Genomic DNA, 144,179 nt, shown 5'->3' on the forward strand with positions numbered 1-144,179 from the left:
CATGGGAGGCGGGAAACTTGTAAGACACCAGCAGCCATCTCCAAATAAATAATCTCCACAAATCCCCTTCCACCCCCAACAAAGTGATCTCTTTTGAATCTTCGTGTAGATGAATCACCTAACAGGCTTTAGAATGTCCATAGGATAGTCTCTCCTAACTCACCGGAAACATGGCATCTATTGTCTCCATGCCTCAGACCAACCAAGACAGGAAGCGCCGGTTTCGCATTGTGTGGGTAAAGCACCCATCCCAAGACTGCTCAATAATGGTCAGTCAGTTCCCGTGTTTCTCTTCCCTCCATCTGAATTCCAGTCTCCCAGTGTGGTCATCTAGTTCCTTAACGGAAATTTTTACATTTTATGTGATGAGACCCTAAAAGGTGCCATGAACACACACAGCAAATTAACGCGTGCATGTTCACACTCTCCCACATCCCCCCATTGCAGATTTTAAATGAGGGGGGGAAGGGGGGCGGGCAGAAGGGAAGAGGACAGAACTGAGGGGAGAATGACAGGAAAGAGAATGACAGGACAGAGAAAGTGAGAGAATTGAGTGGAGGGCAGAAGAGCATTGTGAAGGGAGATATGGCGGCTGCTGCAATGAAGGCTTCGGTGAGCTTGATAGGGGAGCATATTTTAGGATATTTGCATGTGTACATGACACACGCATTTAAAACACTGAACCCTCCTTTCAAGAAAACCTATAAGAAATACTTATATTACTCTTTGAGATTTCTAGAATAGTCTGCTTCCCCTGCTCCTTTTTTTGTAATTGTTGGTGGAGAAGGTTGGCATCAGCAAGCAGAGACAGGCTTCAAGATGGCCCAGCTATATTCAGGCTGCACTCCAGGCTGTTTGATAACTGCCACTTGAGGCCACTGCCCAGGTATGTCTTATCAATCACAAAATCCTCAGGGAGGGTAACTCTTATGGTCCAATTTACCCAGCACAGTCCTTCCTATTGCCTCTTGTTCCAGTATAACAAGTAATACCCTCTTCTACTCTCCAAAGTGTCCAGGTTTGGGTGATATATTATATGGTCACTCTTCCTTTAAGAGACAGTTTTCAACTTTATTGCAGTGCTGCTCACTATTCCCAATTGTTTAAGATTAAACTGTTTTGTATTATGAAAAAATAGAAGTCATTAATTATTTCTATTGACAAAAGCAATCTGTGACTTAAAAAACAACTGTTCAGAAAGTAACACATTTCATCCTCACAGCCTCATAACTGAGTAGGAATTAATTAGCTTCTGTTGCAAAGGAAGCCACTGTGATGCTACATAAATGTGGCCCACGTGTTCCCAGGGCTTACCATCCTGAACATACCGAAACATCAGTAACCCAGGAAACCTCTTCTCCCCACACTTCTACACACAGTTTCCTGCACCAAGACCTCCTATCCCCCTTCATCCCAACCAAAATATTTCTGGGACTTTCTAAATAAGCAGCCTATCCACACCTCAACACATCTGCTTCATTCTTCATTGCTTAGTTTGTCTCCCTTTGCCCTGTCAGTTCCCTACAAAGGTACCTGAAGGAGCCACATTCTTGCTACAGGTGACTGAGTCACAAATAAGGCCCAATGGCTGTGCAAAGATGCCTTCTCTCAGTGCTCCGAAAGCGGCCCGTCCTCAAGGGGTCACAGCAGAGTTGGGCTCCACAGACAACTCAGGAAAGGCTGTCCGCTGACCACAGCTGGTCCCTGGGCCCTACGGCAGCATGCTTGTGCTTGGAGTCTTTCATTTTCTAAACCCTTAATCGTTATTTCTATTGGGTCTCCAATCAGGCTAAAGGGCTAGAATGGAAATTCCGTGTAGTCTTTATATTCTGTTTGTCTCCCCTTTGTACCTGCTTCTTTTGATCAAAACAAAGCTCCCAGTCACATCACTTCATGCACACAGATACTCGGGGAGACATGGGAATTTTTAGAAGTATCCAAAACCCAGTCCCATGCTATCACCTAGGGCTTTCTAACAATTATAAGTGAAAGTAGAATGACATGCCTGCTTAGGTCACAATTTGCCCATGGTACTAGCAATATTCCTGGAGTAATCGGAGCTGGGTCACTCTCCAGGGTATTAGAAGGAGTCCCTTCATGGGGGGAGAACTTTGATGTCAAGGCCACCAGGATACCTGTAATTCTAGATCTGCTATTGTAAGAAATCTGCTATTTCTGTGCTGTCCATCGACATACTTGAAAGATGTGAGAAAAGCTTTTGTCAATCATGGCACCTTGATTAGATCATGGTATTTGTAAACTGGAAAAAGAGAATGGACAAAAGATGCATTTTCTAAGCAAAGCTACCCTTTTTGCTTACATGATTGTTTTTCTTCCCTCACTCTTAACTAATGTTTTGGTTTGGGACAAGCTATTCATTTTGGACTCTATACTATTGGCTTATCTGTTTAGACCTCGATGTCAAACCCTTTTATCCCTACACTTTATAACAGGACAGAGGCTGTCTACAGCAGTGTGGGTGATAAAGGAACCCACCCCCTGCTCTGTGGTGTGTGTGGCAAGGTGCCTGGTTTGTAATCACTCAGTGCTCCATCTTCCTCTTCAAGGAGATGGAGTGGTAGGTCTTTTATCACTTCCTAGTTTCCTGCCACACACTATTCATCAAGGCAGGATAATTAACAGGATGTATACCAAGTTATGAGTAATACTCTTTCCCCAGAAGCACGTAATCTTTTATTTGGTTACTGTTGCCATATCATCAGCATTTCTTAATCAGAGCAAGAGGTCTGCCTAGCAGAAGAGCTGACCTTTGTGCAGGAATGAAGTTGCAACAAAGGTTACCACTTTAATTCCACTTACAGAAAATTTAGGATTTTGGAGAATCAAAGAAAGCCAGTGGAGTTTAAATAGTTCTGAATGCTTAGTGACACCCCCACGGTTAAAAATACAGCTTTACATAAGCTATACACATGCAAACCATGTGTGTTATCCAAATCCATTCCCTCCTCGGTAAATGAAGGGGTTATATACAACACATGTGCCTTCTCTCCACCCAACAATTTGCTATGCACGCAAGCATTATGAACTCGGAAATTATTAATTCTAGAAAATGTAACAATCAGTGGCTGTCACTTAACTGTGTTTATGTACACCAATATTTGGATTTACCCTGCGAACACTATACAAATATTTAAAAAATTATTTTCTCTCATCTGTAAATAAACTAGGAGAGTGACCGCTCTGCTGGTGCACGGTGACATGAAAACATTTCCAGCTGCGCCGGGTCTGGCCAACGGGTGTGCTGTTGCTTGCTGCTCCTCAGCATGCTTGAACGTTCCCTGTTACATTCCTCCATTCCCAATCCTATGTCTAAGCCTGCTTCTTCAGTATGTAACTTCATAGTCATACATTTTGGAGTTTTGCTGCTCTTGATCTAGTTCTTTGGAGAAAAGCAGCAATTGAGAGAGAGAGAGGGAGAGAGAGAGAGAGAGGTTCCTGTTTATTCCCTTTATCTTTATTACCATCTATTTCTTTCCTTTTCCCTATTTCTCTATCCTTGCTATCTTTTTAAAACTATTAGAAAATGATTTTATTAAATTTAAATACATGAAAAAAATGTATATTATAGTTCACTACTTATGCAAAAATACTTAATCATTAGCCGGCTGGTGGGACTGAACAATATCTCCCTGCATTATTTTCTCCTCTGCCCTGAGACTTTCTATCACCATTTGGGGTACAGCATAGGGTGATGCAAGGAGCCCCAGAATTGGTCTTAGAAAACCAAAGTTTGAGTTCCTGTTGAGCTATTACTAGCTTTGATTTCCCCAGTTCATTAGTGCTATATAATTTAAGGTATATGCAAATGTACATATACATGCACACAGACATAGATATACACTCATATTTCTATGTAATCATATAATCACTATAAACTTCATTATTTTCTGTTGCTTGATTCCGTTTAAATTGCTAGACTCATCTTGCCCAAAATTTTACACAACTGAAGTTGATTTTTTGAGGGTATAGTAATAATATATTTCATTTTGCTTTCAAACAAATAAGCAACATTAGGAAACGCAGGTTTATTCTATGTATAAACATGTGTTCTCTGTGCAGGGGATGTCAGATGTCTGCTAACTCTCTGTTGTGTAAAGAGATCATCTCTAAATCCCTTGAGTGGCTGTTTAGCTAAAGTTTAGAGTCTCTTAATCTTATATTTGATGCTAAACGAAATAGGCCCTTAGGGAAGAATTAAGAACAAGTCAGACAGCATAAAATTCTTATTTTGTTAAAGCTGAATAGTATTTGTTGCATTAAATATAGGGTGGGCCAGCCCAGTGGCTCAGGTGGTTGGAGCACCATGCTCCTAACACCGAGGTTGTAGGTTCTATTCCCACATGGGCCAGTGAGCTGTTCTGTGACACAGCTATATTCACTTGACTTACACTGTTACTCTACTTATCATCTGCTCAAAATAAGATTCAGGCATGTATCCATGAGGCTGGACCAGGAGACAGATCTGACAGATAAGCACAGCCATCCTTTTCCTGGATCACTCATTCTTTTGTCTTGTGAGAAGCAAGTTGGCCTGCCCCACTACCCATTTACATATGTGTGTGTTTTTCTTATTCTGGAGTCATTTTGGTTTTCATGTAAATAGACTGTGACTTGCCCAGGCCATGTCTGAGTCCCAAAGTTGGATGTACTTCAGGCTCCAGCTGACATGGCGTTCCATATATGGCAACCCTCCCTGGTGGGAACAGGAAGTGAATGAGGGGAGTTGTTCCCCAACCCCTTATGTAAACTTACTCTTTGAGAACTTCTGTTATAATATATGTAGACTGTTAATTCTTATCCATTGCATATAGCCATTTTTTAAAATTCTTTAGTTTCTTCACTTCTCTGTGCTTCAGTCTTCTCATCTATAAAGCGGGGATAATAATAGTATTCAACTTACAGGGCTTCCATGAAGCGTAAATGAGTTAACAAATCTTTCATTCTTAGAAATCGGCTTGTATAGTGACTGCTATGTTAGTATTAGCTGTTATTGTTTTTTTCTGGCTTTTGCTAATTCATTTGGTCATATCCTGTATTTCATCCGCTAACTTAGTGGTTTTCGCAGGTGACCTAAGTTTGTTTTTCCCTTTCTCTTTTATTTTTGTCCTCTTACTTCCTGTCTGAGGCTTTTCGTTTGAAACATTCTTCCTGCTTTTGTTTAGCACTTGCTAGGATCCCCAATATGGTTGACTCCTCATTTATTTACTTGCTAATCTCATTCAGTTTTTCCTTCCCACCCTAGGCAAAATGGGAGAGTCTGTGGTGCTTACTAGTCAAAGCAGGGACAAGCAGGATTTGTGACACGTGAGGCAGGATCCAGGTGAGAGGGATGTATTAATAAATCATCCCAGAGGCGGAGAGGGCTGAGAGGAAAGTGTTTTGTGCTCCCCCACAGCCTGCTTCAAGTTCAGGGACTATAGGAGCCTTGAAGGAGAGTCAGGAAATGGAAGTTACAGCCCTGCCCCTACTCATCCTCTACCCCTGTGGCTTCAACAAACTCAGGGCACCCCCAGCTCTCCAAATGCAACGTACTCCGCAGGCCTGTGTGCATTTGTTCCTTCTTCCTGGAATGAGCACCACTGCTCTTTGGGGGGAGACCTTTTATGACCCAGCTCATAGCATGGTCCTAACTATCCTCTGAGAAGCCTTCCCCCTCCCCCATCTCTCTAACAGGGCCCTATTCTTTTTCCCCCCTGTTCTTTCCTCTTGCCACCAGCACAGAACTTACCAGGGGGTCCTGGTGATGACATGCTTATTTCTCTAATCTGATGGTGAGCCCCTGGTGAGCTGGGACTTTGTCCCCCCAGGCCTATTGAATAGTTTGGCACACAGTAAAACCACTCATGGTGGTGATGTGACGGACTGAATGACAGAAGAGGGAGGATAATGAGATGAGTTGATGAGAAGTGAAATTTTTCATGTGTAAAGAATGAGGGGTTGTTGGAAGTAGAACTCCCTGTAAGTCCAGGATAGTAAAGTGAGATACCTCCATGTTGTAAGCAGTGAATGCGAACAGTGCGGGGAGGAAATTGTTAGCAAGGAGTCAGTACCCTCCCTCCTGTGAATGAGGCACTTGACTGGATCTTACCCTGAGAACTGCCATCTGTCTGGCTGGGTCAGCTGGGGCTCCTACACCTAACCTCCATGGCGGACATCAAGGTCATGGCTCTCCATTCACCCCTTCCTGACCATGCAATTGGCATTGTCTCCAAGGAGAGTGAGAGACGCTGAGAACACAGCAGGGTCCAAACATATAAAACATATACTGTGAGTGTCAGAGGCCAGCAAAACCAGCTGACCACGCCACCTGCCAAGGGCTTTTTTCCTAATCTCCAGACACTGTCCTTCGTTCTCTGCCCTGCTCACAGCAATGGCTTTCGAGTCCTTTGGAACCTGGGGCTCTCAGCTCTATGTTCCAAGCAGCCTACTTGCTCCAGCTGCAGGTTTCAGGCCTCTGAGCCTCACCCTGGCCTGGAACCTCAAGTCCCTGGTGGTGACCCTGTGTCAGTAAGGCAGGGCACCTCTGTGGAAAGTACTTTTTTAAAAGTCATAGGCTGTGTTCCACATTTACTGTCATTACAGTCTTCTCCCAGCTGCCAGATCCCATCTTTGGAAGTGCTGAGCCCATCAGTGTGTCATTTCTGAGTCAGTAATTTGATCTGAGTTGCAATGCATTCTGTTCAGAAAATGTGACAGCAAGTTTGGGGTAGAGAGCTCTGGAAGGTGGTGCCAGTGCGGAGCTCCCATTTCTCAGCTCAGTGAGTATTTCTTGATTCCCTACTATGTGCCAGGGGCAAGGCACCACCTCCCCGTGTCCTCATGGACTCTTCCTTCCTCATGGAAGTGGCTGATGGAGGCAAGCAGCTTCTTCCCACTTATTCCCAAGAGCTTGGTAGAGCCCACCTACCCAAGGGGCAACCAAAAGTTTCGATTTGCTCAAAGAAGCAAATGCGTGGGACTCGATGGATGGAAGCTGTCCTCCCAAGAGCTGAGGACAGGGACTATTCTCTGATGGGGGTGGAGAGCCAAGCCACCTTCCTTCCTTTTTCACCCTCAGTGTGCAGTTTTGCTCTAGGTAGGGCTCCTCTCACCCTGTGACTCACTACTCTTGACAGAGAGGGTGTGTTACCTAGAAGCATTCCAGTGGGTTGACCTCAGAAGTCAGCCCTGACCCCGCCCCAGTCTGCCAGGGCACTCAGGGTACTAGTTCATGACCACAGCAGCTTCCTGCCTCCCTCACACACTCTTTCTGCAAGTAGGCAACTTTCCTGGGAACTTGGCAAGTAACACCTTCTCAGAGACCTTTGTTCTTCCACTCTAAGGGAGGGTTGTACAGAGCAGCACGATAAAACATTTCTCAGAGGGGTCCATGGACCAGCAAGAGATCACCAGAACAGCGCTCTGGGGGTTCCGTTCCACAGCTGGGGTCATTTGTGGAACAATGGGAAATATTCTTAGTCACAAGGTAAACAGAGGCTGTTGAGGGACCCTCTTCACCGAGGCTGGGGAGAATACCAGAAAGGCAAAGTGTGGCTGTGGGGAAGGGGTGCATCTGAAGAGGTCTGGAGGGGACCCGCTGGGCAATTCCTATGGATGGGCAACTCTCAGGGCAGCATTTTAACACAGGGAAATATCTCTGTACTAAGAGAAGCTCCATCTTCATGAGTCTATGTGGAAAATCCTAGTACAGGTCTGAAAACAGAGCAATGGAAAAGATTAGAGTGGGTCAAAGATATAATTAGGTCTACTGATTCTGACGAAACTTTGAAAGAAAACTAAAAATTCAGGCCATCACTTGGCCTCTGAGTCATTGTGTAACCAGATGATGTGGTGACTTTGATATCCTCCAGTTTCCTTCTTTTAAAAAATGGAGCTAATGTTATCTCCTGCCATCTCCCCCAAATACAGAAGGAACATAAGCACTTAGACAGTGGAGGCACTATAGCCAAAAACCACTAGTGTTCAGTTATGCCAAAGCAGGACTGGGAATGACTTGATAAATGACAGGGAAAAACCAGGTGTGGTAGTGAAATTTCTCTCCAGGTTTTAGCTACTGGGTTAGGGTTTCAGGTCTGAAGCTCTGCTTAGAAATGTGGGCAGAGTCAGAAAAGAAATGCAGTGTCCCCTGAGGGCTGGCCAGCTAGACAGGGCAGATGGCTCATTCCCTATGAATGACCCGCGCAATTCCTATGGATGGGGCAACACTCAGAGCACTAATAGAAGCTGAAAATCAAGAGAGAGCCAAAGAAGGTGAGAGAGAAAGATAGTGTGAGAAGAAGAAAGAAGAAAAGAACCAATGTCTAGGGTAGAGGGTCTCGCTGTCAGGAGAACACTAATGTTAAAATTCAAAAAAGTGTCTCCTACAGTGAGCCACTCAACCATCTTGAGAAAGCCTTAACTCCTTGGAGAAATGTTTCCGCTAAACACAAACACTATGCTAGATATTCCGAAGGAATGGTGGTGAGACAGGGACAGGATAGAGGCTCTACTTAGTCACCTTAATTGCTAGCAGTGGCAGTAGAGGATCCTAATCATTCATGTTTTAAATAACTTTAATCATAAGTTAAAAGAATGATTGTATCCAGTCATTAAGAGTTTATCTTGTCCCTCGCCATTTGCCCAAGACAAGGGCCTGAAAACACCCACAAAACACAGAAAAGGCCCACTCAGATGCCATCCCAAGACCACCAACCACATGAGGGCTCCAGTCAACACAAAGAAGCAGATTCTAACTCTAATCAGTTTCCCTCTGACTGGAGTCCCCCTGTGAGCCAGGAAGGGCTTAGCCTTTGTACGTGGTCCTCAGCTGGCTCTGGCTCGTGGTTAAAAAGAATCGTGGTGTCCAGTCCCCGTTTAGGTTGCAGTGAGCCAGTTGTCTAAGGAGACAAACCTTAACGTACTTCCAGACTGTCTATATGAAGAATTATAGTGGGTTAAGTCTTCACAGGAAACATACATGCCTGAATTGCCAAGTGAAATGTCAAGGTAGGGTGCTGGGGTTGCATTTACAATAAGGTTCTCTAACATCTGCGAAAGGGCAGAAACCTTCACTGCTAAAAAGACAGAAGCAGCAGTGGTTTTCGTTGTTGTTGTTGTTGTTTTTAAAGGAAAATAGCCTTCGGAGAACCACAAAACTGGAAAAGACATTACAGATTGTCCTCTAATGTAACCCCTGAGCTAAATTTTTCACCTAAAGGTTTTAGATGGATGATGCTAAAAAAACAAAAACAAAAACATATTTACAAGTGATTACAAATAGTGAGGTGGTCTTGAGAGGCGGAAAAATAAAAGCTGTCGTTTTAATCAAGTTTAAAGGAATTCCAAGTAAGTCTTTATACGTGAGCAAAAATCTGGCTCATGGTCTGGAATCAGTCCTGGACACTCGTAATACCTTCCATTCCTGCCACAGTCTGCCAGTCCTGGCTCTCCACCTCACCGACTCCCCTTACCTTGTGCCCAGGAGTCCTTACCTCTGGAGAGCTACCTGGAAGAGCAGGGGCCACAGAGAGGCCAATGGTAATGAAAGCAACAACAACAAAAGCCAAAGACCCTTCTCCACACACATTGCCCTACTGGAGACATGGCACAGGAATTCTGAGGGAAATAAAGGAGGATCTTAAGATGTGAAGGCCAATAAGATGAAACCTTTGTTAGGAGGGTAAATGAATTTTATGGAAAATCATTTGCAATATGAACCAAGAGATTGAAAATGTTCGTGTTGCCTCAATGATTCTCTCCTAAAGAACTCATCAGAAATGCACCCACCCACACATAAAACATGTAACATTAAAAAGGGAAAAGATTGATTAGGCCACGTCATGCAGAGGAACTGGAAATCATATACTGTAGGTCAGTATGTATAATGGTACAATGACTGTCGAAAACTATTTGGCAGGTCCTAAAAAGTAAAACTCACATCTACCCTGTGACCCAGTCATTCCACTCCTAGGTATTTACCCAAGAGGAAAGAAAGTATCCATCCATATGAAACCTTATGCATGAGTGTTCTTAGCAGCAGTTTTATAAAACTAGAAACAACTCAAAAACACCCTAAAAGGTGATGCAGCCACACAATGGAAATCTGCTCAACAATCAAAAGGAATAAACTACTGATATGCGTAACAACATCGATTAATCTCAAAATGATTAATGCTGAATGAAAAGGATACTTGGTCTATGATTCCACTTTGATATAATTCTAGAAAAATGCAAATTAGTGTATAATAAGAAAGCATATCGATGGCTACTTGGGGATGGGCTAGGCATGTGATGTGTGGGGAGAAGCAGGAGGGAGGGATTACAATGGGCCACAAGGACAATTTGGGGAGTGATGAATACGTTCATTATCTTGACTGTGGCATGATTTCATGGGTGTAGACATACGAGTATGTCAAAACGTACCAAATCTGAAATTTAAATGCATGCAGCTTATTACATATCAACTATACCTTAAAATAGCTGTTAAAAACACGGCCTTTTCACTCTTGTCTATTGTGCCTGTAATTGTCCTTCAAAGTTCACCTCCAATAGCACTTCTGAGATCTTTCCTGGTTTCTCCCCTCTCCCACTTCATAAGGCAAAATTAGCTCCTTCCGCCTCTGTAGTCTCTTTGTACGTTAGCTCACATCTCCACTGTCGTTCACATTTATGGCACTCTAGTGATTTCTTTGTTGCCTTTTCTCTTTAGCTACACTGGGAGCCATTCCTGTTTGTAGTCAAGTCAACATTAAGATACTTAGGAATATATAACAATAACATCCTAAAGATTGCATGACCTGTCCCGTGAGCACTTATGCAGAAAGGTACTACAGAAACTGAATAAATAAATCATAAAGAAATGATTAAAGCTGTTGTTGGCAAGCAACTCACCATGACATAAATCCATAATGCCTGGCAAAAGCAGAGGGAGACACGTGGTTTAATTATCATAATACGTAATAAAGGAAAAATTGGGACTAGAGAACTTGTCTTGGACTTGACTTTTGTGTAATTATCTTCAAATATGTCTCCCCTTCAGACTGCTTTGTATGATTAAAACATTGATTAGAAATAAAAAGTTAAAAAACCCTTCATTATTTTTTAACACTTCATTTTTTATTTTTTTAAAATTTGAGTCCAGTCTAAAAGCTAGAGAAACTATTTTAGGTTTCCAGTTACTGTCTAGGACTTGGAGAAGGAATATTGTCAACCCAAGATCATAATTTTCCTTCATTACACTTTTGGGTATTCTTGGAAAAGCCTATTAACCTGCTCACCTTCAATTATACCATTTTTCAATCTAATCAGCTAAAGGTCAAAAGACAGAGCTAGATAACTCCACCTCTCCACAGGGGTCAAGCTCTTGGACTTCAGTTTTCTCACCTTTTTAAAAAAAATTTTATTGGGGAATATTGGGGAACAGTGTGTTTCTCCAGGGCTCATCAGCTCTAAGTCATTGTCCTTCAATCTAGTCATGGAGGGCGCAGCTCAGCTCCAAGTCCAGTTGCTGTTTTCAATCTTTAGTTGCAGGGGGCACAGCCCACCATCCTATGCAGGAATTGAACCGGCAACCTTATTGAGAGCTTGGGCTCTAACCAACTGAGCCATCTGGCTAACCCTCCTGCAGCTCAGCTGCAGCTCGTTGTCTTCAATCTAGTTGTGGAGGGCGCAGCTCACTGGCCCACATGGGAATCGAACCAGCAACCCTGTTGTTCAGAGCTCGCGCTCTAACCAACTGAGCCATCCAGATGCCTCAGTTTTCTCATCTTTTAAAAGGGGACAGTAGGACTTGTTATCTCTGAATCACAACATGAAAATACTTTTAAAACATCAAGCATGACCAAGCAGTTCTACTCCCAGGTATATAACTAAAAGAGATGAAACACATGTGTCCACAAAAACATTGTCACATGAATGCTCCCGGAAGCTTTATTCATAACAGCGAAAGAATGAAAACAACCCAATGTCCATCAATTGATGAGTGGACAGTGTGGGGACAAAACCCCAAAAAGCAGTTTCCAGGCTCTCGGCCTCACATAGAAAGGTGCTGGCTCGGGTAGTAAATGGCCATCAACTGTGATCAGATGCCAGCAGCTGTGGCTAGTTGGCCGTCAGCTGTAACCCGTAGGCAATTGGCCACTAATATAACTGCTGTGGCTACGCTAGCAAAAAAGGAATAGGAATGGGGGCTAGCAAGAAGATGGTGGCTGGCAAGTGCAGACTGCTGTTAGGCAGATTATGCAGATCCTGCTTCCTGTGTCTCCAGCCCAGCGGCCAGCGAGAATATGTTGGTTTGACTTCCCTATCTATGGCTTCGTGGGTGTTCCTTTTTGGCCTTACCGTGTCCTGCATTCTTGGGCAGGGAGTGGGAGCTGAGACCCTGCACGACAGACAGACACAATATAATATATACACACAATGGAATATTATTTGGTACTAAAAATAAATGAAGTACTGATACATGTTATGGCATGCATGAACTTTGAAAATATGCTGATGAAAAAGACAGTCATAAAGAGCATATGTTGTATGGTTCCATTTATATGAAATGTCTAGAATAGGCAAAACTATAAAGACAGAAAGTAGATTAGATGTTGCTGGGGTCCGGGGGAAATGGGGGGCTGGGAAGTGATGGATACAAAACTCTGTGACGATACCAGAGCCATTGAATTGTACACTATACATGGGTGGATTGTATGGGATATGAATTATACCTCAATAAAGTTGTTTAGAAAGTAAGGCTTTCATATGATCATTGAGTATTATGCATAAAGATTGGTGGTCTGGAGCTATAAAAGGTGTGCAGCAGCACTTCTCAAAATTTAAATACAAATCACTTGGGATCTTGTTAAAATGCAGATTCTGGTTCAGTAGGTCCTGGGTGGGGCCTGAGATTCTGCATTTCTAAGAAGCTTGCAGAGCTTGTAGATGCTGCTGGCTTGTGGACCATGTTTTGAGGGATGTAAAGTGAATAGAGGATAGTCTTTATCCCTTGAAGAAATTGCACAAGAATTGTTGAAACACGGCACCAAATAATATTGATTAAGAAAAAGACATGCTTTAGAAAGGTGTGTATGCACGTTGCAAGGATTATTCAAGTTCCAGCACTTAGAGCTCTGTAAAAAAATGACCATAACTTCTTCCCAGACCTGTCTCAATACTAACTAATTTTGGCCACCGTATCCTGACTAGCCCGATCTTAAGCCAATAACCCCTTCTTTGCTTCTGTCACTTACACGTGTAAAAGTCACAGGACGTGGTCGTGCCTTTGTTCTGCAGTTGTTTTTTACCCACATGGCTACCCTGTTCCTTACTAAAGATGCTGGAGAGGTGGTTGACAACTGAGAGTAAGAGATTTACCTGAGTTTAAAAGTGACTTAGGAAAGCTTTCTGAGATTATCATAGCTCTTAGTAGCTGAGCATGCTACCAATTTGTATTAATCAAAAACAGCAATGACTGAGGAAATTGTGTAGGCCTCAGGACATCAAACAGTGATCACATTACAGCCCAGTGATTGAAAGAGAGAAAACATGACTTTGCACTCTAGAATGCTGACAAGTCACAGGTTTCATTGACTTTTAAATGCAGATGACTTTCCTGAGATCTGTGGATGTAAGAGAGAGTTAAATAAGAAGACTTGTACGTTTCTATATCTTATGATTTTACCAAAAGCTGGGTGTTACCAACTCAGAAGCTTATGATAGAGGTTTTATAACCTCTGTGGCATACCTAGCAGCCTCAGCTGGAGATCTTCAGTTCTCCTATTGTCTAAACTTCCTCCGACCTTTCTGGGTGATGGGAGGCTGGGAAAAACAGGGTGCCTGCAAACCCGCCTGCTGCAGCCAGGAAGTGTCCGCAGCAGTCTGTCCCTGCCTCCAGATGCGGAGAATGTGGTCGTTCTCAGCCAAAGCAAACACTTCCCCATCTGGGAGGCCCACGGAGTGACAAGCAGCTTTTGATGTAGACATCAGTCCCCCAGGGAGCTATTTGTTTGGGGGATGAGGGAGGGAGGGAAGAAGCTTGTCCGCCAAGAGGCTGGGCTATCATATTTTTGTTTCCTGCAATGCAAACTTCGTGGCTTTGGGCAGAAGCAATTACCCTGGTCCTTCAAAAGGAAAGTTGCTTCTGCAACCAGATTCTTCCAGGCAGAGCCCTGAGCATGCCTTTATTAGGGTTGATGAAATAATCTGCTGAGGATTTAGCTCACTTTCACAGACCATTCTGACCGGACATGGAGAGAAACCAGGCAGAGGTCTGAACTCCCAACGAGGTGGCTATCAGGGACACTGGGATAGGTTTATGAGGTTTATGGGTCTTTTATCCCTCTGAAAACTGAGAAATTATTTTGGAAATTTGAATTCCTGCTGTAAAAACATAACAACGAGAAGCAGATCATAAGCAAGGCACCCTTGGGCCACTGCCGAGAAATAGAAGTGTGTCTTAAAGCCGATCCAAATTTGGGGAACCCCAGAGAGCAGAACCCTACACAATGAAAATTTTCACTCCAGAGTATTCCTTTAAAATCACTGAGAAACATTCCAATGATTTGTAAATTTATGTACACTTATTCAGGTGATTCTCATCAAATTTCCTCTTAAGTTGTACCTAAGCATTGAAAAAACATGTATCTCTTGTATAGGGAGTCGCATGACCGTCTCTATTGCGAGGTGCTTAGTAAATGCGCCGCCTGTGGACCCGCTCAGCTACCAATGTGTCCGGGATGCCTGGCAGCACCGAACCCCTCCATGTTGAGCCCCATTTCAGAGGTTTCATTGCTGGGAATACTGGGACATTCTTATTATGCACCTGGGGTGTCCCACCAAACTGGCATCTCAATAACACTCAGCCTTAAGGAGACAAAAATCTCACAATACAGAGTGAAAACTAAGCAGCTTGGGAAGCTGAATATTCTTGCTCCCTTTCTGCCCAGGGAGCCTCAGATTGGTGCAGAAAACGGAATGTGGTGTTTTATCGTGGTCAGGCAAAGAAACTGTACTGCTCTCTGTCCAGCTGTTTTGCTTGGGGCTGAGCACCAGGCTGACAAGACTGAGAGAGGGGGGTTACCTCTGGAAGGTGACCATGGAGTCACAGCAGTTTCAATGCAGGCATCTTTCTTGGAGGGCCAGAAGCAGAGCTTAGTACAGGGCCTGGCACGGGTTAACGGGGCAGACGCCTTGGATGTCCCTCACATGCCCATCTGATAAGCCCCTGAGGCCTCAGGGAGGTGAGGGCTGGCAGCTTGGCTTGCGTTAAGCAGATGATCCAAGAGAGAATGTTTTTTCTCTGGGGTACTGCAGGGTGCACTGTCACTCTGGAAATGCATTTAGGGCAATTCAATTGAAAATGGATCCAATACAATTTATGTGCCTCTGTTACTACGTACCTCATCGCTACACATTTCAGAGAGACAGATAGTGTTTGTGTGACATGCCTAAGAAAACATAAAATGTTCGTTCAAATTTAACTTCTGAGGTTAATAATTGAGCCCTGTGCAGTCTGTATTCCAGTGGAAGCCACTCAGTAGTATAGGAAACTACACAATAGCTTTGGTGTATAAGACGGAGGCCTTGGGAATCTCTGTGTGAAAGCAATAGCACCCTTCTTCAGAAACAATGGTTGTGGTTGTGCTGTGGAGCAGAGCACGCTGGCTTTGAATACAGACAACGAGGTTCCAGTCTGAATCCTGTCATTCTCACCAGTCCTACGGACTACCTTGGCAAGTCACTTAGTCTCTGAGGCTCATTGTCTTGCTCTGTACTTGGGGATGTTGTATGACCTTAGAGAACCGACGTGAGATAAGGCATATGAGAATGTTTTGCCAACTGTAAAGCTCTAGTTGATTTATGGGGCATCATTTTTCCTCAGCAGTGGTTGCAGTCATCAATTGTAACCCACGCATCTTCATAAATGGCAACAACACTTTTATTAAGCACATTCTGTATAAAATACAAAGGGCTAGGGAATCAAAAACAAAGCAGTTTCAGACATGGTCGCTGCCCTCAAGTGGCTCAGGCTACTTAGTGAGAAAGACTATATTGCATCACCACTCTTATTATATAGTAAGGTAAAAAATAGTACCTGCTTCCCCAAGAGTGACCTAGTAATAAGTCAAGAGGCCTTGGTCAAAGATGAGCCAGGTCTGAGCGAGCGCAGAGGAGAAAGGAACACTAGCTTTCACAAGCGGGCTAAGACAGCCAGGATGGGGCTGGGTCCCCAGGAAACAGTTGAGCACATGTGGTACCAGGGTGCTTACTGGAGAATGGAAGGCATTGCAGCCAGACACCAGTCCTAGATTTATATACTTCATCTATCCATTCACCTTTGCAGTCCTTAATTTTCTCCTAAAATGTTGATCACCTATCCTGATTCCTACATATGTCAGAGAAATGTTGTAAGAGGGTAAAATGATATTTCAAATACCAGGACTTTAAGTCTTTTGGAACAGGGAAGTCAGGTAAACAAGGAGGCTATTATTATGTCATACACAGTTTTTCAGTGGTTTCATTAGACACCAAACTAAAAACTTCTGTTTATGCAACCCAGGGAGTCTATGAATGAAAGGGGTGCTCATATTAAGGAGTTTCTTTTTTGGTTCTCAGAACACGGGGTACGTGAGTGAAAAATTAGACAAGGGACCTGGGTTATATGGCCAGTTTCTGTTTGCTAAACACTGTGGTCCATTTACAGACACACAGACATGAAACAGCCAAATTGCAGCCATTCCCAAGGCGTGTGGCATTCTCTTAAGAACATCGCTCCAGGAATATTAAGCGCCTCTCTCCTAAATCCTTTCTCTCCCTTCATAGTAATTTTAGAGGTACCACAAAGGCGAAATTTCAGACCTTCCAGGACCTGGGCCTGGGAAGGTGATAATCCCACGGCTTTAGTTCACCGCTTGGAGAGCAGCTCCCAGAGGTCTGCATGCGCCCTAGCGAAAACCCTTTTGTAGGAGCCCTTGTGAGCTGGGTACTGTTTAGAAATGGTTAGCCTCCCCAAAGGACAGCATAGCTGCAATCCCCCTGTAACAATGCCTTTGGTTTTCTTCTTTCTAAAACTTTTTCTGATGGGCTGTTGCCTTTTCATAGTTGAAACAAAGGGGGCTGTCCAGTGATAAGCGAAGGACCAGCGGCTGGCACTGGCTGGGCCTGTCTGCAGGATGCGGGCTGCAATCAAATGTGTGACTCATAGCTGGGAGGAGGCTGCCAAGCCCAGCTGCAGGCGTCCAGTTAGCACTGGCTGAGAGAGCAGTCTCTGCTCTGTGGCCTGTGTGTCTTCTGTGCTGGATACATAGCTCCCACCCCCTCTTCTCTGCCCCAACCCTTGTCTCTGCGTGGAACTGTTCCACTGGACTACACATCCAGTGAAACCCTTCATTCTATCCGTATTCAATCAGGTACTTGAAACAGTGCATGACTCATGTTGGACTCAGCCAAGACCAACAGCATCAGGCTTCTTTTGTTTAAGCGTTAACTGTAAGTTCCATAAACGATTTCAATGAGTGGACTCCTTGTTGCTTACATGGCAGCTCTCTAAAGTCAGGGAAAGAAATGACCACACTGGAGCCACAGGAAAGCCAAGTCACAGAGCAGCACAATCTCTTTCTTTCTTAAACACTCTTTCTGGAAGATCATCTGGAAGTACTTTCCTTTGCAACCTGGCCATGGTCACCAGGTTGGGTTTGCTGTGAGGGACTGGTGTATAGTTTATCAAAGAAGTGTTGGGTTCCAAATACGAGGACAAGCAGCATCATCGCTCCAGAGATGAGGAAGGGCCTGAAGATGAATTTCCTCGTGTAACTCAGGGACCTGCTGCCAACACGGGCTGTGGTTTGGGGCAAGCCTCAGGATTTCCATCTGGGAAGAAAAACAGTTCATATCTCCTAATGGAAATAAAATGGGCTGTCCTAAGAACCAAGGAACAATACCAGTGAGAGATCATTAAAAGTTGGATGAATTAATTTATTAATGAGTTAATAAATTAGTGAGTTTTGGATACTACAGGGGATGGGCGAGAGCAGGGTGGAAAGGATGGAGGAATGGAGACAGGGTGTGGGGGAATGATACTTCTCTGAGTATTTTTGTTTTCAATAGTCTTGGCTTCTAGTGTCATGTTATGTTTTACTTACTCAGAATAAATAAACAGTAAGGCTGAGGGATAAGGGAGAAGAAATCTCTGTTACTGCTTTAGGAAAACTGAACATCGTCTCCATTATTATGATGATGAGAATGGTCAGTAAATAAAGGATGTAAGTCTTTCTGACATTTTAAGGAATCTACTATAAACTCTGAAATCAAAATCTACACAATCTAGAGTTCTATAGCTTCCGCATCCCTGGAAATCTTTGAAAATAAAATAGACATACAAGTGTTTGTATGATCCCAGTAAAGGGCTGAGAAGCATGACACTCAGACTGAATGTTTGTGTCCCCCCCAAATTCCTATGTTGAAACCTAATTCCCAAGATGATGGTATTAGGTAGTGGGGCATTTGAGAGGTCATTAGGTCATGAGGATGAAGCCCTCATGAATGGGATTAGTGTCATAAGAGGCCACAGAGAGCTCTCTTGCCCGTTTTGCCATGTGAGGAAACAGCACTGGACTATGGCTGTCGATGAACCAGGAAGTGAGCTCTCATCAGAACCAAATCTGTTGGTACGTTGATCTTGTACTTCCCAGCTTCCAGAACAGTGAGAAATAAATTTCTGTTGTTTATAAGTCACCCGGTGTGGGGACAGAGCCAGGAGTGCAGTTTCCAGGCTCTCGCCCTCATGTGGAAAGGTGCTCACTTGGGTAGTAAATGGCCATCAACTGTGGCTGGTTGGCCATCAGCTGTAACCAGTGAGCCATTGGCCACTGATATAACTGCTGTGGCTACGCTAGCAGAAAATGGGGGCTAGCAAGAAGATGGTGGCTGAGCCTGCAAGAGCAGATTGCAGTTAGCAAGGCAGATTGCAGCTAGCAAGTGAGGTTGGTTGGCAGAGAAGTGGACAGCAGGTTGCGGATAGTATGGCTCCTGTGTCGCCAACCCAGACTCCAGGAGAGTATAGTGGTATGACTCCCCTACCTATGGCTCCGTGGGTGTTCCTTTCTGACCTCACCATACCCTGCGTTCTTACGTGGGGAGCGGGACCAGAGAGCCTGCAGCGAGCACCCTGCATGACACCCAGTCTATGGTATTTTTTTACCGCAACACGACTAGTGAATAATCTTTTGGGGGTCATGGGGAGTTATCAGGGCTGGATCCAGGCAACTGGTAAGGCAGGTGGTTTTTCTCTGAATCTTGCTTTCTCATCTCCTATCTTCTCTTCTCTCCTTAGACTTCCATGCTCAGTTCCCCCAACCTGTCTTCGTACCTGATTATCCCCAATAGGGCATTAAGTCAGTAATATGTAAAATAACCTTGAAGTCCTAATACCATACATAAAAGTTTTCATAGTCTACGCACATCCAGTGTTCAGGGCAGTGTTTTTGTAGGAAAAAGCTGTAATTACATCTGGGAAAGAATTCAGAAAGATTTGAATCCAGAATTCAGGATATGTGATAAATATAGGTCCCCGCTGGGCTAGTCCAGGACCAAGTTGGCGTGTTGGCATGCAGAAAACTCCTGAGCAAATTTGACTTTGCTTCCACCACTCCAGAAACTTGGAATGGATATAGTCAAGTCCTGGGAAGAAAGACGCAGATCCGAGAAGACTGAGTATCCAGGATCCAGTAAGGATCCAAATTGATCACGGAAGTTCTAACCCAAGCCCAGTTCCCCCTAAATCAATATCATGTTTGGGTTAATTTAGACTTTCCTCAAACTCATCAGGCTGCCTCATAACCTCCTTCCCAGGGCATGAGTCCTCTTAGCATATCTCCTGCCTGGAGTAGGTCTCCCTGGCTATCCCTTACCCTCATTAATTAGCATCTGAAAAGAGAAAGAAAGAGTGATTTGTCAAGACAGTCACCCCATGGAACTTCCCCTAAACATTTTATTCTTGTCTTTTATTTTTAGCAATGACATCAGTTGGGTTAGAGTTTGGTTTCTAATGAATCAATTCCATTCACATTGCCCTCTTTTAAATATGCCAAGCAGATTTTACATTACAAATCTACTATTTTTAATGAGATTTAATGAAGCTTATACTTTGATATTCAAGGATTTGTGGATAGTCAGCAGAGTGGGAAACGGCTGCCTCACTTATTGGCTATGTATTTGAAAAACAACTTTCAGAGAAGTCATTAAAGTAACATGTGTCTTCCCTCTTCAAAACCCTCATAATTGTTTTGAGTACATGTGGACATCACAAAAGAGCTTTCTCCAGTCCTAAGCTCTTGAAAACCAGGAAGTGTTACAGCGAGTAGTAACGGCAGCTCCCCTAGAGCCCTGTCTTTTTAGATCTGAGCCATGTGTTATGATAAATAAATAATCCCTGAATTACTTGCTTCTGGCAAGGATGTAACAATTTAGATGTACAGCTTCATAACGCCCACAGGAAAGAATTTAGGAGAAGAAAAAAGAATCCACATCTTGGCATGAAAAAGGGAAAGGCACGTTAACAACAGAAGTTACAAATGTGGAGAGGACATGGGGGCCTGACTCAGAGCCGGAGAGAAAATAAAAAACTGGAGATTTAAATACCAGTAGTTGGATCTAAAGCCAAAAAAAAAGATGAACTCACAGATACCAAGAGTATTAAATAACCAGATGTTATGACACTGTCATCATACAAAGGTCACTGCTTATTTCTGAACCTCAGTCCTGTGGAATTAGCTGTTGTTTCTGGACTTAGTCTATTTAGTGCTGAGCTTTCTGTGAGATAAAGCCATGCATCCCAAGTGTATTTTGAAGTAACAAAAAAAGAGTTATATTAAGCCTCTGAATTTAGTGTGACTGAAGCTGTTTGCCAAACCTAATATTTGTAGCCATACTTACCATTTATGCAAAGAGCCAACCCCTGGAGATGAATGGGTGGCAATTACCCTATAAAACCTCCTTGATGGAGTTAGGCTTGAATGCTACCCACTTGGATTTCGCCAATGGTGGATATAAAAAATTGCCCTGGGATTGGCCAGGTTGGCTCAGGTGGTTGGAGCACCATGCTCCTAACGCCTAGATTGCTGGTTCAATTCCCACATGGGCCAGTGAGCTGCGCCCTCTACAGCTAAGATTGTGAATAACAGCAGCTGGGCTGCTGTGAGCAGCTGGAAGTTGGCGTGAGCTGCTGCTGTAAGCTATCGTGAGCGGCCGGTGGCCAGTGAACTGCTGTGGGCTGCTACGTGCTGCCATGAGTGGCCGGTGGCCAGCGTGAGTGGCCGGCAGCCAGCGAGAGCCGCTGTGAGCGACTGACTGCCTTAGCCAGGGGGAGCGCAAGGCTCATAATACCAGCATGGGCCAGGGAGCTGTGTCCTACACAAGTAAATGCAGAAACAATGGCTTGAACTGGAGTGTATGTGGGTGGGGATATGGAAGAAAGGGGGAGGAAAAAAAAGGAATTGCCCTATCTGGAAAAATCTTTTTCTTTCTTTTTCTTTTTTTTAAACTGATATCAAGGACATTACTCAATGTCTTTAAATAAGAAAATCCTTGACAAATTCCCTTTAGAACCAAGCACTGGGAAAAGATTTCTTCCTCCTGATGAACTGAACTGTTTCCTAAAATTACACAAAGAATTCTGCAACCAGCTGTCTTCTACTTTTTCTAGGTTGGCGGAAAGCTCAGGCGTTAAGTTTTATGTTTGATTGCTATCATTCTTCTCAATCAGAATTTATTGTCATAGTTTCTTCTCTTTCCACTTTTATTTTTTGGTTCCTTTTGGTTCTTAAAAATTTTTTTTACAATCTCAATTTTTTTTTTCTGAAGTGGGTGGCATATAAAAAAGGTACAATTAATTCAGAGACTTAAAATGTGCCTCTTGAGACACGTGTTTCCAAATGGCACTGCATTCCCCTGGCAGAATATTTGTTTCCTCCCTCTCCATTGTTTATTTACATGAAGTGAGAAAGGACAAGAAAGCGAAAGACAGCAAAATCCAGGGTTGAGGGTTTGCCTGGAAAATTCCCAGGAACAAACAATAGTCAAAATAATACTGTCTGAAATGAAGACAGGTCCTATGGAGAATTATGATTTCCATGTTCAAAGATTCTTTCTTTCTCTTGTACAAACATAGTTGGAAGCTGGTTTTAACCAGTTCTTTCCTGAGTGCTCAAGTAACAATTGAAATAAGAAATGTGCTCCACAAGTGTTATCTTCTCTGCTGATATGTGGAAATGTGGATGTGTTTATACCTGTAGTCCATGGCAAGAAGGTGGAGCTGGCAAAATGACTGACATTAACATGCAGAAGGGGACCTGGGAGATTTCCCCCATCCTGGTTGCTAGCCACATTCCTAGGTTTCTAAGAAATCCATTAAAATCTCTGCATTTATTTTAAATCATCCATAATTATTAACAAGGTTTCAGAAATTAGTTCACAACTTGGAAGATTAGCGTTTAGATAAAATTACAAAGGTCTGGGGGCTGTTTCTTTACAAACGAATCATCGTTGACTTTTTGTGTGTGTTCTTATGAAGAAAGCTCTGTGGTTTCCTAATTCTGTGCACTTTTAAAGGCATGGTGACAAATACTGACTACAGTACCAAGTTTCCCCGAAAATAAGACCTAACCAGAAAATAAGCCCTAGCATGATTTTTCAGGATGACATCCCCTGAACAAAAGCCCTCATACGTCTTTTGGAGCAACACTTAATATAAGACCTGGTCTTATTTTCGGGGAAACACGGTAGGTTGTAGTTGCCAGTAAGTGTGTTAAATGTATGAGTTTTTAGAAAGGGAAATGGGAAAGAGCTTAGAACAGCAGAAAGTACTGGTCTGTGAGTGGAAACACTCGTACTATCTGGTACAGTAGGAACAGTGGGCTGTGTGCCAACTGGCACCCCATGCATTCTCCCCCTTTCCCTGCCCAGGGAGGCTGATCCTGCCCACTGTATCACCCAAGCCCCCTGGCTGTCTGGTGTCCCATCGGTCTTTTCCTGGCAATGACAGGTGGAAAACAGGGAGAGTGAGTAGATGACTCTCCCATGCCAGCACTTGCTTTTGCCTCAGCTTTGTTTTTCCTCTTAACCCTGCCACATCATTCTAAATGGTCCCGTGTTAAGGTTTTGGCGTATGAACTATCTGAGGAGGGTTCTGTTTTTAGCCAGGCCTCTGATCGATACAAATAGTAACCAGGTTTAGCAAAATGGAAATGGTTTAGAGCAGTGGGGTTGAATTCCGAATCTGTGGGATCATCACAGCTCTGTCTGCATCCTTCCTAAGAGACTGCCAGGTGGGGAAAAAACGCAGGGAAGATTAGTTGGTACTGAGCCGGCCAGGCCCTACTGGCCTGCTGCTCTCATGAGAAGTCTAAGACCAAGGACACTGCAAGTAGCCTGGCCACTGCTTCAGAGGCTTATGTTCAGTTTTACCCACCAACGATGCTAACGTACTTGGACGCTTGGGGATAAAAAGAGTTTTGCTCATGACTCAATCAAAATTAAAAAAAATTTTTTTTGTTTTGTTTTTTTCAATAGGCATTTGACAGGAAGGTGAAGCAATCACATAATGGGGTAGAGAGGCAGAGTCCAGGCTTCATTCTGTGGCAGAAGTATCCTCAGGACCTTGCACTGTGCTAGAAATGCACATAATTATGGGAAACACCGGGAAGACTTAGGGAGGACAGAAGGCCTGAGCCGGCAACGACATCCAGTCCTTCTTATTTATATATTATATATATGTATATATATTACATCCAGTATAACAGTCATTTGTACCATCTCCCAGGAACACGCCAGTGTTTCCGAGGCAAGGCAGGGTATGGGGGTCAGGACGGGGGCCAGGCACGGAAAGGGGCAGCTAAAGTGCAGGGCTGGGGGCTGCCAGCGTTCACAGAAGCTGCAGGAGCTTCAGGGACTGTAAGAGGGCTCTGGGCTCCGCGGATGCCAGGTACTGGCAGCACAGCCAGTCCTCCAGCTCCACTCCGCGCCTGCGGTCCACCGCCTTCTCCGCAAACTTCATCATCATCAGGGCCCGTTTCATGTCGATCCAGTTGTGCAACGTGCTGCACAGCGCGTCCTCCGAGGTGCCACGCTGCTCCACCAGCTCCCTCCGCGGCCCCCACAGCAGGCACTGCAGCACCCGCTTGGCCTCGCTGATGTGGATGCGCTTGATGGGGTCGGCCTCCAGCAGCAGATGGGCGAGCTGCTGCAGGCCGGGCGAGTAGAGGGACAGGGTGGGTAGCGGGGGCAGGTCTTCCTGCCGGTAGTCCTGCTCTCGCAGCTGGGCCCGCACCTCGAACGGGTTGGGTTGGTGGAGCAGCTCGTAGATGAGGATGCCTGTTTGGAACTCATCAAACTTGCTGTACTGGGAGGCAGACACGATCTCGGGGGCCAGCCGGGCCTGGTTCTTTTTCTGCTGCAGGTTGGTGGTGCCGCCTGGCTTCTGCTTGGCCTTCAGGAAATTGCTGATGATGAGCCGAGGCAAGTGCTTCTCACTAGGCACTCCCTGACAGGCGGGAGGAGCCGCGGTGCTTGGGGTGACACTGGCTGGGAGGGCGGCGGAGGGGCTAGGGGAGGCAGTAGCAGCAGGGGAAAGGGAGGTGGCGGTGGGAGGGGTGCTGGAGGAAGCCGAGGACACAGGGGGAGTGGGGGTGGCAGGCCCGGGAGTGGCCTGCGGGGTGCAGTGCACCAGCAGCAGATTCTCCAGGCACAGGTCCCGGTGAATGACCCTGTGCTCCTTCAGGCGCTCCAGCCCGTTGCAGAGCTGCAGAAGCAGGAAACACACCCGCCGTTCGTACACTTCAGGCTCACACTGATGGTTGGTGGCCGAGTCCCGCACAAAGTCAGACGCCGTCTGGTGGGGCACCTCTCGCGTGATGACCACCACGCAGTCCTGCTCCTGGGCAGGGGGGTGAGAGGGCAGGGCAGGCAGAGGGTCCCTGGGCATGTCCGGAGCGGCGAGCATGCTGGAGGGCACCGAGGCCACAAAGTGGCCGCAGTCCTGCTGGATGTTGAAGTGCACAGGCACAGACGGGCTGCAGTAGGAGGCCGTTTTGGGCTCAGGGGTTTTGCAGATCTGTGGGGAAAAGGAAAAGTGATGTCAGGAGTGGGATCCATCATTCTGTTCAACAAATGGTGTTGGGACGTTTGGAAACCCCCATTCGAAAAGGCGAATGTAAAGCCTTACACACAAATGAACTCAAAACGGATCACACAGACTTAGGGGTAAGAGCCCAAACATCCACATTTCAGAAGAAAACATAGGAGAGAGTCTTTGAAATCTTGGGTTGAGCAAAGATTTCTCAGATCTCACAACCAAGGGCCTGATCCATAAAAGAAAGAATCGATAAACTTGACACCACCAAAATTCAAAACTTTCGTGCTTCAAAAGATACTTTTAAGAAAACAGAAAGGCAAGTCATAGACTGAGAAAAAAAATATGTGCAAAACACATATGTGATAAATGATTTGTATTCACAATTTCCAAAAATCTCTTACAATTCAGTAATAAGATAAACTTGCCAATCAAAAAGTAGGCTAAAGATATTAATAGGCATTTCACCCAAGAAATATGTAAATGAACATAAGCACATGAAAAGATGTTCAACATCATGACTCATTAGGGAAATGCAAATTGAAACTCCAACAAGGTACCAGATGACACCCACTAGAACGGCTATAGGAAAAATGGTAGACAATAACACACGTCTTTGAGTGAGCAGAGAGATGGAAACTCATATATTGCTGGTGAAATGTAAAATGGTGTAGTTTGGAACACAGTCTGGCAATTTCTTAAAAAGTTAAAACAAAGAATTATCACACGACCCAGCAAGAGTGGGGTCCCTATAGAACAACACGTAGTGTGGCCCCCTGGGATTGGTAAGAAGACATCATGCTGCCCCCAGTTTGGGCTGGGCAAATTCTCAGGAAGCCAAGTCAGAGCTGACACAGGCAGCCAGCTTTGCTCCGCACTCCTCACACCTGAATCAGCAGCTAGCGGACAGCAGATGTGCTTGACTGCTGGAGCACTCCCTTCCTGGGGAACCTGAGGGGCAGATGCAGGCTTTAAACCTCTAGGCCTTGGCCACGTTCTCTTAGGCTGCCCTAGTTTCTAGATCCAGGTAAATACGCAATGCCTACTAGCTGGCACAACCTGCAGGGCTGATTTTGGTGGAACTGCTATGAGGAGGCCACACACTTTTCCTCCAAGGGTGAATCAGAGCAGCTGAAAGAAAACAGAAAGCTCTCCAGGGACAGAGAACCCAGAGGGCCAAAGGCATGCTCTGAACCAAAGGTAAGAATAAACAAGCAGCTGATCTCCAGCTCCTTCGGGGAATCCCACAAGCGTCTCTTTCCCACCTCTTCACCACCTCCTTGTCCTGACAACAGTGCCAGCGACCAAGCATCTTGAGCAGCACCAGTCCTCATCTAGCCGCCACACAGCTGGACAGCCACACACCAACAGGCCTCCATTTCCCTGGAATTACACTGGAAAGGACTGAAGATGGTCTCCTCTCTCAAAAGGATATTGTGCAACCTCAGCCATGCGTTATAGAAATGTAAGGATCAGCATGTAATCCTGAGAAGAAAGGCCTCTCGCATCTACCTAGAAAACATCATCCTGCAAACAATCCCCAAACAACCCTTCGGGCTGCTGCATTGCCACTCAGATGATTACAGCAGTGTTCGTGCAGCACTACAATGCTCACAGGTGCTGTTTTTAGAAGTTCCATGGCGAGCACCTTTTCACAGAGGTCTATTTATATTATATTGCAGCTATACAAACCTTCTCAGCATGAAACCTAGGATAAAAGAGTTCAGCCTCTGAGGAAACTTTTATCAAGATAATTGGGGGGGGGGTGCAGGGGAGGTAACACATTAATCTAGTAATCTCTCTATTATAGAAGTAGAACAGAAATAAAAGGGAACTGCATTTATCCCAGACATTGGTTCCAATCACACTAACAGAAACAGATCCTGGAATACATATGGAAAGGGCATTGCTGCAGGCTCTTGTTCTAGCCCACCCAGCTGCCTTCAGCTTTTATATGGTAGGCTTCTGGAATACTATTTAACTAAAGGAAATTTGGAGTGGGGGTTGGGAGTGGGGTCCTTAAAAAACAGTCTTGCGTATAAATATCCCCCACTGTGTATGGACTTGTCTGGGCTGCCATCCCACATCTGCAATGTGGGAAAAGCATTACTGATGTCGGGGTCACCCCCGTCCAGTGAGAGCTTCTCAGTCACAAGATACCAACGGAACTCTTGTGTGTGTGAGTCACTGTGCCTCGTCAATACTCCCCCGCAGTGTCTTATTAAATCTCAAACAAACCAGTGAGGTAGATGCTATCACAGAGGAGGAAACTGAGGCTTCAAGTGGTTAAATTATTTGCTCATGATTATACAACTGAGAAGTAGTCTAGAGGTCAAAGTGGGCTTTGGAATGCAAAAGACATTGGCTTAAATATAAACTCGGCAAATACTAGCAGGTTACAACCGAGTCCCATTGTTTGCGGTAGTTATGTTCTATTTATTAAGTAGCCACGAGCACTGAATTAGTGAATACTGAACCACTGTCCTAGGGAGAAATACAATGTGAAGTTCTTGCAAGCCTCTGGTTACAATATTTGTATCCACTGGCCAATATATAACCTTGTCTTATATGGGTTTGTTTCTGTTCTGTTTAAAGAGGCCTCTTTAACAGATGTTGATTCATTAACACTTGCATTCATGGCCAACAGCACTCTAATTCATGCCGGAATGAAACTTATCCAATACTCTCCTGAAGGCACATCACAGCCTTCTTGCACTGAAGAACATTAGCTAGGACTTCAGCACTCAGCGAGGCCATTTTAAGCTGCAAAATCACCAACAAAAAGCACAAAAATGTGAAGAGCGAGGCACTAAATAGACGGCGGAAAGGACACGGTTGACAGTGCTGAAACGAGAAGGGGGAACGCCACCTTATTCTACCTCAGCTCGGAATTTACACGTAAAGGTGACTCAAATTTCCCCCCACTCTCTGCACGTCCAGAAATAACCACAAAAATGCCACAAGTATTGATTTGAGGTTACACATAAATTTTAGCAGCAAATTCATAAATACAGAACCCATGAATGAGGACTGACTATATTTGTCTCAGTCTGTTTTCTCCTCTGTGTACCGGGCAGTGACAGCTCCTTCCTCCCAGGGCCATGGTCAGCATTAGATGACACCACACAGGTGTGGCTTTCGGCACGGCGCCTAGCCCAGGTGAGCAGTCACCAGGAAAGGTTGCTATGGTGACTGTTCAGGCAGGTTGGGCTGCAGCCACGCTTGGTGCTGCCGGCTTGCAGGTTCTTGTACCAGCCCTTACTGCACAGATGCCCGGGGCCTGGGAAGTGTTTCCAAGGATCCCTTTTCTCAAGGGCATGAAAGGCCTGGGCCCAGCACACTCCCAGCAGAGCTCCAGAGGAGCTGCTGACAATTTGCACAGAGATGTAAATGAAGGAGCAGAGTAAATGGCCCCTGGACTGGAAGTGAGCTGGTCCCACATCAGTGAGCTTGTCCTCTGCTGGACTGTAGCTTCCTCACCACCTGCATGGAGAGCAGGGTGGAGGGACAGACGACAGGGTCGGGGGGCAGGAGGCTTCCTCTCAATCCCCGTCTCCCCTCACCACCACCCCCTCTCCCCATTTCATTTTCAGGGTGTCTGTGCTTAGGTTTTGGCTCAAGACCTTCACACAAACCTTTGGTTCTGCTCACATTTCAAAGGTTTTGTTGAGCCGAGTCTTTTTAAACTTTGCAGCCATGGCCTCATTTGCGGTTGAGAATCTGGGCTAAGTCACGTCTGTTAAATAAAAAGCCCAGCCGCCTTCACACAGGTCCCTAATTACCCAACTGGAATTCTCGTTGACTAAGGAATGAAACAGCTTCAAAACCTTGCACACAGCTAATGATTTTCACTGCCACATATTCATGGTGTAGCGCTGCAGAGCTGGCTTCCTCTCTTTGGTGCTGCAGGGTGCTGAGCCTACAGACCAGCACCAGGCATTCGGGGGAGCAGGTGGGAACATGCTTTTGTTAATGGGGACTCGCAACCATGGCACCCGCTTCCCAGGCACAGATGAAATGAGCTCAGCAACAGACAGGCGGTGGGAAGGGGGACCAGCTCCCCCGCTGCGGAATCCAGATGACTGTACTCCGTCTAGACTGCACAGTTAATGAAGTGGAACAGCTGCACGTGCGAAATGATGGTCCCCATCCCACACCGGCCCCGCCCCCCAGGACCAGGCCAGGCACATTTGCAAATTGATATTGTTGTTCCCCAGACTCTTGTGTGTTTCAAGCTCGTCTCCAAATTTCCTTTTCACACGGTACAGAGATAGTCCTTCAGCTGTCAAGTGTCTGGCAAAGTCAGACCGGAGAGCCCTGGGCCTGTCTTCCTTAGAGGGCCGAGGCCTGTCTTCCAGTTTCTTTAGGGTTTACGTTTCTAATGAAATGAGGAGCAAGACTTCTTTTTACCATCCTCTGGGAAAGATGCATTGTACCAACTCTCTGCATTGTTCTTCCGACTGTGGCGAATGCTAGGAGGTCCTAGAAAGCAAGCTGCACACCAGTCACTTAGGGATATAAAAACCCAACCCCTTTGCCCCAGGTGGCTCTTTAGTTCTCTGCAGTAGAGACACATCAGTTTCACCCCGCGGGCAAGAGGGAGTAAGCCTCTTCCTCCAGGCTCTTCCCTCCCTCACAATGGAGAGGTCAGCTGTGTCTTGGCACGGAATGAACCCCCAGGTCCAGCCCAGGAGACCAGTGGGAGTGACGGATGCACTGGACACAGGAAGGTGAACGCAGAGAAGTGACGCCCAGCTCACCTTCTCAGGTTCAGTGCGCCAGCAACAATGAAGAACGTCCTGCAGGCACCTCCATCCCCTGGGCTTTCAAGGATTTCAAATCCACATCCCTTTTGTTGGATGCATACAGTCCTCTGGCTCTGGGCCCACAGTGATAACAGGCTAACTGCTCAGCTCACTGAAGGATGTGCTCCCTCCCTCCTGACTGGATACAGCACCATCCTGATAGGAAGGGAAATGCTGTGATTGCTTCTTTTGTTCTTCTAATCATGGCGGGGGAAGTGGCAGGCAAGGACAGAGTACCCAGAGAGAAGCTGCTGGGTGTAGATTAAGGAGGCAATGAAATTCAGGAAATCCACAGAATCTCAATCCAGACATTTGTGTTTTCTTCCACCTTGGCCCCACTTCCTAGTTCTTCAGGGCCTTGATTTCTGTATAGTAAACTGAAGCCTCCTAGTAGCAATTCCCTTCCCTAGTTCTTTTTTTTTTCTCCCACAGGAAGGCAGCAAGTAATTATATACAAACCCTTACACACAGAAACCATGGGTGACCAATCTATAGTTTATGGTGGTATCACCAATTTCTCAAAAGAAAAGCCTCAAAGTAAAATTCATGGCAATTTTCCTTGGCGGATAATTATCACATTTTTTTAAAAAATTTCGCTGTTAAGCATGACGCTCCCCCACCATGGCCATTTCACGTTAGCTTACTGTTTACATTTTTTTCTAACTAGAAATAAAAGAATAGCGTGGGACAGGTGATGGCAGAAGACAGCTCCGAGTTCCCCTCCTTACTCCCACGAAAGTCTGCATTTATAGGAGGGCCACAGACCCATAGATATTCAAGGGACACCAAAGAAGACAAGAAAGGGGGCCACATGAACAGACTTGAGTCAGTGGCAGAGCGCAGCGTGGCCAGATGGGTGCAGACGCTCCACCAGCTGGCTCCGCGCTTCACCCTGACAGAGCAGTGGGGTGTGGCAGCAATGGCTCGAACCCAGGGTCAAAGATTAAAGAGCTGGGTTACCTGGGATTCATCACTTCTCTGAACTTCATTTTTCTTTTTTTTCTTTTTTTTTTTAGTTTCAGGTGTACAAAACAATGCAATAGCTAGACATGCACAGCCCTCACAAAGTGACAACCCTCTTCCCCAACCTACCACCCCTCCGACATCGCACGCAGCCACTGAACTTCATCTTTCTTAACAGATAGGAATGTAGACTTTGGAGACAAACTCGGGTTCAGATCCATCTCTGCCCCCAACGAGCCGCGGGCAGATTACTTAATCATTTGAAGCCTCAGATCCCCATCTGTAAAACCTACCTACCCTGTGAGGATTCAAGGTCAAGTAGTTATACTTACTATACTCAGTCAGAAGTCTAGCTGTACACTGAATGATCAATCGATTGTTCAATACGATGCCTAAGTCTAACTCTCCTTCCAGCTCTATTTCACAACAATTCACGCCTGAAAGCACTGAATCTTCTATTCATAGCACAAATCTCGTTGCCCCATGTCCTGGGCCAGGCAGAGTGTGAAATCATTGAGCATGAAATGTTAAAAGGACGCTTAGGACTCAAACCATTTTCCTGTAGCCGGGAGAGGTGAAATGACTTGCTCAAGCCGCCATTCTGGCGAGGCAGGAGCAGCTGGTTGTACTGCAGAATGTTAGGAAGGGTGGCACCTACCTTCACAGCGTAGGTGCTGCCGGGGTCCTCGGAACAGGTGGCACAGTAATAAATGGCATCTCCTGAGTCACAACAGGGCTTATTGCAGGTCAGCTTGAAGAGTGACCAGTTATTCTCATTGAAGTGCAGCTCCTTTTTCTGACCGCCCATGAAGAGGTCCTCACACTTGGCCACAAGGCGGGCCAGGGACTGGGCGTAGAGCCCCACCAGCTTGGCATAGGTGCCCTCCTTGCTGCTGATGCTGCTCAGGAGGCTATGGAGCTGAAGCTGGGTGCTGCTGGTGGACGCCTGGCTGGCCATGCTCAGCTGGGAGGATGATGGGACCCCTTTGCACTGGAGGCGGGGGCTGCCACTGTTGCTTCTGCTGCCTGCCAGCCCTGCGGCTGGGACCCAGTGGCCACTGCCTTTGAAAGTTTTCTCCAGAGGCTCAGAGGAGGAGAAGGCATGGTGGTGGCGGTTCGCGGGGCTTGAGGAGAAGCTGAAGTGGGATTCCTCATGGGCACTGACGTTGGTTTCCGAGTGGCTGAGATTCAGCTTGGGACTTGCCGTTCTCGGCTTGGGGCCGCCCTGGGTCCAGAAGAAGCCATCTGGTGAAGAGGCCGCCCGGCTCACTAACTTCTTCTGGGGGAGAGGCGGAGGCTGCAGGGGGCCACTGGGGGACACATCCTCAGCGGAGCCCGAAGGGAATGGAACAGGAGCAAAGAGCTTCTTCCCACTGTTGGTGGGTGAGTGATTCGGCTCAGATGATGGGCCTGAAAACAAGAAACAAGAACAATGAGGCTGGAGGCCAATGCCACTGACTTCTAGGGCCCTGTGGCTTGATTTGTTTGTTTTTTGTTTGGTTTATTTATCTGAAAGCAATTTATTTTTATTTATCTCTTGAAGTGACGACCTACGCACAACGCAAAACATTTTAAATGCCAAAAAAGGTGGACAGTGGCAACGAAGTTTTCCTCCTACCTGGCCTTCAGCACTTAGGCCCTCTCATTAGAGGAAACCACCCCAGCATATTCCTCTGAAGACACGCCAAACAACCCAACAAATGCACGTGCACACATTTATACAAGGAGAGCAACTTTTCTTGGAATATTGCTTTTCTTCATTTAATGCTACACCTTGGAGATATTTCAGAGCAGATGTATCTAGTTCTTTTTACAGATCTATCTAGTTCTTTTTAATAGCTATCTCATATTATCATATGAAGGTATCGTAATTTATTTAGCCACTTGTCTCTTGATAGACACTCCGGTTGCTTCTAATATTTTGCAAACAATGCTGCAGGAGCAACTACGAACCTCAACGTGTGTGGCGTGGCGGGATCTTTTTTCAAAAGTCAGGTTTATAGAGGGCACAATTTACCTACAGTAAGATCCCCTCTCTTAGTGTGTAGTTCTATGAGTTTTGACAAACACCCTAATGGCTTTGGGGAGCAGGGCTGGCCCATGGATAATTTGGAAGGCAGAGGAACATGATTTTATTAAAGAAACTGCTCTTAAGGGAAAGAGAGTCTTTCCTGAGCTCTGCAGACCCAGAGGGGTGCCCATGGACAGTGAATCCGATGGGAAGGTTCCACATGGCACAGGGGAAATTTAGAAACATCTCAGATGGTGAAATGAAGGGCTCATGTAGACAGGGTGAGGACTGCACTTTACTCTTCGTGTCAATGTATACCATTGAGGTTTCACAATGAAACAAGAGTTCAGGTAAAAAAAAAAAGTATGTAAGAAAAAGTTATGGACATTGGAAACAGGAAAGGGCAAATTGAAATAATACTCGTTTCTTTCATTCTAACAAGTGACTGGAAGATGTGCACACTATTTTAAAAACAGCTTTTAAAGCCATAACAGAAAACACTAACTGTATTCGTAGTTGTAAAATGCACCCTATAATCCTGAAGGTTAAAATGTGACAGAAAAATGGGTCTTAGATTCAAGGGAATAGGTACTTATGACATGGACCCCTCATTTAGCTCACTGTGCCGTGTCATCTTAAGGGTAAGGCATGTGGTGCCTGTCTCCCTCCCCACCTTAGCAGAAAGGCTAGAATGAAAGAGATACAGCAAACACATAGGCCTGAGGCAAGCAGGGAAAGGCCACAAAGGAAGCAAATTATTAGTTTTGCGTCACCTCACTCAGATGCACATGACCTTTTTAGGACTACTCCTGAATAGTTAATAACCTTGCATGCCCACACTGAGTCCCTCTCTGTTTTCTGCAACCAAAGTGAGGACAGAATGACCCCTAAGGACAAACACTGGTACCAAGCCCCTTAGATCAACCGTGGGTCTCCCCACTTAGGATGCTCCATAGGGAGGAGGGACCCTCTGGGCGGCAAGGTGAATGCCCGTGTCCTCAGGGCTCTCCTTGCCCCAGGCAGGGCAAGCACTGACATCCATGCCCCGGCCTCACTGACACGCAGACACACCCCGACAGCATGTGGCAGCAGGGCGCTCCTGCCCAGTACATCCCTGAACGCAAAGTTCACAGAAGGACAAGCTGGTACACACGGATTGTTGAACATAGGAGCTGGGAACCAACAGGTTCGTGCAAACAAAAACCCTGTGCAGCAGAGGGAGGCTGTCAGCCCTCCTCACCCCATCCCACATCAATACCTTTCCAGGCTCCACCGTCTCTCACCAGACCCAGGAGGAAGCAGGATGCTTTGCATGCTCCCACGTCTGCAGGAGGCAGTCACTCAAGCCTTCCAGTGGTTTATCAAGATCGGAACAAGTTTTCCTTTCCACCTAACCCCCTGGCTAATGACAGGCAGGGTGCCTGCCAGCAAGGCTGAATGAGTGATTTATATCCCTTCCGGGAGGCCCGGGTTAATTATAAATCAAGCAGCAGTGGTGCAGTTGGGACCAGTCAGCTTCACGCCCATGTATTCTCCTCTCAACAGTCCGAATGGGGACACGCAAGAAACAGCCAGCCAGAGGGGAGATCCTAACTGCAGGTGACATCACCAGGTTCTGAAATTCTGGAGTCCATAGGTCCACCACCCCATGCTCCCCAGGAAGAAGTTTTATGCCTCCCAAGGGCTGGTCCAACATGGGGACAGATAAAGGCTTGGGTGGTGACACTTCCTCCCCTCCTTCCTCTAGCAGCACAGGCTGAGAGGAGGAGATTCAGTCACTAGATCCTAGGCTACAAAAGGGAGAAGTAGCAAGACCCCTCATGTGTGGGGCTGTCACCGGACACCAAGCCTCAGCCAACAATCCCCCAGGTGATAAGCAAGAGGGTGGCTGGGCGGAACCACATCCATTTCCTGGCCTTTCTGTATTCTCGAAAGCCAAAGCCCAATCCCACCTAACTGTTGGATTCTCAATTTATTATCAATACGCAGAAGATAGGGGATGAGGGGAGAAAGTGGAGTGTGATGAGAATCCCTGGTCAATGCTTTAATCAGAGCCTCCAGTCACAGGGACAGCCTGCCTATGGTCAGGACTCCTGGTCCCCAGTCCCGCGGCCAGGGAGGTCGTGACAAATCAGGTCCTTGGCTAAGGCCCCTCTGTAAGCCTTGTGCTTATTTCCCAATCCTTACTGGTTTGTCCCCCTTGCTTTCCTTGTAAAGCTCGCCTTCATGCCTCCAATGCGTCCCTTTCTGCCTCTGCTCTGAGCTGAGTTCATAGTGGGATGAACTGGTAACTAGCGGTTGACCTACTCCACGCCACCCCGACTTTCCTCATTTCTAAACTGCCGGGATGGCATCACTGTGAAGGCCCCTTCCAGCACTAATAGTCTATAATTTCAGCCACTCTCTCCATTTTCAACCTCTTCTAACATGCATTTTGTCTCAAAGCTGCCTCTGAAATAAAATACCTCTAGGCAGATGGTTATCTTGCTTCAACCCTTCCTCTATCTCTAGTTCCCACAGCTTCCAAAGGTGAACTTTCTAATCTGTAAGGATAGCAGGAATTTTTTTTTTTAAATAATCTGTACACTCTTATTCCATAGATTACCAAAGAGAATTAAGAGGTTCTGCTTTAATACAAAAAATAAGTCATGTTTTGAGGCAGTGGGAGGAAACAACATTCTCCCTGACCCTCTGTGTTCTCTGCCTTTCCTGGGGATGGTGGGGACTGTGCTTGCCCGTGGCTTTGATCAGAATCTGTATCCTGTAACTACTTAGGCAAGGAGTACTGGGTATTAGGAAGAGGCGTGGCTTCAGGGAGTAGAGAGTGGGCTGGCTTATTTTCCTTTATTGTTTAGATCAGGGGTATCCAAACTTTTTTCAACGTTTTTCACCAAGGGCCATATGCGGTAAAATACACAAATAGCCGGGCCACTCACTCGAGGTGAATTACGTATTGCCTCACCTGGTTTATTTAAGTAAACTAAATATATTTTTGGAATTTGCTGCAGGCCAATTAACAATGGATCATGGGCCGCAGTTTGGACACCCCTGGTTTAGATGCTATGTGCTGGTCACCCACCCCCTGCGTAAAGCACATCCTAATCAGAGCATGCACTGCAGAACGCTCCTCAACCATGCAGTTCCCCAAAGACATAAAGTACTGTACTTACCGGAACCTCACCCGGTGAAGTGAGGCTCATCTGAAATGTGCACTTAACCCATATAAAGGGGCATTATATAGGCATATTGTGCTTTTTGTATTTGGGGGAAAAAATGTATATTGCCTTTCAGCCTGAGGCATCCTTCTGAACTTATGGGTCCTTGAAGCTGTTCTCCAGATGTGGAACCACAGAGGGTGAGAAGACCACAACTCCCAGCAACCTCAGGACCGTCTAACATCTCAACTGTTAATATTCTCAGGGCTACTTTGAAATAGATGCCAACATGTGGCCCTTTTTGAAATTGATTTCTCCCCTGCGAGACAAACAGTACCTATTTTCTTCTGCGGCCTCGGGGCCACCCCTAAGGACCCACTCTGACTGTCCTTTTCTTGACTCTTCAGCGGGGAATTTTCTCCTAAACACGGCCATAGGCAACAGGGAGGCTCGACTGTGACTATTTGCAGCAGCTGCCACACTCTGCATTTAGAAGAGCCAAAAAAAAAGAGGGAACACATATGCCTTGACACCTAAAATAGTTTCAGAATTCACAGGCAAACCACTGGTTCAGAAAATTGTGCCTAAAAACATCCTGAAAAACTGGCCAACAGCCCATATCCTCAGGACAGCTCTAAAGGCACATGAGACAAAATCAAATATAGGCAGACCTCAGAGAGATTGCGGGTTCGGTTCCAGACCACCGCCAATGTAGCGAGTATCACAGTTAAGCGAGTTTTGGCTGGTGGAGGGTCTTGCCTTCAATTTGTAAAAAATGCAACATCTCTGAAGCACAATAAAGAGAAGTGCAGTAAAACGAGGTATGCCTGTATGTCCCGGTTTTATGCTGGCGTTAAATCCGTTTCCAAATTCTGGCTTACAATTCGGGTATGAAAGGGGTGAGAATGGAAAATACTTTTCTGGGAAGTTTGCCTACATCATTAGTTACATCACTGTAGGTTTGTAAAATGATTTTGCATGCTAATTGGGCCAGAGAACTCCAAATCTCAGTTCCTGTTTTCTTCTCAATTTCTAATTCTGCATATAAAGCTAGTAGCCAACTACAAAGAACAGCTCTGCATCTCTTTATTGCACGTGCTTCAGGGATGAGAGTTTCTAGTGGGAAACTACACATCACACATGGTGTACAGGGTGGGATCTTAAAAGGCCCAAGGGAAAGGTATACCAGTTTGGTGCCATTATATTTAAAAGGAAAGAGAAATCAGGGCTTCAAAGTCAGGAAAAAATCAGCTTAAGCCCTATGTAGTAAAGCAGGCCAAAAGTTCAAATGTAGTGCTATAAGGTTTTCCTTATTATAGAGTCTTCTTTTCTTGCTGGGTTTTAATAGGTACTTTCATTGTTCTCCACAGCCAAAATGAGAGACGAGCTGAGGGAGGAAGTGGTCAGTCCAGTTTTGAGCTGTATGAATGAGCACCGTTTGGCTCCCTCAGTGCACAGCTCTGCCTCCTGGCAGCAGCTGGGCCTGAGCAAGTGTGGAGGCAAAGGGCAGAGTCCCAGCTAAGAGTCCCTAAGCTCCAAACTTTAGCTTTGGTGTCTGACTATTCTCCCGCTTCCAGTAAGGTAAAGCAAATGGAATTTTCCTTTGTTCAAAAAACTTAAGAGTAGCATTTTTAAAAATGAAGATAGTAGAGTATATAGCTGGAAATGGCTGCATCAGATTTATGCATTCGTTCAGTTAGTTTTTCTTGAGCACCTACTAAATACAAGGCATAGGGAACAAAGCAGATGGAGGGAACCTTGCCCATGCCCTGTGGCTCGTTCAATTTTCTCACGTTAAAGGTAAGAAAACTAAAGCCATCTGTGTAGGGACCTCGCTTGTGTTACACAGGAAGTGGTAGTCTTACAGATTTCTGCCAAACCTCTTCTCCCCACCCCCAGAAGACGTGAATGGTGGGGGGAGGGAATGTTCTATCCTCACATGTAACTTTTTCCTCTAAAGGAAAATTGTGCAACCTCTTGTTTGGTCCCACAATCAGAATAGGCTCAACTCTAAGTGCTTAAAAAAAAAAAATGCAACAAAGCATTCCTTCAAAAGGAATCACTCCTTTTTAAAAAAGGTAAATGTGGTCTGAAAATGGAAGCATTATTATTAGCGTTTTACAACTGGATGGAAAATATGGCATTTGTGAGGAGTCTCTCCAGACCACTTAATCATCCCAAGAAACAATCTTCAAGACATGAATGTGATTTACATGCAAAAGAGGAGAAGCCTGGTCTCAAGTTTGGAAAAAAGGTTCATGGAAAGCATTCCATGCCTACAGCCCAAGGGTGCTTCCGGAATCATGGCCTTTCAATCCCCGGTTAGAACACAATCATTAAGGGTTTTTTTCCAAATTAATAGTAGAAGTTAGTTCAAAGCACTTTCACACGCTGTTGATGGAATTAGAAATTGACATTTTGATAGGATAATTTGGTAACATCTATTTAAAACACATATATATTTTGACACATCAATTCCATTTCTAAGAATTTATCTTTCAGATACGCTCATCAAATTATTTCAGTGTATGTTACATACAGGATCTTACTGTACACTTGAGAATATATGTATGAAAATAACCTAAACATGCATTGATAAGAGAAGGGTTTCACCAATTCAATGAAAAATCATGCAGCATTAAAAAAAAGTGAGGTAGAGGGTGGCCAGACGGCTCAGTTGGTTAGAAAGCGAGCTCCTATCAACAGGGTTACTGGTTCAAGTCCCACAGGGGATGGTGGGCTGTGCCCCCTGCAACTACAGATAGAAAACAGTAACTGACCTTGGAGCTGAGCTGCGCCCTCCACAACTAGATTGAAAGACAACGACTTGGAGCTGATGGGGCTTAGAGACACACACTGTCCTCCAGTATTCCCCAATAAAAAACTTTTAAAAAGTGAGGTAGATCTAGAGATTCTGACATAAAGACTTCAAGATATAAGTACAAAAATGCATGGAAATGAGGTCTATGATATAGATAAAAATTTCTGAGCTGATACGTGCTCCACGTGGTAGTTTGAGCTACGATGCAGGTTATCTGAAGTCTTTGACTCCATACCTTTCTCTACTGTTTGAATTTTTACCATAGACAAGCATTGGCTTTCCTGAGGTAGTATATATATTGAAAATTCAGTTTGAAGGAAAATATTTTAAACAAAGATGAAGCTTCATTTTAGTGATACTGTAGGGGCTCAGGGCACAGACAACCTTAAAAATGAGCACCTTTTCCTCTGGGATACCTCCTTCCTCCTTCAGTAATGCACCTCCCAGACCAGAACCCATGACTATCTCCATGTGGGTGGGAGGGTGGGGCAAACTCCAGTGTAATATATTAGACCAACACCATCCATTTAGGATCAAGTGCTTTAACATGTCTATTTAATAGTCAGAAAATACACCATTTTTAACTAGAGAGTGTTAGAAGCCTTTTTCAAGACCACCCTTAAAAACATACTCTTTCTTCTTATAGAGTCTCAGGTGACAGCCTGAGTGGGGGAGCAAATGCTCAATGGAAGTCAGGCTGTCATTTATTCTGACTGATGTCTGATCTTTGTGACTAACTGTCTCTGCCCTTCACAGGTCCTCCCACCCCTCCCTGCCACATTCCTGGCTCAATTTTCCCCATAGCACCTACTGCCATCTGATCCATGGCTACTTTACTCCTTTATCTTCCTTGTTGTCCATCTCTCCCCACATTAAAGAAAGGATGGGGCATTTGGGGGGGAGCATTTTTGTGTGTGTTACTGCTGTATCTTCAACATCTAGAATTATACCCAGTACATCGTTTATATTTAACAAATATCTACCAAATCAACGACTGAATTCATGTACATATTTAAAAAACCTACTTGGCATTATTATTGAGAAAAACAAGCGGCTACTGTCAAGATATTTACTTAACTTTCTGTATCTCTGGTTTGCTGGCTATAAAAATAATACCGACACTGCCCTGCTACATAACTTCATGTGAGTTTATACCTATGTTCATTGTATAATTAGACCTCTTATCTCGTGTTTGTACCAACAGTTTCAGTTCAATAGAACACTCTCTAATCTCCTGTACCCTGGGAGCCTGGCATCCACATATGTTTATCCAAGGGCTGAACTGAATTTTACCCTAAAATAAAAAGGAAAATGATCTTAATGGGACATGAGGTTTGCATATTTAAAAGTAACCAATTAAAGCACAAGAGTCTTCTGATGACAATTTCATTTAGCCGACAATTTCCCCTCACATCCATCCACCCATTCACTGCAGACAAGCCTCCCCTTGCCAGCATTCATAGTCTGTCCCGACACATGCACGTTGTCCCTCCCACACCAAGCATAAACTAAACAACTGCATAGATGGATTTTTCCTTCCACTGAATTGACTCACTGTTCAATTGAACTGCTCACATGGACAAATGGGGTAACAGATGTGCTTTGAGGAGTATGAAATGCGATACAAGCATAAAGATACAAAATTAACATCGATACACAAATGATATTTCACAAACATAAAATTTAGACAGACTCACTTTAAAGATGCAACAAAGTTGTCGATTTCAATTGTTTTTCTTATAAAATTTAAAGCTTTTTTTTTTTTTTTTTGCCACAAAACCTGAATAATAAAAACCTCATGATGTTCCAAGTTTACATAAGCTACTATTATGCACTGGGATGACTTTGTCCTCACCTCACTCCATTGCGGATGCAAAAAAGTCAATGATAGCTATCATTTTCATCAGTGAATTCCTACTGACAAAATACATATGTAGTCTAAACGTATATTATGACTTAGTGCATAATATTAGAGAGGTAGACACCACATTCTGGTTTCAAGGAACTTTAGCTTGAACTAATTCTACCTTTCCAATTCTGATCCACTCTCTCAGCTTCAGAACTAGATGCCAAATAGTAACAGGTGTGATGGGTGACTAGTTCGGCTATGTGGTAAAAGTAAGGACTCATGGGGCTGAAACATAATTGTTCAGTAAGAGATCTAAAGCAAGCGGCCTTGGTTAATGATCCAAAGCTCAATGAAGGGTTTCTTACATTTCATGACCAGTGGTTCTGGATATTCTCCAAATTAATGTTTAAGAGATGTTTAAAAAAAAGAGGGGGGGGGAGAGATAGTCTTTGGTTTTTAGCCAATTTCTGGGTACAAAGTCATACATAGGAGCAGCAGATAGAAACGGTTCATTCTAGGGAGCCAGTGTCTGGTAACAAGGTTACCTTCTTGTGGATCCAGGAATCCAAATTTTGGGATGCATTTTCATTGACTAACTGCCTCATGATAAAAGAATAACCATGAAAATGTATTCATTTTAATTTAAAAATGTCTGAGTTGGGTGTCACCGTTGTACTCATCAAGCCCTCGTGGCTCCCTTTTTCCTACCTCTATAAATTGGTTTCGAGAGCAGTATACAATCCAGCTTCCTGCTTGCCACCAACCCATTTCCCCCTCCTCTGCTTCCACTAAAGTGTGTCAGGCTGCTCTTACCCTCTTCCCAACGTGCACTGCTGATCCTGAGCCTTTGCTCCCCTCTTTTTGTTTCCTTTACCTGCAAAGCTCTCTCCTCCTCAATGCTAACCACACTTCAGACGTGAGCTGAAGTCCCATCTACTTGAAAAGCCTTGCCTGAACCCTCTATTAGCTCTCATTGATTTCTTTCTCTTCCATCAGCCTTTATAAGCACCCATGTCCTGGGGAGCTCAACTTCCTAGATTGTTCCATCCACCCATGGGTGGGAATGTGTCACGTGTTTTAATCTTATCTGCCTGGATAGACTGTAAGAACTCTGAAAGCAATCATCATAATTTGCTGGTTCTGAGAAACAATGTGCTGGTGCACTTAAGCCCAGTTTTCATCAATACGAGCTGGCTGGTGGCCGATGGAGAGCTCCACTGCAGACTGCGCCCTCAGAATCGGGCACAGTCCCAAACGAGTGGGTCAGGGCTGACCAGCACGGGGTCTGATGGTTCACCTGCCCGGCCCAGCCCTCTATGGCATAATCTGTTTTGTGGAATTTTTGCACAATGGGATGAGTAAAGGAAAAAGAGAGAAGCCCAGGAAAACCTGCAGAAAATGAAAATCCTCTTTTGTCACATCCCACCCGGATCAAGGCTAAGATATTTCCTGTTTTTCAGTTAGAGCTATCAGAACTTTCCCATCAGAACCCACCACAGTCTAACTTATAACATATGTTTTTGTCTCAGTGATACTCATCTTCTAGCTAGAAAAATGTTGGCGACAGTAAATTTCCAATGGAAGCCTCTACTCCAAAATTGCCTACTGAGAAGAAATACTTCCATAGGAGTGAGAGAGGAGGTCATGCTAGCACCTGTCGAAACCTAACATGCTACAGCAAGTGTAAGAAAAATGCAGGAGAGGACACACACACAAAGAACGAAAGGCTGAGAGGTTTTAACACTATCCATCACAATACAGAAAAATGAGAGTTCCTTTTCAGGAATGTGCCCAATCAGGACACACCCACATACAATGCCTTAGAACTTGATCCAGAAAGTGGGATGGATGGTTGCCTACTGAAGCCTCCATGATTTTAATTCAACAAACATTTACGAAACACCTGTTGTGTCCAACTGTGTGCATGTATATGCATGTGTATGTGCACATATGAACATGAGAGAGCCTGAGGTTGGGGGAGTGGGGTGGGGAAGGAGGGAGGGGAAAAAAGGGAGGGGGAAGGAGGAAGGGACAGAGAGAGAAACACAGAAGGTTGACAAGAGAGAGAAAACCTGTGGTTGGCATGTACCCAATCCCCTGAGAACTAACCCAGCAGACAGAAATGGAGGGCAGACCTACACATAGATGGCTCATTACCCAAGGAATCAGGAGTCTTTCGACATGCTATCAACTTCTGCCTCCTCTCGCCTTGTTGCCATGTGGCTGTACTGCGTATAATTGGGAGGCACAATACGGGATGAGGCACCTTGCCAGATATTCAACAGGGAATTAACGTCAACTGCTCCTTGGTAGAGTCTATTTCATGCAGAAAGCAGGCCGAAGACAGTAAGTCTAGCTCAGCCCTTCCAAATCCTGGCAGTTACCCCAGGCCTGGCCTTCCAGACTCGGGAGAATTTTAGCCTCCCTGTGAAGATCAAGTCTGTTACCTCCATCGCTGCAGGTCCTGGAGTCCGAGGCCAGGCTGTCCGTGGAGCCCGTGGTGAAGCTGACGTGGACACCCCTGAAGGATGGGCTGAGGCTCTCCGCGGAGCCCTGGCTCACTTTTTCCAAATCAGAGCTGCTCTTGTTCATTTTTAAAAGGTGCCTGGAAAATGTAGGAACAAACAATAAAAGTGACTAATTTGGTTTCTAATCAAAAACCAGGCCAATGGACCATGAATCTACCACGCTCTTGAAACTGACCAACGCCAGCAAGTTTTGAAAACAATATTCTGGGAAGAGATAACAGGTGCTCTTTTGAAACCTAGTGCACTTAAATGGTAGACGATCTCTTGGGTGTGGTTAAGAGAAGTGAGTCTATTAAATTTAGACAAATGCCAAAATCATGATTTGGGGGAAACTGCCTTCGTAGTCTGACCCTGTCTGCCAAAACATTTATGTCACCTAGTATATCCTATGTAACATCTCTGCAAAGAAAAATGGAATATTATCATACAAGCCCATATGTAGAGATATACAAAGATTGGGTAGCATTTGCAAGATCACAGAACAAGTGAATTGCAAATCAGGACTGAAAACATGGGATTTCTTTTTTGCCTGGTCCTCTCTTGACATAACTTCAAAGAGTCTATGTTGTTCCTTGGAATTAAGGGAAACTTGATTGAAATTTTAACTAGGCTTCAAGTGCAATGCTCAGATAGAAGCATGTTCACGTAACCCTTATTCCAGAACTATAGGATGAATCTGCCCGTAAGCTTTCTATGGAATCTTCTGTCACACTTCTAAGGCAGCATTGCCAATATATCAGGGACAGGAATACCAAGTTCAAGAACAGAGAACTTCACCTTGGAGAAAACAGTTCCCTCATTAGGCAGAGTGTTTAGCTTATTGATTTCTCCTTCCCCTTTCCAAGGACTAGATGAACACTCACTCTGACCTGACATTTTCCGCACAAAGTCAGAGAGACCACAATCAATCCAGCTCTTTCCTGTTGGTGGTAACCCAGATTTGTCAGAACTGCTATTTCCTGATGACATTCCTGTTCCCACGACAGAAGATCTATATCTCAGTATTTGCTGTAGGAAATATACAATACAGTATTGATCTGGCATTGGCACTGCCTTATTTAATGCATATGACCTTACAGTCAAGAATGGATTGATTGTCCTTTGTATTCAACACGGCCAAGCCCTGTATTGGTCTTCACAGTCCCTGGAATCCCTTGTTTACTGACAGAAGTTTAGAGAAAGTTTGTTTGCTACCATGAGATGTCCTCTCTAGAAACCTCTCTCTCTCCATCTCCAACCCTTAGAACCACCATGAAAAATGTTGTAAAGCTGTTACACGTAAGTGTGACAGCGATGACAATATTACAATAGTATTCTTTATATTTCAATGTCCCAATGTCCAAAGATCTTGGAACTGTCAAATCCTTGGGAAGTGCTATGATAGCCGTAGATTACCTTTCTTTGTTTTACCCTCTTAAAAAAATACAATCAAAGAAAGTTTCATAGAAGATTTTTATCCTCATCAGATCCATCAGTAAATGTTCTCCAGATGCAGCCAAGATCTGAAGTTGTGAATAACGACAACTCCTTAGTCGAGGAGAGAAGCCAGCTTTATGGCAATCCAACTACTCCGCCCCCTCCAGAGGGGTCTCTGCAGTCTCTCGGTCTGCAAGCCCAGAAAATTGCCAAGGGAGAAATTCCAGCACCATAGCTGCTGAGTTGGCACAGTGCCCCATTCCACAAACTTAGGAAAACACGCCATGACATGTATATAAATAGATAAAACTATAAAATACACAAATGTATGTAAAAGTGCACGCGCGCGTGCACACACACACACACACACGCACACTTATTTAAAGCAACAGAAAGCGGACGTCATAGGAATGGCGGCAGCGGGGCACATTTTCTGAGTTCTCCTCCGGATTTTATTACAAACGGGACATATAACCCATCAAACAACTCTTCGCTCATCACGCAGAACAGCTAAGAGACTCCTAAGAGACTCGTGTAAGGATTACTTGAAGCTGCGCAAATTGGGCGAGCAGGGGAAGAAAGAAGGGAGCGGAGAGGAAACGCGCGGTCGCGCGGTGGAATCAAGCCGGCGGCGGCGGCTGGCGGTAAACTGCAGCTCTAAAGACACAGGGAGATATAGAACACGCAGAACAGCGGGGAGACTCGTGGAGGAATTTGCCTGAAGGTGTGCGCGGATTACAAGCAGGGGAGGAGGCGGGACAGCGAAGTGGAAGCGCGCCCCCCCACCCCCACCCACGCGGAGCCGAGGCCGGCGGCGCCGGGACTACGGAACGCAGACTCCTGGAAGCGGAGCACAGGCCGTGCAGCGTTGCTGCGCGGCTCCCAGGTCGGACGGAGGCTCGTGGAAGGTTTGCTTTGAGGTGCACTAGGTGGGCGAGCGGGGGGGAGGAGCGTGCTCACAGAAAAAGTGGAGGGCAGCACCCGGGGCTCTAGAGTCCCACGGGAGCCCAGGGTGTGGCGGAGAGCGTAGGGTCCAGGAGGTGAGCTCTTTCCCTGCGTCCCACAGTTGATCGCTCCCGCCGGGGCGGGCAGCTCGTGGGCCCTAGGGCAGACAAAGAACTGAGACGCCACACCTGGGCCCCTCACCGCGCTTTTCGAATCCTCCCCCCGCCCTTCCAGAGACTCAAACTACCCCTAACTGAGAAACAGTGTCAGATTACAGAGGGGCGTCTGCGCTCAGGCGCTGGGAAGATTGGCAGCCGGCTCTGACCATCGGAAGAGGCTGGGAGGAGGGGATTTTCGCTGGACGAGGAGAGAGGAGACTCCCACACCCCCAGCCACCACCTTTTCAGGCCTGCGGGAGGAGTGTGAGTGGCTGGCCTGGGAGGGAGGAGACCCCTCCATCCCCAGGCCCCACCCTTTCTGGCTGGCCTGCGGCGGGGCAAGGGCAACCGCGGAAGCAATCCCTGAGTTCAGCAGTAAGCGGCAGTCGCAGCTCCCGGCTTTCAGCAGCTTAGAGATCTCCCGCCCGCCCCCTCCCACTCATCCTTGGAAGGAGGGCCCTAAGATTCAGGAGTACTGGGCACAGGGCTGGTGGAGCTACTCTCAGCGTGCATTTGTGCAGGAAAGGACAGAAACTGCATGGTCTCTCTAAAAACTGTCATCCAGACCCCTCAGCCCCTCGCATTTAAATCTACACTCCCAAATTCACTCTGGGCACCAGGTGACTAGCGATGCCTGCGCACTAGGCAGGGAACTCTTTGGCACAGCAGAGGACAACCTGGAGATCACCTGGTGGGCTTAAGCCAAGACTGGTGCTGCTTTCTGTTTTGCTTTGCTTGGTGGTCTTTATTTTTATTTATTTTTTTATTTTTATTTTTTATTTTTTATTTTTTTATTTTATTTTATTTTATTTTTCTTTCTTTCTCTTCTTTTTTTTTCTTTTTTCTGCTTGTTGTGATTTGCTTTGTTCTGTCTTTATTTCTTTGATATCTTTGCCTATGTAGAGTGGGGATTGTCGGTTGTATTTTATTTGTGAATGTACTTGATTTGTTTTCTTTGTTGTTGTTGTTGTTGTTGTACTTGCTAACTTTATTTGTGCTGAAACTGCCCTACCAGGGCCCAGCTTAAGAGGCACAAGATTCAACATATCCAGAAGCCAACTCTGGACCAAACCAGAGTACTACCGGGTTTGACCTACAAGTCACCCACGGAAGGAGGGCCCTAAGACTCAGGAGTACTGGGCACAGGGCTGGTGGAGCTACTCTCAGTGTGCATTTGTGCAGGAAAGAACAGAAACTGCATGGTCTCTCTGAAAACTGTCATCCAGATCCCTCAGCCCCTCGCATTTAAATCTACACTCCCAAATTCACTCTGGGCACCAGGTGACTAGCGCTGCCTGTGCACTAGGCAGGGAACTCTTTGGCACAGCGGAGGACAACCCGGAGATTACCTGGTGGGCTTAAGCCAAGACTGGTGCTGCTTTCTGTTTTGCTTTGCTTGGTGATTTTTTTTGTTTGTTTGTTTGTTTGTTTGTTTGTTTTGTTTTGCTTTTTTGTTTTTTTGCTTTTGTTTTTGTTTTGTTTTGTGTTGTTTTGCTTTGTTCTTCTCTTTTTTCCTTTCTTTTCTTTTTCTTTTTTTTCTTTCTTTCTCTTCTTTTTTTTTCTTTTCCTTGCTTGTTGTGATTTGCTTTGTTCTGTCTTTATTTCTTTGATATCTTTGCCTATGTTGAGTGGGGATTGTCGGTTGTATTTTACATGCGAATGTACTTGATTTGTTTTCCTTGTTGTTGTTGTTGTTGTTGTTGTACTTGGTAACTTTATTTGTGCTGAAACTGCCCTACCAGGGCCCAGATTAAGAGGCACAAGATTCAACATATCCAGAAGCCAACTCTGGACCAAACCAGAGTACTACCGGGTTTGACCTACAAGTCACCCATGGAAGGAGGGCCCTAAGACTCAGGAATACTGACCACAGGGCTGGTGGAGCTACTCTCAGCGTGCATTTGTGCAGGAAAGGACAGAAACTGCATGGTCTCTCTGAAAACTGTCATCCAGACCCCTCAGCCCCTCGCATTTAAATCTACACTCCCAAATTCACTCTGGGCACCAGGTGACCAGCGCTGCCTGCGCAATAGGCAGGGAACTCTTTGGCACAGCAGAGGACAACCTGGAGATTACCTGGTGGGCTTAAGCCAAGACTGGTTCTGCTTTCTGTTTTGCTTTGCTTGGTACTTCCTTTTTTTTTTTTTTTTTTTTCTGCTTGTAGTGATTTGCTTTGTTCTGTCATTATTGCTTTGATATCTTTGCCTATGTTGAGGGGGGATTGTCGGTTGTATTTTATTTGTGAATGTACTTGATTTGTTTTCTTTGTTGTTGTTGTTGTTGTACTTGGTAACTTGATTTGTGCTGAAACTGCCCTACCAGGGCCCAGCTTAAGAGGCACAAGATTCAACATTTTCCAGAAGCCAACTCTGGACCAAACCAGAGTACTACCGAGTTTGACCTACAAGTCACACACCCAGAGGGAATTCTCTGAAGGCACAAGAGCCCATAGAGGCCAAACCTCATTTAAGTGGCCAACCCTCACCCAGCAGAACACCCTGTGGTGAGCAGAGCCAAGTTTCACAACTAGACGGCCTAGGAGTTAAGCCCACCTACTCACAAGCAAAAAGCAATCAAAGTTCTTCTTGAACAGGACGATATACTAAACACACGAGCCTCCTGTGGAGCACATTCAGAGAAGAACGAAGTAGTCCAAGTCAAATATAAAAGACACATACTACATAAGATAACCCAGCAAGAACTAAGAGCTCTAGGGGATCTTCCTAATACATCAAAGCAAACACAGAGAGTCAGTCAGAATGGGGAGACAAAGAAACATGTCCCAAATAAAAGAACAGAAGAAACCTCCACAACTGGAACCAAATGAAGCAGAGGTAACCAACATGTCAGAGACAGAGTTCAGAACACTGGTGATAAGAATGTTTAAGGAGCTTAGAGAAGACATAAAGAAGGATATAGAAATCATAAAGAACAACCAGTTAGAGCTAAAAAAGGATGTAGAAATCTTAACAAACAACCAGCTAGAACTAAAAAACACAATTACCGAAATTAAGAACTCACTTGAAGGAATGACCAGCAGGTTAGATGAAGCAGAGGATCGAATCAGCGACTTAGAAGACAAGTTAGCAGAGATCACTCAAACTGAACAACAGAAAGAAAAAAGAATAAAAAACAATGAAGATGGGTTAAGAGACCTCTGGGATAACATCAAGCGCAACAACATGCGCATCATAGGAATACCAGAAGGCGAAGAGAAGAAGCAAGGGATTGAGAACATATTTGAGGTAATAATGTCAGAAAACTTCCCTAACCTGATGAAGGAAACCAACATACAAGCCCAGGAAGTGCAGAGAGTTCCAACCAGGATAAACCCAAACAGGCCCACACCAAGACACATTATAGTTAAAATGGCAAAGCTTAAAGACAAAGAGAGAATCTTGAAAGCAGCAAGAGAAAGGCAGAAGGTTACATACAAGGGAACTCCCATAAGACTATCAAATGACTTTTCTACAGAAACATTGAAGGCAAGGAGGGAGTGGCAGGAGATACTCAAAGTGATGGAACACAAAGGCCTACAACCTAGATTGCTTTATCCAGCAAGGCTATCATTTAAAGTCGATGGAGAGATAAAGAGCTTCCCAGAAAAGAACAAACTGAAAGAATTTATGACAACCAAGCCAGCATTGCAAGAAATACTAAAAGGACTTCTGTAAATAGAAGAAAGATGAAAACAATTTACTACAAATCTAAAAATGGCAATAACTATGTACCTATCAATAATCACTTTAAATGTAAATGGATTAAATGCTCCAATCAAGAGACATAGGGTGGCTGAGTGGATAAGGAAACAAGACCCTTGTATATGCTGTATACAAGAGACTCATTTCAGATCAAAAGACACACACAGGCTGAAAGTGAAGGGTTGGAGTAACATATTTCATGCAAATGGAAGCAAAAAAAAAGCTGGAGTTGCAATACTTATATCTGACAAAATAGACTTTAAAATGAAAAAAATATTAAAAGACAAAGATGGGCACTATATAATAATAAAGGGATCAATCCGACAAGAGGACATAACCCTAGTAAACATCTATGCACCTAACATAGGAGCACCTAAATATATAAAACAGGTACTGATGGACATAAAGACCGAGATCAACAGCAACACTATCATAGTAGGGGACTTCAACACACCTCTGACAACAAGGGACAGGTCCTCCAGACAGAAAATCAATATGGAAACAACAGCCTTAAATGATACTTTGGAGCAGTTGGACTTAATTGATATTTTCAGAGCATTTCACCCCAATGCTGCAGAATACACGTTCTTCTCAAGTGCTCATGGAACATTTTCTAAAATAGATCATATGTTAGGACACAAGACAAGCCTTGATAAATTTAAGAAAATTGAAATCATACCAATTGTCTTCTCTGACCACAGTGCTATGAAATTAGAAATGAACTACAGGGGAAAAAAACCAGGAAGATACACCAATTCATGGAGGCTGAATAACATGTTGCTAAATAATGAATGGGTCAAGCAGCAGATCAAAGAAGAAATCAAAAGATATCTTGAGACAAATGAGAATGAGAACACGACGACCCAAAATCTATGGGATGCTGCGAAAGCAGTCCTAAGAGGGAAGTTCATAGCACTGCAGGCCTACCTAAAGAAACAAGAAACATCACTAACTGACAGTTTATCTTCACACTTAAGGGATCTGGAAAAAGAACAGCAAAATAAACCCAAAGGGAGCACAAGGAAGGAGATAATAAGGATCAGAGCAGAAATAAATGAAATAGAAACCAGAAAAACAATACAAAAGATCAATGAATCCAAGAGTTGGTTCTTAGAGAAGATAAACAAAATTGACAAACCTTTAGCCAGACTCATTAAAAAAAGGAGAGAGAGGACCCAAATTAATAAAATCAGAAATGAAAGAGGAGAAGTGACAACAGACACCACAGAAATACAAAAAATTGTAAGAAATTACTATGAGCAACTATATGCCAACAAATTTGACAACCTTGAAGAAATGGACAATTTTCTAGAGGCGCACAACCTTCCAAAGCTAACTCAAGAAGAAACAGAAAGCCTGAACAGTCTGATTACCACCAGGGAAATTGAATCAGTAATCAATAATCTCCCAACAAACAAAAGCCCTGGACCAGATGGCTTTACAGGTGAATTTTTCAAAACGTTCAAAAAAGAATTATCACCTATTCTCCTCAAGCTCTTCCAAAAAATCCAGAAGGAAGGAAGACTCCCAAACACTTTTTACGAAGCCACTATCACCCTGATCCCAAAAGCAGACAAAGACACCACAAAGAAAGAAAACTACAGGCCGATATCTCTAATGAACATAGATGCAAAAATTCTCAACAAATTATTAGCAAACAGAATTCAGCAATACATTAAAAAGATCATACACCATGATCAAGTGGGATTCATCCCTGGTATGCAGGGGTGGTTCAACATCCGCAAATCAATTAATGTGATACACCACATTAACAAAATGAAAAATAAAAATCACATGATCATATCAATAGATGCAGAAAAAGCATTTGATAAAATACAGCAACCTTTTATGATAAAAACCCTTAAGAAAGTGGGAATAGAGGGATCATATCTTAACATAATAAAGGCCATATATGACAAACCCACAGCTAACATCATACTCAATGGGGAAAAGCTAAAACCATTCCCCCTAAGATCAGGAACAAGACAAGGTTGCCCACTTTCTCCACTTCTATTCAACATAGTGCTGGAAGTTCTAGCCACAGCAATCAGACAAGAGAAAGAAATAAAAGGCATCCAAATTGGTAAGGAGGAAGTAAAATTATCATTATATGCAGATGATATGATACTATATATAGAGAACCCTAAAGACTCCACCAAGAAACTATTAGAACTGATAGATGAATTTAGTAAAGTAGCAGGATATAAAATTAATATTCGGAAATCAGTTGCATTTGTATATACCAATGATAAAATAGCAGAAGGAGAAATTAAAAAAACAATTCCATTTACAATTGCTCCAAAGACTATAAAATATCTGGGAATAAATCTAACCAAAGATGTAAAGGATCTGTACTCAGAAAATTATACAACACTGAAGAAAGAAATGAAAGAAGACATAAATAGATGGAAACACATTCCATGTTCATGGATAGGAAGAATTAATATAATTAAAATGTCCATACTGCCTAAGGCAATATACATATTCAACGCAATTCCTATCAAACTACCAACGACGTTTTTCACAGAAATAGAACATATAATCCTAAAATTTATATGGGACCATAAAAGACCCCGGATAGCCTCAGCAATCTTGAGAAATAAGAACAAAGTGGGAGGTATAACGATACCTGATTTCAAACTATACTACAAGGCTACAGTAATCAAAACAACATGGTACTGGCATAAAAATAGATACATAGATCAATGGAACAGAATAGAGAGTCCAGACATAAATCCATGCCTATATGCCCATCTAATCTACGACAATGGAAGCAAGAATGTACGATGGGGTAAAGATAGTCTGTTCAATAAGTGGTGTTGGGAAACCTGGACGGACACGTGCAAGAAAATGAAGCTGGACCACCTCCTTACACCATATACAAAAACAAATTCAAAATGGCTTAAAGACTTAAATGTAAGATCTGAAACCATAAAATATCTAGAAGAAAATATAGGAAGAAACTTCATGGACATTACCCGGAGTAAGATTTTCACTGATATATCCCCTCGCGCGAGTGAAGTAAGAGAAAAAATAAACATGTGGGATTACATCAAACTAAAAAGTTTTTTCACAGCAAAGGAAACCATCAATAAAACAAAAAGGGATCCTACTGTATGGGAAAAGATATTTGCCAATGATATATCTGATAAGGGATTAATATCACAAATCTATAAAAAACTTACTCAACTCAACTCCAAAAAAACAAACAACCCAATTAAGAAATGGGCAGAGGACTTGGGGAGACATTTCTCTAAGAAGGACATACAGAAGGCAAGAAGACATATGAAGAAATGCTCAACCTCACTAACCATCAGAGAAATGCAAATAAAAACCACAATGAGATACCACCTCACTCCAGTCAAAATGGCTATTATCAATAAATCAACAAACAACAAATGCTGGCGCGGATGTGGAGAAAAGGGAACGCTAGTGCACTGTTGGTGGGACTGCAGATTAGTGCAGCCACTATGGAAAACAGTATGGAGGTATCTCAGGAATCTGAAAATGGAACTACCCTATGATCCAGTAATTCCACTCCTAGGCATCTACCCGGAGAAATCCAAAACTCCAATTCAAAAATCTGTATGCACTCCTATGTTTATTGCAGCACTTTACACAATAGCCAAGATATGGAAACAACCAAAATGCCCATCGGTAGATGACTGGATTAAGAAGCTGTGGTACATTTATACAATGGAGTATTACGCAGCCATAAAGAAGAAAGAAATCTTATCATTTGCAGCAACATGGATGGATCTAGAGAACATTATGTTAAGTGAAATAAGTCAGAAAGAGAAAGACAAGTACCATATGATCTCACTTATATATGGAATCTAAAGAAAAGACTATGTGAATGAACTAATCAGAGTCAGTTTTGGGGACGCAGAGAAAAAACCGAGAGTGGTTAGATGGGTGTGTGGGAGGGGGTTGGGGATAAGGGGAAAGGTGAAGGGATTTGGAAGCAGCTGGTAACCACAAGATGGCCTCAGGGTTTTTCTTTTGAAAATTAATTTGGGGAAGGTATTCTATAATGTTGTAAAGATTTTGTTGGGTATTCGATGGACATGCGTCCTATTTGGGAGACCACCTCAGGGATACTGTGGATACCTGATCATGGCATTGTACATCAGAAGCTAAACATTAATGAATGCCAACTATAATTTTATATATATAATGTGATGGTTCAGTGTGAGGTCGGAGGGATAGTGGATGGGGGGAGGGGGGTTCACAGTATGAGGGATATAAATGATGAACGTCTAAGTATTACCTTGTTTTGTACACCTGAAACTAATAAATAATTAATAAAAAAAAAAAAAAAAAAAAAAAAAAAAAAAAAAAAAAAAAAAAGCAACAGAAAGCACTGAAAGAAAGAAAAGTTCTCAGGTGCCAGGTGCAAAGAGGGAACGCGATGCCAGAGCATGACAAGGGGTGCTTTAACACCGAGTCCATGTTTGCTACAGATTTTGGTAGATGCTCTTTTTCAGGTTAAGGAAGTGCTTCTATTTCAAGTTTTCTAAGTGTTTTATATTTTTAAATCACTTATAGTTACTAGACTTTATCAAATGCTTTTTCTACATCTGTACAAAAATCATATCATTTTCCTACTTTACTCTGTTGATGTGATGTTACATTAATAATTTTTCTAAAATTAACCCATGCTTGCACACTTTGCATAAACTTAATTTACTACACATGGCTGGATTCAATTTTACTAATATTTAATTTAGGATTTTAAAATATATACTCAAATGTGAGGTTAGCCCATAATTTTTCTTTCCTGTACTGCTCTTGTCTAGTTTGGGTATAAAGGTTACATTAGAAGCATAAAATGAATTGGGTAACCTTTTCTCTTTATAAGTGATCTTATGCAGTTTGTCTAAAACAGGGAACATATGTTCCTTGAAAAATTGCTAAAACTTGCCTATAAAACCATCTAGACCTGGTTGTATTATAAGTGAGATAAATAAAGATTTGTTTCTGATATATCTGGGGCCATTATTTTGTGGACAGAGATCTCTGTCTATAGGAACTTGCTATGTGACAACCAACGTTGTGTTGGTTTAGTCATGGAAGAATGAACAAGTCAGTTCATCATGGTACACATACACCAGCTACAAATAATAGGACAAAAGAAAAAAAGAAGGCAGAGCTATATTTCACACGATGTACAAACATGAATTTTTGATGGAAAAAACCCCCAAGGTTTAAAATTTGTTAGAAGAAAATATCAGAGAAAATCTTGATCTTGGGTAAGGGAAGTAACTTTTAAATGAGATTTAAAAAAATAATAATAAAACCATAAAAATGATAAATTTGACTGCTTTAAAACTGAAAATTTCTGTATGATAAAAGACACTATAAAGAAAGTGACAGCCGGCCCGGTGGCTCAGGTGGTTAGAGCTCCATGTTCCCAACTCCGAAGGCTGCCGGTTCGATTCCCACATGGTCATTGGGCTCTCAACCACAAGGTTGCCAGTTCAACTCCTCGAGTCCCGCAAGGGATGATGGGCTCTGCCCCCTGCAACTAAGATTGAACATGGCACCTTCAGCTGAGCTGCCTCCCGGATGGCTCAGTTGGTTGGAGCGAGGGCTCTCAACCACAAGGTTGCCGGTTCCACTCCTGCAAGGGATGGTGGGCTGCGCCCCCTGAAACTAGCAATAGCAACTGGACCTGGAGCTGAGCTGCTCCCTCCACAACTAAGACTGAAAGGACAACAACTTGAAGCTGAACTGCACCCTCTAAAACAAAGATTGAAAGGACGACAACTTGACTTGGAAAAAAGTCCTAGAAGTACACACTGCTCCCCAATAAAAAGCCCTGTTCTCCTTCCCCAGTAAAAATCTTAAAAAAAAAAAAAAAAGTGAAAAAAAACAAACACTGGGGGTGGGCAACCCACCTATTTGTAATCTATATAAAGTATTAGTATCCAGAATATAAAAAGAATACAACAGAGAGACAAATGGCCTCATTAAAAAAAAGGGCAACGGGTGTGAAGGCAACTCACAAAAAGAAAAAACATGAAAAGTCAATTGACACATGAAAAGATGATCAAACTTTTTAGTGATCAGATTATAAATAAAGGAAGATTCCATTTCACACCTATCAGATCAGTCTGGCAATGGGAACTTTCTAACACTGTTTGTGGGACTGAAGATTGGTGTACACTAACACACACACACACACACACATACAATAACACACTGATGAATCTTGTAAAATTGAATATGCATATCCCTAAAATGAAGTTATTCATTTTAGATTCTATTTTTAGGTACATATTCTTGAGCAAAGATATTCAAATGACTAGCAGTGAATGAATGGCTAATTCAATTTAGTGAGTCACAGTAGTTTACTGTCCAGCAGTTTATTATAACAAAACAGAACAAATGAGAAAATATATAGTAAGGATTTGTGAAACTTTGTTTTGTAAAACTTTTGTTCTAGGAGTATGTGTGTGTGTGATCATGATATTAACTGTATAGTTTTCGTGGGTCCTGACTTTAAAAATCATTGCTCTTGATAGGGGTCAACAAAGTTTTTTTTCAAGGGCCAGACGGTAAATATTTTAGGGTCACGGGTCATATAATCTCTATTGCAACTATTCAACTTTGCTGTTGAAGCAGGAAGCAGCCGTAGATATATGTAAATGAGAGGGCATGTTTTCCAATAAAACTTTATTTGTAAATCCAGATGGCTGGCCTGTGGGTGGTAGACTACCAATTCCTGATCTTGAACAGCCTTGTCCAATGGTACAGGTACCATTTATATACATTTTTAAAAACATAGCAATGCTATATAGATTTTTGTATATCACATATATGCAATAAAATGGAAATAATACTCATCGACTTCAAGACAGTGATCACTATGGGTAGCAATGAGAAATTGAAATGGAAATTAGATAAGGAGGGATCTTCCACTGTACCTGTAATATTTTATTCTTAAAAGTCTAAAAACATGACAAAATGTTAATACTTGAAAAATCTTAGGGAAATACATGAATGTCAGTTAAATTATTTTCAAAATTCATTGTATGCTTAAAATATTTGATAAATTAAAAATGAACATTTCTAGGACAGAAAATCATTAGGGCCTGAATGAGCCCCGGGATAGCGACTCCTGATGACCCATTATTGAGACTCTGAAAGGCACAGAATATAGGGGAAGACCCAGCGGGATTTCCATCAGGGCCCATATCAGACACGCCAGCTCAGTGAGGGTTGGTTCCACCACAGCATAGCCTTATAGATGGAAAAACTCATTTCTCAGACCTAACAACTCTTCTGAGACTCTGGGGGGTTAATTTTTCTGCATCTACTCACTATAAGGGAGAAGTCACAGCTTTGAAAACTCACCAAATGAAAGCAAACAAAATCAGTATTCCTGGGATTGTAGGATAAATTCTCCACTGTGTGTGTGTGTGTGTGTGTGTGTGTGTGTGTGTGTGTGTGTAAGTGGGGAGCCTCCCGCAGCAGATGCTGGTAAATCTTAGTATCTAAGTCAATTTCATGTTTCCTTGGCTTCTAGGGACACTATTGCTGTTTCTCTACTAAATAGGCACAAGAAACCTAGGTTCCCAGCAACTAAACCCGGGTAACTAAAGCCCAATGGGCATTTGGAATGCTCAGGTATAAATGGGGAAGGAAAGGGTGACACTTTCTCTTAATAGCAAAACCTTAGGAATGATGCCTCTTTCCTGAGCTGCATCAAAAATCTTCCACTCTGGAAACCTGTGCAATCTGCACTCCTAGAGAACCGCAACTTTAATTAGGGAATGAGCAAAACCATCTCAGATTTACAGATGAATGGGGAAGTTTGTCATCAAAGCAGAGACTGATAAGTTGTTTCTGTGTCTTCAATTTGTGTGTGCAATAGATTTCTTAAAAATTCTTGGAAAGGGCTTACTGTTCCAAAGGTGACTCTTCTGGGCCCTCATAGATTGTTCTGTCAGACCTAAGGCCAAATGACAATCCAAATGCACACAACAAGGCATAACAAGACTATACTTCTTTTTTCAAAGTCACTTTTCCTTCACGGATGATAGTGTGATTTGTCTTTCGTAAGACCAGTGCAAACCAGCTATAAGCTGCAATCTGATGTCACGTCATTTAAGGAAGTGGCTCCAATGGGCCAAAACCACACACTCTAGTCTTTCCTCTTTGGGTGGCGAATAACATTCTTATCAGCTGCAGCGAGAGCTCGCCCCGCGCAGATGTCTCTGCTCTCACAGTGTGATAAATGGGTCGCTCTTGCTCAGACTTCCGTTCCTGCCTCCCCCGTGGATTAGTCACAGTCACAGGAGAGGATGGTGATATACACGTCAAGGGGCACAGCGTCCTTAGAAACTAGCAGTCCTGTGGCCGCTGCCCAGTGTTTTGAGAATGGCTTTTCCCCCCATTGTCCTTAGAGAAAGAAGCCTTGCCAGCGTTTTCTCTATACTGTATGGGTAGAAAGCTAGAAAAAATAATCCAGGCGGAAGAGCCATCTGCCAGACTTCCTCATTCATAGGAACAAGCCTCTTCTAAAAATACCTCTGAGATTTCACAATGTCCGAAATTCTTAATGGATGCCGGCCCCAGTGTGTGGCAGAGACTGTACGTCAAACTTCATATGGCTGCTAGAGACCTCCCACGGCAGCACAGTTTCAAGTGTGACTGAGGCAAATTTTCATTTGCAGCTGCCCTCACTTTTGTGTGGTTCACATACATTTGGTCGAGCGCTTATTTGCTACTGGAGCAAAATACATGAACATTCAAATCATGCTAGCATGCAGTTTTACTCGCTCTCCAGACCACCAAGTCTCTGGATTGGTCAGATTCACTGCTAAGCTTCGGGATGACGCACAGAAGACCTTTGAGGTAGCTCTCAAAGCACAAACAGGTGAGAACATTTTATATGCATTTAAAAGAAATGACCAAGAAGAAGAAGTGAAAACAGAATGGTTTTAGATGCAAATAAATTAAGTCATGCCTAAATCAAAGAACGAGAACCTCTTACCATCCTAGACTCCAGCCTGTGGTGCCATCCTCATCAGCATGCCCTCCCAGGGCCGGGACAGGCGGGGCCAGTGACTGCAGGGTCCTTTGGAGCAGCCCTGAGGTTGGGGGGCCAGCGTCAGGGGCGATGAGAGTGCCTTGTCAGCCTGCTGGGAATCGCCAGCTAAGAGCTCTCCCTTTCCCTGCAGTTCCTCTCTGACTTTTCTATAAAATGCACTTCCTGCAAAAGCACAGGAAAGTAGGGACGGATCTGCCTCTGTGACCCGCAGCTTTCAATCTCCAATTGTCTTATTGTGCTCCATCATTAGAAGGAATTCAAATACCCTCTAAAGTACATGAAGTTTCACCCCATTTATTCTGTCCTAGTTAGCCAGACCCTAACGTCAAAATCCTTAAATGATTCAAGCTGAAACACCAGCTCTGCTTGGTGACTAAGAGCACCCCATTTTTACTTATCTTATGCCGGTATTACTTGCAGTAGGTCTCCCGTCCTGTCAGTCCCGAATACCATTCCCAGGTTTTTCAACCAACAAATATTAACTACCTACTGTATGCCGAGCACTGTGTTAACTGTTGGGGATACAACAGTGGATAGAGCCACCGCCATCCCTTCTAATTTGTCAAGCTCCTCCAAAAAAGGGGTACACCTTCAGAAAAAATTTTCATCCTGACTCAAAATCTTTCTAAAATACTGCTCTCATGACGACGGCCAATTCTGAAGGGTCTTACCTAGAGCCCCTGCAAAGATTCTCAACCTCAGCCACTATGTTGGATCCACTCAGGTCCTCCATGGTGACAGAAACACACATTTCCAAATTTCCTTTGCCAATCTCGATGGCAAATATTTTCTCCCATTGTCTATACATGAGAACACATGCTTAGGTTTGTCGTCCGGAAAATAATGATCACCATTTTGGTTAATATCCTACTTTACCACTTCCCCTCATACAACCTTCTCTCTAATTGGGCTCGTCTCCCATTGTCCCTAAAGCACCCAGTGTTTCTCGCCCCTACCGACCTTGACTCAGAGGAAACAATTCTCTCTCCCCTTCAAACCTTTTCCATCCTCAAGATCCAGCCTCAGTACCACTTACCGACAAATCCCTCCCGAACCATTTCGGTCTTCTCTGACTTGTCTATCCCCTCTGAACTCACACAGAACTGAGTCTGAGTCACATCGCTGAGCATTTGATTACAACCCTGGTTAGATTATTCAAATTGTCTCACGTGAAATAGGCTTGTTACTACCCCCAAATTATAAACTGTTGGAGGGGCTGTGTCATAAGCACGGCATGCTGGAACACAGAGTAATTATTAAATGCTCTTGATTAATCTTATCTGCCTCTGTTTCAATAACTCAGTGGCATCTGGGAGGATAAATGTTTCCTTTAAAAAAAGAATTACACTTGCCGAGCAAAACTTGCTAAAGACAGGAACACTGAGTAAACAACAGCCCTTAGGACAGCTGGATTCGATAGCTGAATCTTGCTCATATCTACAAAATACAACGGTCGCAAAATATCATGAATTTGCACAAATCTTCCAGTTTTTACATTGTTGTTGTTTTTGTTTTCTGGGACACGAGAGGAGAAAGGCAGATAACTAAGCTGGAAAGGTTTTTATTGCTTTTATCTTTGGTGCTCTTAGATGAAGATACCACGGGATTATTTGGCAAGTGTCTAAGTGCCACCTGAAAGGACCAATGAGTCCAGTCTGCTCTGGGAGCCTGATTCCCCCGCTGATCTATTAGCGGGTACAAAGAGAGAAAGTCGGTTTCATTTTTGGTCAAATGACCTTTATGGTGCCGCCCTGTTAATTTGCATTTGCAGTTCATGCACTAGTGACTGTGGGGCTCTACAAGCTGAAAAGCCCTCTGGTTCAGCCTGAAGATGAATGCACTTTGCATTCAGTGGAAACCATTTAAAAACAGGAATAAAGCCATACTTATTTTTAAAAATAAGGAGACACACACAATTTAGGTTACTAGTTGGTTTTGGTCAAGGATAAAAATGCTTAAACTGGTCAAATGGAAATTTGCTGGCTAAGTATACAGATCTATACTTAGGCATTGAGAGATACCAATATTTTTAAAAATGACCTGTCAGGTCTCAGAAAATGAGTCCTTTATTTGTGGCCACAGTCTGCATGGTTGTATACTTTAACAGCCGCTCTGGGCTGCCTAGGGAAGGAGTGAGGATGGCAGATTATGAAGCATGGAGAGGTTTCAGCTAAAGCTGAGGACAGGGAGAGATAGCTATTGAGGAACGGGTAGGAGAGTGCTGAGAACCCAACAACTTGACCCCATCTCCAGGTCCACGACACTTTCATCTCCAATACAATCCCTTAAGAACCATGAGTCCCCGACACCTGGCCTGGAAAGTCAAGGAGGAAGCTTTTCCATCTGTTCACACAAGGGGCAGTTGGAAAGAGAAGATGAAAAGACAGATGAACAATACGTTGAAGTAAAGCTTGAGCAACTGCAATCCACAGAGGAGCATCTCCCACCAGCTACGCAGCCTACAGGCCAGTGCTGTGTGGGAGGCGTCTGTGGGAAGAACAGTCATGCAAGCATTTGAATGACTACCCAGATGCATTGCAGAGCTACCCAGGATGGCCACGTTAACAGCGTGACCACAGGCTCTGCTGCCTGGGTTTGGGTCCTGGCTCCACTGCTTACTGGCTGTGTGCCTTGGAAAACGCTCTGTGCTTCAGCTTCCTACCTATAGACTGGGGATAACACTTCTACTTCCCTCACAGGCCTGTTAGGAAGAGTCAAAGAGTTACTTATTTAATTAGTGCTAACAACAGCACCAGGTACATAGGAAGTGTTAGCTATATAGGAAGGTGAATGTGGATGGATGGATGGATGGATGGATGGATGGATGGATGGATGGATGGATGGAAAGAAACAGAGACACAGAAAAGACAGAGACAGAGAGAGAACTTCAGCAGCCTCCAGTAAATCCAGTAATTCTTTTTGCTACCTGGACAGAAGCAGAAAACAGCAGATTGGCTAGAGATTTCATTCTCTCTTGATGCCTCCATTTTTATTACGGTACTTTAAAGAGATTCAAAGAAGAAAGTCAATCAGGGTGATGCTTTGATGGCATGCATTATTCTAAATAACTAGGAAGTGTTGATTTGTCCATCATCCAGACCTCATTCTGATAATTTTCAGTGAAACCCCAGGTTCAGGAACTGGCATACGCCTCAGATGACCACGTTGCTTAGCTCCAATATGAAACAAATTAAAAGAAGAAGAACCTCTTTTATTGTACTATTCTCTCTCTCTCTACAAAAAGGACCCTCCCATGGTTCTTTCCCTCTTCATACCCCCTTTCCATCCTTTCGACCAACCCACAGAGGAAGCCGGTGATTGACTAAACCAAAGTAGCGGCGAGTTGTTATTCACCAAGTTGGGAATCGCTGCTGTTCTAGTACTCACCTATTCTCCTTGGAAGCTATCCACCAAGGTGATCTGTGCCTGACCAGAATCTTTTGGTTTCTAAACTACTGGCTTTGGTAACCCCAATTTCAGAATTATTTCTCTCTCTTCTCTGGATTCAGCAAATGCTTCAAGTCCACTTTGTTGACCCAGATCTTGTGCCTAACTATTTGACTTAAGAAATCTCTGTGCATTTATTAGACTTCGTTCCTGGATTGGGAAATTCAGGCTATTTGTAACAAAGCTACTAGGATGATCTGCTTCTGTCCTCCCACTCTGGTCCAGCCTGTTGCCGGTAAGGATGAGGTTCCCCACTCCCAGGTCAGTTCTTCAGCCCTCAGCCTTAGCCAAAACCTTCCCTCCCTTGGTTAGGGTTCTGGTCACCCAATTCCAATGTGGGCTGGGGGTTCCCCACACCACCAGTTCGCAGACACCAGCTGGGTGTCTTACCATTCAACTCAGTTCTGACACTCTACTGGGGAGGGCATTAGATTCCATAGGTTAAGGGCTCAGTCCCAAAAGATTGCCCTTTGTTGTAGATGCCAGTCTCAAGTCCAAGTTGTCACCTGTGCTTCTGACTGACTGGCCACAGACTGACCCCTTCTTTGGGTTCGATTAATATGCTAGGGAAGCTCACCAAACTCAGAGAAACATTTTGCTTCAAAGGATGTAACTCAGGAACAGTCAGATGGAAGACAGGCATAGGATGAGGTACTGGGAAAGGGCACGGAGCTTCCAGGCCCTTCTCCGAGTGCGTCATTCTCCCACATCTCCATGTGTTCACCAATCTGGAAGCTCTCTGAACCATGTCCTTTTGGGTTTTCACGGAGGCTTCATTACATTGAGATGATTGATTAAATCATTGGTCATTGGCCACTGATTCAATCTTTAGTCCTTCTACCCTCCTGGAAGGTTGAAAGGTGGGATTGAACGTTCCAACCCTCTAATCACAATGGTTGGTTCCCCCTGGCAACAAGTTCCATCCTTAGGTGGGTTCCAAAAGTCACCTCATTAACATAATAAAAGACACCTTTATGCACTTAGGAAAGGCCAAGGGTTTTAGGAACTCTGTGACAGAACTGGGAAAACCAAATATATATTTATTATAAATCACAATGTCACACTGGGTAACTCCAAATATCTTCTATCTTTACTCTTGCATGAGGCAGCCCAGTGCTTCTCTAGGAAAGAATAAAACAATGCAGACTGGGAACACAGGTAATTCATGCTTCCCGCCTTCAGGTAGCTCTTGGGGCTCCCTGGCAATCCCTACACTTGACCTTGCATTTTCCAAAGCAACCGTTCCAAGCATTCATCCCTTTTCTTGATATTCTTAATTCTTGCCTCAAGTAAATCCTCTCTCTACTTCTCCATGATTCAGTCTCTCCTCATGTGTGTAGTCATTTAAAGTGCAGAGAGGTGAGATAATCCTATGCCTCAATTAATTATACTCTTTCACACTAATCTACGTTGTTTTAATTTTTCCCTTCATCTCCATCGTGAATCCTCAACTTTCCCCATTTCTCACTCCCAAGTACTCACCCTATACTTCCTTGGAGACATAACTTGGATTTATCTTTTAAAATGCTATAGTGTTACTCTGTGTGTTTTAAATTTATACGCATTACATTGTGTTAAAGATCTTGTTTTGTTTCTTAGTTATTTCACTCAATACCAGTTCAAGGTCTATCCATATTTCTGTATATACATCTAGTCCATCGCTTCTGGCTGCTATTTATTAAGCATTTCGTTTTATACTCACGACATTTCACTTTTCCGTGTCCCTAGAGTTGAACACCTGGGTTTGCCCCTGCTGCTGTGAACAACGTTGTAATGATATGCATTGTGCATGTCCCCCTACGGGCCTGTGTGTGTTTCTCTGAGGCGTACACAGGAATAGAGACTGTGGGGACATAATGCAGTGGTACACGTAATTTTACTAGGTAATTCATGTTAGCTCCCTCTACTCTAAGTCTTCCAATTGAGTGATTAAATGACTGTCAAGATCAAGAAAGTCTCAGCTTCTGAACTGTAAAAAGAATGTCTTTCATTATCTTTCTCTGCTTTTATAGGAAACATGAATAAGCACTGAATGTAGGATAAGAAAAAGGATCAAGTGGCTGGATTTAGGATTCAATGTATAGGCAACTTCCCTGTTTCAAGTTTTGGAGAGGGCATGGATATAGAGAAAGCATTTTGAGAGATTTGAAGGGATGTTACTAAGTAAATACAACAGATCGGGCATATTCCTGTCCTGGTTTCTTCTACTTTCTCCTGGGGAGACACGCTCTGTCCCCAGGATGAACATATCTATAAGACAGATGGCCTAACTTGTTGCTAGTCAAGAAGACTTGAAAAATTTTATGTAGTAGGTATTATGAAAACAATAGCTTTGTTTTTATTTCTCAAATGTAAATTTATATTATAATACTTAATTTCTATTTTCAAACTATTTCTCCAAACGATTCTGACATACCTCCTGGCCCTGCCCTCTCAACATCCCCCCCACCCCTGCTATCTGGGGCATAGAAAGGCAGTGCTACAAGCCAAAGAGAGTAAAGCTAAGTAAACATACATTATTTAACACGATTTAAGGAGTTAAAAAAGAAATTTAAGATCCATAAAAAGACATAAGACTTTAAATAATGGGCAATACCGGGGGTGTCCCCAAAAATGTATACACATTTTAAGAGATGTTATCTATGTATTACTTTCCGAAGTTGAATTGAATTATGGCAGCAATGTGTAGTATGATGTTCACTCAGAAGATGGTCTTAATCAAATGAGTGCTAGCATCACCATGCGACAGGCAGGACAGTCAGAGAAAATGGCGGAAGCACGGTTGTCATTCAAGAAGCGCAAAACCATTTTGAAGTGGTATTTGAAATTCGAGAACATTGCGGAAGTGCAACAACAATGGAGGCGTGAGTATGCAACAGCACCTCCAACACACCTCACAAATGCACGCATTCGTGATAAGTCTGAGACCTATGGTGCTGAGTGTGATGTGCACAAGGGAAGACCCGGGAGGCCTTGCTCAGCAACAAGTCCTGCTGCTTCTGCTGTGGTGTTGGAACAGTTTACACGCTCGCCACAGAAGTCTACACCAAACAGTGTTCGCTGTAATCAGAAGGGTCTGGAGGCTGATGGTAACCACTTTGAGCACCTCTTGTAGTTGCAGAAGTCAAACGTGACTTCTATTTATCTTTTGTTATCGGTGTATATTGAATATTACAATTTTAATACAGTTTTTTCCTTTCTTAAAATGTGTACACATTTTTTTGGCACCTTCTGTAGACTTAATGGCAACTGTTATTTACTAAAATACTGAGTTCCAAAAATTCATGAAATATTCAAAATCGCTCATTCAAATTCATGAAATAGTCATAATTACTCATTAAGAGGAAACAACACATTTTGGCATTACAGCCTGACATGTGAAGCTGCAATCAAAAAGGATGACCACCTTCTGCCAAACACTTTGCTCAGGGCCACCTGAGCTGGACAGACCAGAGATCCCCTCCCAGGTACAGAACTCTTAAATTCGTAGAGGGAGCCGTTACAAACCACCACCAATGATTTTGCATTATAGGTGGCAAGTTTTAGATTCTAAAGCTAGATTGGCAAATAGCTGGCACGGTGTCTGCACTCCCCTCTCGCATGACCTGCACACAGTACCGATTGATCATGGCAAGCTTTCCTGCTTTGGGCACAACATGCACTCCGTGTTTTCCATGTGGAGCTCCAGACTGCCACTCCCACTGACTGGAATCAGTGTGGAGGAGGCACCGAATTGCCCTCATGGTTCAGCAATATACAGTCATAAAGTCTTTCTTTTGATCTCCACATATTAGTAAGAATTACTTCAAGTGACACCCCTACTATGACTGATTTTAAAATTCCAAAGACTCTTCTTCCATTTCTTCCTGATCTTTAAGGTCCTCCTATTACTTATTAGTGTCAATTTCTCGCCTTTTTGTATTTAGCCAATGTAGTCGTATTTTCATTCATTTTGACTGTCATGTGGAGCTCCTGAAGAGCTGGAGACATTCTCAAGGGCTTTGTACAACTCAGGAACATACAGTGGAAACACCGTTGATTATCTGCCTAGGTTTTAGACTTTCAGAAAGTTTTTATAGCACATGCATTAGTGGTCACGAAATGGCTAAACACCAAACTACCAGGAAGTCAGGAAGATCATTTGATAGTGATAGCTACTAAAATTAGCTGGAGAGTAACATAATTGAGTAAAAAGGGTAGGATTTTTTTTTAGAGTATTTTGAACTCAAAGCTCCCCTTCTCCTCCAGTGAAGAACAGTTGTTTCTATAAGTCAGCCTGTTAGAGAAGCATGGAGAATAAGCCGTCTAGGGCATTAGACAAAAGCTAACTGAAGCAGGAAATTTTACAGAGTTGTATGGAAACGGCATGAACACCCGTAGTGCCCAATATTTTTAGGGATCTGCTCACGAGTCAGTAAAGAAATAATGAGCAATTTCAGCACAGAGGATGAAGACTCTGATCTTAAATTCAGGAAGTCACTAGCTGCAGAAAGGGCTGCTCAGTATTCTTTGTAGTTGATCTCTCAACCCTGATAGAAGGAAATGCAAGTCCTTTCATGAGCACATTAAGGATCCCAAAACAGCAACAAATTACTTGGCCACAAATAGAATTTCTCACCAGTTGGTGAGTTCCACACCCAAAGAGCAGGCTGGCCATTCTAGGAACAAATTCCCTCTGATCACCTCATTGACAAAGGGGTTTGATCACATGCCTGGGTTTTCCAACGTGCCTCAGAAAACATGGAAAATCCATTCTCAGAGAAGCAAAACCACACCCTAGAATTCCTTGCAACTCATCAGAGGGGGGAAAAAAGTCCTTAGGTGATTACTACCTGAAAGGAACATTTTTGTGGCAAGAGAGGGCTGGCTCCACACACCTGCTCAGCGTTAGGGGGGGAAAAAAGAGCTGAGTAAGAGAGCCCAGTAGCAAAAGGGAAAGTACAATCATTGGGGAGTAATTAATCCATGAAAGGATGCATTGTGCCCATATAGAGTTTGCCCACCTGAAGCATTAATAATTATCAACCTCAGCTTCTTTAACTCAAGGTGACAATGTTCTTTCTATTCAGCAAGGCTAGGCACAGAATTATAATGGAGTGTCCAGTGAAAAATCGGTAGTTCACTCTGACCTGTTTTTTGTTCTAATTCAACAATCCTTTATTGAATACCTACAATATCCCAGGCAGTATGCTAAGGTATTCTGTGGGAAAGTCAAAGAAAAATGTATGAAACATGGTCCTTGTTCACCAAGGAGTTTACAAATTCTTGCGGAGATACAACCACAGATCCAGTTAAATACAATACAGACACACTGTGTTAACCGCCAAAACAGAGGCATGAACAGAGCATTGGGGCAATCTGGAGACTTGGGTTTCAGAAAGAAACTTTGATACAAGTATTTAAAGCTACTGTTACTTTCTTCAACATTTCCTGATGTGCGGAGCGGAGAGTAGAGTTAGGTGCTTTTGGAGAAACTGAAATAAACAGGGAGTGGTCTCTGCCTAAAAGTGTCTATTTGACAACTATTTCTTGAGCATCTATTTTGTGCCAGGCATCAAACAGGATATTATAGAATTACAAATAGCTAGCTATGTTCTTTATCTTCAAGGAGCATCTGACTTTTTCTATAATAAATGCCGTGTTTTCCCATGTTTCCCCCAAGATAAGACCTAGCCGGACCATCAGCTCCAAATGTCTTTTGGAGCAAAAATTAATATAAGACCCGGTCTTATAGTAAAATAGTAAAATAAGACCGGGTCTTATATTAATTTTTGCTCCAAAAGATGCATTAGTGCTGATGGTCTGGCTAGGTTTCATTTTTGGGGAAACATGGTGGTACCTAGATGCCTGTACTAAATTTGATCTTGATTTTAGATCAGGTCAAAAGACAATTAAAGGACTCCTGAGCTACCTTTGCATTATTGAACAGAACACAGAACGTGGTGAGAATTCAGATGCTACGATAACCAGTCTCATCAAAGGGAATCAAAGCAGAGGTGAGCCTTTGTTGGTCATATTATACATCTGCTGATTTACTCCTAATAACTCAACCTTCAGGGACCTTAAGGACAGTCACTGGATTTTTCACACCTTGCACAGTGTTACAGAAAGTGAGCAATTAGTAGATATTGATGAATTAAAGAATCTCTAATCCATAGCCTTACCCACCGATGCATGCTCAAAAATGGAGAATGTCGTAAATATTTTATATATACTGTTGTTCAACTCAGTAATTTTTTAAAAAAATTCCAGAATAGAAAGACAGGAATCAATTTTAATTCTCTGTAATGTGTCATCATTGGATGTTCAGTGTTTTCAAGCTCTATTCACAAGCTCATGGGAAAAGGCCAACTATTAATTTGCCCCTGGCATGGAGCAGAATATAAACTTTCATTGTTGATATATGTGCTTTGTTCTGTTTGCCAAACTCTGTGTATGGGGGGGAATTCTCCCCCTGAAGTATGTCCAGTATTCATTTTCCCTTGGACCGACTCAACCTCCTCTGAGTTATTTCAGTTTCACCAAAAAAGCTCAACATCATCAAAGAAGATTCTCTAAATACATAAAGTGCTTTCTAATACAAAGCGTGATTTTCAAAATGCCACATGGAAAAGCCCATTATGCATCAAGACTATGGGATTTCCTAATAAATTGCCGTCATCGCCCTGTAATCCACAACAGTAGAACGTGCCTCCAGAATAAAGCTTTAATAGGATTGGATATGGGGTCTGGGGGCAAATACCCATCTTGCCTATGCTGCTCCCATCCTCGGGGCTCATGCTGAGAGACCATGTTACTGCGAGACGACACAATGAAATCATTTCGATTCCTTTGATTAGCACAGTGGTCACTTCCGTGGACAGAAAAAAGCTGCATCTATGACATGGTCACCACATGTCTGCTGAGAAGCAACGTGGGAGGGAGGGAGGGAAGGAGGAAAATTAACAAGGATCAAAAGGCCAAGGCCAGACTCAGTCTCTGCTCCCCAGAATCCCTGCAGAGAGGGAGGATGTAGTCGAGTGGTGGGTGAAAATTACAATTAGCATGAGTGATAACTGGAAAACAAAGTCATCTCTCACTTTCTTGGGGAAACTTTCCTTTTTCTGATCAGTCTCATGGGGGCCAGACTGTTTGGAAACTAAAAGCGTCTAAACTTGTCTTATTTCTCCTTCACCTGTCATGCTCTAATTCCACCTCCCACTACAGTCTTATCTTCTAATTTGGGGTTTCTTTGTGAAATGTTTGTCAGTACTAATCAGATGACTCTCCCTCAACTGACCTTGTCACTCAAAAACCATAAGTCGTTTAAAACCAGGCTTGCATCTGCGAAGAAAGGCAAAAATAAATTTTATTTTTTGCATCTCAATGATTTCCGCGGGCACTGCTGCTTTCATTACATGGCCTTACGTCTTGTACATGACATTTAAACTAAGAAGTCCACATTTCTTTCCGGCCGTGTTTAGTTCCCTAACCAGCAGTATTTGGAGCTCCTCGCCTTCTAACTCTGCTGTACACTGAGGCAGGGATGACCCAGGGACTCGGTGGGGTCCGTCAGTCCAAGGAGGTGTGAGCTTGAGCGTGCAGGAGGTTGCATTGGCGGTAATATCAGGTAAGGAAAGACCCAGACCCTGCCTTACTTGCCATCGAGGAGGGCTGGGCACACGTTTAAACACCACGAAAGCTCAGCCAGCACATTAAATGAGCACTGGGAGCCTTTGTCCTACATGGCGTTACAGCAAGAGGTTTCTCAGGAACCCTAATGGCAGTTTACAGCGGACAATATCTCAAACATACAGATAAGCGACTGCCAAACATTCAAAACAAGACCACAAGAAAACGCAGTCATTCGCAACATCTATTTTTTTTACACCAAGTCAGAGTCAGTTTTCTAAAACCGGACCGTAGGCAAACCAGAAAATCATTCTCTGTTCTTCCATCATGGCCCTAGAAAGCAGGCTCTAACTAAATGTAAGGGAAAAGTTAACACTGCCCTGCATGAGACAACCCCTTTCTCCAGAGTTCTGAGTGAACATAACACACATCACGAGATCCTTTATTTTTGTTTGCAGGTGAAGCTAATCCTTGGAAATAGGACCCATTTAACAGATGGTCCACGTGAAGACATTAAGTTAACCTTGTATGTTGCGCAAAGACCTTCCAACACTTTTCCATCTTGGAAAATGTTCATAAGTAACCTGATAAACATAATTAATTGATAAGGGCAAGTAAATTAAATAAATGTAAGTAGTATAAAAAATGTTGAGGTGAACTTTTTAAATAGTTTCTCCAAATCTTGTCAGTGACCTGAAACCTTAAAGTTTTGCTAATAAGATTAAGCTAAAGGATGGAAACTTATTAAATATCCAGCTCATTTCCAAATAAGATAAAATAACTGAAACATTAATTACTGAACATAGGTTTTTCCACTTTTGGCATCCTCTTTCTTACAGAGGAACTAGATACTTGGGTCTATTAGTAAACATATTTTATGTCATGTCAAGAAATTTTTTACGAGGAAGCACATTTCTAGAAATTATAAAAAGTATATAAATCTACCAATCGAAAGAATATGAATGTAAAAGATAGTTCATAATTATTTACTTCTTAGTTTTCACTAGAAGTTAAAGGTTTTTTTAATGGTTAAGAATTCTAATACATATAATTAAAGCCACTAGAAATAATAAGGGCAACAACTCTGAATTCAAGGAAAATAGAATGTTTTTGATAAACCTAGTCTTCTTGATATTAAAAGAGCTACGTTTTGCTCAGAACTATGTAACCTTCTATATCTGCCTGTGAAATCTTTGTCACTTTGGTTGAATGGATAACTAGTATTGTTTCACAGTAACCTATGATCCAATTTGACTAAATGTTTTAAAATCCTCTTGGTATTTTTACCAAATTTCCCCAAAGCAAATTCTAAATGCAGTCTTTAAGACCTCGAACTAACTTGGGGGTTTTCTAGAGGAGTCTTGGAACATCTCAAAAGATTTGTTCTCTCTCCTCATAAAAAAGAGATGTTAAACTTAGGCTTATCTGATATGTTAAAATAATGGGGAAGTATTGTCAAATAAGAATACTAACCTTTATGTTGGGTTAGTGTAAGTATATGTTATAAGTGTTCTAGAAATTGTATGCAGTTACTAGTCTGGAATGCCCTGATATAATGTTATAAAATGTTGTATGTTACAGGAATGACCAAATTTCCTTGTCAATTCCATTAGAATAAACTTTCTTCAGATCTTTAACAATGGGCATTTTAAAATCTTTTGCCATTTACAGTTACTGGTTTACTCCGATGTTTTTACCGAAGTGTTCCTGCAAAGTGCTTTATCTTCAAGAAGATTCATTGAGGGGACTTTTGACAAGTGCAGATTCCTGATGACTTTTGCAATCATGGAGCAGAACGGGGTGGGTATTTCCGGAACTAATTTTTTTAAAAAGCTGGATTCGAAAAATGCAAGAACGAATTATATGGGGCTGAATGAACTTAGGAGGATGACTATAATTTTTATGCAAATGCTGGACTAGGAAGAGAAGTAGCTGACATTGATAAGATGCCAGATCAAGACTTCCTACTTTAGCTAAACATGAAACTCTTCCTTCTTTTCTTTCTTTCCTTTACTCTGGCACTGGCCACAGTAAAAGATAATGCCATCACCTGTATCTCCCAGGCCATTGCTAAAGCGGGGGTAACCTTTGAAATTTAGAAAACAATTTATTTCAGTTTAGGAGGAAACCTAACTGGCCCCTGACTTGAATGGGCAGATGCAATAATTCCTGCAAAGGAGTCCATTAACAATGCCACCTTCATGGAAGTGGTTTGTGCCTGACAGCATTTACCTTTGTCTGTGGTGGTTGTCATTCCCCTTGGACCTACAAATGCTTAGATGACTGGAGCATAACTGGACAATGCCTCTGAGGTTATGTAACTGCCCCTACTGTTCTAGAAAGGACCTACCAGGAGGTCTTCCTAAGTCAAAATTAGCTCCCTTTGACAGATCTCCACTTCCCTGGTTGGGAACGAGTACAAATGAGGATGTATCAGGAATCTCTCCTTAGCTCTTGAAAATATTGCAGGAATCTGCTGTTAAAGTTATAGATGCCCAGCAAAAATCCTTAAACTCTCTGACCAAAGTTGTTCTTGATAACAGGATTATCTTTTAGCTGAGCAAGGACGTGTGTGTGCTGTGGCCAACACCGCCTGCTATACCTGAATTAGCACTTCTGGGGAAGCTGAAACTTAGCTACAAAAGATCACTGAGCAAGCCATTTGGCTTAAAACGGTGACTCCTTCAACAGAGGCTTTCTTAGATCATTTTAGGTTTTGGGAATACTGGTTTCAAAGTGCACTCCAAGCATTAGGAATAATCCAGTTTACAGTCATCATGGTAATCTTCCTGGTACACTGTATTCTTTCAAAAACGTTGAATACATTTTCACAGGCGCTAAACACTAAGCAAGTGATCTCCCTAATACTGGAATGTCAAAAAAGAAACAAAGAGAATGACAGACTAAAAAATTGGAAGCCTGAAGTTATAACCTGTGAATACCACAGAGACTCAGCAAAAAAAAACAGGACCAACAAAAATTTCAAAACTATAGACTGGTAGCTAAGAGTGGTGCTAAATGCTTTAGATTTTGATCATATCTTTCAGTTAGGCTGAGAGTTTGATCAAAATGGGAGAACTGTGAAAAAGAAACAATAGGCCCAAAATGGAGTTACTTTTGCTAAGCCCCACCAAGATTTAATACCTAATCTAATTGTAGTTTCAGGCTTCCAGGAATAGAATTTTAAACCAATCAGTCTGGAATTTCCTGACCAACTCTAGTGAGGTAATCTGCCTGATAAGACCCCCGGCTTTCCCCTAAGGGAAGGTGACCTTGCATGCAATACTCCACTCTTAATTTCCTTGTCCCACCCTGTTTCTACCTATAAAAGCCTTGCATTTTGTACAGCTTCTCCGAGCACCTTTCTATTTACTAGAGGGGATGCTGCCCAATTCATGAATCATTCAATAAAGCCAATTAGATCTTTGAATTTTTGTTATTTAAACATTGGTATGGCGACTGGGGTTTCCTCAAGCCCTATAATTCTTAAACAAGAAAGTTTTCGTTCCTTCTCCAAGACTCAGGTGGTATTCCTGGGATTGGGCCAGGCTCATTCCTATAGGGTGGGGGTGTCCCTGCCATAGTCAGCAGCTTTTGCGTACATCCTAACTAAGCTCTGGGTTGAATTCCCTTCATCTCATGTGAGCCTTTCCATAACATGTTGTGTTATCATCTGGTTTAGAGAAGAGTAAGCTGGAGGCTCAGTCACAGCGAGTGACTTGCTCAAGGTGACTCGGCCTGTAGCTGAGAGAGGCAAGAAGCACTTACTTGATTTTCTAATGTCAAAGCCTGTGCTTCTCATTACCCTCGCCAGGCCCGGGGCCGACAGATACAATGCCCACCTTTTACTCTCACGCCCTGCTCACACGTCCCTTCACTCCTATGCCTGCATGTACCCTACGTGTTTAGGGACACAGACTTGGGAGCCAGACTGCCAGGTAAGGCTGTATACCTTCGGCAGGTTACTTCCGCTCTCTCTATCTCTGTTTTGTCATCTGTGAATTGGGGATGGTAATTCCAACCGCCTAGGGCTGTTCTGAGGATCAAATGAGTTAATATGTCTGCGAGTAACTCCCTTTAGATCTGTGCCTGGCCCACAGTAAGTGCCATACACATGGGCGCTCTTAGCTACTGAACCCCTCATTCACTCAGGGAGTTAGAACTGCAGCCAGCGAGAGTCTGCAATCCCCTGAGCATTTGAAGGCTGTCTACTCTGCATGGCAGGTGGCCAATGTCATACCACAACAACGTAGTGGCCGTGAAAAAAGCCCATGTTAGAGCGCCTCACAGCCTCAGATGCCTTGACGTTCAAAGTCAAGTGTCACAGCGGCTGCTGTCTGTGGTCAGGTCCCTGCTTCTGACATCAGCCCAGAGGCCCATGAGCTGAAACAGAAACACTGGAAATGACATGACTACAGAAAGTCTGGTCAGAAAAGCAATTATTTTTGGAAAAACAGCAGGTTTCTCCTTTCCCCGACAGGAATCAGTTTTGCTCTAATAAAGGGAAATTTCTTTTTTCCAGAATTTAAATTCCACGCACAACTCAATACCTTAAAAAAGGCACTTATTTTTCTTGGGCCTTTGAAAGGTACTTTAAACTAGCAGAACAGCAGTGAAGCGGTGGAGAAAGCTGTGAGTTTCAGTATGCTAAAATGAAACTACAGGTGTTGTTTTTTTTTTGTCTTTAAAAATCCACATTCAAGTTACCAACTATGGGCAGAGCTTCCTACTATTTTGCCCCAAGGCCTAATTGCCATCGTGGTAACAGTGTCTGGCATCGTCCCTTTGTCTCCCCATCTCTTTGCCTCTCCAAATTCTGGAGCATAGTCTCCTTCTTTTGCATGTGTAAGTAAATGGAGAATTTCAGGGTTTCCTTGAAAAAGCCTACAGAAGACACTTCAGAGAGGTGGGGAGAAAAAGAGGATTCTTGGAAAGATTGGTTCCAAACAGCCAATCCCAAGCAGGACACTGCTTGTAGGCTTGTTTGCTGTGCACAAACACGAGCAACAACTTCCATAAAGAATTTACATAAAGGCACAAGGGCCTCTGGGCAGACAGTGGTCCTGGGGCAGGACGCAGAGCCCGGGCCTGAAGGCCCTCTGTGCAGGTGGCAAAGGCCAGGGCTTCTGGAAGAGCCCTTTGTCCTCAGGCCAGCCGGCGTCACACACAGACACTCGTACTCACCGCGACTTTGGAGGCGGTGGAGGAGGTGAGAAGGCATCAACCCCACTTCTGTCCTTGGGGAACTCAAAGGCAAAAGAGGCAGATTTGCTCATCCCGGTCCCGGTTTTGCTGTGCTGTCCCGAGGAGCCATCTGTGGGGCAGAGACGGTGCCAGGTAGAGGAGCTTGAGGGATCTGTGGTACCATTTTCCATCTCCCTTCCACAACCTTGACTCAAGTCCTGCTCTGCCTCCTCTTCTTCCTCTATCCGGCACTGACGAGTCCAGGCCCCCGTCTGGTACCGGGGCCGTCTCTGGTCCAAGGCTGAATTAGTGGTGGCCGGTGGCAGACACTTAACAGAGTTGCGGTGAGTGACATCGTTGGCCCGGCAGGAAGAAGCGGGGTCAGCGGGGATCCTGGATGAAGGCTGGGGCCCAGTGCTGCCACTGGGGCTCCCCTCACTGAGGTCAGACAGTGGGGAAGCAGATGGTGATAGCGGGGACCCTCCAGGACTATTCCTGGACAGCTTAGGAGGAATGGCAGGCCTCCCCTTGGGCATGCTCCCACTGGCTGTGTGATGGGGGCCTTCTCTGGAGCTCATCCCCTGCCCAGCCGACACCTCCTCCTCGCCTGCCTCAGAGTCCTGGCACACAGGCTGGCGTGGCCACTGCACCCCCACCGCAGAGTCAGGGCTGCTCAGGTAGATTGTCCGGTGGTCCTCTTCTGGGTGTGCTGCCATGACTGTGATGGTGGCAGCCACCTGGGGGGCCATGTCTGGGCCTTCCCTGTCCCGGCCCCAGCCAGATGCTGTTTTCTGAGCCCAGGTGTTAGCTGTCCGTACCTGGCCCTGAGTAGCTGTTGCCTGTTCTGCCTTGGCCTGCGGCCTGGAAGGCACTGGTACTGCCTTCTTCCTTTTGGTGCTCTCAGCATAGATGGGTTCAGGCTGCACAGCTTCTCTGGGGTGGTCTGGGGGCTGGGGCTCCCCAGTCAGCCCGAGGCACCTGCCAGGGGTCACCACTTGGCAGCCAGAGTCCTGCTGCTTCCCCGGCACAGGTTCCTTCATGAGGGAGCAGTAATCACTCTCGAGATGGGGGGTGAAGGGGCTGCTGGTGCCGCTGCTGGCACTCCCACAGGAGAGGCCATCCGAAGAACTGGCAGCCTCTGAGGTAAGGGACAGCTTCTTGGGGCCCAGGTGGGCTGGGTTCTCTGTCAAGCCCTGGTTACAGCACTCTCTTGGGAAATTCAAAACCCGCTTCTCCTCCTTAGTTGGCCCTGCACACATTCCCTGTTCCCAGCACACTGGAGAGCAGTCCCCTCCACCCTGTCTGCGTGGGGGACCCTCAGCCTGTGAGGTGTCCTTGGCAGCAGGGCTCCCGGGGCAACAGTCCAGAATGGAGCAATATTCTCCCCCTTCACTGTCCCCTGAGGGTGAGCACCTTGGATCACTGTCATCCTCCGAGGGCAGGGACTCCCGCAGAGGCTGTGGGGAAGGGTAGGGCCCAGAGCTCTTGTGACAGCCAGACGTCATCCCGCCAAAGGCAGCCAGTTTTTGGCGGAAGCTCTCTTGAGCAGAGGTCAGCTCTGGGTAGGGAAACGTGGGCTTAGCTTCCCGCCCAGCCTTCTCATCGGGGAAACTCGCTGGGTGGAAGGCGGTATTCTGTTCCCCCTGGGCCTCCAGGCTGTGCAGGCCGACCATGGCATATGCAGGTGGGCAGTGAGGGTGGCCTTCTGTGGAAGCACAGGGCCCGGCAGGCTTCTGAACACCACGGAAGCTGCCCAGGTAAACTACCGGCACGTTTTCCTGAGTTGGGAGGCGGAGCTTGCCGGGGGGCCGTCTCCACATGACCTACACAGACCCAAGGTGAGAAGACTTACATTAAACCTTGTCAGAGAAAAAAAAGGGAGAGAGACAACGTGAGAGACGAGTGCCATGGCCCTGTAAACTGTCTTCTGTGCTGCAGCAGAGAAGCTGAGCGGCAGTCCTCCTTTCTGATCTCTCCACAGCCCTCTCATCCTTGCTGGGACCCCGTGGAGCCCCTGGTCTTCCCGGACACGGAGCTGCCCTTCCCACCTCACCTGTCATGCTTGTGGTGTAGGTCTGTGAAGTAGGGGGAAAATAACTCAAAAAAGAACATTTTGCCTTCTCTCTCAAAACTGCAGGATGAGGTAAGTTCTCATCTGGGCTTTGAAAATAGGGTTTTGTGTCTGTTAGTCTCTTGATAACCGTGTCATGGTCCATTCCCAAAGAAACCAAAGTCATAAAGCTTTTTATAACACCTTGGGTGGATGTAGGAGTAAGGGCGGGAGGGTGAGGGACGGTTTCTGAGGTGGGTCATGCCAAAGAGCTGCTCTTTCTTCCAGTTACAGGCAGTGGCCTCCGCCCAAGCCGGCATAAGCGACTGGACTAGTTGAAATATGACACAGAGATGTGGACTCTCCTTCTCACCACTGAGGTCAATGTCCTCTCCTCCTCCCCTCCTAGGTTCCCTCTACCCCCGCTTTTAGAAGCAGCCTCAAATTAGGGCCTGCACATGGCTCCTTTCCAAGATGATTGTGAACTAAGAGTCCCTGGCTTATGTCTGTGAGGGTTGAAGGTAGCAAGAATGGCGTGGTGAATGGATGTAACCAGCTTACCAAAAATGGAGCAGCCCTGAGGGGATATGGAGCTCAGTGCAACACACAGGAGATGCCCCTCTCCTCAATTAAGCCTCCCCTGACTTAACACTGACCTCTAATGTCACCTAAGCTCACACCCTTCCTGATCTACTCACTATGACGTTTTGGGAGAACAGGCAAAAGAGGTCAAACAGGTCACAAACAGTTCTTAGAATATGTCTTAGACATACGACTTCATAGGCATGTCTGGAGGCAGCAGGCTCTCCGTGCCCTCTAAATAATTATGGCTTTGCAAGCGTTACCTGTGGGATGAGCAGAATAGTCTACTCTCTGGGCATGTAACTGATTTTGGTGATCCTAGGTCAAAACTGGTAAAATCCAAGCTTCACAATTAGAAATATGAACACTGGCTGGGGATATGATATCAAAGAATTCCAATATTTTTACGTGTGATAATGGTATCGTGGTTATATGTTTTTAAAGACTTTATATTTTAAAGATGTAATAACTGAAATGATACGATGTCAAGGTTGGCTTTAAAATCACAGGGAAGAGAGTGTCGGGGTAGAGATGAAACAAGATTGGCCATGAGTTGATTGTTGACACGTTGAAGGGTGGTGGACGCATGGGATTCGTCATGCACTATTGCTACTTGTGCATACACTTAAAATTATTTTTAAAAAATCTTTAAAAATGTTTTGGGAAAAGCTTCATTTCGTGTGCCTTTGTATTTATCCAAATAAATAATTAATGGAGTCTCCAAATAAACTTCAAGGGACTGGATTAATCGTTCTTCGCCTAAAGGAACAGATAGAAAGGAGGGAGGCGATGAGGAAGGAGCGGTCCTGGGGCAAGCTGACAGGCAGCCATCCTGCGGGTATCCTGCTCTAACAGCCCTCTCTGGCTGCCAGCCAGTCACCAAGCGTTACCACAGGAGTAGCCCCTGTAGAAATACCACAGGGGTTAGTCATGCTCACCTTTGAGACGTCGGCACTCAGGTTCGCCTCTGTCCACACATCAGAGGCGTCGGAGCTCAGCATGGTGGGCTTCACAGCAATGGTGGGCTTGGAGTAGGGAGAGCTGTTCACACCTTCATCTTCCAGGCGGCAGTATTCAGGCCTGGGGGGTAGGCGAGGAGGAGGGGGCAGGCTGCCTGCTCTGGGCAACAGCTGGTGGTCGCTCCTCAGGCAGAAACAGTTCTTACAGGACCCGGGCTTCCAGATGTGTTCCACAAAGTCACTGCACGCAGACATTTTCAGGCTCTCGGGGTTCAGTCGGACGGCCGGGTACATCTTGGGTGAACAGGGCACTGGTTCATCTTGCACCCAGCTCTTAGGTGTGGTCTTGAAGGAGGCAGATGCAGGTCACAGAGCAGCTTCCTGAAAAGGCAGAACACTTGACTAATCAGAGCTCTCCCTGCCTGAGGGCGGGCATGTGATCAATCAGAGTCTGATCATTTGATTGGGGAGAAGAAGGGGGAGGAAGGAGGAAAAGGGGAGGAGAAAAGGTGAAGATTAATATTCCATTTATTCCAAGGCCCTCACCCATTTCTGTGACATAAGCCTCTTAGTCACTCTCTCATGGAGTGTGTGGCCTTATCATAAGCTGTAAAAACTAAACACAACTCTGTTCCGTGAGTAAAGAGCATAAAAGACATCCCAGCCCCGACAATCCTGAGCTCTTGGAGGCTTGGGGACAGTTAACAGGAAGAAATCACATAGATAAGGAGACTGTATCATATCTGTGCCTTCCCTGACGCTAGGCGTCTAGAGCCTGGGACTCTGCCCCAGAGAAATAAGAACTAGGAAGTAGCACAACGAATAAAAATGGTGGCTTCTGGGGGATAAGCCGCAATTTTTAACCAAGAACTATGTGAGGGGGGAGGCAAGCCTGGGCCTTGAAATCAGCACTGTAATCCCTACTTGTGACCAGGCAGAGATGGAAGGGGTGAGAAAGGGTAGAGGTGTGGTGCTGGCTGGCTCCCCAGGGGACCCTGGTAGGGAGGTCAGACATCCTGGGAATTTGCCTCCCTCCTCCCCCTGCTTCATATACATCATTGACCCAGTGCTCAGTGAGGTCAAGAAAGCTGGAGCTTCAGGCCAAGGGGAAAACAGAAAGAAAAATGTATAGAGCCTTTTGTAGTTCATAAGTGTGATGATTGGGTGTTCACGCTTTTGCGTGAGATGTGCCTCCCACGAACCTCGTTACGACATCAGCACATTACCCGTCTGACTGAAAGAAAAAAAAAAATGTATGAGCACCACCATGCTGTGGTCTAAGGGTGGCAGGCTAGGGTCCGAGAGAGAAGAGAGGAGCACACAGTCATCTTTCCTATGAGAACCCTGGAGGTAAGGCCGTCAGCTGGCCGAAAGTTAGTTGCCTCTGAGAGTAAAACTGAAAGCAGAGTGTTCATCACAGAACTTAGTAATTCACCATTGAGGAGCTCAGAGGATTACAGATATTAACTAATTGACCTGAATAATACCTTGTCAGGTAGCTTCATCCCTATATAGATGGGAAAACAATGGCAACCACATACACTAAGACCTGTTCATAGATACAGAGTTTGGTGGTTTGGAAAGAGAAGACAATTTTGCTGGCAGCTCCTCACCTCACCATGCCATTCGTTATACTGAGTCCCTTGCCACTATCTGTTTTCTGCTCTTTGCTCTTCTTTCCTCATTTAAATAAACTGACTTCCTCATCAGGAGAGTGTTCACAAGAAAATGGTCCTTAAGAACCTAGGGTGAATATATTCTCATTAAATAGGGAGGGTTTTGCCCTAGGGTTTGCTCTCCACTTTCTTCCCGTGAGAATTTACTTTGATACTCTCTAAACTATCCAACAGGACTAACCGGGTAGAATGAGCCAGGTGCTCCAAAGATCATTCCAGAATCTTTGTGGGAAGTGCTATCTTTCTGATCTCCCACACTCACAGACCGGGGTGGTTATTCAACAAGTGCTGACGCTAAATTTGCCTCCTTTCCCTCCAAAGTTAACCCTGAAGCTTATTGCATCTTTAAGCAAAATGAACACTGAAATTTAAAAAATAATATTTGCCTTTCAACAGCTGTTGTTAGGACTGTATACATCCCTCTTTTTAAGATGACTGCAGGTTAGGTTCTTTTCCTAAATATACCCAAGTAGCGGGTTCATCCCTTGCCAACTTCCCCAGAAGTTGCTAAGCTTTAACAAGCAGAGGAGGATAGCAATGCTTTTTTCTTTTTCCTACAATCTTAGGCCACAAAGAGCTTAAGTCCTACTGCTAAATTCTGCAAGGGGGAAAAGTGAGGAAGTATTTTGGTGTTCACTAGGGCAAGTTTCCATATCCCTCCCTGGAGGTGGAGAGTAGGTTCTTTCCCAGGGAGCCAATGAAGGCTGCCTTCTGCGTCACAGAACAAAACAGCCCCCCGTCCCCACTCCTCCCAACTGCAGGCAGAGGCTCTGGTGCCCCTTGGTGGGCTGAAGGAGGAGAGCCTGGAAGCCAGGTCTGTGTGGGCACCTCACATTCCTGCAGCTCCTCATATAAGGCTGGGCTATTGGAAGAAGTGGGCATCCAACCGCTTCCCCAAGGCTACAACAGATTCACAAAAGAAGCAGTTTCGGGTGGCCACATGTCATTTCCTCAACAGGCAACTAACAGCACATACCTGCCATGGTTGCTTGGTGCCAGAGGTCCCCTCCTTTGTAGCAGAGGATCCACTCCAACGCTGGACTTTTGATAGGCCCTGGATCACTAACATGCAAGCAGCTTCTTTCAGAACCCCTCACCAGTTTATAAGCACTCTTCCCTCCTCTCCGAGGCTCTGAACCTCTGACAGTGGGCACCATTTCACCAAAATGACCGCTCAGAAACACAAAGGTTTTTAAGGGGAAATCTTTAACAAGAAACAGAATGAAGCCCTGGGCTTCTCACCATCATTGACTCACTGCATCCTCTTAAAACTGGTTTCTTAGTGGCAGCAATCAGAATTTACCATCATGTCAAGCTAGAAAAGATTCTTTTCCAGTTCCATCTGTCTAGAGAGGTTCTGGGCCTGGGACAATCCCCCATTTGTTTTAAGTAAAAGATGCTGAAAAACTCAAGTGACATTCACAAATTGGGAGCCTCTTCTCACCTTGCCTACCACCAACCTGCAAATGGCACCTTCCCAGCCCACATTCCTTCCCAATGAGGGAAGGTGGCCCCCAGAATTATGCAGATTTCCCCATTTCTGTGGGAGGCAGCAGATTAGAAAAAGATCTCAGCATTCTTTCTGATCCAAGTCATGATAAAATATTTTTGCCTCTGCAAACTTCTGCACCAGATTTGTGGCTACAATTTGCAAAACTGAAGCTGTCAGATACACTCCCACCTCCTTTTTAAAAGTATATGAAGAATGCTGGCCAGATCCATAAAATTTATTTTGGTTCAGAATATTGCCCCTCATACTTGCATCCAAAGTTGCTATGTCTTACCCTGAAGTGACAGAATACCAGAAAACACTCACCTACAAAATTTATGTATATACAACTAAATGAATGCAACACCGGGAAAGAAAAATATGTATGGAAAGGGTCTGGATTTCAACAATCCATTGTCAGGAGTTGCTCAGGCAGAGAGGAGAAAGTGACAACCTTAACAACACACACGCACCTGCAAAACACACACAGAGGGTAAGTCATGATATTTACCCAACTTTTTATTTTTTTTCTTCTCCAATGCTATGTAATCTAATCTCAGCAGTAGGAATGTGGTTTTCTGGGTTAGACCCACTACAGTCTAGCCAATAAAAAAGGCTACTGAGTTCCACAAGACCCCATGATAAGAAAATAACTGCATAACTCCCCAGGGCTTCCTGTCAAATTTCTGTCTCAAAAAGAGAAGGGGATGTTAGCTGATCCGTCAGGCCAGTGATCAGTAAGTCCTTCCGAACCTGACATCTGGACAGGACACTGCAAAACTCCGTGGCCCCTAGATCTTTAGGCTTTGCTGTCAGCTCTGCAAAGCCATGTGCTTGCTACTAGGCTTTACCTGAGAGAAATACACCGATAGCCGGCCCTGCCTGCCTCCATTCCCATTCACAGGACCTAGGTGGAGAGGTTCTATTCTCTCTCTCCCTCTCTCTCTCTCTCTCTCTCTCTCTCTCTCTCAAAGGGGCTGGGGAGGGGGCAGCAGAAGCAAAGATAGGAACATGCTCATGGCCTTTCAGAGGGCTCGGCCATGGTTCAGGGAAAAAGCATCATATCAATCGCTACGGAGACCTCGAGGTTGGCATCTAACTCGGTGCCACAGAAGAGGTAGCTATTAACCCCAGGGTCCTAGTCTGGACAGCCGGGCGGCCCTCTCTCTCTCCGCTCCTTTGACGATACTGCGCGGCGGAAAGGAAGTCTCCAAGCCAGCAATCCCACAGCGCTGCAGTCTTGCCCCAAACAGAGCAGAGGGGCCAGCAAGATGAGCAGAAGAGTGGGTTTCCCCTCCCGGAACTCCAAGGAAAGTTTCCCTGTTTTCAAGAGCGCGATTCTCGAATGAATCGAGAACACCCCTCCGGCTAGCGTGTCCACCAGGATCGGCGCCTCCCCCAGGCACAACCCTGGGCGCACGCGGTCCCTAACCTCCACCCTCCCCAGGCTGGCCGCCTGTCACCCCAGGGGACGCCGACAAGGGATCGCCCGCCGGGCGACCGCAGCGCTCCTCCGAAGCTCCCCTCTGCAGCCACGTTTGCCAGACAAAAAGCGGCCAAATTGGGAGAAAGCGTCTCGGGCTCACCTCGGGGCCGCGCTCCCCCGGCCTCGCCGTCGGTCGCCGAGCCGCCAGCCGTTCCGCCGGGCGCCCCCGAGCATTGTTTGGAGAGTGTGTGCGCACCGTGCTCGCCCGGCCGCGGGCGGGTGTCGTCTGCGAGCTCCGCGGCCGGGTGGCAGCTGCGAGCGCGGCTCCGCCCCCTCCGCCTCCGGTGACGCCGCGCGCCGGACACCCGCCGCCGCACCGCGGTCCCGCCGCCCCGCGCCCCCAGCCCCGCGCGCCGCCTGCTCCCTCGCCGGCGGGCTCCGGCTCGGCAGCCGGGGTTCCTCCAAACTCTCCACGCCCCACACCTCCCCCCGCCCCCCTCGGGCTCCCGACCGTGACGCTCCGCCCCAGCCCGAGACTTGAAGCGTCTCACCGGGAGTGGAGCCCCTCTTTGCACCCCTCCCTAACGATGGCTCTGCGTGGGTCTGCTGGGGCGAATTTCGGTGTTCGCAGCCTTCTACGATGTATGCATAGGTGTCCTTCCATCCAGCCAGCTCGGCGAAACCCTGGGGGGTGGGGGTGGGGGGCGGGGAGGTAAAGCGCCAGGGGTGGGGTGGAGGAACCAGAAAGCCAGGGGTCGGGAGTGGAATGATGAGGTCAGGACCCGAGACAGGATCCAAAAGCTGCGTGGGCACCGTGATCGTCAATTACTATTGCCCTTGGGAGGAGGGTGGCGCCAGACGGAGACCGCCTGGGAATCCCGACGGCGTGTTCCAGGTCCTGCTCAGTCCCTGCTCTGACTCGAGGCCTCGGGCAAATTACTTAATCTCTTTGCATTTTGGTTTTCTGGATGTGGAATGCAAGGGTTGGACTGGAGAGAGGTGATGTTCCACGACGCTGGTCTTCCCAGGCCAATATTACACCTGTGTTTACACCGTTTCCATTAAGTGACACTTTCACTGAGCTACGTGGAACGAATTCGAGATAGTTCTAGGGCTAAAAACCTTTTCCACCGAGAATGCGGCAGCCTGCGTACGACCCAGTCAGTGCCCTCCCTTCCTCTTGCTGCCTAAAACAGGCTCACACCTCGACCTGGGTGTATCCTCAGAGCCAGCGCCAGGGTCACCAACGTGTGCCTGCCCGGGTTGGGGCAATGTGGTGAGGATGGAACAGGAAGATCCGGGAAAACACCTGCTGCCCCTTCTCTGCCGCTCCCCTCCCCCTTCGCCACCTTGCCCTCCCCAGGGAGGTAGTGTATTGTAATTCCAATTAGGGTTCTCAGCCTCCGGGAAGACCGGTCATCTTCCACCCCGCTGAGAGGAGGAAGGTTGGTTTCCTCTGGATTTCTGCTCTCTCCTTGTGACCTGGCATGCTATAGCAGGACTGAGAGGTTGAGGAGGAAGGTGGGGGTGAGAGGAGAAGACATGCTGTTGAGGTTTAGCTTCTGTGTGAGAAAAGGAGAAAGGTAGAAGGGACATAAAGAATACTTCCTCATGCTCTAATGTCTGCGATTTCTCCTGAGTATGAATAGAATATGGGGGAAGATGTAGACTGATGGAACTGGAACTAACAACATTCCTTAAATACCTACCCTGTGCCAAGCAACCCCATGAGAGGGACATCATCCCCATTTTATACAGAAGTAAACGGAGATGCAGAAGGTCACATAATTTGCCAGGGCCCATAGTGATAGTAACGGTGATAGTGAAGGTCACATAATTTGCCAGGGCCCATAGTGATAGTAACAGTGATAGTGAAGGTCACATAATTTGCCAGGGCCCATAGTGATAGAACAGTGATAGTAATCAGGATTGGAACCCAGAGCTGTTTAGCTCCACTGATGGGCAATTCCACTGTGCCTTACTGCCCTCTCCAAGTACTACCGTAAGTGTCCAGCCCTATTTTTCTTTCTTTCCAAAGTAAGGAGGAAACCATTTGAACAAACATGGAAGAAAAACCCTAGTTAGGCTCCATCTTCATCCAACAATGTTGAAGGGTCCAGCTCACTCATTTACCAATACCCATGAAGCAGATAAGTACAAAGTGATGTGTGCTGGAGAAATTACAAAAAAAGAAAAGGACATCAGAAGGTGCGTGCAGTTCAGTTACAATGGGAGAGGGCAAAGCTAGGTGCTTTGAGAAGTTCCTGGTTCCTATGATTTAGGTCAGCTATTTCAGTTCTTCCTCTATGAGGATCCCCGCCTCACAGGATTGGGCACATAGGACGCATTCGCTTTCCCACTTCATTTTCTTCTCTTTACCTAATTTATCGTTAATACACAAACAGGCCAAAGAACGTAATTATAAGAAGCAAAGTCTTGCTAGGGTGACAAGATTGGTGGTTCTGTGGCAATTGAAGAGTTAATTCAGTCTTTCTGCAAAATAAACTGTTCTGAAGTGTTTTGCTGTGCTCACACAAAATAAATGCATTATTACACTGTAGTTGCTGACACGTAATGTGTATCTTTTTATGCCAGAGACATGTCCTTAAAGATGGCTTCATCTTGCCTAATGAAAAGAATCAAAAAATACTTCAAAAGACTCACTTAGATCCACATAAAATGCCCATTTTCTTATGCAGTGGCCCATCAGTAACCGTTAAATATGTTATCTCCACAGTAAAGCTACAGTAAGCTCATGCATTTTAATAAACAATTCTTGCTGGAACTTCCAAACTGCACCCTGCAATGCAGTGCAATTTGTGTACACACAGCATTCTGCTTCTAGCTGCTTATCAGTCCATTTTCATGACACTTTTAAGTGCAGGGCTTGGGTTCCCTGATACAGATCAGATCTTGAAGAGGAACGATTCCCTTCACAGTGTTAGTCCATGAGCACCATATGGTACAAGAGAGCAGTTACATATCAGGAAATAAGGACAAAGGCTGGGACAGGTGGTGCTTGGAGGTGGATAAGGTAAAGTAGTTTAGAATTATAAAGGCAAAAAGGCAGAATAAGGAAGTGCACAACATTGTTCAGTCACGTGCCGCATAACAACCACATTTCGGCCAACGATGGACCGCCTATATGATGGTGCTCCTATATTCCTCTGCGAAGCCTGTCATCATTGGAAATGGAGCTGTGTGTGTGTGTGTGTGTGTGTGAGTGTGTGTGAGTGTGTGTGTGAGTGTGTGTGTGTGTGTGTGAGAGAGAGAGAGAGAGAGCAATTAGCTGTCAGGCTTTCTGTGCATGTACTAGAAAAAGAGAAGTTATAATAAATTAGCCACTATCAGGCTCGCATGATTCCCCCACCATCTAAAAAAAAAAACAAAAACAAAAAACAAAAAAGCTAAAAATTCCTATATTGGAGCTGTTATAATGTTGTAGGGCAATGCATTACTCATGTGTTTGTGGTGATGCTGGTGTAAACAAACTTCTGGTGTTGCCAGTTGTAGAACAGTATAGTACATACAATTATGCACATGATACTTGATAGTGATGTAAATAACTGTTAATGCTTTATGTATTTATAATATTAGAGATTGCATCATTAGTTCACAGTGCACTTTTTCTACTGATAAAAAAAGTTTGCTGTAAAACACTAGGCTGTGTTATCCCTCATACAACTTGTGTTTACCCTACCGTGTCTGGTTACATCATTTTCTCTTGGGCTTGATTTAATCTCTGTTGTTTTGTACAGTAACATGCTGTATAGGTTTATAGCCTAGGAGCAATAGGCTACACCATATAGCCTAGGTGTGTAGTGGGCTCTGCCATTTAGGTTTAGGTTTGTGTAAGTGCACTCTATGGTGTTTGCACAAGGATGAAATTGCCTAATAATCCATTTCTCAGAACATATCTCCACTGTTACGTGGCGCATGTCTGTACTGAGAAAATGCTAGCTGGGGTATTTGAGGGGTTGAACAGCATGAAGATTGGACCAAAGTTAGCCCGTACATGATATGTCCGCAGCTAGAGAATGGATCTCAAAAAATAGAGAGGGGTCTCTCACCTTAGAGTGAGAAAGGTGTTCAATTTTAGTCAACAAGCATTTATTGAGTGTCTTCTACTTATGTAGCACTAGATGAGGTACTGTAGGGAGAAAAAAAGAAAGATGAATAAGAGACGACCTAGAAGCTCAATGAGAGGGAGTTAGAAGACAGAAACACACACAAAAAGTGGTTTCATGAAGCAAGGGGGCTTAGGAAGCCATGCAAGGATTTTAATTTGTGGACAATTGGGACTTTCCTGATGGAGAGAATGGCATCCACCAAGGAAAGGATGTGGGAGAGGCAGCAGACTTTTTCAGAGATTTTCTATCCAGTCTGGCTGGACCATGGTTATTGGAGACAAGGCTGGGAATTCAGTGTGACACTGGACATTTAAAAGGCTTGGTTTCCAAGCGAGCCAACAGGAGAACACTGACGTTTCTGAGCAGCGGAATGACGGATGTTATACCAGTTGGTTTTTCATTAGTTCTATCTAGATCTTACATCTCAGATGGATTAGGAAGTGGGAAGAGAGACCAGAGACAAGGAGACTGGCTTACAGTTTCTATGTCTGGTCCAGATGGGAGGTAACGGGCCTTAATAAGACAGATGGCAGGGGGAATGGAAAAATATACATGTTGAATGGATGATTCTGAAAGACACAAAGACAGAGATATGGGGACTGGCTACTTACTGATTCACTATGAGCAATATGATATTCACTAACAATAGCTTACATTACAGAGCTAAGTGATTTACATGCCCTCTTTCATTGAAACCTCACAGAAACTCAGGTAGGTGCCGGTTCTGAAGGAGAGAAAGGAAGTTGGTCAAAGGGGACCAGCAGAACTTTAGCATCAGACACTGGTAACATTAATGATGATTTTATTAGTGCAAATAGGATTTAGTTTGTGGTCTCCTGAGTCTGAAGTATGTGGTAGCCTTCTGGTGAATGAAGTTATCCTGCCAGATGTGGTGTTTGGAGCCATAGAAAAAATGAAAGACGTTGGAGGAATATGGTAAAGAAGGAGCAAAGATGATATGAAAAGGTGAAGGATTGGGGACACAGGAATCTAGAGGAAGCTGTGGAGAAAAGGAGTATGGAACTCTCTTCCAGACTTTTTAAGTCCATAGCAGCGTGAAGAGAAGTCTCTTGGAGAGGACAGCCAGGGAGGAGGCATTGTCAAGGAAAGTCCAGGCTTCAGTTAATTGCATGAGGTGGGGGTGTTTGAGATCAGCTTAAACTCTTAGTTACTTTGTTTATAACAGCAGGGGTTCCAAAGGACTCCTTGGAAGAAGTAAATCAGAAGACAAATGGGATGGGAAAGTTGGGCTTGATAGGGATGCAAGTAGGAAAAAAGAGCATTAACAAGGGGAGGGGTAACTGCAGATGAGAAGGAATGGCACACTTGGAAGCCATGGGTATGTGCTGGGTCTGCCTTGGTGGCATCTGGAGTTCCAAAACCACCGTGGAGGGGGGTGGGAGGACAAGAAGGGAAGGGAAAAGGTCTTCTGAAATTTGCTTTGAGAAGCCCTTCTGGGTCCCTTCTGTCCTGCTAGAAGACGTTCTCAGCAAGACCTGAAAGTTTGGTCTAGCAAGCAGACACAGCCCCATTCCCCTCTTTCTTTCCTCCCAAGTGATAATTTGCTCTTTCAGTTGCCAACCCAGAGTTATCTTTTCATTCTCCAAGGTGTGGAAATTCAAGCAATCTTATTGGTTAACCCTCATCCTGTGATTATGGCATCGCATCCTTGTGTCCCACCCTTTTTTTTTTTTTTTTTAATTTTCTTTTTTTACCTTTTTTAACATCCCATTCTCCTTGACTTTAGTCCTCGGCAGTTCTCCACAGGATAAAACATTCTAGATAATTTACAGTATCACATTCCAGGCACTGCACAGATTTTCCCCCTAAACTGAAAGTTATTATTTCAACAACTGCAGGATATTAGAATCTCAAACTGCGTGGGACTGAGGGCAAAGGGTTCAAGATTGTTATGATCCTTCTTTGGGCCCAAGTGCCACAGAGCTCAGATATCAGGTGTTGAAGAAGGAAAACACTTTTTTCCCCTTTTATAATATTGTTACAATTAGATGTGCATTCAGTGACAGATACCTGATTGCAAACCTCATTTTTTCAAAATGTTACTGTTATGGGTTGTATTGTGTTCCTCTCGCCTCCCAAAAAGATATATTGAAATCCTAGACCCCAGTACCACAGAATGTGACCTTATTTGGAAGTAGGGCCTTTACAGAAGTAACCAAATTAAAATTAAGGTCATTAAGGTGGTCCTTAACCCAATTGACTGGTGTCCTGATAAAAAGGGGACATTTTTGACTCAGAGACAGGCACACACACAAAGGGAAGACAGAATGAAGACACAATAGAAGACGCCATGTGACTGAAGTCAAGTCAAGTCTACTCTAGCCAAGGAGTGCCGAAATTGCCAGAATACACCAGAAGCAAGAAGAGACAAGGAAGGATTCTTCCTTAGAACTGTCAGAGAGAGCCTAGCCCTTGCCGACACTTTGATTTCGGTCTTCTAGCCTCCAGAACTGAGACAATACATTTCTGTTGTTTCAAGCCACCCAGTTTTCGGTACTTTGTTATGGCAGCCCTAGGAAACTGATAGAGGTACTAAAATGAAAATGTTTCAATAAATGGTACATTGCTTCTAGACAGATGATAAAAATTTTTCAAAACTCAACTCCCCAAGAACATGACATACAGGAGACATGTTAATTAAATGCCCACTACGGATGTAATGCCAGAGAGTTCACTGTAATAGGAAGGTCAGAGTGCCCCTTTATTCAACCTGCCCTAGGAAAAGGATGCTCATTCTTTCATCTATAGCTCCCCTTTCTCCAGTTTTAGGGTCTACTGTTGGTTAGTGGAAAGTCCTGGTGCTGGCACAGTTGAGAAACTCTTTACCTCCACACGCAGGCAGGGTGAGCTAAGAAGTATCTCAAAGCCCATCAAGGGATCATCCACATACATTTCCAGAGATGTCATTAACGAACATTAAAGATCATCTAGGTCTAGTCTTTCACTGACAAGTGGGGACACTGAGGCCCTAAATCATCAATGTGACTTGCCCAAGGTCTCATAAGACATTCATAACACTGCTTGAGCTTTCAACGTTCTTTGGTTTTAAAGTGAACTCAGCTGTGAGTTAAAGATGTGAAAATAAGAACTATTTGAGGAATTAATTCATGACTCCTACTGCTTGGCTATGTAACTGAGCTGGGGTCAGAGTTGGAAAGAAACAGAATATTTTACATTAGGACGGATCACAAAGAAAATACAAACCCACTTGAAAGATCTGTTTAGTTACCCTAGAGAACATCTCCTAATGGTATACAGCCACTTCGGAAAACAATTTGTCAGTTTCTTAAATAGTTACCATAAGTGTTATATGGTCCAGCAATTTTACCCCAGACATCCATGGAAGAGAAATGAAAATATGTCCACACAAAACTTGCACACAAATGTTCATAGAACATTACTCTTAATAGCTAAAGAGTGTCAACAACCCACATGTCCATCAACTGGTGAATGAATAAACAATATGTGATATATCCATATAATAGAATATTTTATGAGTAATAAAAAAGAATGAAATACTGATAAACTGACACACATGGCAACATGGATGAACCTCAAAACTGTTATGCTAAATGAAAGAAGCCAGACATAAAAGACTACTTAATGTACTGATTCCATTTGTATGAACTATCCAGAAAAGACAACGCTATTAGAAATACAAAGTAGATGAGTGGTTGCCTAGGCCTGAGGTGGGAAAGGGGTACGGGAACAAGGATGACTGTAATGGGCATCAAAAATCTTATTGAGATGATGAAAATGTTCTGGAACTGGACTGTGATGACTGAAAAACGTGACAAATTTACTAAAAGCTATTGAATTGTACACTTAAAATAGTTGAACTTTTGGTATGCAAATTATACCTCAGTAAAGAAAGAATAGAATATTATTCAGCCTTAAAATGCAAGGAAATGCTGGCACATGCTACAACATGAACGAACCTGCAGGACATTATGTCAAGTGAAATGAGACAGTCATAAAAAGACAATTGCTGTGTGATTCCACTTATACAAGGTACCTGAGGTAGTCAACTTCATAGACACGGAAAGTAGAATGATGGTTGCCAGAGCCTGGGGAAGGAGGGAGTGGGGAATTACTGTTTAATGGGTAGAAATTCAGATTGGGAAAAAATATTTCTGGAGATGAATGGTGATGGTGGTTGCACAACAATGAGAATATGCTTAATGGCATGGAGCCATACACTTAAAATAAGTTAAAATGATAAAATTTTATGTTATATATATTGTATCACAATTGAGAGAGAGAGAGAGAGAGAGAGAGAGAGAGAGAGAGAGAGAGAGAAAGTGAAAGAGAAACCACCAATGTTTCTGTAAGTGAAGTGCCTCTTTTTGAGAGATGGAATAGGTCTGAGAAATCTCATGTTAACTTTAGGTCAGTGAGCCTTAGTCAATCAAAAGGCCATCTGTTTTTAAACTCTTGTAGGAAATTGATCTATATTTCTCTATAGATAGATTTCTAAATAGATCCATAATTCTATAAAATCACAGAGACCCTAAGTCTACTGCTGCCTGATAAATCATGGACGAGAAAACATCACATGCTTTGTTGTGGCCCAATAGTCTCATCACTTTCTCCTGTCTCTCCAAGGCAGCTGTGGCTTCTCTTTTACTAGGTCAGTAGGCTTTCAAATGTCCTGACCTCTGCCTTGTTTTTGTTGACATCACCTGGAAGCTTTCTGTGTAATGTTACCTCGGAGACTTAGTTATCATTTGCCAAAACCCAGCCGTGTGAATGTCATTACATGGGCCATATCTTAGTGGATTTTCCTCACAAAGGTAAGCCAGTGTTCTAAATTTAGTTTCCCCCAGGATTGTTCAGCGGTGGGGGGAAAAGCTTTCTATTTATCTAAAAAGAACTTGTCATTTGCCATCTGTTGTAAAGTTTTATAAACCTGTTGAAAGAAAAGTGTTTCCTTTGCCTATTCACCTTTGAAGTGAGGTGGCCTTTCCTTCTTCCCTTCTTTTTTTCTTAAGGTTCTCAAAGGAAATGTACCATAAAAGGATCTTAAGACAATCTTTTGGACACTTAAAAGTATTTTATCAATAACCAGCATTGGCCCTTGGCAGGAGTAAAATCCCGTTTTGACACAGCACAAGTAACTCTGAAGAATGTCCTAATTTTTCGCAAGGTACACCACATGGTGAAACAGACAACAAAAAAACTTTAACCTACTTCCTCCTTTCAGGTTTCAGAGCTTGAACTTAGCCCTGCGACAGATGTTGCCAGATATCCGCATAGGGTGGAGTAGTGTGACCTGGGAGCAGCAAATAAACCTTCCCGTGTAAGACCTGCAGCTTACGGCAGCCTTCCTTCAATTTCAGGTCCACAGTAAGTAATTGACATAGATTATCTATAACTTATCCATGCCAACACAAGAGCCTTCTACAAACACTGACTTAATTAGCAAATGATTTCTCCCCAAGTCATAATATCATAGAATTAATATTCTCATTTTGAATCTCAATAAAGTGGGGTGAGGTGGACTTGTGCAGTCAGACCAGTCAATAATCAAATACAGAAGACTGGAGGGGGAAAAAGCGATTCATTTGTGTTCCAGATCTCTGGTATAAACTCCCAGATAGCATTGCACACAATGTTACCATTGCCTTGTTTATTGGAACAGGGGTTATCTGCTGTGGATTTACATTCCTAACTGGTCTTGACATAGAGTGATGGTGGCTGAGAGGCTCCCAGAGGGTCACTTGGTAGAGTGTCCAGTGGTCACAGAATGTAGCAGAGTCAACAAGCTTTGTAGTGACCAATGAATGGGAGAGGGGGGCACCATGTCTAGAAAGGGGGAGGGGAGCAAAGCTTGAACTAATTTACTGGAAAGCCTCAGGCCTTGTTAAGGAGTCTTTAGGATAATAGCTCTTTTGACTGGCTGTTCAGTTTTTTCCCTTTTAGAAGTAGCAGTGGTGGTTGGCTGGGAGAGATGTGGAGAGAGCAGGGTAGGAAGGGGGTCAAAAGACACGTGATGGGGCTGATTAACAAGTAGGCTTTGTAAGCAGCAGCCAAGGGACACCTGCAGCTCTTCCAGACCCGCTTGCCCAGTAGGGGTGGTTGGAATGAGAAAACAGCTTCCAAAAAGATGTAACACAAGAGGCATAAAAGGGAAAGAAAAATGTGCATTTGTGAGATGAGGGAATTGTAGAGTTTTATCTCTGATTCTCCTTTAAATAAACCTTTTATTATCTAATATTCTCACCGGTAGGTCAGGGCACATGGGATGATAAGAGCTGGTGTTCTGCTCAAAAAGGAATTTGCTTTCAAACAGACATGTATTCACTAATCTCTTTTCTTTAAAAAAACAAACATAAAATCTCTTCCAACTCAGCTGACTAAGTCTGAGTGGGGATGACAGCAGCATTCACTTGCATAATCCCACAGAGCCAGTGTCCAGAATAAAAATAAAAGTGACTTTTCATATCATGGTATAGTGTGGCTTTGTGTGCAATTCAATTAAAGAAAAGGTTATCACAATGCTATTGTATGAAAGGAGATAATGAGGAGATCCATGTCTGTGGGGCGGTGACACAGTTCAACCTGTGCTTGACACATTGGTATCAGTAGCTTAAGAGCCAGAAGGGGACAGTTCCAAGGGGCTCTACTTGGGGACAGGGGAGGGGAAAGCAATAGAAAAACATCCCCATACTTCCCATGGTCAAGCAGTTTAGCCCAGATCTATTTCAGAGAGTTATGTGTCATATTTACTGATGTCTTTCATAGCTAATAGAGCCTTGACAAATATCAATTGTGTGATCATATATGTGAGATCTCTCTCTTCCTCTCTCTCTCTGCCTCTCTCTCTCTCTCCCTCTGTTGAGATGCTAGGTTAGCAGATAAGGTCAGACCCTTAAACTTGGTTTTAGCAGGGTTTGGAAAAAATGAAGTCAGGTGCCATCATTGTCACCTTTGGAAAGACTTTCCTGACTCTGGAAGCTGAGTTGGATGTCCCTTCTTGGTGCTTTGCACTAACTTCAATGTCCTTGTCTATAAAACAGTTAGTGATATCTTCCTCAGAAAATTGTTTTGAAAAGTAAGTAAACTAAGTTATGTAAAATGGCTAGTTCATAACCAGGTGTCTTAGTCCGTTTGGGCTGCTAGTAATATAACAAAGCATGGTAGACAAGTGGCTTATAAACAGCAAATGCTTATTTCTCACCATTCAGGAGGCTTGGATGTCCAAGATCAAGACACCAACAGATTTAGTACCTGGTGAGAGCCTGCTGTCTGATTTGTAGAAAGCTGTCGTTTTGCTGTGTCCTCACAGAGTAGAGGGGGTGAGGTAACTCTCTGGGGTGTCTTTCTGAGAGCGTTAATTCCATTCATGAGGGCTCTGCCTTCTTCACTTAACCACCTCCCAAGGACCCTATCTCCTAATACCATCACTTTGGGGGTTGTGTTTCAATATATGGACTTTGGGGGGACCCAAACAATCAATCTGTAGCATTTGGCATATACTATGTTCTCAATACATGACAGGCATTGTTAGAGCATCCATCAAAAAATTGAATCCATTCATTCACTTATTCAGCACATTTTTTGAGGACACACCCTGTGCCAGACTCTAAGCAAGGCCCTAAGGCTACAGTGACGAGCCAGATATGTGTCCCGACTTTCTGAATTAGACAGTATAATGGTGTGTGTGTGTGGGGGTGTCAATCACAGAGCCAAACAGGACCACATATTTCTGAGAGCAAATTGTGGCAGGTGCTCTGAAGGGATAATATTCTGTAAGATCACAGAGCCGGGGAACCCCATCATCAAGGGAGTCCAAGAGGTCTTCCCTATGAACCAACATGGTTGCTAAGATTGAAAGGAGAAGGGTTCACCCCTTGGAGGGCAGGAACTGAGATGGGAGCAGGATATGGGAAAAGATATGTGTTCTGCTGTTGGCTTAATGTCATACTCTTAGGGGCTCAAGACACTTATTGGTGTGAACTCGGAAGACCTAAATTCCAGTGCATTTTCTGGCGCATGAGTTACTATCCTCAGGCATCACAGGAATGGCTATGGGGGGTAAGGGGGACGCAGACAGTCCAGGGGGAGAGGTTGGGGTCTGTGGGAAGACCCCTGGAGGAGGACTATGGAGGCAAATGGGAAGGCGCCAGTTGGATCCTGGGGCAAAGACAAGGAACACTGTGCTGAGATTCGGGAGGGTTGGGTCCTGTCCCTGGCAGGCATGCCTGGTCTACAGATGAGAAAACCAGGGTTCAAAAGACACACACCTAGTAGGTGGTGGAACTTAGACTAAAATCTAGGCCATTTTATTCCAGATCTTTGACTATACCATAAATGGAAAATTTGAGAAAATAACTGGTAAGATTTCTTCCGGGTCTAAAGTTCAATATTATGAAAGATCCTTATGGTACTTTCTTGAAAGAGACGAGAGAGACAGAGAGAGAGAGAGAGAGCAAGAGAGACAGAGACAGAGAGACAGAGACAGAGAGAGGGAGGGAGGGAGGGAGGAAAGGTGGAAGGGAAGGAAGGAAGGAACGAAGGAAGGAAGGAATGAAGGAAAAAGGGAAGGAAGGAAAGAAGGAAGGAAGGAAGAAAAATAAAAGAAGAGAAAAAAATCTTAAATTCTGTTTATGACTTTTCAATTTTGGAATATACCCAATTGAATCATCTATAGAACATTAAAATCCACATCAGAATGATCACGAATTGAATGTTCTGTCTCCATCCCACTGTAAGGGCAATCACTAGGAGAGATGAGGAACTTTGCCATCATATTATCATAATGGTTACTTCAGTCAATGTTTGATTATCTGTGCCAAATGGGGAGCAAGCCGTGGAGACAGGAACCCCTCAGAGAGTTCAAAACCGCTCTGAGTCATTAGCTCCAATATCCTCGCAGCTCCAAAGGCAGCCAAGCTGGGGGTTCCTGCTGAACTTTATTCCCTTAACCACTTCTAGGCTATTGTTTGGAGCCTACAGATTAAGAAATTAGAGATAGCACACAGCAAAGAAACAATTTACTTTGCACCCAGGGCAGACAGCAGATTAAATCACTGGCTGAAATTGGGCTTTTAGTACTTGCACCAAACTTTCTTTGGGTGCTCCAGGTATCAGGCAAATAAGCTTGTCCTTCTGCATTTCCTTATTACCTAAGCCACAGCGACTAAAGATATGGTTCTTTAGGCCAATGTCTGCTTCACTGCCCTTCCCTGCCACACACCCACAATTTTTCTTATTGTGAACATTTTAATGTGCTGCCAGTTAAACATATCTCAAGTCCCCAGCTGTTTATTTCTGTTTCTCTATTAGAAGAAAGGAATTATGATAAAAATTGTGCTTTGCAGTTCTAATGGAATTTAAATATTTTAAAATAAAATGTTAGTAAGAGACACATATCCCCTCTTCACCCAAACCGCCTCATTTTATAAAGCAAGTGTTTAAAAAAGTACGATCTGCTTTTTCTGTGGAATACTCAGGGGTGACAGTGAAACTTATTATTGACAATACATAGCAACAGCGCCTGGGTTCTCTGGTGTACAAAGAGAAAGCCAGTAACTAAAATTGGGGTGCTCTGATGTGACCTACAAAAATAAGTCATTATAAAAACAGTACATGAATAGCCCACATTTTAATGTATTTAATGTATTTTTAATCAAAGTTTCAGAAAAACAGAAGGATCTTCTCCACACTTACCCTAAATTCCATTATTTAAGAAATTTCAAGTGCCAGAGGAATATCTCGCAGTGGACAGATCAGAAAGTGAAGTGGACTTACAAGACATCAAGAGAGAAAATAAGGTCAGTGCTTAGCACACTTCAAATAAAACTGGACATTGTTAAGGAGCAAGGGATCTTAGTTTGGGACAAGGCCATTAGAAAATGTTTCTGTTGAGAAATGTCATCTATGTATCATGGAATCCCCAGTCTCAGGTGGACTTCAAGACTAGCTAAATTGGGTCTTGTTATAGGAGAGTAACCTCATTTACTTTAGAAAAGGTATTGTGTTTTAAGAAAAGATATTATTTTCCTTTGAGATGCTAACACAAGTTCAGGTTATAGACGTATCCTTAGTTTCTCTCAATAACCCATTGATGTGGGTATAAACTATGTATTTATATTCACATTTTTGAATATATATTGTTTAGTCTGTATCTTTTAAGGTTAAGTTCTACTAGGTTTCCAACTACTTTGCAAAGTAATACTTTATTTTACTTTCTCCAAATGCTGTTGTTTTCTACCTCCAAAAGGTACTATTACTCCTGCTAAGGGCTCCAGAGAAGCAGTTCATATTCTATCACCACTTCTGCGGGTTTTCCTTAAATCTCTCTTGGTCTTCCCCGAAGCCAGTACACAAGTTCATCCTAGACACCCTTCCTTAAATCTCTCATCATTGAGGGAATGCACTCACCCTGCCACTGAGTTTTTCTTTCCATATTCTTGATTTTAATCAGTTCTACCTGTGAAGTTTTTTTCTCACCCCCACCCCCCACATCTCAATTCTATTCATCCTTCAAAGTTCATTTTTAGGTCATCCCACACTCCCCCACCATGTCCTTTTCCTCTTAATCCAACCCCTCTGAACTCCTACACCATTGATATTGGTCTTTTGATGTTACTTCCATGCCTCCTTTCATATGTTCTTAACCATTTCACAGGTTCCTGTCTCACTCCTACCTTGACAATAAGAGTCCAAAAGTCAGATATTCTGATTTACACTTGTTTTGCATCCCTCTTAACCTGTAGGGGTGAGCTTTGCATATAAGAGGAGCCATATGTTGTATTTTAGAATCTTTGATGTCCCCCCCCCCCCTCGCCAATCTTTGTCAAGAAAATATTTATTCTAAGTCTGTTCTCCTGCCAAGTTTATTCCCCACCTGGATCACTGTTTTTGCTGTCTATGTGTGCCCAAGGACACCCGAGAGAACCGGGAAATCTGGTTATTTCAACTTGAAGAAGCAGGCAGGGGATTCAGTGGATTATCATGCTGGTGGATGAAGCCATCCAGTACAGAGAGCATCTACAGATTCCGTGGAGGCCTGTGACTAAGAATTTCATGGTATCTTTGTGTGAAAGAAGACATAAACTGTGTTGAATCTGAGCCATTTTGGATCCCTAAGCTGTTACTCATTCTAAATCATTTACTGGCCTTCTGGATTTTATATACTGTATCAGGCTCACAGGCTGGTCCTACCACAAACACGACGACTGACCTTCAGGGTCTGGCTTCTTTGCCCTGGTCAAAACCACCACACACACCCAGTTCTCAACACCACTTTTCTGTGCCAGGAACCTCACTTTTTCTTATGCATTTTCTAACTTTACAAGCTCAGTGTTAAGACAACAACAAGTTGATGGGCTACCAAAAAAGTCAATACAATCTTAGCCTCATTGCCATGTAGGGTGATGGGGTGATGGGCAAAGCTGAAAGCCAAGCAGAGCCAACAGTTTGGACACTGTTGATAAGAAACAGGAAAAGGCTGGAAGCTGGATCACCCAGAAAAGGCCATTGGATGTAGAGAGGGAGCAGCAGGATCATATTTTCATCTCTACACATGCTGGGAAGGTAACGTGGACATGGGACTTTGTTTATATGAATGCTAGGACTAGTCACGTTAAATTACAGGGAGCCACAATACGTTTAAAAACCAAAGGAGTAATGTGATGAGTGTGCTCCCAACTCTGTTAAGATGTGAGGATTGAGTTCAGATAATTGATCAAGATATTATGGAAGAGATTCCTGCCTTGCATGGAACTAAAACGTAGGTGTTCTCTAATGACATACACAAATCACTCTAACTCTAAGATTCTTCTAATCTATGATGGTTTCCAATTCACTATATCTTTCCTGAGATGTAGCACTTGTAAACAAGTAAGATTCCAGCTTCAGATGTAAAGATGAATCAAGATTTTATCCAAGGGCAGGATTTGGAGGGAGGTGTATTTATAAGAAGGGGACGGTTTGCCCAATATCAGTTTTGATGTCTTGGTTCTAGTAGGTTTTTCTTAGAAACATAGTGGTCATTCAGAAACCAATACTCATGTTGTTCCTTCCTTTACATCCACTGCACAATTCAATACACACACTGGGATGCTGGCATTCTAAAATCTTTAGAAGTTTGGAAAACGATGATTGGTTGCTTCAAACATGTCCAGCTTTCTTTTTATGTCAATTTGCAACGGCTAGGAGTGGCAAAGAGTTAGACTTTGGGGGAACTATTCTTTGGAGAAAGAGTACCATTTATTGAGTGACTTTTGTACACATATCACATTTAATCTCTAACATAATTTCATGAGACAAGCATTCTTATTCCAATTTGACAGTCGGTAGAGTTGGGGAGAGCAAGCATCTTACTCACGTTTGCACAACCATTAACTTGTTGAACTTGTATTTGAGTCTGGGCCTATGTGATATCAACCCTTTTCACAAAATCTCATGGCCAGCTCCTAATCGTATATCCTGCGGATCTTTTTTGAAATATAGAAGGTACAGTTTAGAGATGCCCATTACCTAGGAAAGAAATGGCGTGGATTTACAAGGATGAAGTAGTGTTTGCTTAGTGGGCAGGAACTTTGGTTTTGGCAGTGCACTGGCATGGGTGTGATCGTCAGTTCTGCCCACTAAACAGCTGAGTGCCCTTCAGCAAGTTCATTAACTTCTCTAGGTTTCTGTATCCTTGGCTGACAAATGGGAGTTCTAACAGTCCTTTCTCAGAGGACCGTTTTTAGTAGTAAATGAAATCCGTGAAGATCCAAGTAATAGGGAAGCACCACAGGAGACAAAACATGACAAGCTGATTGTTCCTTGGAAGCTAGACTTACTGATAACAGCAGCACTCTTATTGGCTCCGAATGATTTCTTTGTAACAGATCGTTCTCTGTAGATGGTTCTGAGAGTCATTCCATCTCCCCCACCTAGCACAATGCTCAAGTGCTCACTGCCTGATTCACAGTGAGAGAGAAGTGAGCCCAGTGAACGGTCTGGCTATGAGAAGAAAAGAATACACAGCATGGAAAAGGCAAGGATCTGCGGCTTTTACGCAATGCAGACGGAGGTGATAAACAACCTTGGTCATAACGATACGTTCTGTGGTCTCAAAACCAGGTACAGACTGCAATCCCAATGCCTGTCAGCAGTGTGTCGGGGCGGCCCAAATGGCTTCCCTGCATTCCCTGCTGGGGTGAAAGTATAGCATGGATTAATGATCCTAGTTTGCAGAGAAGAACACAGAGGTAAAACCCCAAAATCAGGAGCATGCTTGGCACTAGGAAAGGATATTCTTAAATTATACTCTGGAAGTAATTCAGTTACTCTAATCACCATTGATGCAACTTGAGGTGTTCCCTTCCACCTATAAAGACCTAGATGCTCTTATCTTTCTTTCAACTCCCTTTTCCCACCCCGAGCAAGCCTCCTGTGAAGCCTCCTATTTGACTACCCCTCACCTTCTTACGGCAATTAGGATTTAATCATACTGTCTCTGCTAACAGTTTCTGCCTTTGAATCCAAATGAACTTTGGCTGGCACTTTGAGTGGCACATTACTGTCCCTGAAACTCCTTTGTTAACTTATTCTGTCAACGCCCTCCATCCTGGCACACACAAACACACACACACACACACACACCCTTTTTCTTTTTGAAGATCTTCAAGGCAAATAAAAAACTTGTGTTTTTTTTGTTTCCCTGGTATGATAGCTTTCTGAGGTGCAGTCCAGAAACAGAAAAAGGGAAACCAAACTAAATTGGTTGCGTCCATTAGTGCCCTCACGGAGAAAGTGTACTGCCTGTGGTGGGAACGGGGCTCCGCTTCCAGAGAGACCAGCCTACAGCATCTTCAGGCACCAAGAAGGTTTACAGTGACTGTATGTTTTCAATCTTCAAATAGACAGGGAATGTGTGTGATAAATAAACGAAAGCAGTGAAATACTTAGAATTGGATGGAGAACAGAGTTTGCACACTGTTGCTCCCCTTTCTCCTGCCTTCCAAACCTCTTGCAGTGTTCCTACTTCATGGCTGAGCTAAGCTCTGGCAGAGCATGAAAGGTCAGTAAGGCTTTCATAACTCCCATTGTTTTTCCTCTCAAAATATTTTCCAGAAAGCATTGTCTTTCTCTTTCTCCAGACATTTGCATTAGCATACATCTTTTTTTTTTAGAAGTCATTTATTGAGGCATAATTTATATGCAGTGAACTCACTCTTTTTAGGTGTTGAAGTTCTGTGAATTTTGACAAACGTATACAGCCATGGAACCACCAGCAGAATAAAAGATGAACGCTTCTATTACCCACAAAGTTCCCTCATGCCCCTTTATGGCCAACCCCTCCCTGCCATCTCTAGCCCCTGGCGATCTCTGGTCTGATTTATGTACCTATAGCTTTGTCATTTCTAGAAAATCATATGAGTAGAATCACACAGTAGGTAGCATTTTGAGTCTGGCTTCTTTCACTTAGCGTAAGGCGTTTGAAATTTATCTGGGTTGTTCCACATAGTTGTAAATTGTTCTGTTTTATTGCTAAGTGGTATTCCATTATATGGATAGACCACAGTTTGTTTACCCATTCACCAATTGATGAACATTTGATTTGTTTCTGGGTGGTGGTGATTTTGAATAAAAATTTATTTTGAAAGGATTGTTTTGCAAGTTAAGTCAACCTTGCCCTTTAGCAATTAACTGTAAGTTACTCACGTACTTTTGCTTTGATTTGATATTAAGGAGTTATCCTTTGCCTTGTTAGCCGAAGCATTTGTTTGGAAATAGGATCACAACCAGAACAGGCTGATCATGGGAACTTGTCACAGAGGCTGCTTTATACTTCTTTCTGCACTTGTCACCCCAGGTCTGTGACTTTCCACATGGAGAGCAGAACATTGCTTCTTGTTCATATCTGAACAGGCGAAGTCTCTGCCAGGTGAAGGGACTCAGAAAGTAGTTCCTGTAGTTGCCTGAGATCCAGTAGTTCCTTTCGCAATAAGGTTATAGTGCAAAGCATTGTATGTGAATAGGTTTCCAACTTAAAGGAAAAAGGTACATATAAAGACGTCAAATTTCTAAGATATGTAGGTGCTGATTTATTACATAGTGTGTGCATTTAAAACGGAATTTGTCTTTTAAATACATTTGCTTCAGGCATGATAGTGTTGCAACATGCTGGGGCATCACATTGCAAAACTTTTACTGTTGAAACTTCTGTCTTTCCAACCTCTTCCTTTTCCGAGGGGAAAAAAGGGGGTGAGGGAGGTGGATGAGAAGGAGGAAAAAGGGGGATAGGAAGGGTTAGGGAGTGGAGAAGAAGGAAGGAGAAAACCTAGGTAATGATACAACACATTTCATCTTAGAATCTCAAAAGTTGTTTTCAAAATCAGCTCACTTGAGATTACCTGACTGTCAGGACGTGGGAAACTAGGGAGGACCTGGAATGGGTTTTTGTGGAGAACCACAGCGTGATGGTTAATTTTCTGTGTCAACTTGGCTAGACCATGGGGTTCCCAGATATTTGGTCAAACATTGTTCTGGATGTTTCTGTGAAAGTGGTTTTGGGGTGAGATTCACATTTAAATTGGTGGACTTGGAGTAAAGCAGATTACCTCCAAGATGTGGGTAGGCTTTGTCCAGTCTGTTGAAGGACTGAATTAATTGAAGACTGATCTTCCAGGAACAAGAGGGAATCCTACGAGCAGACTGCCTTTGGACTTGAACTGCAAGTCTTCCCTGGTCCTCCAGCCAGCCAGCCTGCCTTGCAGATTTGGATTTATCAAGCCTCCACAATCATATAAGCCAATTCCTTAGAATAAATCTCTCCTTCTATAGACTCTTTGTTTTGAGACTAGTCCCATCCCCAGAATGGTCTACATATAAGGGTGAGAAATTGTGGCCCCAAGGAAACACGCCAAGAGTCACAGGCAGGCACTTTTATCTTATATTGGTTCTCAACTCATTTCATCCAATTACCAGTATTCCTGTAAAGCCATTTGTTAAATGTTTGGTGTATGCGAGGCACTGCACGAATCCTCAGAAAATCAAAGACAAATAAGTCCTTATTCCCAGGAGAACACTAAAATGTGAGCACGTGCAATTAAATGACAGTATTAAATTAGTTGAAAAACATGTAAAAAGGTTTTAGGTTCCTTTCCTATGCAGACTTGCTTAAAGGAACTTATTTAAATTTTCATCCTAAAAGTCATTAGGTAACCAAGGTGCCATTGAATCTATCTCTTGAAGCTTGTGAGAACAGAAGGAGGCAGTTGAAGGATGGGAATTCTAGGGAACTGAATTTGATATTAGTTGGGACCACACTGTCACGGGTAAAGTCACTCAGAATTCACAGGCAGGAGAAGCACGGCTTTCTTGGTGCTAGTTACGGCCATTTCCCAGGACAGTGTAAATGCATGAGTAACGTTATTGAGCAGTTATGCTCTGTGCTTGACACATATTATTTTATTTAATTCTCACAACAACCACTGAAATGAGTACCATCGTTAACCTGTATTATTGATGAGGTAATCAAGCTTAGAAAGTTGATAATGTAGTGTCACACAGGTAAATAGAGGCAGAGCAAAAATTCAAATCCAGGTCTGATCCAGAACAAAATCCTTTGCCTCCCATATATTACTGCACCCTAAAAAATGCACAACAGGCATTTTAAAACCCAAAGAGCTATAAACTGTTTCTTATACTTTTGCTATATCATCAACTGTAATAGGGATCAGCAAACCCTTCACCTATTTTTGTAAATAAAGTTTTATTGACACACAGCCACAGGCATTGTGGGGACAGAGCCAGGAGTGCAATTTCCAGGCTCTTGGCCTCACGTGGAAAGGTGCTGGCTCAGGTAGTAGATGGCCATCAACTGTGACTATATAGCCATCAGCTGTGGCTAGTTGGCCGTCAGCTGTGACCAGTGAGCCGTTGGCCACTAATATAACTGCCGTCTACACTAGCAGAACAAAATGGGGGCTAGCAAGCAGATGGGGGCTAGCAAGAAGATGGTGGCTGGCAAGCGTGGATTGCAGTTAGCATGGCGGAGTGTGGGTTGTGGATTGCAGAGTAGTGGACGTCAGGCTGTGGATTGTGTGGCTCCTTGTGCCTGCTGTCTCCAACCCAGGCGCCAGCGAGAATATAGTGGTATGACTCCCCTATCTATGGCTCTGTGGGTGTTCCTTTTTGGCCCCACTATGTCCTGCATTCCTACGTGGGGAGTGGGACCAGAGACCCCGCATGATACCCCACATGACAGGCATGAAAACATGCTTATTGGTGTCCCTATTTTTTATGGCTACTTTATATTTCAATGGCAGAGTTGAGTAGTTGTGACAGAGAGAGTGTTGGCCTGCAAAGCTGAAAATATTTACTATCTGGCCCATTCTAGAAAAAGTTTGTTGACCTCTGAACTATGCTATGAAAAAATATGACAGTAATACTTCACCAATAATTTGACTGGATAATGTTCTTTTTAATCAGGAACCACATTCTTCTAGATGTGTCTTGAAGTGGTCTCCTTGTACTAGATTTTAAAGGATTTTAGAAACATCAGACAATCTTGCTAGGTCTCTGTGACCCAGTTTATCATATTTGAGCAGAAATTAGTCATCTTACATGTCCTTGAGTAGTATCCTCCTGAATCTATTAAAAGTGCCAATATCATGAGTAACAGACTTCTTAAGGATCTCATGTTTGATTTCTTTGGGAATTAGTAATATGGCCTAACCATCTTTGAGAGAAGGACAAAAATAATTACTTTAAAACTCGGAACATTATCTCGGTTTGGGAGCAACAAGACAAGTGATTCTGCTGGGATTATCTCGTTTGAATTAGTGCCAGTTGTGCATGCCAAGAAAATTTCTCTCAAAAGCAAAAGGAAGCATGTCTACGGGTGGCTGGTACACTGGTTTCCAAAACGATAGATATGCTATATACATTTATATGTACAGACGCACACACACACACACACACGCTCACTCTTTCCAGGCACACCAATCTTCTCCATACTGAAATTTATGTTATTAGAATTCCTCTATTGTTTCCAAGGGGCAGAGTTAGCTCTGCCTCTAATCTGAAACTTAACTACATTTGTCACGGCCCTTTTCCTCTCATGTTGAAATCCACAGTGTTGATTTCAGAGTAGTTTGCATTCAGTCTTATAAAAATCATTCTCCTGCCCAACCATTTCCTGTCATACTTCACAATCATCATTCTCACTTCTCTTTCATTTCCTGTTCAAGCAGTGACTGGGATAGTCATGCACTGCTGGAGCAGTGACACCATAAGAAAGATTCAGGAGGCACCCGTCTACCCAAGGGTAGTATCTACTATAAGATATGATAGGAACACGGGGATGGAGATAGGGACAATTTGCTATTCTGACAGAGGGATATTTCCTGGTAAAGGTGGTGACTGATTACAATCTTAAAGTATGAATAATTCCCAAGAATTATTCCCAAGAAAGTGTAGGAGAACAGCAGGGAAAGGAGGGAAGAGTTTGGGCAGGAGAGTACACGTGCTCAGGAGTCCCTGGCAGGCCCTTGTCATTGGCCCTGGATGGTCTTCCCCTTGATTGAATTCCTGTCTCATCCCATTGTCCACTGCCACACTGTGGATGCTGCCGGGGGCGGGGGGGGGGAGATGAATGAAGCCCTCCCTCTAACTGAGGAAGTGAGTGCCTTCTGACCTCTGAGCTCCGTGAAGCCCTACCTGTCTCTGTTTCTTTCTAGTGCCTTGCATTAGTAAACACACCATCAGCTTTTCCTCCACAGCCTCGCCCTCACCCTGGGTGGTGCAAGTCAGAGGTATTCCACAGAACTCTCTTTATCTGGACTAGATTAGAGGCATGATCTGCCAGTGGTGACATTTAATCAAAGAACTGCCTTCGGGACTTCATTATTTAGCCAAAGCATTGTAGACAAACCCAAACTGCATACACAGGCTCACACCCACAGTTTATTCAAACCAGGTAATGTACTCAGCTCATCGTGTAAGTAACAGCTTCTTTCCAGAAATCCTTGGCTCCAAAAAAGAGAGTTCAGATGTCAGTCTGGTGGTTTCATAAACAGCTTCGATTAAGATTCAGTGTTGGCAATGTCGGTAGGATCCGATTTATACGTGTGATAAAGTATAGTGGGGCATGTATAATTTACATATATATATAATTTTCCCCCTAGCGTTCACAAACTCAGAAATACCTTTTCCCGAATTAAGTAATAAATAAGAATTTTAATTAAACACTCCCTGAATAAAAACTTTAGAAAGTCTACTACTAAATTTGATTGTTGGAAGACACTGCTGATTAATAGTTTCAGAGCTCACATGTCACTGTTAATATTTGCTGGTGGCCCTTATGTAGCCTACATAATACAGTTCTCTGTAACACAGGCTCTGCTTTACATAGTAACATGACATAAGCCCATGATATTCAGCACATTTTGGAGGAAAAGTATGACACTAAGACCCTTCTGACAGGCTTCCATTTTGTCCCTTGCAGCCTTACAATAAGGCTTACAATAAGGACATTGTTTCTCAAGACAGCCATTGAGACCAGCACTATCAGATTATGGCTTAATAGCTATTTATCACTTTGCATTGATGTAAAACTAGGCATCCCCAATCACTCCCCACTTAAAAACATTATAAGAAAGTTTTAAAGAAATATTTAAAAAAATTATTCACTCACTTTCTAAACCCTTAAGGAACTCTGGCTTTCCACTCTAATATTTGGCTAAATAATATGTGAAGCAGTTAAATCTGATCACTTTTCTAAACCCCTTCTCTTTTATGTATTTCATGTGGAGACGGCCAGAGGAGAGAAAGAATTTCACTGCTCCTTCCAATGCCTTATTTTTTAACTTCTAGGAGGTATTACAAAGGGAAGTTAGGACATGATAAGAAAGAGGGCTTGGCTGATTCCATTGTATCTGATGCATTTGTCAGCTGGTGTACCTCGGGACCAAGGAAGCAATCTGAAAATGATAGTCATGTACTGGGTGAGGGAGGGGGCTGCACAGAGAGAACGCTCCCTGTCTGAGCGACAGCATTTCTGTCCTGTGTTCCCGTCATAAACATCCTTTGCACATCTCTAGCCTAATATTCATATAATGAGGCTTAATGCTTTGTCCATTCATTTGCTTTTCCTACTAGACTGTGAGCTGCTGACACTAATCATATGTTATTTATATTGTTTTCCTAAAATCCTGGCTAGTGTAGATGCTCAATAAGCATTTCAGAAGAAAGGAAGGAAGGAAGGAAGGAAAGAAGGAAGGAAGGAAGGAAGGAAGGGAAGAAAGAAGAAAGAAAGGGAGAGGCAAAAGTTCACTTATAATGCCTATAAAACTGTTGGACAATGTAATTAGTTTGAGGAGTCATTTTATTAATAACCAAGTATGACTTACTGAGGATTAAAACACAGGTTACAATTTAACAGGTACTATGGGCCTTATATAATTAAAAACAAACACAATGAATTTAAAAAAATTTTTTGTAAGCTAAACTGATGAGATTTTCATCCTCAAGAATCAACCTGGGATATCAGTTTTGCAAAGAGTAAAAGGTAAAAAGAGGGAAATTGATGAAATGGGGTCAAGTGAATTATTTTCATAAATCTTTATAGTCACTATAAACTTCCAAAGGATTGTAAAAAGTAAACAAGGAAATATTGCTAAAATAAAGCAGCTGTACTTATTGTCTTTATAAATTATGAAAACAAAATATTTTAGTAAGTCTTACTGATTAGGGGTTGATTTAATACTTTGTAAATGAATTTCTTTCTTGTTTTTTTTTTTAACCTGAATAAGGTAAGTATGTTGGTTAATCATTAGAGAACTCTTAGTTTTCCTCTTTGTTCCACCCCTTAAATAACAAGAAGATTGTAAATCCTTGAAGTTTCTTTGGAGTTATCTTAGGTCAAGTCCAAAGTTCAACGTAGTGTTCCATAAACCATAAACTGAGCCACCAGAGTAAGCCTAATGGCAGAGAAGAGTCAAAGCACACTGTAAGGTTCTTGGGTAGTCTCTACTCAACCCGCTTTCAAATCATTTCTTTAAAGATTCAGCATATTTGGCCTTTTGCCCACGACCTACTTAGATTTAAAAAAACCAAACTTTTTATTTTAGTGTAGTTTTATATTTACAGGAAAATTGCAACATAATACAGAGAGTTCTTCTACACCCTGTACTCCAGTTCCCCTATTATTAACATTTTACATTAGTACGGTACATTTGTTACAATTAATAAACCAATATTGATATGTTGCTATTAACTGAAGCCTTAGTTTCCTCAGATTTCCTTAGTTTTCTCTAATATTCCTTTTCTGTTCCAGCATCCTGTCCAAGATACCCCTTTACATGTAGTTGTCAAATGTTCCTAGGCTCCCTTGGCTGTAACAGTTACTCAGACTTTCCTTGTCTTGGATGATTTGACAGGTTTGAGGACTAGTGGTCGGGTAGTTTATAGAATTGACCCTCTGTTGGCATTTGTCAGATGTTTTGCTCATGATCAGACTGGCATTACGGGTCTTTAGGAAGAAGACCACTGGTAAAGGGCACTTCTCATCTCATCATATCAAGAGAACATAGTTGTCACTGTGTTGATGTGGACCTCGACTTCCTGGCTGAGGTAGTGTTTGTCAGTTTTCTCCTCTGAAAAATTACTCTTCTTGTACCCTTTCCATACTGTCCTCTTTGGCAGGACGTCACCAGGCACAACCCACACTTAACAAGGGGACGGTTATGCTGCACCTCCTGGAGGGCAGGGTCCAGAAATGACTTTCTTCCCGGAGATATAGCACGTCTTCTGCCATTTGTTTACTTATGTAATCATTGATTTATGTTAGTATAGGCTCATGGATATTTACTTTTACTTTAGGTTATAATCTAATTCTCCTTGATTTTGTTGCTCAAATTGTTCCAGTTTTGGCCATTAAGACCGCTCTCAGTTGGCTCCTGTGTCCCTTTGACATATCGCCATCATTGTGTGTGTGTGTCTGTGGACTCACTTGTCAGATACATATATTTATAAATGTTCCTGCATGTAGCCAAAGTATATACAGATACAGCTATTCCTATGTTAAGCTAAACATAACTTCATGCAATGTTCCAATGTAAATCCGTGGATATGTGGATCGTTCTAACCTTCTCCCTTGGCTTATCTGTAAACTTTCATTCCAACAGTGAAAAATCTAATTCCCACCCCTGGCTGTATATTTACTTCATTGTTCATGTATGGTACATTAGTATAGCAGTCTCTGAACTGTTAACCTGTACCCTGTGAGAAACAACTTTATCCACTAGAGCACAATCTTCTGCACAGCTTCTTTCGCCTTGGCTCTTACAGAGTCTACTCACTTCCAGAGGTACTAAGCACCTTCTTTGCTGTCAGTAAAAAGCAGTAATTTAAATGGCAGGGGAGAATAATAACTACTAAAGTCAATACTAGTTTTGTCTAATACAAATGCCATCAGTACAACTTAAATTATAATCCCTTTTGTCAATCTGCATTTTCTGAAAACAACAATTAAGTTGCTCTACACACACTTGCAAGTAATCTGCTATATTTTTTTAATGGGTTTTATTTGTTGCACAAACCATATTATCTAAACAGCTAATGAAATTTCATGTGTAAAATTATTCCAATTAAAGAAGGAAAGGCAATCATTGTTGCTGCTGCTGTCATTGGGAGTGGGATGGGGGAATGGACTTGCTGGCATTAGCAAATTAACACATAGATTATCTTCCTTAAGGATATTAATGCTTTATAAACCTTTACAGCCTCATCTTGTCTAACTCCCAGCATGACCACCTACCTCATGGCGATATAAGGTTGTCCCAATGGGGAATATTTATTTCTACAGCTGCCATAACAGGTTGAGGACTCGATAGGAGCAAAGCTCTGGAATTGTACAATTGAACTAAAAAGTAAGAAAAATGTGCTTAAAATCTTAACATTTATGTAATAGGACACTGGACTGTATCTTTTGATGGGCAAGACACTGCCACATTGGGGGATGTAAGCATTCATTTGGGTGGAACCTCCCCTGTGGTAGGGGGGACTATTTGGTAGGACCTTCCAGCGTATAATTTACAAGGCAAGTGACTGCCCCTTGTGCAAAGGGAAACTTCCACCCAGAGAAAGGATCCAGGAGCAGATGCCTCAGACTGAGATGTTAGGTACTTAGCAATGTTGGTTAGATATAACAACGGAACTCTATGTCTGAAGAGATAGAAAATGGTTTTCCCCAAAACTTTGCAGAATATTGTTTTTGTTCATGGGAGATATGTGTACTTTGTTATCCAAACACGTGCTTTAGAAAACTTGGGAGCAAGAACCTGCTTAGTTAGGAAGAGCAAGCTGACCTGAACTCTGTTCACCTCAGGGTCGAGGAAAGAATGAGAAAAGGATTGTCTAGGTTGGGATCATGCAACCTGTGCTGCTGTCATTGCCCACATGAGGAGCTATTTCAGGTGAACTATGCCAGATATTGGGAGAGTTCTTATGATGCCATGTCAAAGCTCTGTGGGGAAGATTATACCTGCTTGGTAGAAGGGGGGGATTTCACCTGAATCACCTGAAGGGAAGAAACAGGGTTCACTTATCCCTGAGAGGAGAAGAGTTGGGTTTTGGACCAGGAAGGGAAGGTTCATCGTTTTTTTTCTTGGAACTAAGTTGGGCTGGGACTCTGAGGTGTGGGGAGGCCTATGGAATCTAGACCTCGTGTAGATGTTGGGTCTGAGCCTGAAATTTTAAGAGTATACAATTCTAGAAGCAGTTGTGAATTCCACAGAGCTTGAGACCAAGTCTTCTGTAAAGTCTTACTAAAAGCCTGATCCCGGATGTACTACGTACTACGTAGAGATAGACGTACTATGTGTGTGGAGGGTCAAGAAGAACCATGTTCTTCTTGGAGGCTGGAGAAAAGGATCCTTATGAGGACAGAGATGTCTGGCCCCAGAGAGCTGCACCCTTATCAGGAACAACAGCAGCAAAGCCTGCAGAGCAAGAAGCAAGAAATAAGCAAACCCTAAAACTTGCCCCTGAGAACGTATATTCTGGCACTTGGAGCAAGCTCAGGTCAGCTGGGAGACATAGGATGAGAGTGTGTGTAGCTGGGTGGGGCCATATTCAAATAACTAAACCAGGAGGGGCCCATGCATTACTGTCTTTGATTTCAACGACAGCAATTTAATTTCAGTTCAAGGTCAGAGTTTGGAAGGGCAAAGACACCAAAGTTACACTTAGTTTTCTTCAGCTTCTTAACAGTTTTTTACAAATAAATTTTCTACCAGGAAAGGTATACTATTGCGTATCAAAAACAAATTCAGTACCTAATTTGGAAAAAAAACCTGGCATTTAAAAATAGAATAATATTTCAAACATTTTAAGCTAACGGCAGTCTACAGAAGCCACACAGCCCCTTTCTCTTCTTCACACAACCCCTAACCAATGTGTGTTCATGTACACACACATTCACTGTTCTCTCTCAAACATCCCCAGTGCAGGTGGCAGACTTATGTTCTTACAATCTTAAAACCTTCGATTATAACCCACGCTAAAGTAGCAAAGGTAATAAAATGTGTAGGTGGAAGCTTGCCAAACATTTGCAGAGTACCATATCATTCAGAAAGCACTTAAAAAATATTTGATCTCATTTGAATACCACTTTCTTGCCAGTGTACCTGTGTTTCTTGTTATTTTATTTTATTTTGAAGCAAAGATGTATACGACAGCTCATTTTTAAAGACTGAGCAGACATTAGCTCCAAGTAGCTTTCTCGATTTAGCACATGGGAGAACTATGTTTAATTTCCTTTTTGGTATCACAGGCCTTGATCTCTAAACAAATACATGAAGTGGGTCTCTAAACTCTGGGTGGAAGTTAGCTAATCATTGACATGCCAGGCACTCTGCTACTTGACACACTTAAACAATAAATGCCCAGCTGCTCTGCAGACTAAGTTTCTACTGCAGTGAAGAACTATCCCCTTAAGGGGCCCACACAGCTCTGCTGAGGTGTTTGGCAGACTGCAACTTGTCTGCTCTTTTTTCGGCATCTCTTGGAGTGTCCAGCTCAGAGACTGGCACAAAGGGAGTAGTTACCATGTACTTGTTGAACAGGGAAAAAAATAAGGTAATCGCCACCAAAAGATCACTCCTTCAGTCCCAGGTTTTGTCAACAAGTGACAGATCGAATCCTCTTAACTACCATGTGATATATTGATTATAATCTGATTTCACAGGTGAAGAAACTGAGGCTATGATAGAACAAGAAATATTTATTTGATCCTTGTCCTCAGGTCCCGGAACAGAGCGCCTAAAAAAAACCAACCTCGTAATTTCCTGAGTAATGGGGGTAATAAGAGCATCCGTTGTTACAATATTTGGTGTTAGTCCCTAGTTCCTGAAACAAGTTTCTAAGACCCTTGGAATTCTGGAATGATAGCATGTATTTTTTATGCTAATGAGATGACTGGCAGCTGGCTTCCCCTAAATAGCTTCAGGATGGGGAGTGTTCATCAGAAAGACCAAGGCCTGATTAGAGGATTGGAACTTTTATCCTCAACCCCTGACTTCTAGAGAGAAAGAAGGAGCTGGAGATTGAGGTCATCACCAATGGCGATGATTTAATTAATCACGTTGACATCAAATCTCCATTAAAAAAAGTCCTTAAACTACAGCTGTAGGGGCTGGGGGTGAGGGTGGCAGAGAGCTTCCTGGTTGGTGAAGACATCAAGGTGCTGAGAGGGTGGGAGAGGGCATGGCTGCTCCAGGCCCCTTCCCGTATACCTTGTCCTATGTATCTCTTCCAATTGGCTATTGGCTGGCCTGAGTTGCATATAATGCTATGTTATAGTTTATATAATAATAAGCTGGTGATAGTAAAGTGCCTTCCTGAGTTCTGCAAGCCTTCTAGCAAATTACCAAACCCAAGAAAGGGGTATAGGGGACCCTTGATTTATAGCCAGTTGATCAGAAGTATGGGAGACCAAGGACTGGCAATTAACATCTGCAGAGGGGGCAGTTTTGTGGACCTGAGCCCTTAACCTGTGGGGTCTGATGTTAACTCCGGGCAGCTAGTGTCAGAATTGAATTCAATCGTATGTCACCCAGTTGGTGTCCAGAGAGTTAGGGAATTGCTTGGTGTTTGGTGTCACAAGTGTTATGAGTAAAAATGGTTTATAGAGGTTCAGAAAGGTTAACTTGTTTACCTTCACACAGCATGAGAGCGCAAGAGCTTGGATTTGAAACAGATTCCCCTGATTTTAATTCTGTAAAGCCATGTTGTCTACTGATTCAGTATATGTTTAACTTCTGGGAATTTCCTATTAATCCTGGTACTGATAAAAAGTGTATTTCATGAGACATCCACAGTAGCACTTCAAAATGAACATTTCTGTGATCTTCACTAGAGTCAAACAAAGCATAAGTCACCGTGAATGTATATGGCTGGAATGCCACGTCTGGAAATTAAGGCTCTAGTCCCAGGTTCACTATGGACTAAAAATATTAATTCTGATAAGATACATGGTCTCTCACTTTGTTTCACTTTCTTCTACTCTTTGAAAACATAAGCGACTCATTATCTATGTTTTTGCTTCTGCGATAACACAAAACTTCAGGAAATCACATTGTTTACTTCTGTGGAACCAACTGGGAAAAGGGTGCAATAAAAATTTGAAAGATCACTCCCACTATCAAAAATTCAACCACCACAGTCACCACAAGCAGAAACAGCAGCGTAACCATCACCACCCCCATTACCATCACTACCGCCAATACCACCAACGCCACCATCATCATTACCATCATCATCGCCATCACCGTCATCATCAGGTTTTCTCAGGACAAGGCAGACGTACTTTTCTGTTCCTCATGTGAATATCACATTATGATTTTCCTTTCTCTAAAAAGTCATATCCCACAATTACTCATGCCTGTTCAGACTTCAAATATTTAAAGCATCATTTAAATAGAATACAGACTTTTAGTAAGTAAAAACAAATATCCAAGCTGCATTAATGGCAGAGGTAGTTTACAAACTTCTCTCTTTGATCAGTCGAATTCTTCTCATTGTTTATTTGGAAGTGGTCAGCCTTCAAAAATGTCTTTGAAGTAAGTTTGAATATACGCTTCTCCCAACTCATACCCTCCCTACACCTCCCAAAACATACACACACACTTATTTCTATAATAGCATTTAGCTCTTACTTACGGATTTGTTATGTAAATATAAATGTCTTCTTTCATTGCCTGTCTTTTGAAGTCCTAGATTAATATACTGTATGACTAATAAACGGGATCAGACTTTGCTCTCTACATTGTGGCTTCTAATCTGTAATGACCTGTATTATAAGAACAATCTCTATTTTAAAAACTCTAACTGATATGGCTATTAAGATTAATTTTCTTAATCAATCTATAGAACTTTGAGCACACAAATATTGTCCTTTTCTGAATTTCAATATAAAAACTCTAAGAATTCATCTGAAATTGCCCACAAAGTTTATGATAAAAAAGCAAGTTATTTTACAGTGGCAAACTCTCTCTATTTAAAAAGAATTTGATTTTTGAAAAAGTCCTCACTCAGAGGTAGGCTGTTGAATGAAGGGAATAATCAATTTGAGTGTTAATTTTTTTATTTGAAGAAAGCTTTTTACTAAAATATAATGCAGTGATAATCAGTGAGAAGTAAAATTCTGGGCATGATGTGTTGGTGGCATATGTTGAAAATGCATCCACAGAGGAAAATAGCAAAAGAAAGTCCTGGTTTTATTAGACAACAAAAAAATAAATTCAACTTTAAACTTTCTTGGATGATATGATCAGTGATATAAGGTTTAAGATAGAGAATAGCTGAGGGTCTTTTAAATTTTTTTTCACATTTCAAAAAGATGTATGAGTTTTGAAAGGTTAAAAAAGTATTGTTATAATGAGACAGTTTTTCTTGTGTGGCACTAGCCTGACTTTACAAGCAATTCACAAAATAAAACTTCAAAAATATTTTGAAAAATGGCAGCTGCATTGAAATATAGGTATAGCCTTCTAGGGTGGCTATTTCAAAGGTTAATGCTCATTTTAATATTAAAGTTCTAGTATTCTCACTTAAAAACTAGATTAATACTTACGGTATAGTCAGTCATCTTTCCTATCTGGATGTTCCGTCCAAGAGTTGTAGGGCTTCGTGGATTTTAGACTGAAAATTTCCACCAACTTTATGATAAAAGAGCAAGATACATAATATCTCTATATGGTTTCCAGGTTTTCGGAAATTTCAGGTCTTAGAGAAATACCAAATGTAATTTACCACAGTTTAGTTTTTTTTCACTGTTGGTTCTTTTACGACTGATTCTACGACTTCTGTCAACATATCTAGGTGTGCTCCTTACTTCTTCAGAAAGAAGATGGATCTTGGAACCACCTCCCCAGGCTTTTCTTGCCCAGGCAGAGTCACCTGGTATAATCCAGCGTCATAAAAATCCAGCGCATAGTGATAGACTCTGGATAAAGAAAGACACAAATGCTAGTTCCTGCCCTATAATTGTTCTACTGTCTAATCTGAGAGGCAGGTGGGCACCCAGATGTGACGAATAACCACGCCCAAAACGGAAACAGAAAGGCATTTCCTGCTCTGTACAACACCCTTATTCTGGACATACAGGTTTCGCCAATGTCATTTTTTTAGACAAGAAAATAGCCAGTCCAATATACGATCACTAATGACCTGTGTTTTCTAATTTGCATCACCCAGGCAGCTGTGCATTCGTGGCAATCCACTGAAGTCAAATGTCGGGAAGGAATCCCCTGATCAGGCTTGGAACATGATCAGCTATTTTTAGGGTTTCAGCTGGTGTCCTTAGCAGCTCCACATGATCTAAACATTATTCCACTTCCTTCTATTGAGATAATTTGGGAAACGAGTGTTGGATGGAATTTTAGTCTCTGCGTCTATCATTATTAAAGTAAACAAGTTCTTAGAATTCTTTCCACCAGCCTGCTAAAATTTAGTTGTTGCCTTAAGATTGGTGGGCTTAGGAAATGACAAAAAAATCAACTAAAGTGAGTTGAGAATCTTGGGCCTCTATCTTTTTATGAGTAACTCAAAGAGGGAGCCTCCCTTTGGATGGTCTGGAAGGCAGTTTTCTCACTGGGCTCTGCTGAGCCTCACTGTTAAGAACAACAGATTATGAGATGGAGGTGGGGGTAGAGGGGTCACAACCTCTACAGCCCAGATCTTCTGCTTAGACTCTCCAGGGACAAGACCCAATAATCTGTGTGTTTTTTTGTTAATAGACTCCACGGTGCTTCCTACACACACTAAAGCTTGAGAACCACTGCTGACTAGGAGTCCATAGATCTAGGAGTTAGGAATTGGAATTCTGGGGTGCTCCCACCTCCATTCCCTATTCACCTATTTTATATACAGGAATTTCCCTTATGCTTTTATTTGAAGAAATATTTCTTTGGCAGAAAAAAAAAAGAAAGGAAAAAAAAGAAAAAAGTTAGAGAGACAATTACTCCAGCATAAACATCTGAAAGAGTCCTCATGCTTATCTTCACTGATGATTTCTTTCTGGCTAGAATACAAATGAAGGCATAAGAAAGTGATTTTGTCCAGATAACTTCAGGACTTAGAAAACTACTTACTTCATCTACCCCAAGGACACAGTTTCACACTTCCAGCTGCAACTGATTTGTACAACTCTGGGGTCCCTGAAGACAGACCCCCACAAGTGTTGGCTTGGGTATCTGGGATTAATGCTCTACCCCTGAGTTGTACACCCAGGACCCCACCCTGCATCCAATACTCAAATCTGGTCTTTGGCCCAAGAGTTCCTCATTTCAGACAAAGTTAAAGAATGTGACATATACAAACATAATCACAGAATGCATTCCATATGCTGGCATTTAGGTCACACAGAATGAAGACGTTAAGAACATATTAATATAGTTGCTCATAAGATAATTTTGTACTGTGGTTTTTGCTTTCATAAATATCTGCAGTACGTCTTTCCTATTGTGTCAGATTTAGCAAGAAATCTAGAAGATGAAAGAAACTAGTGATTTTTAAATTTTAAAACCATTCAAAACTCATATAACATTCCATTGAATTTCATATGGTATAAAAACTTATTAATATGATTCAGATAAGTTTGGTAGCATAAAAACTTCAAACCCATAAAATATGTACATAGTAACTCATGTATCTTTATTTATTAAGCACCTATTATAGACAGCTCCATACTACATATGTTATAAGAACTACAAAGGAAATAATATTTTGAGTCAGGCCTTCAAGAAATGTGCAATCAAATAGGGAATAAAGAAGAGAAGGAGCAATGCTCATTCTACACCCTGTAGCAGATGCAAGGATAAGTGCTCCATCATTACATATGAGAGAAGTGTGAGTAAGAATGGTTTTTTTGTTTTTTTTTGGTTTTTTTTAAGGAGGGCGCAGCTCGCAGTGGCCCATGCAGGGATCGAACAACCCTGCATGGGCAACTTTGGTGTTATCAGCACCACGCTCTAACCAACTGAGCTAACTGGCCACCCCAAGAGTGTTTCTTTTAGGTGTTTTACCCATAAAGGTGACGTACACTGTTTAAAGATGGTGCATGTTGCCATGGGTTCCATGCTATATTTGTATGTGAGTGTGTGTTGTGCGTGGTGTGTGTGTGTGTTGTTTGCCTTTCTGTATTTGGTCTGTGTATGCTTTTTGTCCTGCTTTTATTTTATAAGGTTTTAAAAGAAATATTTCTTTTGAATATGGATACGGTAGAATATTCAAGAGTTAACCCTGAGTGAATTACTGTTGTCAATTTCCTATGCGTCTTTCAGAGATAGCCTATGAAAATACAAGGACAATATATGTACATATTCTTTTCGTGTCCTACCTTTTTAAAAACACAGGAAATAGTAGCACATCATGTACTTACCATTTTTGCTCTTACCATGGAGATTATTTCAAAGAAGCATATACACAGCTATGCCATTTTCAAAATGGCTGTGTAGTATTCTATTATCTGAATTCTATTCATAGTATTCTATCCATAATTATTTTAACAAATTCTCTCTATAGATATATAGATACAGATATAGATAGGTGGATATAGCTATCTATATCTATATCTGTGTTTATAGAGTTCACGATCCAAGAATAATCTGGTGAGTTTCTGAGAGTGTACTTGTCTGATTGGGCTGCCATCACAAAATACCACAGACTGGGTGGTTTGAATAACAGAAGTTAATTTTCTTACAGCTCTGGAGACTGACAGTCCCAGGTCAAGGCCTGGCAGTGTTGGTTCCTGAAGACAGCTTACTCCAGGAGGCTTGCAGAAGGCCAGCATCTCAATGTGTGTTCAAAGCACTCAAAGAGAGAAAGAGAAAGCTTTCTTGAGTCTCTTCTTATAAGGACACTAAACCTATCTAATCCAGTTGGATCAGAGCCCAACCTTATGACCTCATTTAAACTTAACTACTTCCTTAGAGGCCCCATCTCCAAATATAGTCACAGTGGGGCTACAGCTTTAAGATATGAATTTGGGGGACATATTCTCTGTTATGGACCATTCAGTCCACAACAGAGAAAATGTTATGAATTCACTTAGACAAATGAAAGGTGTTAGGGGAGTAGTGGTTACAATTTGAGGTGGTGACAGCCAGTTTTAAACCTTCTGGAGGGCTTTGCTCTGATGTTTATCTGTTGGATAACATCCTCAGTCTGTGATTCAAAGAAGGATGGTTAGATCCCAAAGGGGAACGGACAATTTATTAGGAGAAATATTAAATATTAGAGCCCCATTTATCATTCTTCTAGCTCATCCTTTTATAATTTATTTTTTGTGGTATTTTATAATATATGGAATGTATTAGTACAGTCTTACATACAATTCATATAATCGTAAATATACTCGTGCTTATCACAAGCAACATGTCTAGCATAGTCGATGATGGGTATGCAGGCACAAAGGCCAAGAGATCGCTTATAAGGAACAAAGATAGCCTTTTTCATGATAGAGGAATTCATAAGCACAGTTAAGATCCTAAAACTTGATAGCAAGAATAGATCACACACACACAAAATCATCACAGAAATAGAGAATGTTGATAGAAGGGATGAGAGGGATAAACCATGCTACCCCAACACCAGAGGAAAGGAAAAGGGAATGAGAATGAAGAAAGTATTGTTATTATTTCACAATATCTTTTAGCTGTCTGCTTTGTTTGCCCTACTTATTCTTAATAATCACCTTGGTGGCGGGACTCCAACTAACCACAAATGATAATCGTGTCAGTGTTTGCACTTGCAGGGTACAATGATTCCTTGCAGAAAGCTCTGAGTTGCTCACAGAGTTTATCCCGAACCATCTCTGTGTTTCCCCCAATGGAAGAATAATGTTTGGCCTTGATGCAAACATTCTCTGTGCTGCTTGATTAGAGAATTGAGAAGTTGAGTTAACTGTACTTCCACGCGACTCATGAGGTGTAGGTAAACCCTTGGATTGTTTTCTTTGAGAAGGCATTTTTAAATTGATGTGTTAACTTTTCTTCTGAAGAGGGGAATACCAGACAGAGGATTAGCTACCCTGCAGGATTGGGTGGAAAGGAGTCCTTTATGGGCTTAGGAAGAGGCCTATAGCCTTTCCTACCTGTGGCTTCGATGAGGCATGTAGAGCTTTGGGTGCTGCTCCCAACTTGTCCAGAAATCAGAGTGGCCACTTCTACCCAGTTCCTGCAAACAGCCAGTTCTTGTTTCTCAGAGGCACATGCACAGGCCAACAAAGCACAAAGAGCAAAGCCTTGTTAGCACCAGGCATTTGCAGAGAATCTGGGCTGGATAAAAGGGAGGAGAAGATTTTCTGTCTCTTATGGTACCATGGAGAGACTTTATGGATGCAGGAGCCCTGTGGGGGCTAGATGGGCTTGGTTCAATTAGTCTACTCTTTGCTAGGTGTTGAAGCTACAGAAAGGAACAGAACAACTTCTCATCCAGGAAATATTCTCACGTAGTACAGGGCTCAGTAATTTGCCTAAAATGTTATGACAAATTATATAATTGTGTGCATTTGGGTTTATGCATTTGCTTTTCTTGGGGAGGTACTTCATAGATTGCAAAAAGGCCTGTGACTCCCAAAAATGTTAAGAATGATTGTACTAGAGGAATTAGAAGCCCACAAGTGTTCCTCTCCCCCCTCCCTCTTTGGGTATCTTTTCATTCAAAAGGGATATTAGTTCTTAGAATTGGATAGAACCGTCAAGGACACACAGGATGAAATGTATGGAAGTGACACACCTTTCAGAGGTCAGGACCTCTAACTCTTACCCAACTGCTGAAGGGTGTGAAAAAACATTTCCAGGTAGGTGGAGGCGGTGGCATGGATGGTGATGGTGGTGGTGGGAGATTCCATTTTTAAAGACTTCCAGGGTTTTCTTTTATTTTTTGACATTCACATGGATGACTAATAGATTTCTCATAAAAATTTGATAAATCCCAGCACAAGCACTTTGAATAGAAAGAGAAGTCTCCATCATAATGTTCCAAAACTTTTCCTATACATGTTCAAGGAAGATAAATCTACAACAAGAATAACGTGTGCCAGGGCATTGATTAGTGAGAAACTGTCAGTTTAGTAGTTAAGAACACAGACTCTGGAGCAAGACTGCCTGGGTTTGAGTCCCAGCTCTTCCAATTTGTCACTACTTAACCTCAGTTTTCTCACCTGTCAAGTGGGATTATTAACAGTATCTACCTCATTGGGTTGTGGTGATTTAATGAACTAATGTATGCAAAGTCCTAGAACAGTGCCTGACTCATTGTAAATGCGGCATCAGTGTTTGCTAATGTTCTTAAAGATACTTGCCTCTACCCCGTCCCCCCCCCCCCCCAGTTCCCTCTTATACCTTATCCCGTATCCCTACCAGATCACAACTCTGGTAGGTGATCAGTGACACAGGGAAGGGATATGACAGGAAAGATTAGAGTGGGAAAAAAGAGTCTCTTTGTGACCTTTGAGTTGCAAAAGGATAGACTCTGAGGAAATGACAACAAGGACAGAGATAATAGATTGCTAGATATTGGATAAGTCATAGAAAGTTGCCCCTCCCTTCACCCTCACATACACGCTGACTAGAAAAGGATGTCATAAACTGGGAGGAGAGAGAATGAGACCCGAGAGTCATGAGAGCGTTGACCTTGGTAGGTTTCTGAGGAAGGAGGCCATAAGCCATGGTTCCCACATCAAGTGTTAGCGATGCTGGAACCAAGAACAAAAACCAACCAACCAACCAACCAACAAAAAATCTGTCATATGTAAGTTCATAGGATCCGAGAGTAGAGTCAACCCATTGCCTATCTCTTTAAGGTTCTGGGGAAGTGGCAATGACGGTACAGTGTGACTTGGCAAATGTGGCCTTAGTCAGTCTACAGAATTCCCTGGAACCCATCATGGTCCAACTGTGGTTTCTTGGTTCCCAAAAGTGGTAGAGAGAATGGGAATGAGCTCTCAGCAACCACCTGCGTGGACAGTGATGTGAGATGCGATGGGGCTTCCAGTAGGAATCAGATCAAGTAGACCCACACCCAGACACCACCCAAACAGCCCTGCACTCAGGTCCCGGACTAGGGAAAAGGGACAATGGAAAACTGGACTCTGCCACCCTAGAAAAAAATAGGACTTGAAACAGAAATTAAATTAAGCAATGAGAAAATCAAGATCCATTTTTTTTTTTCACATTCAAATTTTCAGACAGAGATTCATACCTGCTCTACCTGTTTTCTCCATGACTCAGACATCGCTCTCATTTGGGGGAAAATGAAGTAAGTTTTGGCTTGAAAGATTTAGTTCACCACTGGCAATATACGAGACACCAGGGTGTTTCTCCACTGCCTGCAAAGGCCCCACAAAGATGAGAAGAGACTGGGAGCTTGAGAGCAGCCGACACCATGAGCTCACAGTGATAAAACATCAGGGTGGGGGAGGGAATTGTGAGCAAGTGCTGGGGAGCTGTCCACCGCGTGGGATGGAGAAGGAGAACATTGCTGGTCGTTGGACCTGTACTGCAGGAACTACAGTAATCTCCATGCCTGTAAGATCGGAATACTGCAATCCTGTATTCCTATTTGGTGCCAGCCAGTATTCTCTAAATAAACTACTTGATTACTACTAGATTTCAGAAATTGCGTTGGATGCTGGGAAGACTGCTGGGTGAATAGGATACAGCCCCTACCCTCAGGGGGTCTATTCTAGGCTCATAAAGAGATCCTTCAAAGTCAAGTGAGCAGTAAGTAGGCAGGACAGGAGCACAGAGGGAGGGAGAGTTCGTTCAATGTGAGCAATTCCTAGAAAACAGGGCTGCTACACTGGGTCTTGAAAGATACATAGGTCTTCGTACAACAGACAGAGATGGGTAGGAAAGAAATTTCTGGCAGAGGACACAGCTGAGTAAAGGTGTGTGGGAAATGAGCCACACAGAGTGCATAGAGCAGAAGGCATCTGGCATCTCTGGATTGGTAGGTCAAGTCACCAAGTGGAGAGAGGTGGAAGCTGGGGCCAAGTCATAGAGGACCTTGAATGCTATGATTGGGTATTTAGCCTCTATTCTGGAGCTGATGGATAGTTACTGACAGGTTTTTAGCCAAGATAAGTTTATATTTTACAAAGAAGTGTCTGGCAGCATTTGCGTGACAAATGGGAAAGGACCTGAGGCATGGCAAGAATACTAAAGATTGTCCTGTGGTCTCCTCACTCATCAACCAGCTCCAGCAAGTTCCCAGATAGGCCCATGGGCTTCCCAGACCCATCTACCAAGTCTTGCTTGTAAAAGGAGGTTGAAAGGAGGTTTCTGACTAACTGGGAACAGTCTAGGATCAGACATAACTGTGCTGAGCGCTGGTACTTAGGCTGGATTCGAATGACTACAAAGAGCAACAGACAACTCAACTGGCTTGTAGTTCTCCTGCCTGTATCCCCTCTGGCAACCTCAAGATGTAGCTTTCTCCACTTCCCTCCTCCTACCCTTGCTGCTCTGTGAAGTTTCCACTGACATCCCTCTAACCATCCTGTGCAGCTGCACCCACTGGTATGGCAACGATATTCTTGGACTAAGCAAGTAGGCATCTAGCCAGGCCTTGCACTAGTACGTCAGGGCAGTGGGGTTGGGCAGGGATCCATACACCTTTCAGAGCTCCCAGCTTCAGCCCCTATGCAGGGTATGAAGCTGCAGCCTGCCTTTGGACGATGGCAGGTTCTTCCTTAGAGCTGCATTTTCATAATCAACAGTGTGTCTGGGGCTTCCGGGCATTACAGTAACTTGATACCACCTCTTGCTAAATCATTTGGCTGCATGTCTCAGATAGCCTTCTTAGTTCCCACTGGCTTCAATCTGGTTTTCCCAATTCATTATTTATGTCTGTGGCTCTGATTTTTACATCCTCACAGCCATCGGTGGCCCAGTAATATTGGCTGGGAAATGAAGGAGCAGGAAAAAGGGCTAGAGCATGCAAAGTGGGGCGAATGGGAAATTCCAAAGGAAAATCATTCCAAGGGTGGTGGGGTTGCATGGCAGTGGGGCAGATCTGCGGACTATGGGACACAGGGATGGGTAGATTTAAAACGAGTAAGAAGAAAACAAGCTCTGAGAAGTGGGATTACTGGGTCCTCCTTTGTCTCTTGTTATAGCCTTTGTTTTAAAGTCTATTTGTTTGGTATAAGTATTGCTACCCCAGATTTTTGTTTGTTTCCATTTTCCTGAAATCTCTTTTTTCAAATCGATGTGTGTCTTTCAATTTGAAGTAAGTCTCTTGTAGGCAGGTTATATAAGAGTCTTATTTTCTTATCTATTCAGCCACCGGATCTTTTGATTGGAGCATTTAAATCCATTTGCATTTAAAATAATTGTTGATAGACATGTAGTTATTGCCATTTTATTATTCATATTTTTCCTTTTTCTTTTTTTTTTTTGTCTTAAAGGAGTCCCTCTGACATTCCTTGTAATATTGGTTTGGTGGTGATGAACTCCTTTAGCTTTTTCTTGTCTGGGCAGCTCTTTATCTCTTCTTCAATTTTAAAAGTAGCCTTGCTGGGGAGAGTACCCTTGGTTGTAGGTCCTTGCTTCACATCACTTTGAATGTTTCATGCCGATCCCTTCTGGCCTACAAAGTTTCTATTGAGAAATCAACTGATAATCTCATGGGAACGCCCTTGTAAGTAACTACCATAGTTGCCTTTCTCTTGTGTCAGTTGAGAACCAGCAGGGACATCTTGGCTGTGGATGATCCCCCTGGAAGAGAAGTGAGGGACCCCGGCCCTAAACCAGTCTCCCTAACCTGAAGTACTGGTGCCAGAAAGAGGACAGGTTTCAGAGATGATGATAATGAACTTCATTTTGGACATATTGAGTTTGAGGAGCTTTGGATTTTTACATGTGAAGTTGTCCATTAGGTGTTTGCAAATGTGGACATAAAACTCAGGAGGAGAAACAGGCAATGGGAGGTAATGTGGCTCAGTGAGAGAAGGACGAGGAAACTCAGGATATATATAACATGAGAGAGGTCAAAAGAGGATAGTTCTAACAACACTCTCAAATGATGCAAAGAGGCTGGGATGGGTGAGAACTTAGAAGAGGCATCACATTTCACAAGTAGTTTATTAATAACCCCTGAGAGAACATTTCAGTTTAGCAGGAGCGAACACCAGACTGTACAGGGTTGAGAAATGAATGGAAGAAATGGATGTGAAAAGTGGCGAGGCCGGGGTGGGGGAGTAGGGAGAGTGAAAAAAAGGAAAGGAAAAGGAGAGTGAAAAAAGGTGTGGGAATTCCAGTGGAATTCAGTGGAATCAGATCACCTTTTTTTTTTCTTAAGAGTAATTGTGATTTAAGCACATTTGTATGTTGAAGAGAAGTTAAAGGCAGGAAAAAATACATCAGATGGGGAGCAATTGAAAAAGCAAATTAAAAAAGAAAGTGATAGAGGATTAAGCCTCAGAGAGGAGAAAATATATTTCCTTATTTAAGACAACAGGGCAAGAAAAAATGACCGTGGTGAGCCCAAGAAAATGTAATATAGGACAGTGAATGCAAGCTGGAACTCCATCAAATGACCTTGAACTCAGAAGGTAGGTGACAAATTCATATGCTACATGATGAGTGGGTGAAGGAACTTAAGTGTGGAAAGAATTTGGAACTGCTTTGAAAAATTAATCAAGTTTATTAAAATAATTTTGGAGCAGCACTGAGTTAGAAAATATGAACTGGCAGTGGATTCAGTCCATTGCTATTGGAAACCCAAAATAAGGAATGGCAAAAACCAAAGTTGTGTTTACCTGGTCCAGTGGAAAGTCAAGGAAGAAGTGAATCGAAGATGCTGGTAAGTCTTACTGAGTGAAGGGAGCACGTTGGTCTCATTTCTTAGCTTGGTATCAGGGACTTGTTTTAATGCGAAGGTAGCACAACATCCAACACTCCAGGAGTATGCAATAAAGATTTATTTCATTGACTAAAGAGGCACTCTTTAACTTTTATGATGTATTATTTCATCTCGTTTCACCTCTGAAACACAGGAATCACTTTCCTTTCTTCTCCACATTTCTTCTGGCAGAACAAGATGTTTTTGGAATCATTCCTGTGGAGAGATAGGGTGGTGGTGGCAATGGGAAAAATGTGAAGTAGAAATTCAAGAAAAATAAATGAATGTATTTGCCTTAGCATTATGAGGGAGGAACTGGGAGTGTTTAGCGTGTGTGTGTGTGTGTGTGTGTGTGTGTGTGTGTGTGTGTGTGTGTTATAAGCACAAGTGGGTTGAGATGAGGCCATGCATGAGTCATATAGCAGGGGAGGATTTATAGAGAAAGAGATGGTGAACAAAGAGATCTGAGCAGTATGGAAAGTGGACGTGGGACTTTCAGTGCTAAAATGGGCAAGTTTCAGGGAGAGCCGGATGATTGATCATCCCAATAGAGTGGAGAAACATGGACAAATATATTCAATATCCATTTCTCCCTAAATAGTTTCGATATTCCTGGAGACTTCCAGGAAGATGGCACCTAGGAAATCCCCCAAGAAGTAACATTTGACTTATATTAGCTGACTCAAACTTAACTCCACGAACTGTATACATTTCTGAATTGGGCTTTTGGGAAGATTTCTAAAACTTCCAAGTAATTGATGTGAACCTAAAAGCGTAAGCCCAGCCTTTATCATATACTAACCTGTTGCCCCACAGTATTTGTGTTAGGACCTGAAGTTGTCCTTTAAGCCTGCTTACCAGCTTTCTTGCAGTACAGTTTACAGTATACTGCAGGAAAAACCGATTCTCTTTTTCTGCCTACCCTCTCCCAACTGAGAAAATGCCATGGTGAGGACCATTCACTGTCTCCAATGTTAAGTACCAGGTGAGATATTTGCATGTTTCAAAGGTCAAACAAAATATAAACCTGATGGGGTTTTATTAGCCTGTTGAATAAAATGTGTAAACGTAACAAGAACATGGTAGACAAAATCTGACAGAGAAGAGACATATATGTGATGGAAGCATAATTGTCTTTAATTTGCAAATTCATATTGGGTCGCAAGGGCCTGGAATGAATGGAGCCTGTTCTTGCCACTATTGCTTAACACTGGTCTGTGAATTCAATAACTGATTTTGATGGTGGTAGGGGTGGGTGAATGGGAAGTGGGGACAAATGTGTTCAGAACTTCTCTTGGGGATACAGAACCGACAGAGGACAGTCGAGAAAGTCATGGTGGGAAAAACAAACACAAAAAGCCAAGGAAAAGGTGGGAACACCCAGCATTCTGGGTTGACTGATGCTCTCAGGCACTAACATAAATGGTATGAATGACTTACTCTAAATTCTTGCTCCACCAGTGGGTCTCAAACTTGCTGCACATTGAAATTACGTGGGAGCCTTTAAAAAGCTGATGCCTGGGCCAGTCCCAGAGACTGCGATTTATGTGAGTTGTAGCTTCGGCCCTGGGCTGCTTCTGTGCATCCAAGATTGATCGTCACTGTGCTCTCAGTCAGGAAATCAGGAGAAATGGCCTAGGTCCACGGTTCTCAAACTGGATGTACCTAAGAATCGCCTGGAGAGCTTGGTCAACAGTTTCCTGGAGCCCATCCTAAGAGGTTCTGATTCATTAAGTCAGGGATGGGCCACGAGTTCTGCATTTCTCACAAGCTCCCACGTGGTGCTGATGTGGCTGGTCTGAGTACCATGCTTTGAGGACCACTGGGCTTGGTCCATCCTATGTTACTATGTCCTGAGCCCACTAAACCATTCAGCATTCTTTGTATAACCCTGAGAGCTGACAGAGAGTTCTGTAGACCCTCATTTACATGCGCTTGGGGGGCACATCCCCTGTGAATTTGCACCACTCCCTCAAGCCAGCTTATGGGGGCCAGCTTCTCATTTGTCATCCTGAGGTGTAAGAGCTTTAATTCTTTGTTTTTCTCGTTGAGTTTTTGGAAGCCATCTAATTACCATAGTGTGTGTCAGGTAATCCCAAAGAATGGTTGTCCTGGGCATACCCCAGCCAGCTGCATGGAGTCCTCAGACCTACTGGCAGCCCAACTAGCTGAGGCAGTCTTCCTGCTGTGCACCCTTTCATTCCATTTTGGAGCTTTCCCTCTGTGTTCTGGGCCTGCAGGATCCACTGTGCATTTGGAATCCTGCCCCCAAAAGACCCATTATGCTCAGAGAACCATACTGGCCCGAGCAATGGTGATAAATCATAACCACCGTTTGTGGGACACTTCGCCAGAGACTGCGCAGGCACTTCATGCACACCATTTAACAATTATGCCAACCTTGAAAGATGAGAATTATGCCCATCTTATAGCTGAGAAGACTGAGCTCAGAGACCATGACTTGGAGTCATTAAAAGAGAGAGATAGGCTATGTGGCTGGGCCTGGCTCCAAAGTTCATATTTTTCCACCCTACCCTCTGCCTCCCTGGCCACAAGTAGAATCGTGTGGCAGAAAGAACACCGGTCTCCCACTGGGAAATGTCCTGGCTTCCTCTCCTTGATGCGCTGAGTGGCCAGGCTGCCTTGGACAGGTTGCTGGCCCCACCCCATCCCCAGTGCCTCCGTCCTCAGAGCCTTGTCGATGAAATGAGCGGGTTTGACTGGATGGCTAAGCTCCTTTCTCACATGTACTTTCTATAAGTCTCTCTGAAACCATCAGTTTTTTCTCTCTATCTCTGAGACTATTTCTGTTTCGTTTGCTCATTTATTCTTTTCTTTAGATTCCACATATAAGTAAGATCATATGGGAGTGGGGTGGGGATGAGGGAGAAGGTGAAGGGATGAGAAAGTATGAATTGGTAGCCACAAGATTGCTACAGGGATATGAAAGACAGAGGAATATAATCAATACTGTTGTAAAAACTTTGTAGGGGGTCAGATGGGCAATTGTCTTATTAGGGAGACCACTTCATGGAAAGTATAGATGCCTGACCACTGCACTGTATACCTGAAGCTGAATAATACTGAATGTCAACTATAATTATATATGTTCATATATATACATATATAATTATATATATACACATATGTACATATATAAAATTATGTATATATACATTTACGGGATATGGAGTACAGCATAGGGAATAGAGTCAATGGAATTTTAATAGCTGTATACGATGTCAGAGGGGTAGTAGATTGGGGGAGAGGGTTATCACTTTGTGAGGGGTATAAATGTCTAACTATGACATTGTTTTGTACACCTGAAACTAATAAAAAAAAACAAAACTAAAAGTCTCTGAGGTGAATGTTCCCTTTCCTGGGACTCTGCCCTGCCTGGTGATCACATCATGTGTCCAGCAGGCCCGTTTCCAGGGAGAGCACTTCTCAGAGGTCCAGCCTGTGTTATTGTGGCGCCACTCAGCCAAGGTAGCTGGAGGTTATGTCAACCTCTCTGAGAGCCCCTGGATGACAGTTTATGACCCAGTTGTAAAATGTCCATTCTCTGGTGAAACTTAGTGTTCAATCGTCTGGGATAGTACTGGACTGAAAGTGGGTTACCTAAAACCTGATTGAGGGGTGGGCTGAACTCAGACACACTCCAGAACATATGGCCCCCCCATCTTTATCTGTCAGCTCTAGACCAGGAGCCTGGGGGGTGGGATGGTGTGTGTCCTCCCTGCAGAAGGCCAGGGAGATGGCAGCATGTTGCAATGTGCTGGGCTCAGCTCTGCAGCCCTTCTCTCAGGGCCAGCAGGGGTGGGTGGGCTGAAGGAAGGTGTTCTTACAGATTTTTATTATGATGGTTATTAATATTATGGTAACTGCAACTAATAATACATAGCATGATATGTATGCTACGTTCCCCAAGAAAACTACACTTGACCTGAAATTAGGAATCTTAAATTGGAGTCGACCCTTTTGTTCAAATGGGCCTCATTCCTCATCTGTAATGTGGGAGGAAGGGATGAAGTGGGCCACCAATCTCTAAGGACCTTTCAGCTCTAAACTGCTCTCATTCTCTCTGAGATTTCTATAGCAAACCAGAAGGCAAGTGGACACAAATAGAGGAAATGCAGGACATAGAGGGCATGGAGGCCAGGAAAGCTGCTTCCTAAACAGTCAAATAATACAAAAACTTCTTGTTGTTGACACTTTTCTTATATATTTATTTTTAAAATTGTGGTAAACTACTCATAACATAAAATTTACTGTGGTCACCAGTAAGTGTACAGTTCAGTGGCGGTAAGTGCATTCACATTGTGCTACCACCAGCACCACCTGTCAATCTCTTTGCCTATATAGATATGTTAACAGGGCTAGCAGAGCACTAAAAACATCTCAAAAAGCAATAGTATTTTGAATTTATAAATCTCCTTTGTAGGAATTTAAGGCAGTTCACAAACATTATCTTGTCTGTCCTCATAATGACCTTATAAGAAGCAGAGAGAATAGAGAGGAGGCAGACCAGATAGAAAGAAGGAAAAAGAGGGGGACACGGCAATTTTGCTCAGTCTCACAATGACCCAGGGAGGCTCAGTGAATCACCCAAGGTCTTATGATTTTCAGGTAGCTGACAATCTTAGAACTTAGATACTTGGCTTTCAGTTCAATTTGAAATTTTCTAAGATGGTGATTGTAGCATCCACCAGAGAGGAAGAATATATTTTTAAAGTTACAGGACAATATGGGCTTGCCATGCCTTGTGAGAGGATTTTGCTTCATGGATACATTGTTGGGATGGGTGTGCCAGGGAGTGTGGACTGGGGAGGGCAAGCTACTTTGGCAGGGGCCCAGGAAGTACATTGTTCTCTCAGGTTCTGTGGTCTCTGCAAAGCTGCTAATAGGGAGCTGTGAGTTGAAAGGGCTGACTGGTTATCAGGTCTTGAGAGAAGCTCTAACAAGTACAAAGGTTTCATGGCCTGAGAATTAAAGCTACATGGCTCCAGGCTGTGCGGGGGGGGGGGGGGGGGGAGAGAGAGAGAGAGAGAGAGAGAGAGAGAGAGAGAGAGAGAACAAGTCAGGTGGAATTTAGATATAAAACCTAAAAAAGTATGTGATTTTTCCTGGCAGTGAATGAGGGGTCAGATGGAGGTTGGTAATCAAAGTTAGTAAATTGCATTTATTTTTTTCAATGTGGCAAGCCTTTTAACAATTATATTCCTTGTTGGGGAAAAAAAAAGAGAAGAAAATTATATTTGTGTAAAATTGTGTTTCAATTCGATTCAGCCTTTTGGCAACTGGAAAATTTCCAGGAACAAGAAAATGTCAGTGTTCGTGGTGTGCAGTTTGAATCCCTAGAATCCAGGAACTATCACATATAAGCTGTGATTAAAAGACGGAATGAACCTAAGAAACAAGCTGGCAATTAGAGCCAAGCAAGTAGGATACCATCATTTAGTCTAGAACATGCTTATCAAAGTATTTGGGGAGAAGGGGGCTGCTTCTGAGGGAACAGAGTGTACAATTAACAGGGGCTGCTGCTCTCTATTCAACCAGATGTATATTTAATTGGTTTCTCATTGAAAGCAAATGGAAGCATACAATAAATATTAGCTTTGTTGTTACTTCTGCAATTGGCCACATTCTGGTGGATCAACAGGGAAGCCAAAAGTAGTTGGCTTCAGAGATCCTTCCTTCATTCGCTCCATTTATTGAGAACCTGCTTTGTGCCATGCACTGTGCTCTGGGGCAGGGTGTCAGCCTTGACTTTGGATGAGTTTACAGACGAGCAGAGGGAGACAGGCATGTAAATACATCAGTGCCACCAAGTGTCATTGGTGCCATGAAAGAAGTGTGTGCAGGAGGTCATCAAAAGGTACAAAATTCCAGTTATAAAATAAATGAGCCACGGGGATGTAATGGTAACTACAGCCTGATGACTATGGTTAATAATATGTATTGTATATTTGAAAGAGAATAAATCTTAAAAGTTCTCGTTGCAAGAAAAAAAATGTGTTACTATGTGTGGTGATAGATTTAACAAGACTTATTGTGGTAATCATTTTGCAATATGTACACATATTGAAGCATTACGTTTTAGATCTGAAATTAATATAATGTTAAAGGTCAATTAGATCTCAATAAAACAAAGAAGTGTGTGCGGAAGGTACCACAAAGGGTTGGTGAGCTTGTTTGGATGGTGTATAAGGAACCAGGGAGCTCTCTTGAAAGAGATGACATCCAAGGTGTGTTTAAAAAAAGAAAAGTGAATTTTTTTCATGTAGGAGGAGGTTGGAAGAGTAGGTTAGAAGCACAGAAGGGAATTGGAAGCACTTGAAATGAAGGTCAGATTCCGTATATAATTTTTACAAAATGATTACTGCCTGAAGGGAGTTGTCCACAAGTTGGCCACAGATCTTTAGATGAGAGAAAGAAGGTAAAATTGAATAATGGAAAGAAACAAAATGACAAAAAGGAAAAGTAAATGAGAAGTTGAATGGGAAAAGAGCAAAGAAAAGTAGAAAGGTTAAAAACAATCATATATTAAACCCAAAACGAAGAACTGGCATGGCCTCCATCAGACAGAAAACCTCCTAAACATAACTAGGGTAAGATGGTGCCATTTGGTAGTACAGTCTATAAAGACTAGAAGCCATAATTTTCTATTTATCAGATACAGCCTGGTCCCAGTGCCTGGGGGAGCTGCACTCCCACAAGGGCTCCAAGGGGCAACAATGAGGCCCATCTTTTGCTCTGTGCCTGTAACTTCCCTCACCTCCTTTCCATCTTCACGAGTGGGGAGGGAGCAAAGAGTCCTGGGTGGCAGAAAGCCCACTGAAATATGGCTGCCACTGGAAGACCAGTTGTCTGTTTTTACCTCCCCTTCTGAGGTCTATCGTGGCAGAATTTGTCTTAGGGCATAAAACCACAGAACCACAGAAATGTCAGTGTGAGAAAAGAGGATAAGTATCTCCTAATTTAATGATTTTCAAACTGTTTTGATCACCTATCCTAAGCAATAGTAAATAATTTGAGCATGTAGCTTCCATTTATGCATATTTATTTAAAAATTAAAAAAAAAACATACCAGAGGGTAAGGGGGGTGGGGGTGTGGGAGATGAGGGTAAGGGGGATCAAATATATGGTGATGGAAGGAAAACTGACTCTGGGTGGTGAACACACAATGAGATTTATAGATGATGTAATACAGAATTATACACCTGAAATCTATGTAATTTTACTAACAATTGTCACCCCAACAAAAAAAAAAATTGAGATATAAATAAATAAATAAATAAAAATAAAGAGGCAATCAACCGAATGGGAGAAGATATTTGCAAAGAATGCCTCCAAAAGGGGCTAATATCCAAAACATATAAGGAACTCATACAACTCAACAACAAAAACAAACAAACAATCCAATTTAAAAATGGGCAGAAGATTTGAATAGACATTTCTCCAAAGAGGGCATACAGATGGCCAATAGATATATAAAAACATGTTCAACATCACTAATCACCAGAGAAATACAAATAAAAACCACAATGAGATATCGCCTCACACTGGTTAGAATGGCTGTCATTAAGAATATAAAAATAACAAGTGTTGGAGAGGCTGTGGAGGAAAAGGAACCCTCATACACTGTTCGTGGGAATGCAGATTGGTGCAGCCACTATGGAAGGCAATGTGGGGGTTCCTCAAAAAATTAAAAATAGAATTACCAAATAACCCAGCAATCCCTCTCCTGGGTATATACCTAAAAAACCTGAAAACATTTATCCATAAAGATATATGTGCTCCAATGTTCATTGCAGCTTTATTTACAATGGCCAAGACATGAAAATAACCAATGTGTCCTTCAATAGATGATTGGATAAAGAAGATGTTGTATATATACACAATGGAATACTACTCTGCCATAAGAGAAAAAGAAATAGTGCTACTTGGGACAACATGGATGGATTTTGAGATTATTATACCAAGCGAAATAAGTCACACAGCAAAAAATCGAGAACCATATGACTTCACTGATATGTGGGTATAAAACTGAAAGCAACAAAGGAATAAGGCAAACAAATAAAGAAACAAAAACTCATAGATACAGACAATAGTTTAGTGATTACAGAAGGTAAGGGGAGAGGGGGGTGGTAGAAGAGGTTAAATGGGGTCAAATATATAGCGATGGAAGGAGAACTGACTCTGGGTGGTGAACACACAATGTGATATATAGGTGATGTATTACAGAATTGTACACTTTACACTTATGTAATTTTGATAACCATTGTCACCCCAATAAATTTTAATTAAGGGAAAAAAATTAAAAAAACAATAACATTTTCATCCTGCACTTTAATGGATTATCTTTATTCCTTCTGGAGTACGTGAAATCTATTCTGGAGACAACTCTAAATTCAACCAGATGTTTTAATCTCCTCTGTAACTCTCTTCCAAACGGACATTTAACCTGTTCTTGAACAGCTAGAGGGACACCGTTCCATTTTTGGAAACCTCTAGCAGTTCGTTGGTTGCCATGTCCCAGATGGCCAAGGGAGAGGCTTTCATACAGGACACACCTGGAGTTCGGGCCGGCACGAACACCTCTCTGGGCGTGTTTGGCTCTCCCTGGGTCTCAGCAAAGTCAGAGCACCAGAGCTGTGAAGACAGCAGGAAAGGCCTTTAACTGCCACTGTAAATATTATCGTTGCCTCTGGTATGCAGAAAAGCAAGAGGAGCAGCATTTGCTGTTTCCAGGTGGCAGACGAACAAAACTGAGAGCCGGGTTAGGAGGAGCTGGAGGGGTGTCTGGGAAAAAAGAGATCAATAAAACCTCACTAGTGTGCAATATTTACTATAAACAGCCCAAAGTTGTTTGGAGTAGGGAAAACTGTCAACATAGATCAGTTCTTTCTCAGTGACTGTGGGAGCAGATGTTCCAGGAGGATAAAGATGGCAGCCGCAGTGGGATCAGTGATCAGATTCTGATTGTAGGGACGTCACTGAATGTTAATGTGGACTGGCAGCCAGTGCTCCAGTGCGCAGGGTCCCTGCCGTTTTGTAAACACGCATTTCAAGATCCTGTATTGCCACAATGTGTAAATACTTTCAGACCATAGCTTATTTCCTCAATTCTTCAGCAGTTTTTCCAAAGCACACAAATGCTAGTGGTGGAATTGGTTTGGGGCCAAGAATCCTTAACTGACACAGAATGCAGAAAGGCCTGAGTAAGATAAAAGAAAATAATAATAATAAATACAGGCATATCTTTGCTCAAAAACTTCTCAGGATGCCCAGACACCTGACTGGAAATGCTTGTCTGTGCAGCTTTTTGTGAAGCATTTGAGAGAGGCTCTCTGTCAACAAGCTGGTGAGAGATGGAGGACCTTTCTGGCAATTTGGGATGAAATTTCTCCCTTTCCCCTCCTACACTCCATCAGCTTTTGAATGACAGACTACCCTGGATACTGAGGCCAGACTTAAAATTACTGTGACTTTTAATTTGACTTCTTACTGTCTGATAATGAAAGAACAATATTCCCTTTGAGGTGAGTGCCTCGTATTGGAAACTGCACAAGACTTGGGGGAAACGCAAAATCTTCAGGATCCAGGGAAAGAGGACAAAACTCAAAGGCAAAACAATTTGAGTTATAATTGGGGTAGGGGGTTAAATTATGGTAGCTGTTGTTTTGTGTCTGTCTGGAAAAATTTTTCTAAGCTCCTGATTCCAGAAGCAGGCTTTGCTGCTCTGGCCACAGGATAGGTAAGTGTGTATTCCAGGCCTGGCCAACCGTTATATCCCATTTTCCTGACAACGGTGATTGGTCCAAGGCTTGGGCCCATGACCCAAACAGGACCTGGCTGAGGTCTGATGTATAAATATGAAGTAAGCTTCCATGGTTGCTAAATCAGAGGGTATGAATTTGGGGCTTTTGGACACCATGTTCTCAAAGGCCACATGGACAATTAGAATGAACCAAAGAGACAGATGGAAAGACAAGAATGAAGGATGGATGGAAGCATTCATGGAAAGAGAGAGAACAGTAGAGAGAATGGTAGCATGGAGTCAACCAAGACTCTCTCTTGCTGCCCAGGTGGAATCTGTCAGCAAGCCCTTTCATCTCCACCTTTGAAATAGAACCAGATCTTCACGATGTGATGCGGTCTCACCGTCTCCACCATGACAACTGTGAGACAAACAGCACAGCATTTCCCCTGGAAAAATCACAGTCTCCTTTTCCCTGTCCTCCTGCTCCTGCTTGGCCTCCACACAGTCGAGTTTCCATATAGCAAAGAGGTCATTTTGCTGTTAGCTTGTACAGTTTCGAAACATTCATTGCATCCTGTCACTCCTCTGTGCAAGCCCTCCAGAGGATTCCCATTTCACTGAGAGAAAAAGCCAGTCTTACAGTGGTTTACCCTGTAGCCTGTTGTCCCCTTCTCTCCTGAGCCCATCAGCCTCTTTACTGCTCCCAAACAATTCTCTATCCCCTGACTATCTTTTTGGCTATCTTTTTATTTTTCACACTAGATGTTTACCTCTTTGTTTTTTGTTGTTTTCATTACTGTATCCCACATATCCAGTGGACCCTGGAACACAGCAAACATCATGAATTTCAATGCTAGCCTCCAAGGCACTGGTTCTCTCTACTTGTCCCCTTTACTTGTTGGCTGTTCAGAGGCCTGTCCAGTTACCTGAGCCTACACAGTCCTTTGTGTGTGTGTGTGTGTGTGTGTGTGTGTGTGTGTGTGTGTGTGTGTAAGTTAACTTGAGTTGTGTGAGTGTGATGCAATTTTTAAAGCTGTAATTTGGGGGCAGACGTGTAAATCTCTAAAGATGAAATATACTGATTTTGCCCAGGATTTTGATGTTGGTTCAACCTAAATGCTCTAAAGATGCCAATAGTTGAAACTCCCCAAATCTTAGAGCTTTTAGCATTTGTCATAATACTGTTTATTCTTAAATTATGTGCTCTTAAATTTTTTGTTTCTTTCTTAAGCCTGAGTTTTAGTGTGTCTTAGAGTCAGCATTTTTTAATGGGAATTTATATTTGAAATCAAACCTAATTCAGTGAGAAAAAAGGGTTCAATTTAGAAAACTTTCGTGTATAGTCAATTTTTCAGATGGGTAATTCTTTTGTAAAGTGAGAAACAATGCGTTGTAAGCCTTCTATCTCTTTATCATATGGATATGGTGCAGGGCTCAAGTGAGATGACTGACAATGAAACATCCAAGAATCATCTCTTTCTTAGCAATATTTATGTTCCCTATTACTTCCTCTAGGTTATAGACCACTGGTTTTCCATCTTTGCCTTATGTTAGAATCACCTAGATAGCTTTTCAAACTCCCTAAACTGCACCACAGACCAATTAAATCAGGTCTCTGGGAGTGGGAAAACAACAATGAAAACACTAGGTAGCATTTATTGATCACATACTATGTACCAGGATCCATGCTGTATGTTTTACATATGTTATTTTATCCTAATGCCAATTATGTAAGGTAGTACCATTATGATCTTACCTAAACATGAACAAATAAATCAAAGCACACGGAGAATAGATAGATTGCCCAATGTCTTACAGGGAGCCAGTGATGAAAACTAGTTACTAATCTAGGCAGTTTGATGCCACAGCCTAAGCTTTATAATTTGGTCTTTATTCTTTCATAAAAAATTACATGCACATAGTTTCAAAACTCAAATAGTTCTCAAAGCTCATTACCAAAAATATCAGTCTATCAATCCCTAGCACAACCCCAGCTGTCCTATTTTCTCATTCTCAAGTCTATTACTTTCAGTTATTTTCTTTTTTTCTTTTTATGTTTATGTAGGTATCTCTCATTGTTATTGTTTATAATGCAACTTTTGCTTTCTTAAGTTCCCCCCCCCCAATTTTACTGAGAAATAATTGACATACATCAGTGTATGAGTTAAAGAGGTACAGCGTGATGGTTTGATTTACATAAGAGGTCTGACTATTAAATTCACGAACTTGTTGCAATGATGTTGCTAACCTTTTTTGATAGCAGAGGGATTATTCATTATGAATTTGTACCAACTGGACAAACAGTTAACCAAGTTTACTATTTAGAAGTGCTGAAAAGGCTTCATGAAAAAGATCGACAACCTGAACTTTCACCAACAATTCATGGCTCTTGCATCACAACAATGAATTAACTCACACGGCACTGTCTGTGAGGGAGTTTTTAGCCAGTAAATAAACAACTGTATTGGAACACCCTTCTATTCACCTGATCTAGCCCCCAATGACTTCTTTATGTGAAGATAAAGGAAATATTGAAAGGAAGACAGTTTGATGACATTCAGGACATCAAGGGTAATATGACAACAGTTCTGATGGCCATTCCAGAAAAAGAGTTCCAAAATTGCTTTGAAGGGTGGACGAAGCACTGGCATCGGTTCATAGCTTCCCAAAAGGCGTACTTCGAAGGTGACAGTAGTGATATTCAACAATGAGGTATGTAGCACTTTTTCTAGGATGAGTTCACGCCTCAGATGTTGTGAAATGATTACCACAAAAGATTTAGTTGGCATTCATCATCTCATATAGGTACAATAAAAAGAAAACAAAAAATTTCTTCTTGAACTGTTAGGATCCACTCTCTTAACAGCTTTCCTATATATTATCGAGCAGTATTAAGTATAATCGTTATGTTGTACATCTTTTTTCTTCAGTTTTAAGCATTATCTCTTACCTTCCCACCTGGAAGATAAAGGCGTAGACTTCATTGCCCATGACTGCTCACTTCTGATATAATTGCATCATACTTTTGATAATATCATAGCAGATTACCTTAATTGGATGACGTAGATACTGTTTACTGCTGAGCTGTGTAATGTGCTCCCTACATAGTTATTCTTTCCTTTCTTAAACAACTTTATTCTTGTTTCAACATTGTAATATCTGTTGTTATCTCAGTGAGAATAATAATGATAATTTTTTGTTTGATTTTGACAAGGGCGGGAAGTAATTCCCATTACCTTGCAGAGTTTCTGTTTACTCCAAGTTATTTTTTTTTATCTTTGCTTGTCTGTTCTGGAATCTACCTTTCATATCTGAGACTTGCCTCAGATGTCCTGTGATTCGGGGTTGATTTCTCCTAGGTGTTAGAGAAGGACTAGAACCACATACAGGGAGTATCTACTTGTCTGCTAGCTTCACTGGGCGTTTCCACAGAGAACTCCAAAGTCAGGATCTTGGGGTCTCTTTTCTCACGTTGATCATCTTCTCCAGAGAAGAATCTTCCAGTTTCCTGTCTGGAGAGTTTTACACTGAATTCCAGAATTTTAGGAACAGAGCGGGGCAGGAAGGTTGGGGATATTTCAGTTACTCCTCTTGTTTCCTACCCACTGCTCTTGCTCTCAGCTGGTCTGGTGTTTCTTGGTCTGTAGATTCTATTTTGTTCTCCCTGGAGAATAAGCTTCTAATCTCCTGGGGGGGTAGATTGGCAGAGAGGAGCACTTCCTCATTCATGCAGAGCTGGGAAGGGGTTCTCTGTATCTCATGACTTTGTAAATAGACTTTTAAAGCAACGATCTCATTTTCATCTTCTCATTCATCCTCATTTCCAAAGGGACCTGTGCTAACAGTGTCTGAGGCTTCTCAAAGTTCTGGACATAAACTGAGTTATTTCTCAGCTTTCCCTCACATGCTGACATAGAACGCGTCTGACTCGAATATCCTTCTGCTTTTTAAAAATATGACACACACATATCTGTGTGCACGTATTTTTTCTATTATCTTCTGGCCCAGTCTCCTTGTCCTAGTAACTCTATGCCTTACCCTCATTTTATGGAGATGCCGGCAGGATGGAGTTAGATGAGTGTGTTCAGTCGTCATCCTCGTGGAGGAGTCAGAGTTCTTACTCACCACCTCCACTAGGATGACAGATAATTGGCTTATCTTCCTGCTGTGGAATATGTACAGCAATTTCACAATCCTTGTTTCATTGGCTTTCTCAACCTTGTTAGACAGGTCATGGGGCCTTCATACACCCAGAGCACAGGTGAGGAATGACAGGTGAGGAATTTGCCAGGACCACATTGCAGGTCTTCTGACCCTTACCCATGCCACATCCATGTTTCCATATTGTGTCCTGGCCAATATCGAGGAAACCATCTGCCACTAGGATGGATGATGCTTTGGAGTCCACCTGGGTTGACGGAAAACCATAACTCTGTTTATCGCCTTGACTCAAATTTCAGGTTCACTACCTGAGTCTACAAAGAAGAGAAACCGAGGAGGGAAGCCTGGTATAAAACTCTTTTATTTCATTCTGGCCTTTCTTTATCTGCTCCAGCTGTTAAGGCTGCTTAACGTTAGGAACAGATAAATGTACAGATGACCATATTTGTAGCAGCTACACAGGATGATGAAAGGCACGGGGATTCTCAGGCACTGGAGGAAGGAGTAAAACAGTGAACTTTGTTCCCAGCTGGAGAAAGACGCTGTATCGAAACTGGAAGTAGCCCATAAGATGGCCTTTGGAAGCCAAGTGAACTGACGTTCTCTAAGTAGTGAGGTCAGTGGTTCAGCTCATTGTGGAAATGTGGGCAGTTTCCACTGACTCAGAAATCCTTGTAACCCATGGTTTAAGGACACATACTGTGAGGCTGATTTGTGCAGTTGATCTTTGGAAATAGAAAGATCCAGCTCTGCACTGACCTTCTCTTGAGGCTCGGGAACATAGGCAAAATCCAGTTCTTTGGCCTAGAAAATAAAAAGAGACCAAATGATATAAAGAAATCCAAACACTAGAGTGAATGGGCTAGGCTTGACAAGGTGCATGCAGAAAACTGCTTTATTTTATCTCTCTGGTGCGTTCGAATTGCTTTGTAATTCCGTAGGTAGGTCATTCCTCAGCGCTGCGGGCAGACTCAGGCAGATCCAATGACAGTAATCCCCGGTGGTAATAAAAAGTCCTCCGGGTTCTCTAAGTCCCCAAACAAGTCTCATTTCAGAAATTAGGCATTGCCATAATTAAAATGGCCAGTCCAGTGTAGGCATCAAAACTGAAAATCTCCTCCAAACTGAAAGCATTTCACCTCCAATTTTGTGCCCACCTCGGGCTAAAGATCTGTCAGTGGGCTGTGTCTCCTCTTCCTGCCTCATGACCCTGTTTCTGAGTTCTCTGGGACTGGAGCTGGGCCAAGGGAGGTATAAGAAAGGACCAGAAGGCTTTCTTGAGGGGCACAGATGTCAGCAGACAGAGGATCAGACATGGATGTGACAGGTAACCAGTTCTGCTTCTGTCTCTGTGGGGCACTTCCTGATTGGGACTTCATGGTGAGGGCAATGTCATTCCTCTGGCCAGCTCCTTAGGATGACTCCTTCCTCAGTCTTGGGACCTCTGCATGTCTGTCCTTGTGTTGGATCCCAGCGGGCACCTGGGGAAATGTGTGTGTGTTCGGCTGGGTCCTCCACAGCCCGCATGTGGCATGAGCAGCACTTCCTATGTGTCTCTCCCTCAGCTCCTCCTTCTCAGGCCAGTGCCTCTCACTCTCGAAGGGGGTCAGTCATGTTGCAGACTCTTCACCATGCTCTGCTCTGTCCCCACTGCACTTTGTATGAGCTGGAGGAGGGGAAGCCCCTTCTCCTTCTCTGTGGGGGTATGCGGCAATAAGCGGCATTCTGGTGACACTCCTGGACTCTTCAGCATCCAACCTCTGTCTGTCTAGGGGGGTGATGGTATTTGATTCTTTTTTTGACCCTTTTGGGTCCACTTTTGAATCCTACATTGTCCTGGTGCTTAGTGATTTTTTCTTGGTCGTTGGGAGCTGTATTTGTTTGAAAAACAGCCCCCAAAGAGGTTAGGTCCTAATACCCAGAACCTGTGAATGTTATCTTATATGGTAAAAATCATGGTTAAGCTAAGGATGTCCTGATGAGATTTTCTTGGTCTCTTAATGTAATTATAAATATTCTTATAAGAGAGGGATGGAGGGAGATTTGACACATAGAAGAGGAGGAGGCAATGTGACCAAGAGGTAGAAATGAGAAAGCTGCAACCACATATCAAGGAATGTCAGGAACCACCGGAAGATGGAAGAGGCTAAGCACCAATTCTCTCCCAGGGCCTCCTGAGGGAACATGGCCCTGTCAAGGCCTTGAATTCAGCCAAGTGATATTGACTTGGCACTTCTGGCCCCCAGAGCGGTGAGAGAATAAATTTCTGTTGTTTTCAGCCATCTAGTTTGGGCTAATTTGTTACAGCAGACACAGGAAACTAATACAGACAGCTTGGCCAAAAGACAGGCAGTAAAGAATCCCATTTTAAATTCTTTTGTGAAGAAAATAATTTAAAAACTCATCTCAATGTTTCTAAAATAGGCCAGTTATCACTCTTGCTGGTCAGTGTTGACATATTTGACTTTTACTGCATTTAGATTGATCTGAGGGACAGGATTTGGCTGGTAACGTCTATGCGTTTGTTGTTGCCTCTGACAGAGTAGTTGTAGGGCCTTCCTGTAAGTGCTTTGTCACTTTCTGGCCTTTGTACTTCCTTCTTTGATGTTGTCTCTATAGACAGACCTTCTTAATGGTTTCATTCTCATGTGGCTTCCTTGACCCAGTTATGCTTGAACACAACTCTGTCTACATGTCTGTTTCTTTCCTTGAGAGGTTTAATATTAATTTCCCCCCAAAGGAACTCCCAGAGATAACACAACAATGTGTCCGTGCACTCACTACGGCGGGAGAGGATTCCCTTGATAAAGAGATGTGATTGACACCTCTGACGCTCAGCTGGCTCCCAGTTCTGGCATTCTTGCTGTTGACTTATAGAAATTTAAGGCGATACTAGAACTCCACCTTTGTAGTCCAACCCCTAGAGTTTACAGGTGAGGCCCCTACAACCTGCTGAGTTCATGGGATGAGAGGCAAGGCCAGTGTCCTGTCAGTAACTCCATGCTCACGGCACTCTGCCACCCTCTCCCCGCCCTCCTGCCCATTTCCTCATCTCTAAGGAGAAAGGGAAGGGGGAAGCAGGAGCATCATTTGCTCACTCAGCAAACAGTTGTTAGGCAGCTACCACATGCCCCGTCTCCTGCTGGGTGCTGGAGTTGTGAACACCAACCAAACTGTCCTAGACTAATGGAACTCAGTCTGGCAAGCTACACACTCCTCTTAGATGCCTACTTTCAAGTACAGACTTACCTAGAAGTCCACATAACAGAGAAAATCAAAAGGACTGTGGTTGCAGTAGACACACTGGGAGATAGGCTTGGGAGAGGGGCGGAGACTGGGTAACTGGGTATCTCCCACCCTGACTGTCCCTAGGGTTTCCAGGATGCTAAGACTCAGCAGTATCTCAGCTGGAAAAACACTGTATTAGAGCACAGCTCAGTGTAAGGGCTGCAAGTCTTGACTCTGGGGACATTCTGCTTGGTTTCTAATCTTGACTTTGCTGCTTCTAAGTTTTAGGCTCTTATTCAAATTACTTAGGTCTCAACATTCTCATCAATAAAATCAGGATAATACCTAATTCTAATGGTCCGTCCCTCTTTGGTTGTTGAAAAAAAATTAAATGAGTTAATTCCTTCACAACAGTGTCAGATACAGAGTTAGCACTTAAGAGATGTCAGGTAACATAATATATGTTTGTTAACTGCCTTTCAGCTCTCCACTGACCTACATAGCTGACTCACTCTTCAGTCAGGGTGGAAGATGTAGTAGAAGATACTTAAAAGTTTAGCAAAATTCTACTTAACTTCAAAGTACTTTGAATGATCATATAACGGACAGCACTAAACTTCAGTGAACCCTGGACAGTGATTGGAGCAAAAGCCAGTCAAGGGGAACAGAAGGGAAACCATGTGGGCCTCACTTCACTCTGTCAGGGAACGAACTTCCTTTTTGCAAGTCAATAATCAAAGAGTCAGGGAAGTTGCTTTTATCAGGGGCTCTGGATTTGTCCCTAGAAAGGAGGTTTTCCTGCTTGCTGAGCCCTTCACCAAGATCCAGCAAAAGCATGAGTGATAAAAGCTAGAGTGGCTCGAAGCAAACTGGAGAGAAACTGTAACTTTGGAGATGGGGTAGGAGTTGGGGAAGAGGGTGAAAAGGAACATGAGGTGAGACAGCTTGGGCAAATGTTCAGGATGGAAGGGAAGGAGGCGGAGAAGTCTCCACGGGTCTTCTCACTAAGGACAGCTTATCTGCAGTACAGAGCTGTTGCTCGGGCCTCAGAGACCTGTGTCCTGGATAACAGCAAACAGATGGGGCCTGGAGGGCCTGCAGACGACCCTGGGGAAGCTTCAGCTCATGGCAGATGCTGTTGAGGCTGGTGGCCACCTGTGTTCTGGTGCCCACGCTACCCACCTGGCCCGTCTGCATTTATTCAACCCGCCAATTACATTTACAATACCCCAGGGGCTCCAGATCAAGTTCTTAAAGAAGGCTGACATCAGACCCAAGGAAGGAGAATGCTGCCTTTCTGTTCACATTTTAACCAGGAAGGCGGTCTGTGCAGGCTTCTGAGTTGCAGAGGCTGTGAGGAAAACGAGAAATGATGAGTGTTCCCAGTTCTTCCGTGGGTGTCCTAGCATCTGTTTGTTCTAAACCTGACGTGTGAGCCTAGCCAGTGGGAGGAAGAAGAGAAAGAGGGTTGGGGAGGGTTGCCTCAAATCCTCTGACTTCCTGGAAAATAAGCCTGAAGGAAGGGCACTGTCACACATAAAAGAAAAACATGGGAACAGGACTCAGGGCTGAA

At 43.3% G+C, this 144,179-nt stretch overlaps 1 protein-coding gene across 3 annotated transcripts; it reads right to left on the reverse strand.

The window, feature by feature from the left end:
• Positions 1-20,093: 20,093 nt before the first annotated feature.
• On the reverse strand, positions 20,094-83,605 carry PRAG1 (PEAK1 related, kinase-activating pseudokinase 1). Of its 3 annotated transcripts, none has more exons than XM_081045976.1 (6): positions 83,494-83,605; positions 78,331-78,732; positions 74,761-76,583; positions 43,160-43,317; positions 31,535-32,286; positions 20,094-25,090 (listed from the first exon to the last, which is right to left on the reverse strand). In XM_081045976.1, the coding sequence occupies exons 2-6, from the start codon at positions 78,643-78,645 to the stop codon at positions 23,903-23,905; spliced, it is 4,236 nt and encodes a 1,411-aa protein (XP_080902102.1). In that variant the 5' UTR covers positions 78,646-78,732; positions 83,494-83,605; the 3' UTR covers positions 20,094-23,902. The 3 variants fall into 3 exon arrangements, with proteins under 3 accessions (XP_080902102.1, XP_080902101.1, XP_080902103.1); XM_081045975.1 differs by lacking the exon at positions 83,494-83,605 and adding an exon at positions 83,103-83,234; XM_081045977.1 differs by lacking the exon at positions 83,494-83,605 and having other exon boundaries at positions 74,761-76,619; positions 78,331-78,429.
• Positions 83,606-144,179: the final 60,574 nt, after the last annotated feature.

This window comes from Rhinolophus hipposideros (genome assembly GCF_964194185.1).
Source record: "Rhinolophus hipposideros genome assembly, chromosome: 4".
Classification (NCBI taxonomy): domain Eukaryota; kingdom Metazoa; phylum Chordata; class Mammalia; order Chiroptera; family Rhinolophidae; genus Rhinolophus; species Rhinolophus hipposideros.

Coding starts and splice junctions, on each gene's coding strand:
- PRAG1 (XM_081045976.1), bottom strand. CDS start 78,645: ATGTACCCGGCCGTCCGACTGAACCCCGAGAGCCTGAAAATGTCTGCG. Junction 32,287..43,159: donor CAGGACCTGCAGCGATGGAG/GTAACAGACTTG, acceptor TCTTGTTTTCAG/GCCCATCATCTGAGCCGAAT. Junction 25,091..31,534: donor GCAGCACCTACGCTGTGAAG/GTAGGTGCCACC, acceptor TTTTCCCCACAG/ATCTGCAAAACCCCTGAGCC.